The sequence below is a fragment of the Tamandua tetradactyla genome, chromosome 6, assembly GCF_023851605.1.
Source record: "Tamandua tetradactyla isolate mTamTet1 chromosome 6, mTamTet1.pri, whole genome shotgun sequence".
In the NCBI taxonomy this organism is placed as follows: Eukaryota; Metazoa; Chordata; class Mammalia; order Pilosa; family Myrmecophagidae; genus Tamandua; species Tamandua tetradactyla.
This window is the reverse complement of record NC_135332.1, coordinates 76574839-76719017: the sequence shown is the minus strand read 5'-3', so window position 1 is coordinate 76719017 and position 144179 is coordinate 76574839. Positions and strand designations below refer to the sequence as shown.

At 43.3% G+C, this 144179-nt stretch overlaps 1 long non-coding RNA gene and 2 pseudogenes across 2 annotated transcripts; 2 read left to right on the top strand and 1 right to left on the bottom strand.

Annotated features, from left to right (window-relative positions):
* Positions 1-1638: 1638 nt before the first annotated feature.
* Positions 1639-2590, bottom strand: LOC143686145 (olfactory receptor 5AP2-like; annotated as a pseudogene).
* Positions 2591-59202: 56612 nt separating this feature from the next.
* LOC143688431 (uncharacterized) lies at positions 59203-76284 on the top strand. The gene is made up of 5 exons (XR_013177995.1): positions 59203-61957; positions 65702-65810; positions 70769-71019; positions 71710-71757; positions 72434-76284. It is a non-coding gene; the product is annotated as an uncharacterized LOC143688431 (long non-coding RNA).
* A 955-nt stretch (positions 76285-77239) lies between these two features.
* On the top strand, positions 77240-135799 carry LOC143686717 (low-density lipoprotein receptor-related protein 5-like; annotated as a pseudogene). The gene is made up of 12 exons (XR_013177270.1): positions 77240-77555; positions 98197-98587; positions 103801-103999; positions 111197-111413; positions 114283-114569; positions 116723-116950; positions 118316-118500; positions 122200-122518; positions 122643-122848; positions 126503-126750; positions 127021-127208; positions 127812-135799. The product of XR_013177270.1 is annotated as a low-density lipoprotein receptor-related protein 5-like (transcript).
* The last annotated feature ends 8380 nt before the right edge of the window (positions 135800-144179 follow it).

The window sequence follows — 144179 nt, the reverse complement described above, 5'->3', positions numbered from 1 at the left end:
CACAGAGGGAATGCTGGGGAATTTTCTCTAATTGTAATATGCAGCTTTGGTGAAGGACCAGGGCAAAGGAATAAGTTTAAATAAAGTTGGGCTACTTTCAGAAGAGTAAAATGGAGGGTAAGTGGAACAATGGATTTGAGGATGATTATGTGAGTGATTATATGATAGACTGTGAAAATCTCAGCTGAGCAGTGAATGAAATGTGGGTATGACAATAGTGATGATTAATAATAAAGTGCCATTTTTCTTAGATTTGTGATAAACGTTGTTAAAAGATAAGTATTATAGTAGATGAGTTAGAAGCAAAGGGGGAATGAATACAGATGTGAACCACAGGAGAGTTTCAGGTGTCTTTGAGAGAAACCTTGGTGAGTGTGGGAATTATGGGGAGATGAGGAGACTCCTTGTACAGTTTACAGGAAAGCAGGATGGGCAGGATGAAATAACTCCTCTTTTGGGGACTCACTTTTTTATTCAGGTGTAAAGGGGCTTGCAGAGTATTGCTGTTCTTGCTCACAAATGTTCTCCCTCATGGGTGTTGGAAAGGGGAAAAATAGTGAACAGCCATTATATTTAGTAGTTTATGAAGTATACTCAAATGATTACTTAGACCACCTCCACCATGCAATCTCACCCAAGAAGGCTTTTATTTCTCTGTTCCAAATTTGCAACCCCTCAGTCCACTACAATGAGCAATCAGTAAATCATTTGATTGACAATAGTTTATTGAAATCTATGTGCAACCTTGGGAGGGGGAAAGATTAAAAGTTAAAGTACAATAATTACTATTCTTGCAATATTACAATTAATTCATAAAGCCAGTAAGTTATTCCTCCAGTATTCTCTGCTTCTCATATTAATATAATGTCTGATAAAACTCTTTCTTGTGTGTTATTTGATGTTCTAGACATCCATATAAGTTTGATAATTGTTATCTGTATTAGATGATGTGGTATACTGCACAGGTTTTCTCTTCCAGATTGAAGTATTGAATTGTTATTTCCCCAGCGGCCAGGTATGTCAGCAACTGATAGTTCACAGGTGAGTTCCTCTTTGGAAACTGCCCCTGCTGAGAGGAATTGCCTTGTCCAATATCCTCCCCTCTAAGAGAATATCCCACATGCAAAGCTGGGTAAGAACAAATATCTGACACTTTAATCACAATTTGAGAATCTCTGAAGGGCTGTCTCAAGCTCCAGAGCTCCATGTGAGATTACCTGAATCTTCTGTGGCAACATCATCACAATTCCACTTCTGTCCAATGCTGCTTCTCTCACCCCTTTATAGGTACTGTTTCTCTGTGCACTCTCCAGTAAACTTCCTACATATAAACGTCTGTCTCAGAGTCTATTTGCCTGGAGCCCAACCAAAGACACTAAATTACATACAATGATACTGACATCAACATAACTAAATGTTGGAGTTGTAGCTTAAATACAGTTCTGCCAATTCCAAATGTTTTGATATCCAACCTGTATTCATTCATCAGATAGGCCCATATATATATATATTTCAAGATGCTAGGAGACTAAACAATACAAAAAATTTTCAATCTTTCACCTTGACACAAGTAAAAGATTCCATGAAAGGTCAAAATTATTAAGAAATTGTAATTTCTTATACATAACAGAATGGGATTTACAGTATGTGTTTCTGTAAGGGTTTCTTTAGGGCTTCTTTTGCATCTTTATTTCTCAAACTGTAGATGAGGGGATTTAGCAAAGGGATGACCACTGTATAAAAGACAGAGAAAACCTTATCCTGCTCCATTGAGTAGGCTAGAGGTAGGGCACAGATACATGAAGAGAATTGTCCCAAAGAATATGGTGACAGCCATAAGGTGGGAAGCACAGGTGGAGAAGGCTTATTGCCTGCCTTCTGGTGATGGCATCCTCAAGATGGCAATGAGGATGCATAAGTAGGATGTGAGGACGATCATAACACAGTTGACAACATTAAAACTGGAGAAAGCCATGATGACAATGCCATTGATGTAGGTGTCAGAGCAAGAAACTTTGAGCAGAGGTGGTGTGTCACAGTAGAAATGGTTGATCCTATTAGAGTTACAAAAGGACAATCTGAAAGTCATCCCTGTGTGAATGGATGCATTTCCAAAGCCTTCTAGGAATGAGGTAGCCACCAGCAAGAAGCAAGTTCTCTCTGACATGAGAACAGGGTAGAACAGGGGGCTCCAAATGGCTGCATGGTGGTCATATGCCATCATGGTCAGCAAGAAGCACTTAGTCCCCAGGAAGTAGCCAAAAAAGTAGAACTGGGCAGCACATCCATTGAAAGAAATCACCTTATTCTCAGCTACAAGGTTCACTAGCATCTTAGGAGTGACAGAAGAATAAGAGGCATCAACAAAGGAGAGCCTGCTGAGAAAGTAGTACATGGGGGTGTGGAGACAGTGGTCAATTTTAATCAACATGATCATTCCCAAATTACCCACCAGCGTTGTCATGTAGATTGGCAGAAACAATCCAAATAGGATAGTTTGTAGATCTGGGTTCTCTGAGAGTCCTAACAGGATAAATTCTGTCACTTCTGTTTGATTCTTGCTTTGAATCTCTTTCATATATCTGTTCATTTGAGCTGGGGTAAAGGAAAAGATAGAAGCTGACATTTGGTTATGGAAGTGCCATAAACAAAATTTTACAATGTATACCCATACATATTCTAACAGAAGAGCATAAAGTGAAAAGTAATGAACTTGATGTCAACTCACAAACCCTATATCTGAGTACTAACTAATTTTCTTAGCAAGTGTCTGAGTATTAATCACAAACTGACATTCCCTCTGGCATTAACCATTTATTGAATAATAACAAGGGCTTAAGATAGAATTCTCACCATTAGGTATAAAAAATAAATCAAGTGTAATGTTAGCATTACACTTTTAGATGTAAGTTCTGGTGAAAGATGATGGAATGAACTTAGGCCACTGAATATTCCTTTGTAGTACTAATATAATTCACTTAAAAATTAAAAGTTAGAAAAATTAATGAACAGTGTCAAGGGAAAGAGCTGAATCTCTTAGGGAGGTTTAAAAAATTGCAAAAATTGATGGTCAAGGAAATATGAAACTGTGCAGCTATTATGATTCCAAGCCATCCCACTTTCCCAGAATCATTATCTGTAGGGAAAAAAAAACAATGTCAGTAAAACCCTGAGAATTTTCAATAATTTGATATTTAGAGAACCTGGTGGTAAGAGTGAGTAGACCTCCCCAACCCAGAAAAGGGTAATGGAATTTACCTAGATAGTGAAAACTCCTGACACCAAGTTTCCTAATATCACTAAAGAAACCAGAAGCACAACAGCAGCATTGGAAATTTTCCAGGCATCATACTAAATTGGGGAATAGTTTAATTCCAGGTAATCCAAATGGAGATAAAATTCATCTCTGATAAGGAGTAATGAACCCTGATACAGGATGAAAAAGAAATCTTAGAATAGATGAAGAGTTTAAATCTTCAAGTGAAAGTATGGACAGCAGTTCCTGTGGAATTCTTTTCCATTTCCACTCCAGTCTCTCATTCCTTCCATGGCCTTAAACTGTGGAGCAGTAGTTAAAACTAGTAGATAAACCCTCAAATTATAACTCAAAAGTTTAAAAAAGTGCTAAAAAAATCTACTATTACTCACAGCAGGGAGTCATTTGATACTGTCTGAAATTGAAATATGGGACTAAAGTAGATTGATACCTTTGCTAATATTGGAGATAAAGGATCTACTGGACACAGCTGGGGAGAAGGGTGGGCAGTGACTAGTTCCATTCTCCACAGAAATGTCTACACATGCTCTGTGCCACCTAGTTTCCAAAGGGATATGGGCTTGATAGACTCATCTATAGCAAAAGCTAGAGAGTACAATAAAACTTTCAAAGTGCCATATCATCCATTGTCTTATGTGAGCACCACCACAAATCAGTGAAGAATATAAGCAGGTATAATCTTAAGTCAAATGATGTATGTAGATTTCTCAGTTAGTCAGTGGTAAATCCTGGGTTAATGCATAAGTCTCCTCCTCCTCCTTCTCCTTCTCCTTCTTCTCCTTCTCCTTCTCCTCCTTCTTCTTCTTAATTTTGCTTTAAAAGTCCCCAAATTTACAAACACCGTACACTCACTGTGCTGGTTTGAATCTGGTATGTACCCTAGAAAGGCTGTGTTCTTTTAATCCATTCTTGTGGCAGCAGAATTTTTAATTTGTTTTTTTTTTCCATGGAGAGGTGATGTACCCAATTCCTGGTGGGTCTTAATTCTCTTACTTAATCCTCTATGAAGAGAATAAAGACAGAAAACACAAAGAGACAGGTACATAGAGCAGAGAGATGAAGTCAAGTGAAGAAGAGAAACACCCTGGAGACACTAAAAGAAGACTCACAAGAAAGCTCAGAGAGGTGTCCCTTGAGGAAAAAACAAGGATGCAAGGAACCTAAAAGCAATTGAACCTGGGAAGAAAGGACCATCAGACACCTTCCCATGTGACAGAGGAAACCCAGAAGCCATCAGCCTTTCTTCATAGAAGGTATACTCCTATTGATGAGTTAATTTGGACATTTCCATGGCCTTGGAACTGTAAATTTGTAACCTAATAAAATTCTATTGGAAAAAGCAATCCATTTCTGATACACTGCATTCCAAGAGCTTTAACAAACTAAAACACCCACTAAGTACCAACTCACCCTTTCCTCTTCCTCTCATCCCCTGATAACCTCAAATCTACTTTGTGTCTCCATGAATTTGCCTTTTTTTCATATAAGTGAAATATTGCAGTGTTTGTCTTTATGTGTCTTGCTTATTAGACTCAGTATTATGTTTCCAATGTCTATCCATGTTGTAGCATGCATCAAAATATCATTCCTTCTTATGGCTGTACACGTTGGTGTACATGTTTGAGTCTCTGTTTTCAAAGTCTTTAGTACAAGAAGTAGAATTTCTGGGACATATGGCAATTCTATATTTAAGTGTAAAAAGAACTGCCATGCTGCTTTCCACTTTGTACCATTTTATATTCCCGAATATTTGTCTCTTGGAGTTAAGTCATTTGCTGTTTTTCAATACCATAGTGCCTTCTTGTGGTGGTATGAAGCTCAATGTACCCCAGAAACACATGGTCTTTAACTTTAATCCATTCCTGTGAATGTGGATCTATTGTAAATTGGACCTTTTGATGAGGCTACTTCAGGTAAGGTATGTCGCACCTCAATCAGGATGTGTTTTAATCCTATTAATGGAGTCCTTTATAAGAAAATGAAATTAAGACAGACTGGTAGAAAGCCACAGGAAGTAAGAAGCTGAAGGTCAATGGAACTTGGAAGAGAAGAGGAGAGACCAAGAGATGCTACCATGTGCTTTGCCATGAGGCAGAGGATCTAAGAATCACAGGCAGCATTTTGCTTGCATTATTTTATTTAAATTTTCTGGAATCGGTAGTGTTATTATTCCCTTTTGACAGATGGCAAATGTGAGGTACAAAGAGTAAGCTTGCCATATGAAATACCTAGAATAAACAAAGTCATAGAGACAAAAAGTAGATTACAGACTATCAAGAGCAGGGGGGTGTGTGATATGGGGAGTCATTACCAATTGGGTACAGCATTTCTGTTTGAGGTGATGAAAAAGTAGACAACATTGGGAATTCAATATCATTGAGTTTTACAATAGAAAATGGTTAGTATCAGAAATGTTAAGTTGTATATCTGTTACTAAAATAAAAAGCTAAAAAAATAATTTGCCTAAAGTCATAAAGTTAAGCTGAGTTCATACTTCATATTCTCTTAATATTTGAGATCATTTTGAATGACACCCTTAATTCATAGATGAAAGAATTAATAAATAGAGAACTAAATCTCATAATGCTCAGAGCTCTATTAATACTCTAGAATATATTTAGTAAAAGAAAATACAGCCACATATCCTCTGAAGTGAAAAAGTGATTGCAGTTGTTGGAAAATGTCTTTTCTAGAACTCACATTGATTTATTTGTAATGTTAATGTAATACCATTTTTTAATGTCTGGTGCTGTCAATTGTACACTTTCATCACCCCTGTTTACAATATATCTTCTTCTACCTTAATTTTATAGTCAACTCTGTAACCCAGAGATTATCTGAGTTTTCATTTTCTGTGAGTTTCTGAAAGTAGTAGCAGACTTTTTTGAGATCTTTTTAAGTGTTTCAAAACAGTCTTAAAATTCATGTTATTTACTACTGCTTACATTTCTCTTAATGTTTCACAAATCTTCTAAGAATAAAAATGGACTGAGCATTTAATTAACATATTTTTTAGCTACATAGTGCTCTTGGGATTTTGTTTCAATTGTGGTTATGGGAATTAATAAGAGTGTGATTTTTTTGTGTGTCATTAAGTTATATGGACAACATCTTTTATATCTTCTACTTACCTCTTGTAACTGTTTTTCTCCTTTTTCCCTTTGCTTGTTCCTTTTCAATGCTTAAATTCATGAAAAAAAAGCAAAAATGGAAAAAACTCATTTTAGAGAACACACTAACTGTAATTCTTCCAAGTTAAGCAGTTGATGTAGTTAGAATATACCTTAGAGGAAGCTGTTCATTATATAGATAGGAACTAGATAGGAAAACTGAAGCCCTTCACAACTTCTTCTTCATATGAAAGTTATTCTGCATTTCTGCATTATTCCACAGAAACCCTGCATTCCTTTAGGAGAGATATCTTCTCTCTTTTACCTTTCTTTAAAGACAAGTAGCTCAATTTCTTAAATCAGAGTAAAATACATTTCAAACTATAGAATAGATTGCTGTGGTGCAGCTGTAATATTGCCCACAACAACTTCTAATTGTAGGGTTCCTACACTGGACTCTGGAGGAAATATCCTGATTTATTACAAATAAGCTATATAGCATGTTCTCTGGTCTCTGAGGAAGCAGCGCTCATGTCACCTCAGGAGGATGACTCATTTCTTCCTTCTGAACTAAGGACTTATTATTTTTTGTATTTTTCTCCTTCACCTTTGGAACACCTAGGCCCAGTGGAGAATGGATTTTCAGACCTGATTGCTACCATTAAACATCCTTTTACTGTCTCTCTGGGTAGTTAGTGATTTTTGCTCCTTGAGGGAATTGAAAGAATCAACACACAATAGCAGATTCCCTCAACCTGTGGTCCCACTGCCTATAAAGGATATGTGTACTATAAGAAAATGTGTGATCTGAATTAAGATGGAGAGATCAGCACTGTTTTCACTGGAACCTTGTCATAACCCACTGATTATGATTTGCTTATTCCACTGTGTCTTTCTGCGTCTCCACTTTCACATATCTAAGTGGCAATTCTAATGCCTACCTCAAGGGTGACTCAGGAGATAAAATAAAATGATGAATATGAATTATTGAGCTCAATGTCTGGAATATACACATGATTAATAAACAAGAACATAATCCACTATCATATTCTTTCTTACTCTCCAGAATAAGAAATGACTACCAACCAGTAGAGCCTAGATTCTGACTTAGTAGGGGCTCCATTGACCAAATGCGTCTTTCATGTAAGAGAAACAGAATCTGAAATTGAGATGTGCAAATATCTGAAGATCATTCCAATTAAGTATACCACTTTGAGGAAATACTCACTCTAATTTGCTTTTCTGTACCATGAATTAATGTATCTTGAGCTAGATGCAGGGAGACATGAAGATGTATTGCTTCATCTGCAGCAATTCAGAAAATTGAAGTATTATACATTATTTTTGCTGTCTCATCTTTTGTATTTTATTTGTTTCTTTTCAGTAAGGAAAATACAGTGGGTTCTTATCAACACAAAGTCTGAATCATAATTGGCACACAATGAAGATTTATTTAATAATCAATCACCCTTTTTCATCTAAGTGTGAATTAGTTGTTATATGGGAACAGACTTGATGAATTACATCAGACTGAGATTTGCATAAAGAGAGTGTGAATTGAGGTTGGAAAAATGGTGACAGGGCACTAAGATCATTGGGAGGGACACAGAAGAGAAGGAATCTATGTAATAGCAAAGTGAGAGTAAGACCACTGGACCACAAAGGTGTGATTGGAATGTGAACAGGATCAGTGGTAGGGTCTAGTGAGCCCCAGGTTATGATGCAAGATACCCCAGAGATCTCTTACAATGAGCAGAGAACCTATTTCTAATCCCATGTTGCATCATTCAAAGAAGCATCAGACATGTGAAGCTGTATCACCCTGCCACTAGTATTATGACCATAAGAACTAGAAATGCTATGTGATCTCCATGGAGAATTCTGATAATTCAGTGACATTCAGCCTAAGGAACTTGGTATAATGAGATGCACCACTGAAGGTTAAGTTGCAATGAACCCTTCTTGAGTACCATGATTCTCTAAAGCCAAATAAACAAGCCACAAGGATTTATTGAGCAACTAATTGAGGGAATACTAGCTTATAAAGATATGACCTCGGTTCTAGAGGAGCTTACAAATGGTCAGTGAAAAGATAGAGGCAGCATTTTAAATAATAGAGAAAACCAGTTCAGCCAATGTTCTACCTGGTCATAAATAGAGAAAACTAAGGATAAATAATTATAGCAGCCTATATTAATTGAGCATGCACTACTTGCCAAGTCTCCTCAGCATACATATTTTAAAAAATATTTATAAAGAACTTCCATCACAGATAAGTAAACTGGGTTTCTAAGAATTAATCAGCATGTCCAAATAGCTAATACAGATCAGAACTCAGCTTGCACAGTTTTTCCTGATTCCAGAATATGAATTGCTAACTATTTTGTGTTTCTGCACCCAAAAAGTGATTAAAAGAAGTCTTAAAAATGTTCTTTTGCATTAAATATGTGTAACACATAAACTGTAACAATGGTTAATGTTGATATACTAAAAGGAAAAGGATGGACAAATTTGCTAATTCAGCAGTTGTGTGTGGTATCCTTGGGTGTAATGGTTGCTAGGAAAAGTATTAAATCAGAAGTATTAGTAGTGGAAATGTGGGGTGGCCAAATGTCCACCTTAGTGATTTATATATCACCCCTTACTTGAGAAAACTAACTAATTAAGAAAAATTATTTAATATCAGAAAGCTACAGTTTAAAGAGATCTCAGTTGACTAGCGTTTTCCTATGATGACATTATGGAAATGTGTGGGTGTCACATGATGGTGGTATGCTATAAGATTTACTGGGGGCTGTAGCAAGGGCTTAAAAGCCATACAAATTGCAATGCAATCTCTAACCACAAAGAATTATCCATGTCCCACAGGACTGTCACATATTCTGCTAGTTATATATGGACTTGATAGGATTATCTAAGCCTTGACTCTACCTCCATTTTACATGTAAACATAATTTACATATTAACACAGTGCATTATTTCACAAATTTTACATATAACAAACTTGCCACACATACAGCTCTTAAGTAACTCAAGGGAAAATCAAGAACTATTCAGCATTTTTGAACTGATATCATGAACAAGAAAGATGCAAGATTGGTTGAGGGTCCTAGATAACACACAAATATTGATTGCATTTTTAACTGTCACATTTATGGAGAAATCATGTACCTATGCAAGCAGCCATGTCTAATCAATTAGTTACTAAATACATATTATGGTATTGTAATTACTTTCTTTGGCCAGTGTAAAATGTGAGTGCAATTGAACCAACCATGCATTAAAAATATAAGAAAAACTACACAGAAAAGGAAGAGCTTAGTAAATTATAAAAATATGAAATTAACTGTGTGGCTATAGGAAAGCTAATTAATTCTCTCTCATTCCCTTTATCTGTAAATCAGAGACTCATTTCATCTGAAATCAGAGACAATATAATTATGATTAGAGGATTCAATTGAATCACATAAGTGAAGGTGCCCCACTGAATCACAAGGGAATAAAAAGTCTCAAGAGATGCACTTTCATTACTCTGGCTAGTTTGTCTTGCATAGTTTGTCTTGTAAATCATCTAGTTTGCAAGGGCTTTCAAGCATTAGCAAAATATATTTCTCAGTGATCACAAAATCACATCCAGTAGGCAGCTTTAGGGTGGGCAAAGCAATCAATGCTGCTTCTGAGTGATTGCATCACCTCAACTGAAGTGTCTGAAAAGATTTCCCTTGTGTTTTCTTCTTTTGTCATTAAGATGAAAAGAAAAGAGTGTAATCTTTAGGGTATGGAGATAATCAAAGCTTTAAGTATCCTGTAGAGACTCAAATGTAGAAAGCATTTCATCATATTTCTTTTGGTGATTGAATGCAACTCTGAGACTTATATACCTTCCACACACAGGAGTAAGGGTGGAATAACAAGTAGGTCAGAGACAACTACAGAAGCATTTTGCCAACTTTGGATTCTTCTTAGGATATTTGTTCAGTATACCCAATCAAGAGAAGAAGAGATATTCAATGTTTCACTAATGGGCAGAGAACAGGTCAGGTCATGGCTTGATATTTGGGAGAAAAAGGGAAAGAGTTGTGACCTTGGGGAGGTGGCACATTATAGGACCCAGTACTTCTTTACTTCTTTGAGTATGACTTCTGCTTGGTGCCAGGTCCATGCCATTTTAGCATTTCAAAAGGATACCTTAGCAATGGGCTTGGCTTTTGGGAATCCTATAGCAAGTTTGGATTCAGAGAATGCGAGAATTTGAAGTTTCCACAGAGTCAGAGAATCTGTATTTTCCACTCCATCCATCTCAGAGTTAAGGAAGCTACATACAGTGCAGCAAATCACCAATACCACAAAGTGTTAGTGACAGAAACAGAGCTGGAACCTGAAGTTCCAGACTCTTACCCTAGTATTTTTTTCATAAAGCCATGAAAAAGCAGGAGATACTTAGAAATCTGAAATATATTGGACCTGTGTTTATTTCTACAGGAAGATACCTTTGCTGATCTTCTATCAAATATTTGAGTTCATTGGAATTAGCTTATTTATGTCTATCATTTTTTTCAATAGTCAGATAGATAGCTGAATTTTTACTACATTATACTAAACAGGAAATTGTGAACATTTTCTTTTGCCAATCCTGGGTTTTGAATTTTGTAGTTTCTTCTCTACTCATTTTATTATTTAATGGGAGTATTGTAGAAGTAATAGTGTATCTTTCCTACAGGTTATAGATGTCAATGTTACCTCTGTGGCAAAAGCATGACACCTCTTTTATCTAGGAGATATGAGAGCACATCATCTACTGCATAAAAACATCTATGCTAACATACAATTGCCAGGAGCACTAAGCACCTAGCACATGCAGTCACTGAATTCAGCATTATATATATATACTAATTAATATGTGTATATTATAACAAATTTTTACATAAAGTTGCTAAAATAAAATTATTAACCGTATTTAATAGGTAAGAAACTGAGACTCCAAAAAGGTAAGTAACATGCTAGAAATCACTGAAGATAAATCACACAGCCTTGATTTGTCTGCTCACAATAAAACAGCAGAAAGCAGGATGTTTTGTGATTGGTGAAGAACCTTATCATAAACTGCCTCATTTAACCAGCACCTGGAATCTAAGGAAGAAGAGAATAATGTTACAATCACATTTTCCAGTTGAATGAAATGAATTGGCCAGCACATACTCAGTTCAGCTGTAGAGCAGATTCCTGACTCCTGGAGTTGGATTTGTACCAGGCATCTCATGGTTTTCTCACTGCTGCAGTTTGATATCACACCTGCATTTTCAATATTGATTTTTGGGTCTGTTTCCTCATCTATTAAATGATCAGTTTGGGTGAGCTGTCCTAGGTTTAACGATAGGGTTGTTTCTCTCCCAGTACAATAGGAAAAAAAGTAGGCAATTGAGGAATTTCTTTCTGTAACTTTTTCCCCTGAAGTGTAATTTTCACATTGCTTTGTGAGGCAGTGGTGGGAAAAGAAACCATCAGAGCACTAAATGGGAAACTAACAGTCCTATACTCAGTGGTTGATTCTGCAACTTACTTATTGAGTGATATTGCAAGTTCTCCTTGTATGATGCATTTTTTCTTCAACAAACTTACCTATGAAATGATATCTGCATTTGCATGCAGTGAGAATGAGCTGAATTAGGAGGGACCAGTAGTTTGTTATTTTTATCATTTAACAGCTTTTTTGGAGGTATAATGAACATGCAATAAATTGCACATATTAAAGTACACAATTTGATAGGTTTTGTTATATGAAAAATCCATGAAATCATCACCTTAAAGTATTGATCTTATGCATCATCCCCCCAAATTTCCTCATACCTGTTTGTAATTTCTCTCTCCTATTCCCCTTCACACATCCATTCCCCAGGCAATGACTGATGTGCTTTCTCTCACTCCCTACTAACTTGCATTCTTAAAGTTTTATGAATGGAATTATATCATGTATATACCTTTATATATGGCTTTTTTAAACAAACAATGGCATAATTGTTTTGAGAGTCATCACATATCCAGAATGATGCATCTATCAAAAGTTAATTTTTAAATTGCTGAGTAGTATTCCCTTTGATGGCCATGATTTGTCACCTATGAATGAGAATTTGGTCAGTTTTCCATTTGGGCCTATTAAAAAACAGCTAAACATTTGGCTGTTGTCTATATTAAAATGAGCATTTGTATATAAGTCTTATATGGACATGTGCTTTCTTTTATTTTGGCTAAGAGTCTAAGAGTGGTGTGGTTGGGCCATAAGGTGGACAGCTGCATGTTTGATTTTATAAGAAACTGCCAAAGCATGTTCCAAAGCAATTTTACCATTTTATTTTACATTCCCACCAAATAGTGAGGGAAGTCCCAGTCCATCAACTTCTTTATCAATACTTGATATATCACTTTTTTAAAATCTATTCATTCTAATAAATATGTGGTAATAATTGTGATTTTAATGTGAATTACCTTAAAAACTAATGGTGTTGAGGATCACGTATTTATTTGTGACACATATATCCTCTTTGATTAAGTGTTTAAATCTTTGGCCCATTCTCATTGGGCTGTCAGTTTTCTTATTTTTCAGACTTTAATAATCAATCCTTTAACAGAAATATACTTTCTCTTGGGATCTAATTTGTCTTTTCATTCTTTGTCTCTATGCAACATGATATGCATATTCGTAACATTAAGAATGAATTAAACAGGAATAAACATAAAAACTTTTAACTGGTAAGCTCTTGGACCAATATATGTTGTTATTTATTTATTAGAATCCATTTTTTATGGCTGATTATATTCCATGTAAATTTAAAATCTGAGGATCCTACTTATAACCACTCTAGAACTTAAAGTGTCTTATTATGAATGGCCACATTTCTGTGAAAGACATATAAAATACTTCTCCACTTTCTTGTATGCGGCAGCAAACTATTTAAAGCAATTATAGTTTAACTTCTCCCTTCAACTTTAGATATGAAGTACTACTCATTTATAAGTTATTTTTCCCCCACTTCTCTCTAAGAAATCTTGCAGTGGGGCCAGGTAATCATAAAATGGAAGACAGACTTAAGAAATACATGCTCCTCTGTGACCACAGCAATGGACAACCCTTTCTCTACTCTCTCCTGAATGAGGGCTCCTTTAAACTTATCTGTTAGCTGATCTATACAAAGGCCCATTGGTTAGGTAACTGAATGTTCCCAAAGACACAACTGCATCTTCACACTAATTATGCATGATGTGTGACCACTGAGTGCTTGCAAAAATCAAGGAAACCTAGAGAACGGGTTCCATGTTCATGCATATGATAGTCAAAGCAGGAAAGGAAAGGCAAACACAAAAATAAAAATTTGACCACCATAAAATCATGTCTACATGGAACACAATAAAGTGTAGTGAACTCTGGGGTCTGACAGACCAACTATATGGTTTATTGGCTATTAACTTTGGTGGTTACTTAATATCTAGCCTTCATTTATTTTTCACATGTGAAATGGGAGTAATGATGACACTTACCTCATTCTCATGAGGATGAAATTCTGCAGTGCCTGTAAAACATGCAACAAAAGTCCAGCAAGTACTTAGTGTTCAATAAGTCCTTCTTTTTTCTGTTTTTTTTTTTTATTTTGCCTGGGTCTCTGGCATGGCAGGTGAGAACTCTGCCATTGAGCCACCATGGCCTGCCCAATTCCTGACTTTTTAAAAAAATATTATTATACTTTTGATATATTTCTCACCCTCTCCTGTAAGTATTTCATTTTCTGTCTATGGATGTGTAATGTGTTATACTTTGAAACTCATTTTGTGCTTCCTTTCTATACCTACCTGAAATGAGAGTTAACATTTATATATTATCTGAATTCATCATTGTTTTGTTTTAGAAAGAAGTAAAGAATGCCGTAAATAACCCTTCTTTACTAATTAATAAAATGGATAATTGCACAGACCTGGTCAAGCATCTGATGCCTGATAAATGACCTCACAGCACCAAGGAGATTATAAAATCCTAACTTTATATCCCCAATAATAACTTCATTTTTAATGGGCCAATGGAGAAGACATACGACCATCACCTTCACCAAAATCATTTGAATTGCCCTACTGATCACAGAATCTTTTCACTGGCAGGATTTTTAAGAACCACCCCAAACAAAGCCTTCACTTACTTAGAATTATAAACAATTATTACAATATCTCTGGTTGATTTTTTTATCTTTAGTTGACTATTTATAGTGATAGGGAACTTAACTACCATCATCAATAAATCAAATCAAGGCAACCATGAAACTGAAGAGATGGATAAAGGAAACCACTCAGTGGTGACTGAATTCATTTTTTTTTATTTTTATTAATTAACAGAAAAAAAGAAATTAACCCAACATTTAGAAATCATACCATTCTACATATGCAATCAGTAATTCTTAACATCATCACATAGATGCATGATCATCGTTTCTTAGTACATTTGCATCGGTTTAGAAGAACTAGCAACACAACCGAAAAAGATATAGAATGTTAATATAGAGAAAAAAATAAAAGTAATAATAGTAAGAACAAAACAAAACAAAACAAAACAAAAACCTATAGCTCAGATGCAGCTTCATTCAGTGTTTTAACATGATTACTTTACAATTAGGTATTATTGTGCTGTCCATTTTTGAGTTTTTGTATCTAATCCTGTTGCACAGTCTGTATCCCATCAGCTGCAATTACCCATTATCTTACCCTGTTTCTAACTCCTGCTGAACTCTGATACCAATGACATATTCCAAGTTTATTCTCGAATGTCAATTCACATCATTGGGACCATACAGTATTTGTCTTTTAGTTTTTGGCTAGACTCACTCAGCATAATGTTCTCTAGGTCCATCCATGTTATCACATGCTTCATAAGTTTATCCTGTCTTAAAGCTGCATAATATTCCATCGTATGTATATACCACAGTTTGTTTAGCCACTCGTCTGTTGATGGACATTTTGGGTGTTTCCATCTCTTTGCAATTGTAAATAACGCTGCTATAAACATTGGTGTGCAAATGTCCGTTTGAGTTTTTGCCCTTAATTCCTTTGAGTAGATTCCCAGCAATGGTATTGCTGGGTCATATGGCAATTCTATATTCAGCTTTTTGAGGAACCGCCAAACTGCCTTCCACAGTGGTTGCACCATTTGACATTCCCACCAACAGTGTATAAGTGTGCCTCTTTCACCGCATCCTCTCCAGCACTTGTCATTTTCTGTTTTGTTGATAATGGCCATTCTGGTGGGTGTGAGATGATATCTCATTGTGGTTTTGATTTGCATTTCTCTAATGGCCAGGGACATTGAGCATCTCTTCATGTGCCTTTTGGCCATTTGTATTGCCTCCTCTGAGAGGTGTCTATTCAAGTCTTTTTCCCATTTTGTAATTGGGTTGGCTGTCTTTTTGTTGTTGAGTTGAACAATCTCATTATAAATTCCGGATACTAGACCTTTATCTGATATGTCGTTTCCAAATATTGATTCCCATTGTGTAGGCTGTCTTTCTACTTTCTTGATGAAGTTCTTTGATGCACAAAAGTGTTGAATTTTGAGGACCTCCCATTTATTTATTTCCTTCTTCAGTGCTCTTGCTTTAGGTTTAAGGTCCATAAAACTGCCTCCAATTGTAAGATTCATAAGATAGCTCCCTACATTTTCCTCTAACTGTTTTATGGTCTTAGACCTAATGTTTAGATCTTTGATCCATTTTGAGTTAACTTTTGTGTAGGGTGTGAGATGTGGGTCTTCTTTCATTCTTTTGCATATGGATATCCAGTTCTCTAGGCACCATTTATTGAAGAGACTGTTCTGTCCCAGGTGAGTTGGCTTGACTGCCTTATCAAAGATCAAATGTCCATAGATGAGAGGGTCTATATCTGAGCATTCTATTCGATTCCATTGGTCGATATATCTATCTTTATGCCAATACCATGCTGTTTTGACCACTGTGGCTTCATAATAGGCCTTAAAGTCAGGCAGTGCAAGACCTCCAGCTTCGTTTTTTTTCCTCAAGATGTTTTTAGCAATTCGGGGCACCCTGCCCTTCCAGATAAATTTGCTTATTGGTTTTTCTATTTCTGAAAAATAAGACTGGTATTGCATTGAATCTGTAAATCAATTTAGGTAGGATTGACATCTTAACTATATTTAGTCTTCCAACCCATGAACACGGTATGCCTTTCCATCTATTTAGGTCTTCTGTGATTTCTTTTAACAGTTTTTTGTAGTTTTCTTTATATAGGTTTTTTGTCTCTTTAGTTAAATTTATTCCTAGCTATTTTATTCTTTTAGTTGCAATTGTAAATGGGATTCGTTTCTTGATTTCCCCCTCCGCTTGTTCATTACTAGTGTATAGAAATGCTGCAGGTTTTTGAATGTTGATCTTGTAACCTGCTACTTTGCTGTACTCATTTATTAGCTCTAGTAGTTTTGTTGTGGATTTTTCCGGGTTTTCGACATATAGTATCATATCGTCTGCAAACAGTGATAGTTTTACTTCTTCCTTTCCAATTTTGATGCCTTGTATTTCTTTTTCTTGTCTAATTGCTCTGGCTAGAACCTCCAACACAATGTTGAATAATAGTGGTGATAGTGGACATCCTTGTCTTGTTCCTGATCTTAGGGGGAAAGTTTTCAATTTTTCCCCATTGAGGATGATATTAGCTGTGGGTTTTTCATATATTCCCTCTATCATTTTAAGGAAGTTCCCTTGTATTCCTATCTTTTGAAGTGTTTTCAACAGGAAAGGATGTTGAATCTTGTCAAATGCCTTCTCTGCATCGATTGAGATGATCATGTGATTTTTCTGCTTTGATTTGTTGATATGGTGTATTACATTAATTGATTTTCTTATGTTGAACCATCCTTGCATACCTAGGATGAATCCTACTTGGTCATGATGTATAATTCTTTTAATGTGTTGTTGGATACGGTTTGCTAGAATTTTATTGAGGATTTTTGCATCTATATTCATTAGAGAGATTGGTCTGTAGTTTTCTTTTTTTGTAATATCTTTGCCTGGTTTTGGTATGAGGGTGATGTTGGCTTCATAGAATGAATTAGGTAGTTTTCCCTCCACTTCGATTTTTTTTGAAGAGTTTGAGGAGAGTTGGTACTAATTCTTTCTGGAACGTTTGGTAGAATTCACATGTGAAGCCATCTGGTCCTGGACTTTTCTTTTTAGGAAGCTTTTGAATGACTAATTCAATTTCTTTACTTGTGATTGGTTTGTTGAGATCATCTATTTCTTCTTGAGTCAAAGTTGGTTGTTCATGTCTTTCCAGGAACCCGTCCATTTCATCTAAATTGTTGTATTTATTAGCGTAAAGTTGTTCATAGTATCCTGTTATTACCTCCTTTATTTCTGTGAGGTCAGTAATGTCTCCTCTTCCATTTCTGATCTTATTTATTTGCATCCTCTCTCTTCTTCTTTTTGTCAATCTTGATAAGGACCCATCAATCTTATTGATTTTCTCATAGAACCAACTTCTGGTCTTATTGATTTTCTCTATTGTTTTCATGTTTTCAATTTGATTTATTTCTGCTCTGATCTTTGTTATTTCTTTCCTTTTGCTTGCTTTGGGATTAGTTTGCTGTTCTTTCTCCAGTTCTTCCAAGTGAACAGTTAATTCCTGCATTTTTGCCTTTTCTTCTTTTCTGATATAGGCATTTAGGGCAATAAATTTCCCTCTTAGCACTGCCTTTGCTGCGTCCCATAAATTTTGTTATGTTGTATTTTCATTTTCATTCGCCTCAAGGTATTTACTAATTTTCTTGCAATTTCTTCTTTGACCCACTCGTTGTTTAAGAGTGTGTTGTTGAGCCTCCACATTTTTGTGAATTTTCTGGCACTCCACCTATTATTGATTTCCAACTTCATTCCTTTATGATCCGAGAAAGTGTTGTGTATGATTTCAATCTTTTTAAATTTGTTAGGACTTGCTTTGTGACCCAGCATATGATGTATCTTTGAGAATGATCCATGAGCACTTGAGAAAAAGGTGTATCCTGCTGTTGTGGGATGTAATGTCCTATAAATGTCTGTTAAGTCTAGCTCATTTATAGTAATATTCAGATTCTCTATTTCTTTATTGATCCTCTGTCTAGATGTTCTGTCCATTGATGAGAGTGGGGAATTGAAGTCTTCAACTATTATGGTATTTGTGTCTATTTCCCTTTTCAGTGTTTGCAGTGTATTCCTCACGTACTTTGGGGCACTCTGGTTCGGTGCGTAAATATTTATGATTGTTATGTCTTCTTGTTTAATTGTTCCTTTTATTAGTATATAGTGTCCTTCTTTGTTTCTTTTAACTGTTTTACATTTGAAGTCTAACTTGTTGGATATTAGTATAGCCACTCCTGCTATTTTCTGGTTGTTATTTGCACGAAATATCTTTTCCCAACCTTTCATTTTCAACCTATGTTTATCTTTGGGTCTAAGATGTGTTTCCTGTAGACAGCATATAGAAGGATCCTGTTTTTTAATCCATTCTGCCAGTCTATGTCTTTTGATTGGGGAATTCAGTCCATTAACATTTAGTGTTATTACTCTTTGGATAATATTTTCCTCTACCATTTTGCCTTTTGTATTATATATATCATATCTGACTTTCCTTCTTTCTACACTTTTCTCCATACCTCTCTCTTCTGTCTTTTCGGTTCTGACTCTAGTGCTCCCTTTAGTATTTCTTGCAGAGCTGGTCTCTTGGTCACAAATTCTCTCAGTGACTTTTTGTCTGAGAATGTTTTAATTTCTCCCTCATTTTTGAAGGACAATTTTGCTGGATATAGGAGTCTTGGTTGGCAGTTTTTCTCTTTTAGTAATTTAAATATATCATCCCACTGTCTTCTAGCCTCCATGGTTTCTGCTGAGAAATCTACACATAGTCTTATTGGGTTTCCCTTCTATGTGATGGATTGTTTTTCTCTTGCTGCTTTCAAGATCTTCTCTTTCTCTTTGACCTCTGACATTCTAACTAGTAAGTGTCTTGGAGAACGCCTATTTGGGTCTAATCTCTTTGGGGTGCGCTGCACTTCTTGGATCTGTAATTTTAGGTCTTTCATAAGAGTTGGGAAATTTTCAGTGATAATTTCTTCCATTAGTTTTTCTCCTCCTTTTCCCTTCTCTTCTCCTTCTGGGACACCCACAACACGTATATTTGTGCGCTTCATATTGTCCTTGAGTTCCCTGATACCCTGTTCAAATTTTTCCATTCTTTTCCCAATAGTTTCTGTTTGTTTTTGGAATTCAGATGTTCCATCCTCCAAATCACTAATTCTATCTTCTGTCTCTTTGAATCTATCATTGTAGGTATCCATTGATTTTTCCATCTTTTCTACTTTGTCCTTCACTTCCATAAGTTCTGTGATTTGTTTTTTCAGTTTTTCTATTTCTTCTTTATGTTCAGCCCATGTCTTCTTCATGTCCTCCCTCAATTTATCGATTTCGTTTTTGAAGAGATTTTCCATTTCTGTTCATATATTCAGCATTAGTTGTCTCAGCTCCTGTATCTCATTTGAACTATTGGTTTGTTCCTTTGACTGGGCCATATTTTCAATTTTTTGAGCATGATCCGTTATCTTCTGCTGATGTCTGTGCATTTAGACAGATTTCCCTGGGTGTTGGATCCAAAAGTTTGGAAGATTTTTCTGTGAAATCTCTGGGTTCTGTTTTTCTTATCCTGTCCAGTAGGTGGCGCTCGTGGCACACGTTTGTCTGTGGGTCCCACCAGTAAAATGTGCTGTGGGTCCTTTAACTTTGGAATACTCTCACCGTCCGGGAGATTCGCTAGCCGAAGCGGCTTGGAAGAGTGCCAGCCGGCCCGGGGTCCAAACGCGGGGAGGGTCGCTGGCCACTGCAGCCCGGGAAAGCGCCCGTCCGAATTTCCTAGTTGGCCCAGGGAGCCAAGTGTGGCGGGCGGGCGCCAGCCGCAGTGGCCCGCCTGGGAGAGTGCATGTTCCTGGGGAGTCACGGGTTTGGAAGGGGCCCCCCCCATCACCGTTCTCCGCCTCCTGGGGATTTCCGATCCAATTCTCTCAGTTGGTCCGGGAGGCCGCGTGTGGTGTGGGTGCCAACCGCCGTGGTTTGAAGGGACCGCCTGTCCAATTCTCCCAGCCAGCCCGGGAAGGGGGAAGGGAGTGACTCCGGCCGCTTTCCGCCCCGCCCGGTGAAGCCTGCACCCCTCAGCGATCTCACCAGAGCAGGTTCTCTCAGCCAGCCAGGCATTCCAGGATGAGGTACGCTGTCTTTTTTATCTCTGTCGTGGCTTTGGGAGCTGTTCTGTGTCATTTCTACTCCCCTAGTAGCTGTCCTGGAGGAGAAACTAAGATCCGCGCATCTTACTTAGCCGCCATCTTCTCTCGAAGTCGAAAGTCTTGTGAATAATTTTAAACGACAGTTTTATTATATTGCATTGTTTGATACTCTACTTCCACCCTACAGGTACTTAAACATAAATGCATAAAAGTAATTATAAATCCATAATTTTGAACATGTACTGTACAAAGATACAAGTAGAAAGGAGTGCAGAAAATGGTAGTTTATGAGATAAGTTAAAAAGTTGGGGGATAAAGAGGTATACAGAAATATTATTGCATGCTAGTGAAGTTAAGTTGGTATCAAACAATATATTATTGTTGTATATTTAGGATGTTAGATTTTAACCTCATGGTAAGTTTTAGGTCAGGGGAACAGGGAAGGTCACCATGACTTGAGCTGTGTAAAATGTGCTGCCCCTTCTAGACATCACCTAACTCCCTTGCTTAAAAACCACCCACACCAGGACCCAACAGCAAGTTCACAACTCCCTACCTGGAGTTCTGTGAGCTCTGCCCGGGAGTGCAGGAATAAACTCACTCACTCTAAGGTTTTTTTAGCCTGCCTCCTTTCTCTTTCACCTCCTAAACCTTACATTTTGGTGAGCATACAGTAAGTACAAAGAAAATAGATGAGAAATATGTCCAAACAAAAAATAGAAGGCACTAAATGTGTAACATCACAGGAAATCTGATCAATATAAAATTAGCCATTAATAGAAGTGAAGGGAAAAATGGCATAAGATTATTTTGGTTCTGAAGCTGATAAAATCAATATATGAAAAATGGATTTCCTTTTACATTGGCGATTTATTAACTTACACATTTCCAATTTTAAGTCCATGAAAAGATCCCATTTAAGGCATCTCTGTAGACAAGTCACCCTGAGATTGGTCTCCTCTGTCAGGTAGCCAGGCAAGATAGTGAGATTTGCTGATCCTTCTCTCCTGGATTTAATTGCTTCAGTTTCTGATTTCTCCATTTGTGGCTTTTTCTCTAAATTTCTGTGGGTGTTTCTCTGAATTTTCTCTCTTAACTTCTGTATTTGTTTTATTCTTTTGTAGAGAACACTGATAAAGAGGATTAAGATCCATCTTGAATGAGGTGGATCACATTTCAACATGAAATAACCAAATCAAAATTTCTACTTATAATAGGTCTTCACCCACAGGAATGGGTTAAAAGAACATGGCCTTTTCTGGAATGTGTAACAGCTTCAAACTACTAAAAAGATTTACAGAGTTTAATAACAAAATGTCAGAAGAAATCCTGAAATATCAGTATTGATTTTTAATATAAATGAATTAAACTCTCTAGCCAAATGGCAAACATTGGGAGATTGGGTAGGAATGCATTACCCAATTATATGTTCTCTCAAAGAGACACACTTCAATTTCAAAGAACCAAGTAGGTTGAAATTGAAAGTTTGTTAAAACAAAATAAAACATACCATGCAAGTAGAAACCAAAACACAGCTTGGGTGGTGTTTTGGTTTAAAAAGCTGGCAAAATGCAATATATCACAACTAGGCTTTAAAATGAGGATTTATTGGTGAATTTAAAGTTTTAGGTATGAAAATGCCCCAATTAAGGCATTAAGATACCTGGACTCTGAAGAAAGGCCAGCATCTGGGATACCTCTGTCACATGGGAAGGCATGTGGCTGACATCTGCTGGCCCTTCACTCCTGGGCTCTACAGCTTTCCACTTCTGAATCCAGCGGGTTTCTCTCTGAGCATCTGTTGTTCTGCTCTGCATCTCTGGAGATATTTTCCCTCTGTAAGCTCTCCCCAAGTGTTTTCTTTTTTTTTACTCTTTTATCCCCATAAAGGACTGCAGTAAAAGATTAAGACCCACCTTGAATTGGGTTTGACACCTCAATTGAAATATTCTAGTCAAAATCCTACCCAAAATAGGGCTACACCCACAGGGATGGATTAAAAGAACATGGCCTTCTAAGTGTCAATGGCTGAGAGATTCCAAACAGAGTCGAGAGGTTATCCTGGAGGTTATTCTTACGCATTAAGTAGATATCACTTTGTTGTTAAAGATGTAGTGGAGAGGCTGGAGGGAACTGCCTGAAAATGTAGAGCTGTGTTCCAGTAGCCATGTTTCTTGATGATGATTGTATGATGATATAGCCTTCACAATGTGACTGTGTGATTGTGAAAGCCTTGTGTCTGATGCTCCTTTTAGCTACTTTATCAACAGAAGAGTAGAACATATGGAATAAAAATAAATAATAGGGGAAACAAATGTTAAAATAGGGCAGGCCATGGTGGCTCAGCAGGCAGGAGTGCTTGCCTGTGATGCCAGAGGACCTGGGTTCGATTCCCGGTACCTGCCCATGTTAAAAAAAAAAGTTAAAATAAATTTAGTTTGAAATACTAGTGGTAAATGAAAGTGAGGGGTAAGAGGTATGGTATGCATTTCTCTGTTATCATTTTATTTCTTTTTCTGTTGTCTTTTTATTTCTTTTTCTAAATCGATGCAAATGTTCTAAGAAATGATGAATATGCAACTATGCGATGATATTAAGAATTACTGATTGTATATGTAGAATGGAATGATATCTTAATGTTTTATTTGTTGTTAATTTTTTTTAATAAAAAAAGAACATGGCCTTCTCTTGGGTATACATAACAGCTTCAAACCAACTGATGGATATGTAAGTAAAATGCAGTATTATAGAATACCACAATGAAATACTATTCTGCCATAAAAAGGAATGAAGTCCTGATACATGTGACAAATTGGATGAACCTTGAAGACATTGAGTAAAATAAGCCAAAAACAAAAGAACAAATATTGTACAATCTTAGTGATTTTAAATATTTAACATAAGAAAACTCATATTCAGAATCTGTGCTGTAGTTTACCATGGTATTGATGGGTGTAGAGAATGGGAAATTAAGACTTAAAACATACAAAGTTCTTATTTGAAAGCTGGGAAATATTTTGGTAGTGGTTGATGATTATGGTACCTAAACATTGTAAATGTAATTAACAACAATGAAATGGATATCCGTATGTGATTAATGGGATATTCTAGGTTGTATATGTGCTAACAGTAAAAAAAAAAAAAAAAAAAAAAAGCTAGAAAGGGAGGTTTCATCACCTCTTTTGAAATTCTGAATAATTTTTGAATTATAACCAACTACAGTGTATACAAAAATATGTTGAATCATCACTCAGATCAACCAAAGTAAAATTTTGCCATTTTACTTCAGATTTTTAAATAAAAAAATATAATGCATTAATAACAGACAAGCACAGTGCATACAAATGATGAGAGATTAGCAAAATATATATTAATAAAAAAATAAATGGCTACTAAAGACATCACTAATTGCAAACAAAAAAGGAATTGTGACAAATATAAATTTTAGACAACTTTGATTTTTGAGCAAAAGTAAGTCATAATATAGTAATTTTATGGACATGATGTAGGAAAACTTGAATTTTCATATGAATTCAAAATGCACATGAAAAGAATGCACATTTTAATATTTGAATAAATTATTGAACAGTGATAAACTAGTGAGAAGTTAGCATTTTACTTCTAAAACAGAGGTTGAACTTTACCTTACCCTTTCAAAATTAATTGAATAAAATGGTAAAAAATAATTCTAGAAAGAAAACCTTAATGTACATTAAAGGAATGCATGTTATTTAAATGCAAAATAATATATCTAAAAAACATTGCTTAGGTTTAAATGAAAAATAATCAAATACTTGGAAAATGGAGAAAGCATACTTCCTTATATATACATTAAACAGAACAAAAAATAAAACTACAGCTGCAGGTGATGTTGAAGAATTTTTATAGGAATTTTTAGCATCCTACATGATTAAATTTATGGGCTGTCACAAAATTTGGATTCATTATCAAAACTTAGTGTTAATCTAGAAATCAGGAGAAAAGAAATGTTTTTTTTTAAAGTCATATCAAATTAAACAAAGAAACATGAATTATTGAAGCTTCTTAACACTTCACAGAATGGTAGGGTTTTCAAATCAAATTCTTGGCATGTAGATATTTAAAAGATATTGGTCCATGTAAAGAGTTAACCTCTTTGTTTCAGGGTGCTAAAGCAGCCAGGATTCAATATAGCAGAAATGGGTTGGCTTTTAACAGGGAGATTCCTGAGTTTACAAATTTACATGTCTAAGGCCTTAAAAATATCCAAATATGGAATCTAGAGAAAGATACCTTCTCTGAAGATAGGCTACTGGCATCCAATGTTCCTCTGTCACATGGGAAGGTACATGGATTGTGTCTGCTGGTGCTTCTCTCCTGGGATTTGTTCTTTTCAACTCCTGGTATTAGTGGCATTCTCCCTGAAAATCTGTGGGTCCTTGGCCTCTCCAGGGCATTTTTCTGTAAGCTCTCTCTCAATGTTTGTCTTTTATTTTCTCACAAAAGACACTGTTAGAAAAGGATTAAAGCCAACTTGAATGAACTGGGTCTCTGCTCAATTGAAATAATCTAACCAAAATGTCCCACACACAATAGGTCTGCCCCCATGAAAGGGATTGAAAGAACATGGCTTTTCTTGGGTACATGACAACTTCAAACCAGGACCTCATGACTTTATAAAACTTCATGTCTTGCTAGGTGAGGTTCTTTATTTCTTTATTTCTTTATTTCAGTCATGTACCAAGAAAATATACATATCCTAAATTTAAATTACAGAGAAATTACCAAAGTTTATAATGATGAGTGGAAACCAAAAGCTGCATGACTGTGTGATTATGAAGACCTTATGACAAACAATCCTTTTTCCAGTGTATGGAAAGTTGAGCAAGAAATAAAAGAAAAAATGAATAATTGAATAATAGGGGTGATTGGGTGTACAAAATATTTAGGATGTTCTTTGTTACTCATATTTATTTTTATTTTTTGTCATTTTGAGTAATGAAAATGTTCAAACATCAATTGTGATGATGAATGCACAACTGTATGATGATATTGTGAACCATTGATTGTACACTTTATATGATTATATAGTATGTGAAGATATATTTCAATAAAACGGTATTTAAAAAGAGAAAAGGAAAAAGACAAGAATTGTGTTTATTTATGTAATATATACATATTCATACATAAGATTGATTTAGAAGACCATGAAAAAACTATGAAAAATGTTAGGGGTATTTCTATTTTCTTTAGTAATTTGAAATATTTTCCAAATTTTCTTCATGCTCACATATCCATTTTTCTATAACTCAGTTTTCACAAGATTTTACTTTGCTTTAAGAACTAATATTGAAGTGCTGTTTTGCTTTTGTAGTTGTTTGATTAAAGGCAAGATTAAACAATAATATTTGTTAAACACCAGTGAACATTTTCATAACATGAGCATTCAAAATTTTGCAAGAATTTATTTATTCTGATGACACTAGCCAAAATAGATTAATATAGCATTAAATATTTTCTGTTCATCATCCAATATAATCTTTATTTTTCTTATTTTTGGATGCATGGTCTGGGAATCGAACCCAGGTCTCCCTCATGGAAGGAGAGCATTCTACCAATGGACCACCTGTACACCCCTAATATAATCTTTATACTAACTTTATTGATTTAGAACTATTATTTTTCTTGTGTAGTTGAAGAAAATATATTTAAATTTCTAGTGATTACTGAGTGCAGATCTGGAATCTAAAAAGCATTCAAAAGCAGTATCCTTTACAACTGTGCTATATTTCTTTTCTAAGAATAAATTGAATGCCTTCTGAAAGTGAACTCCTTAATAAAATTCCTGACAATGGGAACTTCATAAGGATATATATTATACCACTTGAAGATAGCACCACATATTTTTTGTTGCATATTAGTTGGCCTAAAACTACACATATTTAAATCACATTTGACAAATATTTTAAGTCTACAAATTACTGTGAAGATTTCTAAAAACATATTCTTGAATATGATCCAGATCATGTGTGATCAAGCAGAGGATGGTTCAAATGAAATTCAAACTAACTGAAGGATGCTACTGTAGGTAGCGAGTAGCCAAGTAAATATCCTGTAAGAAAGAAAGAACAGAAAACCTTGAATGTTCAGATTCATTGAAATTTCAGTTGCCTTGAGCCCTCTCTCTTCTCCATTTCTCTAAAGAGAGCATTTTTCACTTCTTTGTTTATAAGACTATAAATGAGTGCATTCAACTTGGGAGTCACCAAAGTATAAAACACAGAAGCCACTTGACCCCTTCCCAAGGAGTAGGACTATTTGGTTTTAAATAAGTGAAAATTGTATTGCAAAAAAGATGGTGAATCCCAGGAGGGGAGATACACAAATAAAAATGGCTTTCCACTTTCCTAAAGTGGAATTAATTTTCAGGATAGTAAACACATTGGACATATAAGACACAGATTGTGATAAGAGATACCATTACATTTAAACAAATGAGAATAAATATCATGATTTCAGTGTAGGACAGTGCTAAAATTGGGATTAAGTCACAAAACAGACCATAGATAATATGGGAGTTGCAGAAATGCAAACTGTTCTTATAAAGGATATTGGCTAGTGATTCAATAAAGCCAGTCAATCAGGATCCAGGGGTGAGGGTTTGGCAGAGTCTCATGGACATAACCTGGTAGTTTAGAGGATTATTAGTGGTCATAGGCCATTGAAGGCAGAGGGAAAAACTCAGTGATGAGAAGACCAAAAACAACATCTGGGTGAAGTAGCCTATGAATGATATATGTTTGTTGGAAGTCAGCAAATTCTCTGAAATTTCAGGTGTGATGACCATTCAGTAACAGAAGCCCAAGAATGACAGGTGACTGGGGAAAAATACATTGCAGTTGTGCATCTGGAGATCCAGGTGAATTGTCAGTATCGTCCCTGCATTCCCCAGCATGGTAAGCAAGAACATCGGGAGAAACAGCTTAAAAGAACCTGTCTGACCACTTCAGAGTCTGTCAACCCAATGAGGGTGAAGTCAGGCAAATTTGTGTTATTATTACTTCCTACAGTGTTTAAATGTTGCAAACTGTTGAGGCATCAAAGGTGATGGTTAGTATAAATGACTTCGGAATGGTGTTTATGTGAATTATCTGGCATCTAAAAAAATCAATTTAGTATTTCTAGAAATTCATAATGAAAGTAGTTTATAAAATATGACTGAAAGCAATCTGAGTATGACTGCCAAGTATAAAGTAGTTATCAATCAGCATTTAATATTATATAATAGAAGGTCATATATATTGTGGAATTAAAGAGAACTTGACACTGTTATTAATACTTCACTTTATTTTCATATTATTCAGGTGAAAATATTATGCCATAGGTAATACTGTTGTACAAAATGTTGAGAAAATTAAAAAGGCACAGAAAATTATCTTACCCAGTCATAGCTATTAAATGTTTCCAGCTCTGTGATTCTCCCAAGATTATTTGACTACAGAAATCATGCTCAAAAGACTCCATCCTTAAAATATATTTTGGAAAAACAGAAAAAAATTACTAGATATTCAATTAAAAATGACAGAGAGATTAATGCATCATTTGCAGTTGTTTTGAATCCAATATTATTTAATAGAAATGACAGATCAGAAATTAAAGCCTTAAGGTACTTTACTGGGGTTATTAATATGATAGAACACATGCTACTATTGATTTTCAGAAAATATGTATTTAAGAGATTATCTATAAACAAATTTCTTCAAAAATTATATTTTCAATATACATCCTTGCTTGGTGACTCTGAGTCCATCAATTTGATAATTCCATTTCTGTAAATCTTGGCATTACTTAGATAAGGACTACTAATATGTAAGTGCATAGGCATAATTTTCAAATAATATCAAAATTTACTGTTTGATAATCTAAAGCACTCTACTTTAAGAATAAGACCTACCATGACCCAAAGTCATTGACAAACTACTTCCAGTATTGCCTGTGTAGAAATATGTCAACCTCATGTTTTCTCACAAATAAAATATGTAAACTAAAGGGCCTGAAATTTTGGTGATATAATTTTTGTAATTCTTTGGGATAACTTATGTTAAATTTTTCTGCATGAATTTCTGTTTGTTCTGAGGTAAAATGTATCACCCTAATTTTTTTATTTAAGTCATCATCAAATAGAATGTTCAGCTGGAAATTATGTTTCACAGGTACATCAGAGGGCAAAACATAAAAGCTTGCTGTTTACCCTGATAATGCCACAGTACCTCTTATATTGAATGTCACTGATAATGCAACATGTGGTCATCTCTGGGACCAATTTCCAAGGTAGATTATGTGGCATGATTCCAAGAATAGAAATTCTAGGACTAATGCATCTGTGTTAGCTTTGTAACAAAGAGTTGCATTCCATATAGACACCAGATAATACTGAGCACCATATTTTGATTATGTAGTTTCTGATGGGCTCATTTCTGATTGGGTAAAAGATGGTATTTCTAGAGATATGTTTATTAATCTGTGGATGAAAGTCCAGATTGTTAAGCACCAGGAATGGAATAGCACATTTTTTAAAATGACATCTTTATATTTAAAAGTTTGATACTATCAGGGGGAAAAATTGTTCATTGAACAAAAATTAGAATATAGTAAAATTCAAATAGGAAAAGGAAATTATTTTATAAATATTGTTAATCTATGGATGTGTTTTCATTCAATTATTTTCCTTTGTGCATATAGTGTTTCCTTTTATGTATACTTATGTATTTACATAATTTTATCTCTGTATTTTCAGAAACAATCTAGTTTTATTATTAACTATTCGTAATACAGTTTGGCCAACATTATATTAGACATTTGGAAAGCCTGCAACTTCATGTAATTTGCATTAACCAGTGCAGCATAACTAACTTTTTTCTATGAATGTGCACCAGCTGTTGAAATCACCAAATCGACTCATGATGGACTTTCACCATTCAGTTTTGGCAGTTTCACCTAATCAGAGACATAGCAGATGTATTGTTTTAATCAACCACAACAATGTTTGAGCAACTTGTTTTATTTTATAGTCTGCTGTCTTGTATTGTGTTTAAAGAAACATGAGAGAGGAAAGCAAAAAGCAATGCTTGTTTGAGAAGCATTTTACAACTAATTTAATTGCAAAAATCTCTCTTGCTCTCCATATAACTAGATGAAATGTCTTAGGAACCTTACATTAATTAATAATAATAAAACAAATTTTTTTGTACTTTTGGTTATAAAAGACTATTTATACTCCAGAATTTTAGGAGGGAATTTTATGATATTGGTCCAGGTATTAAAAATATTATATATTGGAATTAAATTGTTATATGTTTAATGAATTTTGGAAGTACAATTCTTCTTTTCATCAAACTTCAGTGGTACCACAAAAAGTTCCTTGGAGATCAAAAACCCAGCCTAACTGTATTACAGAATAGATGTCCTTGGTGTTTAAGCCAAAGTAGAGCCTGTTGGAGATTTTTTGTCAATTTCACCTCAATTAGCTATATTTACTCCTTGTAAGATCACTGTGAGTTTTTCATCACAACATTGAAGTCAATTTTCTATAATTATTAATTGTGCTTTTGAATAATATAAGTAAAAGTTGAAGAAATGATAATTCTCAAAATTCATTTTCTGACTAATATGTTTTTGCTGCATCTTTATTTGCAGGATTCCAATGAGTCATCTCTGATAAGAAAATAATTAGGAGGGAGGATAAGGAATAAGAATCAGAAGAGAAACATAACTTCTTCGTCCTACATTTCAAAAAATTTAGAACTTTATCCTGACAAATATTCAATGTCATTAATATTTTTTAAAAAATTAGTAAATGGAGGACAAAATATACTAAGAAATGAGCCAATCCACCAATAGGAAATAACAATCATAAATATTTACATGCTAATCAAGATGTCAAAAAATGCATGAGGCAAAAAAATGCACTGGCACATGTGAAGGGAGAAACAGACATATATACCATGAAAACTGAAGACTTCAAGGCACAACTCAAATTAATAGGTAGAATATTTAGATAGAGGATCAATAAGGAAACAGAGAACTTGAATAATTTAATAAATGTACTAGCCTTAAGAGACATATACAGAACCCCACAACATCATGGTACAGATTCTTCTCAAGTATTCATTGATAATTATCCAGTGTAGACCACATGTTATATCACAAAAAGTCTTGATTAATTTTAAAATGTTATTTAAAAATTGATCATTGTGAAATAAAGCTGGAATTCAATAATGTAGAGGAATGGAATAGGTATTAATTTAAGAAAGTTAAATAATGCACTTTAAATATCAATGGTAAAGGAGAAATTGGAAGAGAAATTAGTAATTATCTTGAAACAAATGAAAATAAGCAGAACTTAAGGCAGTGTTGAGAGGAAACTTTATATTACTGAATACCTACATTAAAAAGAAAGAAAGAGCTAAAATCAAAGAATTATCTGCATACCTGGCAGAACTAGAGAAACAAAAGCAAATTGATCCCAAAGCTAGAAGAAAAAAGAAATAGCAATTATTAGTGCAGAAAAAAATGAATTGAGGTTAAAGAAAAAACAATAGGTGTATCAATAAAACCAGAAGCTGATTCTTTGTAAAGATAAATAAAATTGATAGACTACACTGTCATTGTCAACTACACTAACAATGAAAAAAACAGGGAAGATGCAAATAAAATCAGAAAGGAGAAGGGGTAGTTATCTAAGAGGATACTGTGAACAACTGTACACCAACAAAGTATAGAACTTAGATGAAATAGCAATTTTCTTGAAATACTGGGAACAACCCACAATGACTCCAGAAGAAATAGAAGACCTCAACAAACCAATCACAAGTAATGGTATTGAAACCAGGACTAGATGAAATCACAGCTGAATTTTACCAAACATCCTGGGAAAAACTAATGCAAATTCTGCTCCAGTCTTGTAAAAATTTGAAGAAGAGAGATCACTACCTAACTCATTCTGCAAAGCTAATATCACCCTAATATCAAAACTTGACAAATAACTCCAAAAGTAAACTGCAGAACAATGTATTTTGCAGAAATCCTCAACAAAATACTTGCAAATTGAATACAACCACATGTTAAAAGTATTATGCACCATTACTAAATAAGTTTTATTCCAAGTATAAAAGGGTAGTTCAACACAAGAAAATCAATTATTGTAATACACCACATTGATAGAAAAAGAGAAAAACCACAAAACTGCTTTGATTGATGCAGGAAGGTCATTTAACAAAACCCAACATACTTTCTTTATGAAAATAAAAAACTTCAAAAGATAAGAATAGTAGGAAACTTTCTCAACATGATAAAGAGCATACATAAAAAGCACAGCTAATATCTACCCAATGGTGGAAGGATGAAAGCTCTCACACTGAGATTGGGAAAAAGATAAGGAAGCCCATTGTCACCACTGTTAGTCATCACAGTGTTAGAAGTTCTAGCTAGAAAAATTAAGAAGGAAAAAGAAATAAAATAATTCAAATTGAAAATGAAGAAGTAAAACTTTCACTAATTGTAGATTATATAATCCTATAGCTAAAAACTCCTGAAAATTTTACAGCAAAGTTACCATCATGAATAAAAAAATTCAGTAAAGTGAAAGGATACAGGATTAGCATTAAAAAATCAGTAGTGTTTCCATATTCTAGTAATGAGTAATCGGAGGAATACATCAGGGAAAAAAATCTATGTATAATAGCAAATAAAATAACTAAATATATAGGAATAAATTTAACAAAGGATGTAAAGAACCTATATTCATAAAATTATAAAGCATTGCTATAAGGTAAAAAGAAGACCTAGATAAATGGAAGGACATTGTGTGCTCATAAACAGGAAGGCTAAATATTGTAAAGATGTCAATTCTACCAAAGTTAATTTACAGCTTCAACACCATCCTAATCAAAATACCAGCAGCCCAATTTGAAGAACTGGAAAAGTTCATTAACATATTTTTTGTGAAGGATAAGGGACCCCAAATAGTGAAAAACAACTTGAGAAACAACAACATTGGAGGACTCTCACTTCCTGTCTTTAAAGCATATTACAATGTAACATCAGTAGAAATGGCATAATGGGAAAAATTGAGAATTCAGAGATGGACCCTCACTTCTATGGTCACTTGATTTTTCACAAGGCTGCCAAGTCCACACAACTGAGTCAGATCAGCCTTTTCAAAAAATGGTGCTGGGAGAACTGGATATCCATATTCAAAATAATGAAAGATGACCTTTATCTCACAACCTATACAAAAATTAACTCAAAAATTAATCTAAGACCTATATATAAAGCCAGAATTATAAACCTCCCAAAAGAAATTGTAGGGAAGCACCTTCAAGAGCTTTTGGATAGAGGTGGCTTCTTAGAACTAAGATCCAAAGCATGAAGGATGAAAGAAAAATAAATAAAAGGGACTGCATTGAAGTGGAAGAACTTTATCATGAGTGTGAAATGGCAACTTACTCAATGTGAGGAAATACTTGAAAACCACATATCTGATAAGAGTTTACTATCCAGGAAATATAAAGAGATACTACAGCTCAAAGTTAAAAAATCAAGAAACCCAATTGAAATGTAAGCAAAAGCTTAAATAGTCATTTTTCCCCAACAAGATATACAAAAGGATTAAAAGCACATGAAAAGATGCTCAGCTTCACTATTAGGGAAATGTAAATCAAAATCCACAATGAGTTACCATTTCACATTTTATAGAATGGCTGCTATTAAAAATTAAAAAAAGGAAAACTACAAGTGTTGGAGAGAATGTGGAGAAATGGGAATCTTTATTTACTGTTTGTGGAAATGTGGAATAGTACAGCCACTGTGGAAGACAGTTTGGTGCTTTCTCACGAAGCTAACTATAAAATTGCAATTTGATCCAGCAATCCTGCTACTCTGTATATAGTCAGAAGAACTGCAAGCAGATTTGCAAACAGACATTTTCACACCGATAATCATGGCAACACTATTCACAATTGCTAAAAAGTGGGAACAATCCATGTCCATCAACCAATGAATAGAGAAAGAAAATGTGATATATTCATATCATGGAATATTATTCACCTGTAAGAAGAAATGAAGTCTCAATGCATGTGACAACATAGATAAATCTTGAGGGTATTATGGTGAGTGAAATCAGACATGCAAAAATATTGTATGACTTCACTTATATGAATTAAATATAATTATCAACCTCATTGAGTTCATATCTGGAATATACATCACCAAAAGATAGAATAATGACAGAGTTTGTGGAGCTGATGCATACTATGTGAAAAATGTGTAATAAGATTGATTATAAATGTTTGGAAATGAAAAAAGGCAATGGTAGCACATTATAGTAAGTGTAATTAACAGTGGTGGTATGTGCTTGTAAATGTGATTGAAAGGGAAAATTTAAGGCCATGCATGTCAATAGATGGAAAGTTGGAGGATGAAACATGGAAATGTATAACATAATGAACTATTTTGTGGATGCTACACATGGTCATAAGTAAACATAAAAGAATGCTCTTCCATGAATTAGAACAAATGTATGATACTGTTACAGGGTGTTAATAATAGGATTGTATATATGTTTAAAAAATGCACAAAGCAAACTATGGAGTGTACTGAATTCTAATATATGAATATCTTCCATAAATTGCAAGATAAAAATGTTAAGTGAAAGAAAAAAGAAACAAAGTGCTGTGTATTGTTTGACTTCATTTAGATAAATTTATAGAGAAGGAAAAAATTGCTATTTCTGACAGAAACAGATCAGTGATATGTAGGCTTAGAGAATAAAGAGGGATTGAGATGTGCTTGCTTAGGGCTTTTTGGAGTAATGAAAATGTTTAAAAATTATTAAGGTGATAAATGCGCAAGTCTGTGAATTTACTAAAAGCCATTAATTGCAAAATAAATTTAAAGATTTCTTGAATTTAGGTTGTCTACAAAATTATAGATACTGCTGACTATCATTGTCAACACAAGTCAACAGCATACATTTTTTAAATCAATGAAATGTACATAAATGAAAGCAAGACCAGCACATCTCATAAAACGACAGGAAAATGTAAAAAACTTAATATATAAGAATAGACACAATGTATGTACTGGAAGTGAGTTAGTCAAAAAACTATATTGCTAAAATATAAATGTTTATCAAAGACATCGCTCATTGAAAAGGAAGCAAAAGAAGTATCGTAAAAAACGTAGATAATGAATGAAATAGATTTCACATCAGAAAGAAGATCTAAGGAAATAATTTATATGGCATTATATATGATGCATTAAAATTGTTACATAAATTAAGAATGTAAAGGAATAAATTGCAGATATTAGTTGTTGGGATAAATTGATGAACAGTGATGAATTAATGAAAAGTTGTTAAACATTTTTCTCTCTAAAACAGAAATTGAACTTTATTATAATTGAATACTTGGACAATATGTAAAATTTTCTCATATAAGCTTGAATAGCAAAGAAAGTGTTAGATTTTAAACATGGTAACAGAAAAAAATATTTAAATATCCATGGAGCTACACAAACTGTGAACCCTAAGATAAGCCATGGACTTAAGTTGATAGCAAAACTATAAAATGTGCAATCATCTCTTTTAACAAAAGTTCCATAACAAGATGAGTTCATGGGGTGTTTATTGGAATACTGTATTTTATTCATGATTATTCTGTAAATGCAAAACCATTGCAATATAAATTTAATTAGAAAAAAACTCCAGATATCTAGGTCTCAATGTTGAAGCTCAACAAATTTTGCAAAGGAGGAGAAAAATAATAAAAGTTGTCATTTATAGAGCCCATGCTTCAGGGAAAGAATTTTGTACCCATTGTCCAATTATCCTTTACAGCATCTGTCAACACTAATGAATGCCAGACCTAATGTTCAATTCCAGTTCTCCTTTTATGTGCATGGATTCTTCACAATCATATACTACTTCTTATTATATCATGACTTTATTTTTCTATCACCCCTTTTCCAAATAATTTAAAAGAACATGACTTATGAAGTATGAGCATATTTTTTAAACCATGAAGATAAGAGAGACTATTTCCCAAAAAGACTTCCACTAGGAGACTGTGAAACACAGTAAACTGAAAAGATTAGCTAATAAAATCATCCTAATGAAATAATTGAATGCATTCAATTCAATTCAAGACCACTGTTGAATTGCCTAGAAAGTGTAGATTTGGCACTGAATGCATTCAATTATTCAGTGCCACTGGATATTTTAAGTAGTTTTGCTTTCATTGATAAGTTTCCATTATCATTTATGTATAAACACTGATCCCTTAAGCTCTTATTTTAATGTGCACTATCTTCCTTTTACCAGGCCTAACTTCAAGAATTAAAGTAGCTCTGCACTTTAATAATATTTCAAGGTGTTCAAAAAAGTTCAAAAGTGATTCGTTGAGCATGACACTGGAAAAGCTACCCTGATCCTTACCTAACTGTATCTGTACTGCCTTTTGAAAGTCAGAATACCCATCACATTTAAATATGAAGGAATAAAAGAATTGCAATTTAAACTCCATACCATGGTACATAAAGTGCAAAAGGAAACATTGAAACAAATAATATTTCAAAAAATTAAAAATAGCACATAAAAAGGCAATATAGCAACAAAATGAATAATATGTTATTTTAAATAATGTAAAAGAAAAAATTAAAAAGAGGGATAAACGATCAAGAAATTCCCCCAAAATCAGAATTTAGAGGGATGCACAGTAGAAAGACATGAAAGCTTGAGTCACAGATCTCAGAAATAATCCAAAATAAAACAGAAATCCAGAATAATTTAGAAAATTGTGACAGTGATTAGTCACTATAGAAAACACACTTAAGAGAAAAAGGGAAGGACAGATATGAAGAATAATCATTTTGAAATGGGAGATTTAATAATTTGAAAGAAGATTGTCATGGTTAGGGACAGGTGTCAACTTGGCCAAGTTGTGGTACCTGTTCATCTGATTGGGCAAGCGCTGGCCTGTCTGTTGCAATGAGGACATTTCATAGGATTAGGTCATGATCACGTCAGCTACATCCACAGCTGATTCCATTTGTAATCAGCCAAAGGGGAGTGTCTTCTGCAATTAGTGATGCTAAATGCAATCATGGGAAGCCTTTTAAGGAGGACTCAGAGGAGACAGGTCCCATTCCTGCTTTGGCTGGTGAGCCTCTCCTGTGGAGTTCATCCAGGCCATCCATTGGAGTCATCGGCATCGCAGCCTGCCCTGTGGATTTTGGACTCTGCATTCCTACGGTCACGTGAGACACTTTCATAAATTTTATATTTGCAAGTGTTCCCTGTTGATTCTGTTTCTCTAAAGAACCCTAACTAATACAAAGATGATAGAATTAAAATGATAAACTGTAATTTTCAAAATGTTAAAAGCTTGTTCATAAAAATATAAACTGAGTACATGATAAAATTTGCATATTGTTTTATTAAGTGAAGAATCAGGATGATAAGGAGACCAATTCAAAAAGCATTTAAATATCAGGGATTTATAGAATTTGTTTTAAAATTAAAACACAGTAAGTTTGTTTTCATTTTAAATTTTTATTAACAACAATACCTATATAAATAAGCCCATATGTTATGAGTGTAAATGAATTCTCATGAGCTGAAAATCATCCTATAGGCAGGATCAAGATTGGGAAGCCAAATATTGCCATCCCTCCAAAAGGCTCCATTATTCTGTGTTCTAGTTAGAACTGGAAGTATATTTTTCCAGGTAGGATCTATAGAAAATCTTTTATTCTGATATTCTGTACCCCTATGAACTTCTTGCAAAAATGACATGGTTTTTGAGAATTTTGTTTGAGAAGACACACTACCAGGCTGGAAAGAGGACAGAGACAGGACAAAATGAAGAAAAAAATGACATCCAATGTAGAACCACAGAATCAGACATCTCCACTGAGGAGAGGAAATCTTGGGACAGGGGAGAAAGGTTTCCTGCCAATTCTTTGGGCAGGCCAAGGTTTCTTACTGAAGATTTGAAGCGATGCTGCTGACTGTTAAGAAATTCAGTGTTCAGTGTCCACTTAAAAACAAAATAGGGTGTGTTTTATAACTCAATCTTCAAAATGACCTACATACAAGACTTGAAGGGGGGTGCCTAGGCCCTCTTGTTTTCTGAGGGCAAGACCACTGTTGAATTGCCTAGAAAGTGTAGATTTGGCACTCAAGCAGTTCCTGAGGCAAAGCATTGACCCACAGAGGAGTCTCAGAACTTGAATCTAATGTAGTCTGTCCTGTTAGATTTCAAACTTGCTTGGGAAACTTGATCTCTTTTTCCATCTGGTTACTCTTCTCCAGAATAAGAATGTCAAGCCTGTCCCTGACCCACTATTATATTTGGGAATCAGATAATTTGTTTGCTAGGTTTCACAGATCCACAGAATAGAGAAGAATTTTTCTGCAGGATGTACCATGCCACAAACTGTTTTTAATGAGACTTTAGACTTAGAGTTGTTACCAAAATGACTTAAGAATTTTGGGATATTGGGAAGTATGAATGATTTTTGCACATGGGAATACCTTGTCTATTTGTTCCCAAAGGAGGACTAAGCTAGATTGAATTATGTACCCAATTTATAAATGCTCTTATTCTTAATTTGTGTTCCAATAAGTGTAAGAACTTTTGTAAACAGGAACCCTTGAATATATTATTTTCATTCAAGGTGTGGCCCAAATGAATGACAGTGAATCTTAATCCACCTAGGAACTTGATGAAAAGGAAGCCAGAGTTTGGAAACAGCCAAGAGGAAGAAGCTGAAACATTAAGAGCAGACTTAAGGAGAAAGAGATCTCCCTGTCATAGGAAGGAGAGACACAATTGTAGGAACCACAACAAGAGAGCACATGAAAAGTACAGACTTTGAGAGAAACAAGCCTTACTGATATCTTCCATTTGGATCTTTAGCCTTGAAAACCTGATCCAATAAATTTCTTTTGTTTTAGCCAATCCATTGTATGGTATTTGTCATAGAAGTCTGGCAAAATCAGAGGGAATTTTACAGATCTGACATGATTTACATTTAGAGATTTCTTATAGAAACTGGTTCACAAGGTGGCTGTAACAATTTCTTAATTTGAATTCTGTAGGGCACCTGTGCATTGGAAAGCCCCATGAAGGAGAAGCTGAATTTTCTAGCAGAAATTCTTTTTGACCTCTAAAATCCTCAGTTCCAGTTCTTAAGATCTCCAACTAATTGGGTTGAATGAACTCCACATTGATGTGGGCAATCTCCTTTGTTGGTTGTAGATGCAAAGTGTTGTAGATTCAATCAACTGAGCATATATGCATATACATCTGTGAAATGTCTTCACAATGATAATCAGCCCAATGCTAACTTGACCAATCAACTAGACACCTTAAACTGTCCAAGTTGAAACATATTTTAACCATCACATTTTATTGCTTTACATCTTGACACTCATACACATTTACTTAACCTATTCTTACTCCCCAAATAACGACAATAACATAGTCAAAAATGTCTAACATGATAAAACTGTCCTACATACAGTGGAAAATGCCCTAATGATTTTCCCAGAAGATGATACAAGTTTGTAAGATATATATATGTGTGTGTTTCTGTGTATATATGTATGTATAAATATATGAGTGTGTATCATATGGGTGTGTGTATGTATGTATGTATATACACACACACACACACACATACATATATTAATAACAAAACAAGGGAAAATAGCCAAAAATTACAGACTATGGTTCTGTACCTGCTCACCTGTTCATAACTAATATTTATTAATCCAAAACCCATTCCATATTCCCTTTACTCTCAGCAAGCACCTGATGTCATCGTGGTCCTTTGCTTTGGGAAGTGATTCAAAGCTTAACCCCATCATGGTGCACTCCTTCTCAACTTTCAAACCATGCCCTTCTCCTTAAACCATATTTAATCTCTAAGTAAAAACCATAACATTCATATTTCTACCTAAGAGTACTCAACTTTCCTGCATATAACAAGAAATGGACTAACTCTCCCATGTGTAGTGTTCAAATCCTTGAGTAATATTTACTCTTTAACTTTTAACCTATAGCATAAATACTATGAAATGAAGCTAATACAATTATGTCATATGATAAGGGGGTAAAATAGTGAAGAGAACAATGATATTTGCTTTACACATATGTACAAATGCACTCATAACAAAACAATGAAGAAATAATCAAAACAATAACAGTTTGCATTTCTGTTGCTGATTACATGATCTTAGCTCATATTTATGTACATTTCACTTATCTTTTACTTTCAGGAAGCACATATGCTTGCCATGATTCTTTACCTAGTGAGATAATTCAGACCTTCTTTCCAATTGCTTCTTGGTCTTCCATAATTTTATCTTTAATCACAGGACATGGTAGTACTAAGAGACACACTAGGGGATTTCCTATATTCTAAACAAACTCTTATTTACTATGTTGTGTAGATGCACTGCAATCTTGTTTCCACTTGATATTCAAGATCAATCACTTCAGTTATTACAGTAATTACTTTCTCTGCTTCTTAATTCAGAGTCAAGAGAGCATGAAGTGACCAGGTAGCAGTCTAAAGTACCAGTTCAATGCGATCATTGTGTCTCATGGTCAAAGCACTCCTTTTTGTTTGGAACAAAGACCTTTATGCCATCAGAACTTATGGAAGCAAAAGTTTTTCTAGTGGGTAACTAAGCATAGTAGTGAGTGGTAGCACTCCATATCAGCCCTTTGATTCCTGGACCCATTATTTTTAGCTATAGAGATACACACCATAGAATGGATGCTTATGTAGAGCATAGACAGACTCCTAGAGAACATTGACCCAGACATGCAAGGCATTGCCAGCTAGTTGTTACCATAATTGAGTCTTCAAAAGGCCATTCTACTTTTCTATGAAACCAGCTATTTCATATTGATGGGATATAATACCAGTGAATACAATGAACATGAACTCATTGCCACAGCCCATTTCTGTAAAATGGTTCCTTGTTCAGAAACAATGCCGTGTGGAATACGATGTAGGTGGGTATAACATTCTGTACCCATGGATGATAGTTTTAGCAGAAGCATTGCATGCAGGGAAGTAAAGCCATATGCTGATAATATGTCTATTACAATTAGAAAATGTGTGCTGCCCATGCCATGATATAGAATCAACCTGATACCAAGTAGTAAAATGATCACCCTGGGGAACAGAGTCATATCAGGGACTGAATGTCAGTCACTGCTGCTGAAAGACTGTGCACTTAGCTGCATATAGCCAGGTTGGATTTAATGAGTAGAAATCCATGTTGCTAAGTCCATGCATATCTCAATCCCTACTACTATGGCAACTTTGTTGATGAGTCCCTTGGGCAAGGGTAGAAGTGTTTGCAAAAGAATCTGATTGAGGTCCACATAATTGGCGTCCTTTCTACTTGATTATTAACATTTTCTTAGGTTGAAATAACCCACTGGTGAGCATTCACAAGGGACATAAATATCTTCATGATTTGCCCATTCAGAAAAGTCTATCCACATACCTCCTCTCCTTTGTCACCAATTTTCTAATCACATTCCTTCCAAGTCCCTGACAACCCAGCCAAATCATACATGACAGAACATGAATCAATATACAAATGCACCTCCAGTCATTTCCCCTTCCATATAAAATGAACCAGGTGCACTGCTCAGAGTTCTGCCCACAGGGAGGATTTCTCTTCAACATCATCCTCCAGGGATGTCCCAGAAAGAGACTTGTTCACATTCAAGTGTAATTGTATATCATGCAGAACTATCTGGAAACCAGGCATGAGTTTTCTCTTCTTCAGTCAACTGTAAGCAACTACCATAGAGGCCATAGCCATGGTCTGGGAAAGAAAAGGTAGTGTGGTAAGAGTGGGGATTATGGGTATCTTGACTACCTACTCATGTAACTGATATGTGCCTTCAAGACCTCCTCAAGAATTATCTTGTGCATACCATTTGCATTTCATGATGGAGTGCTACTAAACACAGCAAACTATGGATTGATGGGTCAGACAACACCAAATTTATAAAGTGAAACTCAGTCTGATAGTAATTTGGTAGCCCATGGTTAAGCATTAAGTCTCTACTAAGGCCCTGTAACATGATGGAAGATGTTTCTCAAAAGCAGAATAGTTATCTCCAGAAGATGGCAAGGCTTTGCATCAAAATCCTGAAGGCCTGAAAGAGTCAGAGCAGCTTAAACAGCAGCAGAGCCTCTGATTGTTCTGGTCCTCATACAAAACTAGCAGCCTTTCAGGTCACTCAGTTAATGACCTGAAGCAAACAAAAATGAGGAATATGTTTCCTGTAAAATCTTACAGAGCCTACTAGGCATTGTACCTCTTTATAAGTTGTAGGAGGGACCAGCTGCAACAATATACGTTTCAACTTATAATGATATCTCAACATGACTACTCCACTTGACATGTAGATATTTCACTGAGCTGCAAGGGCCCTGAATTTTGTTAGATTTATCTCTCCCAATACCTGTCTGACAATCCAGTTCCTTACAGTATTTATAGAGTAATTGCTAGTTCTTACTTACTAGGACCAAACAACATGATAGCATCAATAAAATGGACCATTATGATGTTGCATGTGTGGGAGAGATGGCCAAGGTCCATGTGGACTAGATTATAACATTTGCCTGTGGAGTCGATATACCCCCAACTTAGGACAGTGAAGGTGTGTTGTCCTTGCCAGCAGAAAGCAAACTGTTTCTGCTGTTCCTTAACAATAATTGTGAAAAAAAAGCCAGATCTATAGCTGCATACCATTTACAAAGGGATCTGTTGATTTGTTCAAGCAATCATATCACATCTGGAACAGCAACCACAATTGGAGTCATCAACTGCTTAAGTTTCTGTTAAACCACTCTCATTCTCCAAGGCCCATCTATTTTCCACACAGATTAACTAGGAGGGTTGAATGTAGATGTGGTGGGAATCACCACCATTGCAAACTTTAAGTCCTTATTGGTGGCAATAGTCTCTTCAGTCTCTCTAGGAATAAGAAGTGTTGCTTTTGATTTACTATTTTGCTTCATAGAAGTAGTTCTAGTGGCTTCTTTTTAGCCTTTTCTAAATGGAGCAAATTAGAAATTCTGCTAGTTGTTGAGTACAACTTTTCCAATTATGATTTTCAGAATGGAGAAATAACTATAGTATAGATTGCTCTGGGCCCACTGAATGGTTAAGTAGGGTAAAATTCCACTGGTCACCTAACTTCAATAAGCCACCACTCTAACTTCTGGACAACAGTGACATTTTGGGTCTCTGTAATTAATGTCAGTCCAAAGCCAACAACTAATAATTCCTGATATATCTGATTACTTCTTTTCCCCAATGCACTGTTACTATTGTAAATAGCCATAGGTATCTTTGTGAAAGGCTGGGAAGAAAAGTAACAGTATAAATTTTTGGTTTTATAGCAGGGTCTTACCCCAAAGGGATCCAGCCTTCCTTTCATTCACAGGGCTCTGGGTTTGTAAAATGCCTCAAATCTGGGAGGTAATTAAGGTGCCATGATTCTCAATTTTTGTAATTCAAGTTAGAGTCTTGCTTACTTGACCTAACATACTTCTGCTTATGTAGATCGAGCAAGAATATGGCAGACTGGCCATTTTGTTTTTAAAAATAGATAGGTAGCTAGCTAGATGGGTAGGTAGGGAGATGATAGATAGATAGATAGATAGATAGATAGATAGATAGATAGATAGATAGATAGATAGATCTACTGAGTAGATTTTGTAGCCCATGATCTACTAATGAATGCCATAGGAATCTGCAAGTCAAACTGTTTTGATTACTGCTTTAAGCCTCATATCCACTATGGTAGCCATACCCACCTTGTCTTTGGCAATTACATGCTGCCACTTGGCTTCTGCCAACCAGGGATCTGATCATTTTCATTGTATTTGAAGACCAAGTTCAGTGACAGCAGTTTGCACACTTATATCTGACCTACAGAAAAAAGCAACAACAGTGCTCTTCAGGGAAGATAGTATTAGTTGTACAAATTTATTCCACATACTTATGGTGAAAGGTATGTCTTCTGACCATTCCTGGGGTGGGTGAGCAGGGTTTACATGATCAATCTGCTCTAATATCCCAATATCTCTAAGCCTTTGAATTTTCTCATCTACATTATATGAAGAAAGATCTGGCATTTCAGTTTAATAAAATGTGGCCTTTTTGGTCCATGCTTCAAACAGACGGAGTCCTTTCTAACTTCTGAAGCTACAACATTGAATCCAAAATCTCTGCTTAATGAAACTATGTAAATAAATTCAGCCAAACCCAATTTACTTTTCCCTCTACCATTACCCCACACCCTTCATATCCATTCCCGTGCATTTTCCCATGATTTCTTTCCATGTAGACTGGGAAAAAATCCCGCTGTTTTCTTGGGTGACCTCATGGGTCACTCTTTGTATCTCATATTTTATGGTCTGTTGAGACTTCTGTCTAGCTTCTATAAGAAGAGTAGTGAGGGATAGTGGATCATGAGAAGAATTAGAATCAGGGCATCCTGTTGCAGTTTCATCTTGTGAAACAGGATGAATCTTTTAATCAGAGAGTAGGGGCTGTTTCCTCAGGGCATGTGCTTACAGGTTTATCAGGCACAGCACGGTTAATCTTCTCAAGTGGAAGTTGGATGGAAGATACCTCAGGGCAGACTGGAGGTCAGGAGGCTGGTTTCTCAGGGTGTAATGCATGTTTGGTGACTGACTCTTCAGGGAAGACCATTACATGTTTATCTGGTTAAGACTCATTAGAATCTGATTGGATAAGAGAGACTGGATGTCCATGGAACTATATTCAGTTGTTTGCTCTTCTCAGAAATTCAGCATAAACCATCATTGGAGTTTGTAGCTTTCAGCTTGCAACCTGCCCTACAGAATTTTGACTTAATGGTACAGACAGTCATGTGAACCAATTCCAACAAAAATAAAATATTTACATTACATACGCACAAGTTTTATGTACATATGTGTGTGTATGTATTCTGTCAGTTCTTATTTCCTGATTCCTCACAGAACCCTGGCTAATACATAATCTTTACCCACTCCACACTTCACTAAAAGAGAAACAGTCTGATGGCAGAAGGATAGCACAAATCAAATACTATTTATGGAAAATATCATGATTTGATTATTTTAGCAATAGCTTTTAAAACTTTTTAATAATCACGGGGTAATATTTATTTCATAGTTATTTTAGAGACTGCATAAACAATGATATATTAGTGAAATGATCATTCCTTATTGACAGAAATATGACACACAAATCCACCAAAGGCATTTCAGGGATAATGACCATATGATTAGAGAAACATCTCATATTACTATTAAGTCAAAATATAAAGAGCAGTAGTCATCATAAAACAAAAGCTGCCATGCCCAAATCGGGCAAGTTATTGACATGTATTTCAAGATAAAGAACCAATTTTAATAAAAGACATTTTATGTTTTAGTTTGTAAACAATGTATGGACATTTGTAGATTACTATTTTGCCCTGTGCAGCACTATTCCTGGTGGATTAATGGAAAAAAACTCATTTCCAGTAAAGAGTACACTATCATATTCTATGAAAGGCTTCCCTGTGAGACAATTTGACATGTGAGATTAACGTACACCAATTTGTAGTCATCTGCAAAAATTTTAATTACACAATTTTCACACCACCTTTGTTTATAAATTGAATATGATCGTTGATGTGAATATAATTCCTAACATTTATGTACACATATATATATAAATTAAGGAAAACATCATGCATGACAATTGTGCATATTGTAGCAAATATAGGACAAGTACTCAGATTTAAGCTTTGCAATATAACATTTTGGTTTAAAAATTTCTACTGTGTTTATAAATTTTAAGATAATGTATTAAGAGAAAATGATATAAAATTGATTAGAAATTAAGTGTGATTTTACACATAATTTGGCAGATTAAAAAAAACTTGTTTAGTAAACAAATGGATGACACAATTTCACCCAAAATTTACACAGAGAATTTCATTCACTTGGGTCCAACTTTGACATTACTGCTAGTATCAAAGGCCTGGAATTTCAGAATTTCCTTCCAAGAAAAAGAGAGGAAGATCTAATTCTATGCATGGTAATTTCACAGAATATTCTAAATATACACTGAAATTTAAGGGTTGGCATCTGTGCCAGTTTGAAAGTATTATGTACCCGATAAAAGCCATGTTTTGATCCTGATCCAATTTTGTGGAAGCAATCTTTTCTTCTAATCCTGATTGAATACAGCAGGTCAGAATCTTTTGATTAGATTAAATCCATAAAGATGTGACTCCACCCATTCCAGGGGGTCTTGCTCAGTTTACTGGGATCCTTTAAAAGGAAACATTTCAGAGAGAGCAAGAAGTGGCAGAAACTTAAGAACTGACAGAGAGGGAGCCTACAGAAATGACAGAGTGAACAAAATTCACTGCAGAGCTGATACAGGTGCAAACACTTGGAGAACAAACACACGGATGTTTGGAGATTCTTGGAGTCTAATACAGATCTCCATGAGATGTTAAGTGAGCCAGAACCTGGAGAGGGCCAAGGGATGCCACAAAAAGAAAACCAGTGCTGGAGAAGCAAAATGAGTAACCCCCATAGGATCAGAGGCTGAAAGCAATGGAACCCATGAGCAGGGGACCAGCATGACTTCCAAGATGACAGAGGTGTTCAAGGTGCATCAGTCATTCTTGGATTAAGTTATCTTTCTCTGGATGACTTATTTTGGACATTTACATAAACTTAGAAATTTAAACTTGTAACTTATTAAACTCTGCTTTTGTAAAAGCCATTCCAGTTCTGGGATATGTCACTTTGGCAGCTAGAAAAATAACATGGTTTTAAGATTTGTTACTGAGAGAGGGGTGATGATGAGGTTTGCAAATACTAAAATGTTGGAACAGCTTTTTAAATGGATAAGGGGAAGATTCTTACAGAATGTTGAAGAGCTTGATAGAGAAGGCCTAGAGTGTTCTGAAGATACTGTAGGTAGAAATGTGAACTCTAAGGATAATTTTGATAAGGCTTTAGACAGAAATGATGAACATGTCAGTAAGAACTGGAGGGAAGGCATTTTTTGTAGATGATAAACAGAATTTGAGAGTGATGAGCTTGTATATTTAGCAAAAGAAATTCCAAACTAAATATGAAAAGTGCAGTCTGGCCACTCTTGAAGGTTATAACAAAATGCTACAGGAAAGAGACAAGTTGAGAACTGAACTCCTGAATTCAAAGAAAATAGAAATTGTTGTTCTGGAAAATTCAGGGCTTCCAGAAAGTGAGACCCAAGTGAATAGGGCCCCACATAAGGATTTATCCAAACATGGAAATATTTAGCCATTACAGAAGAAGTGAGGATTTGTAATTGAGTTATCCAGAAAGGATTTGTAGAAAGTTCTATTATCTGGTGGGCATGATCCTAGTATACTGCATTGAAAACAAACAGGAATGCTGTGGGATCTGTATAAGCAGAACCACTGCTAGCCTGAACAAAAAGCAACAGAAATGTGGAAAATTGGAGGAAAAGTAACTCCAGAGGCAGAACCATGGGAGCTAAGGACTGAAGACAAGAAACACTGAGCCAGGAGAGTGAACCCACAAAAGCACTTGGAGAGGGTGAGATTTCCCCAAAAGCAGAGGGTGGGTCATCCACCTTGCTGTACTGGAAGACTTGTGCCCCAGACCTTGTACAGGGTGAAGCACATTCCTTGGGAATTGGGAAGAGCTGGGATGCCACCCCATTGTTCTGGAAAGGTTGAGCATGTGCCTCGCAGATGGCAGAGATCCCTTGTGCTGCCTGGAATCTTGGAGAGTGTGGAGCTGAGAAAAAGGTGGTCTCCCCAATGTCCTCCAAGATTGCAACCACCCCAGTGTTTGGAGAGAGCAAAGCCATTGCATAGACCCTTGGAAAGGATAGGACTGCCACTTTTTAAAACCCCAAGAATAAGTGACTTTCAGACTTCAAAATCTAATGGTGTGCACCCTGTAGGTTTTCAGAACTATATGTGCCCAGTGACTCCTGTTAAATTTTGGATTTCTCATGATAGCAGTGGAAATATGTGTCCTATGACTGTCTATCTTTTGTATATTGGCAGCAGATAACTTGTTCTGAGATTTACAGGTCCAGAAGCAGAAGAAAAATGTTTGCCTTAGAACAGGTCATGCCTGCAACAGACTTTGATGAGATTTTTGTACTGGCCTAATTTTGAATTGTATTTGTATTGTTACTGAAATGGTTTAAGGATTTTGTGATATTGTGAGGGAGTTAATTTATTTTGTATATGGAAACAAACATCTTTTGGGGGGTCCAGATGGTGGAATGTGCCAGTTTGTAAGTATTATGCACCCTAGAAAAGCCATGTTTCAATCCTTATCCAGTCTTGTGGGAGTTGCTATTTTCACCTTGATTCAATACTGTAGGTGAAATCTTTGGATTAGGTTATCTCCATGGAGAGGTGATGTGTTCAATTGTAGGTGTAATGTTTGATTAGATGGAGAGGTGAGTCCACACATTGTTGGTGGGTCTTGATTAAGTTTACTGGAATCCTTTAAAAGAGAAAAATTTTGGAGAGAGAGAGCCAGAAATAACCCAAACTCAGTGCTGACAGAGACGACATATGTAGAAGCTTGGAGAATAGCTGCTTCAGATAACAGAGGCATAGATATTTGGAGGTGCTTGGAGCCAAGCAGACATTGCCATGAGATGTTAAGCAAATCAGAACCTGGACATAGGCAAGGGAAGCTAAGAGATGAAAGCCAGCTCCGGATCAGCAAAAGTGAGGAATCCCCATAGGAACAGAGATTAAAATCATGGAGTCCAGGAGCAAGGAAACTTCACAGCTTACAGAGTTATTTCAAATGCATCAGTCTTTCTTGAATTAAAGTATCTTTCCCTGGATGTCTTAGTTTGGACATTTCCATAGGCTTAGAACTGTAATCCTATAACTTATAAATTCCCCTTTTTAAATATCATTCCAGTTCTGGCATATCACATTCCAGCATCTTGCAATCTAACACACCATCCAATTTGGATACATGGAGAATTCCATGAAGAATATTATTGAAGTCATCATGTTTTTGTTGATGAACTTCACAAATAATGTTTGAGCTGTACAATGACAAAAATAAGAGAAAAAAGAGAAGTGAATAAAAAGTATGGGATAATTTGCTTCACTAGATTTGACATATCATTCATATCATTGGATGATACATGAGGAGATTGCAATTTTTCATCTTGTTGATAAAAAAGATGAAAATATTAAAATAAATAGAAACCAAAAAGATGGTGGAGGCGGGGGAATATGAGAAGGAGAGGTAGAAATAGGAGAAATTGAAGTAGAAATAGACATAGGCATAGAGAAGAAAAAGGTAGATAAGCAGACAGAGAAGGTGAAGGATACAATGAGGAGAAGGAATAGCAGGAAGAGGGGGAGAAAAGGAGATCATTTGGAAAGTAAAGTGGATGCAATCAGCTACAATTATAAATTCTGAGGTGAGTTTATAATTCTGAGGTGAACCACAGACAAATATCATCAGGCAGTGTGGATTTATTCAGAAAGGAGATATTGAAAGTCACTACAATGTATAAAATTGAAAAGGGGATATAGAACTTCCATTTCTAATTAAGATGTAAAACTTTGCAAAAAATATTGTTTAAACTCTATCATTTCTTGAAGGCCAAATAATCTAAAAACATATACTTTACATGAGCACACCAGAAAGTCAAGGTTGGAAACATCCAAGTGATTTGATTTCCAAGGAGGGTCAAAACCCTCAAAGAGGGGTTGTAACAATTGAAACATTTCAACATTGTCAGAGGATGGAGGAAACAGGTGGATAAAGTACAAGCAGCTATGAAGAAATCAGTTAAATTATAAAGAACTGTTAAAGCCAATTGGGACTACAGCCTCAGTTGGAGAAAGAAGGGAATCCTAGATTCAAGGAGTTTCTCTTCACATTCAATATCTACTCTGCAGTTATCTAGGAATTGTTCATCATGAAGACTGGGAGAAACCTGAAAGATCGTCAGACAAAATCATCATGCCACCCTCAAAATACTAGACAGATTTTTCTCTTACCAATTGACAGACTGGTAATACTTTGCCAACTACAGCTTTATTCTTACTTTGGTCTTCCTTAATGATTGATAAGAGTTATACAGAAATCCAATCATAGATTTGCTCCTGCTTTCTGAGATCACCTAATCTGCAACATTTTTGTTCCTTATAAATTATCCCTAATTATCCAAAATAAGTCTAAATCCTATCACAGTTTCTTTCTAAAACCCTCTAAGTTAGAAAAGGTGCATTTTCCCCATAGTGGTGTCCTTCCTCATGACATTGAGTATTAAAGCCAAACTTTGAACCACAAGTGTTCCTAATGGTCTTTAGCTAAAAAGCATTGATGGTTACTTGCTTAAAAGATCTAGTAGAGAGAATAAATAACAGTCATACGTGCATGAGAAATTTCATCAGAGACATGGATATTATCAGGCCGTGTTCAATGAATGGCTAGAAATACAATTTTAAGAAGCATTCAAGCACAATAAGCAATAATTCATTTAAAAGTTTCACAGCAGAATCAGGATGGCTAAGGAAATAATTAGTGAACTTAAAGTTAATTGAATAGGAATTATCCAAGCCAAAAGAAAATTAATGGGGAAATCTAAGAGTTGGGAAAAACTTATTCAAGGGCTGTGTGAAAAATCAAACAAGTGAATACATACATATATATATATATAATTAGAGTTCTATAAAAAGAGTAGAGAAGGCATAGAGCAGAAGAAACATTTAAGGAGATAACAGCCAAGAATTTTCCAAAAATAAGGAAAGAAAAAATCATAGGGCCACAAATACCAATGAACCCACAGAAAGGGTAACTACAAAAAGCAAACAATAGATCATGAAGCACATCTTGATTTATCTGTTTTATGCAGAAAAACATACAATTATAAATGTATTCAGTGAAAAGTACATACCAGATACAGAATAAAATAAAATAATTATTATAAGAGACTTGCATTAATAGTAATACAAGCCAAAAATAATAGAAATGCATATTTAATGGACTGAGGGGAAAAAAATCATTCCAGGTTTCAAAACCTACTGATAACAAAACTTCCAAAAAAGAAGAAAACAAGTACTTTTAGGAAAATTAACAAACACGCACACATGAACACACACAGATAAACAATTTTTGCCAGACATTTGTACTTTAAAAAGTATCTTAAGCATAATATGATGACAGAGAAGAATTATTTTACTCTCTTATAGTATATCATATTGATATTCACTGGATTTATTCTCAACAGGATGATATTTAATATATAATTACTTTCATATAACAAACATGTATATATCATAAAGAAGAAATACTTTGCTTAAGGTTTAGGGTCCATTCAATTCTTAATGATAAAAAACAATTGTTTTATAACTTCTTATATTTTTATTTAGATAAATAAAATTTGGATGTGTGTATCAATTTTGCCCATCATTCACATATAATGCAAACTTTGATGCAAATATTTCACTTCATCTCAGAGATGATCATTCTGCAATGATATCATGTTTGTGAAATTGAGTAGGACATGCCTGAAATTTTTGATCATTAATAGTTATTCTTTGATTTGGAAAGATTAAGTTAAATTTCCAAGTTCCCACTCTCAATGGTTATAAATCAGACATTTTAATACAGGGTCATAAGGGTCTTAATCTTCCACAATTGTTTTGTCTCAATCGTTCTAGTGAATTGCAGGTTAGAGGTGTAAGGTGGCTGAAATTTTTGGTGTGTGTTAGTCAAGATATATTGTGTAATGAATCCTCTTAGTAGACTACTTATTCATGTATTTTTCAAATTTTGCTTGCTGCATTTTATTTCTTTTCACTGTGCTTCATCCTTTCTACCTAATTCCTGTTTTGTCCCTAAAACTCTTCCATAAAAATTTCTGAATGTACTCTATGGATTATTATAAGAAAGAGAGAGACAGAAAGGGAAATTTGGGTATAGAGAGAGAGAATGCAGAATTATTTTTAGCAGAATGTAGTTTTGTTATGTCTAATAATGCATAATTATATTATTAAGTGACAGTCATATGCCATTTTACTAACATAACCACTCAAACTAAGTAGATATTTTTATAAGATTTCTTTTTGTGTTTTTCCATTAAAAAATAAGTTGCCTGAATGTATATGTAAATCAGAATTAGGCTTAATGAAATTTTTACTGTACTATTCTCTGCACTAAATGAACATATTTTTCTCTAGCCCCACAATTATGAAGCTATTTTATCTATTTATTAAGAAAACCCTTCACTTAGATCTGTAAGAGTCTTTCTTGGAAAATGAAGATGCAAAAATTTTTTTCTTTCTGGTATTTTAAAGATATTTTGCATATTCTCTTCTTGACATATGAACATCTCAATATGACAAAACCTTAGTGCATTCCATGATATATATAAAAAAAATTGTGGACCACTGAATGCAGTCTGGCCCAATGCTTTGAATGCTTTATTTCTTAAATCCTACAACAAACAGGGACCAATGCACTAGTAATGGTTCACACCCTTTGGTCTCTGAGAGACTGAAAGAAAAGCAAAAATCACTGTCCTGAAATTTTGCTCTTATTTATGGATATTGGTTTAATTTTTTTTCATTTCATTTACATGCAGCTTTTAATATTTTTTGCATGAGTTTTTATCTTCATACTTGTGCTGGTTTGAAAGGACATATGTCCTCTAGAAAAGCCATGTTTTAATCTAAATCCCATTTTGTGAAGGCAGAATAATCCCTATTCATTACTGTATGTTTGAAACTGTAATTAGATCATCTTCCTGGAGCTGTGATTTAATCAAGAGTGGTTGTTAAACTGGATTAGTTGGCAAGATGTCTCCATCTATTTGGGTGGTTCTTGATTAGTTACTGGAGTCCTATAAAAGAGGGAACATTCTGCAGAATGAAAGAAATTCAGAGACAGCAGAGAATGCTGCAGCACCATAAAGCAGAGAATCCACCAGCCAGCCACCTTTGGAGATGAAGAAGGAAAATGCCTCCCAGGGAGCTTCATGAAACAGGAAGCCAGGAGAAGAAGCTAGCAGATGACACCGTGTTCACCATGTGCCCTTCCACTTGAGAGAGAAACCCTGAACTTCATTGGCCTTCTTGAACCAAGGTATCTCTTCCTGTATGCCTTAGATTGGATATTTCTATAGACTTGTTTTAACTGGGACATTTTCTTGGCCTTAGAACTGTAGACTAGCAACTTATTAAATTTGCCTTTTTAAAATCCATTCTTTTTCTGGTATATTGTATTCTGGTAGTTAGCAAACTAGAACAATATTCCATTGAATAAGAAACAGTTTGATGGGATAGAAAGAATGTCAGAAATCAAATAATTCTTAAGGAAAACTATATGGTTTAATTATTTCAGCAATAGCTTTTAAAGACAATTCTATTAATGATCACTGGGAATATATATTTCATAGTTATTTACAGACTACATAAACAACTATAATATATTAATGAAATGGTTGTGCTTTCTTTTTGCAAAAAAAAAAAAAAAATTTCACAAGTATCCACACAAGGACTCTGCAGGATTATGAGCATATGAATATGGAAATAACTTATATTGTCATTAACATAAAATTTGAAGATAAATAAGATGCACAAAGTGCAAAGGTCAAAATGAGTAATTTATTCATATCTATTTCTGGAAGGAGAACAAAATAAAACCTCACTGCTTATATTTGCAAACATGGTGCATCTATTTCCAGGATATTTTCTGCAGCCCTGTTCACCCCCATTCCTGAAGTGTAATTAAATTTCAAGATAGTAGACAGAATGGACCCATAGGATACAGGATTGTGATAAAAGACACTTACAGTTTGCTAAAGCTTTTGGAATGCAATATAGTGGAAATGGATTGGCTTTTACAAAGGGGATTTATTAAGATGCAAGCTTACAGTTCTAAGGCCATAAAAAGTCAAGAAGAGGATACCTTCACTCAAGAAAAGCTGAACACATCTGAGATTTCTCCATCAGCTGGGATGGCATATGGCTGGCATTTCCTGGTCCTTTACTCTTGGATTGTGTTCCTTTCAGCTTCTGATTCCAATGGCTTTCTACATCAGGTCTTCAAACATCTTCAAATGTGTGAATCTAGTTATCTGCTCTCTGTATTGGCTCTGAGCTCTTACTCTCTCTGTGAGTTCTTTTAAGGACTCCAATAAACTAATTAGGAACCACCTGAATGCTAGGGTCACATATGCATATATGCCATATTGAATCTTTTATGCACCCCAGAAATGCTGTGTCCTTTAATCCTCATTCAATATTGCTGAGTGGTAACTTCTTTATTATTTCCATGGAGATGTGACCCACCCAATTCTGGGTGTTAACTTTTGATTACACAATTTCCATGGAGAAGTGTTTCCACCCATTCAAGTTGGGGGTGTTTATTGGAGCCCTTTAAGAAGGAACAATTTTGGAAAAATCTTTAGAGCTACCACAATAAGTAGAGCAACCAGAAATGACAGAGCCAACAAAATGGACAGAGCCCTTGGGAAGCTGTTGAAGAGAGAGCTAGCAGATCTCACCACAGCCTTTACAGCTGACACAGAAACCCTGAACACTATCAGCCTTCTTGAATGAAGGCATCTTCCTGGATGCCTTAGTTTGGATACTCTTTTAGCCTTCCTTTCATTTGGACATTTTAATAGCCTTAGAAATGTAAATGTGCAGCTTAATGAATCCCCCTTTCTAAAAACCAATCCATTTTTGGCATACCGCATTCCAGCCACTTATGAACAAAAACAGATTTTGGTACCAGAAAAGTGGGTGCTAATGTGGTTTGCAAATATCAAATAGGTTGGAATGGCATTTTAAAAGGATAAGGGAAGGATTCTGAATGAGTTATGAGAAGTTTGATAGAGAAGGCCTAGAATTATTTGAAGAAACTGTTGGTAGAAATGTGGACTCTAAAGATGTCACTGATAAGGCTTTAGACAAAAATGAGGAATTTACCACTGTAAACTGAAGAAAAGGTGACCCTTGTTTTAAAGTAGCATAGAATCTTCCAAAATTTTGGATGGACATTAGAATTTAAAGGTGACAACCCAGGATACTTAGCTGAGACTCCCAAATTAAATGAAAATGCAGTATGGGTTCTACTTGCAGATTATAGTGAAACGTGACAGGAAAGAGATCAGCTGAGAACTGAATTCTTGGGTATAAAGAAACCAGATATTGATGGTCTGGAGAATTCTGGGCTTCTAGAAAGGGAGACACCAGAGAATAGTGCCCCATGTCAGGACATAACCAAACAATGAAGAAATCAGCCATTGCAGAACAGGTGAGAATTTGAGATGGAGTTATCCAGGAAAGATTTGTGAAAATTCCTTTCATCTGATGATCATGATCCCAGTCTATTCCATAGGAAACCAACAGGAGTGTTGTGGGATCTGTATAAGCAGAACCTCTGCCATTCTAGACTAAGAGGGACAGAAAAGGAATACATTGGAGGAAAAATAACTTCAGAGAAAGAACTATGGACACTAAGACCTGAAGTCAAGAAGGGGTTGACTGTGTGCCCCAGAGATGGCAGTGAGCCCAGGTTTGACCCCAATGCTTGGAAAAGGTGGAGACAAGAGAAAGGCGGTCTTCCCAATGTCTACCAAGGTTGCATTTGGAGAAAGCCAGGCCACTGCACAGGCCCTTGGAAATGGTGTGGCTCCCACTTTTTGAAGCTTAGACAATAAATGACTCCCAGACTTTGACATATAATGGAGCTTACTCTGCAGGTTTCTGAAACAGTATGTGTCCAGTGAACCCTGTGCTCCTTCCGATTTCTCCCTATGGAAATGGGATATGTATCCTATGGCTGTCCCTCCTTTGTATGTTGGCAGCACATAACTTGTTCTGAGTTTTACATGTCCAGAGCCATGGGAGAATTTTGCTGTAGGACAGATCATGCCTGTAGCTGATTTTGATGAGATCTTGTACTGTTTCTGACTGTATTGTATTTGTATTGTTACTGAAATTGTGTAAGACTTTCTCATATTGTTATTGAGTGAATGTCTTTGCATTTGGAAAGAAAATTGGGGTCCAAAGTGTGAAATGCACCAGCTTGAATCTCTTGTGTACCCCAGAAAAGCCAGGTCCTTTAATACTCATTCAATATTTCTGGGTGGTAGCTTTTTAATTATATCCACAGAGATATGATCCACCCAGTTGTGGGTGATAACATTTGATTAGATGGTTTCCATGAAGAAACATCTCCACTCATAAGGTGGGATGGCTTATTGGAGCCCTTTAAAGGAAACCATTTTGTAAAACACTTTAGAACCACAAGAGTCACCAGAACCAAAAAAGTCAACAAAATGGACAGAGCCCTGAGGAAGCCATTGAAAAGAAAGCCAACAGATTTCACCAGCTCCTTTCTGGCTAAGAGAGAAACTCTGAATGTCATTGTCCTATTGAACCAAGGTATCTTTCCCTGGATACCTTAGACTGGACTTTCTTGTAGTTCTGCTTTAATTTGGACATTTTCATGGCCTTAGAATGGTAAACTTGGAACTTAATAAATTTCCCTTTTTAAAAGCCATTGTATTACTGGTACATCACATTTCAGCAGCTTACAAAACAAAACACCATGTAAATAACCTACACAATTCCATGAAAACAACCTAATCAAGACATCAAATCCCACAACTGTTCTTCCCCCACAAAATTGGATTAGGGTTAAAAGATCATGGCACTTATGAGGAACAGAATTGTTTCAAACCAGCACAAACACATGCAATTATACTACTGAGAATGAATATCATGATATCAAATGTCATGAGTGTCTGTGCAGGGCAGGTCTAAAATTGTGATTTGTCACAGAAAAAGTGAGAGGTTATAATGGATCTGCAGAAATGCAATCTGTTCAAGCACCCGTGTTGCATATCCAAGAAATGAAATGGCCTTATTCTCTGCTCATTTTATGGGCAAAAACTGAAGAATAGCAGACATCCAAGTATGACAGCAAAATCAGGAAATAATACATCAGTTTGTGGAGCCAGGAATTTCCAATGGCTAATACAACCAGTCCCAAATGTCCTAATAGAGTGAAAAGATAAATTGTTAGATATAAAAATAAGAGGAAGACTTCAGACTGTGAACCCCATCAACACAACCATAGTGACCTCAGTCACATTCTTCACCTGAATCCTGTATATATGCAAAGCAGATGCCTATCTTGATATTTCACTTTATATGTATATATCCCCAAGGCAAGAACTTGTGGAAATAGAGTCCACACAATTCAATCCTCATCTTTGTTTCTTGAAAAGGAATAATAATATCCAAGGCATTGATACAGTTAGCAATGACAAAAAAGTCGTGCCCAAGCAGCTGAACTTCCTTGTGTAATTCCTGGTTGTACCCTGTTCTATAAGTGTAGTTGCTCTTTGAGATTATCAGAAATAGTCTTTCTTTGAGAAAGAAAGATTAGCATGAGAAACAAGAGGCACTCACTTATGCCTGTCAGCATCAGACTGGTATTTCAGTTCGCAAAATAGACAAATTGATATCAAGTTAATCTACATGCAAATTCTACTATCCTCCTTTGTCTCCTGGTAAAGTAGAAGCAAAATGGTGAAAATAATTGTCTGCAATGATTCTCTATTAGTCAAGTCAATGCGGAAAATAGTATACTTTCAAATTAACAACTTTTCATTCTTATTACTGCTCAATTACCTTCCCTCAAGAAATAATTACTTAACTTCCATTCCTCATACTGAACCTTTTTTTAATCACTTAACCTGATAATCATTTAATATCTTTTGACATGAAAGTCTGATTTCTATCTAGATCTACCACTGCATTGACACTGTAATTTGCATAAAGGTAGGAATTTGTCAATTTATCTCTGCACACAATTTTATCTTCAGGATATAACATGGTGCCTGCAACCTACAACTTACTCAGAAAATATATGTATATTAATGAGTGGTGAGTGAAGTAATGAGTTGATAGTTGGCACTTCTATGCAGCTTATTAGTTAGTTACTGGACAATATGCACAATGTTTTGATATACTAACTGCTTATATCCTCGTAACAATTCTAAACCGAAGCGCCGTGGATCGCGGGAGGCTCCCGGGAAGGGCAAAGGTTTGCGGGAAGGCCGGAAGATCGCGGGAACCCGGAAGTACTCTGGAAGGCCAGGGGATTGTGGGTAAATGGAATTGCTCTGGAAGGCCGGGGGATCGTGAGTAGGCTGGGTGGTCTTGGGAAGGCAGGAGGTGAGTGGGAAGGACAGAGATGCATGGTAGGGATGGAGGTGAGCGGGAAGGCCCGAGGTGCGCGGGAAAGCTGGGGATCGCGGGAAGGCGGAAGTGCCCCAGAAGGCAGGGGGGATCGTGGGCGGGCTGGAAGATCGTAGGAAGGGCGGAGGTGAGCAGGAAGGATGGAGGTGCTCGGGAAGAACGGAGGTGAGCGGGAAAGCCGGGGATTGCGGGAATGCCGGAGGTGAGCAGGAAAGCCGGGTATCACAAGAATGCGGAAGTTCTCTGGAAGGCGCGGGTATTGTGGGTAGGCTGCATGATCGTAGGAAGGCCAGAGGTGCGCGGGAAGGCCAGAGGATCACAGGGAGACTGGAGGATCTCGGGAAGACAGAAGTGCTCTGGGAGGCAGGGGATCGTGGGTAGGCCGGGTGATCGTGGGAAGGCTGGAGGTGCGCGGGAAGGACGGAGGTGCACGGGAGAGCTGCGGATCGTGGGAAGGAGGAAGTGTTCCGGAAGGCCGGGGGTTGTGGGTACGCTGGATGGTTGTTGGAAGGCCAGAGGTGAGTGTGGAGGCAGAAGTGCGCGGGAAGGATGGAGGTGTGCGGGAAGGCAGGAGGTGCACAGGAAAGACCGAGGTGCACAGGAAAGCCGCGGATGGCGGAAAGGCGGACGTGCTCCAGAAGGCCTGGGGATCGTGGATAGGCTGGATGATCATTGGAAGGCCGGAGATGAGCGGAAAGGAGGACTGTCGCTGCGTAGCCTGACGATGGCGGTTGCAGCTCAGCATTGCCGCTAGGCTGGAGGATTGCAAGAAGGTTGGCAGTGCCTGGGAAACTGTAAGGTCACCGCTGCAGTCACCAATTGGGCTGAATTTTTATTTGAATAAATATACTTGAGTATTTCTTCCATCTTCCACTCCGTTCTCCGCACCTCATAAAGATAATCAGCTGAATATTTTTTAGCTTATCCTAGTAATTCATTTGATATGTATAAGAAGATACAGGTGTTTCCTTGGTTAGTCCTTTTTTTCTTAGGCAGAAGGTAGCATGCTAAACAAACATTCGTGGGTTTTTTTTTTTTTTTTTTTTTTTTTTGCAGTGGTCTGGCTTCGGGAATCAAACCGGGTCTCTGGCATGGCGGGCATTGTCCACAACAAACATGTGCTTTTGCAGTTTACTTTTTTTTTTTTTTTTTTTTTTGCATGGACAGACACCAGGAATCGAGCTGGATCTCTGGCGTGGCAGGCAAGAATTCTGCCACTGAGCCACCATCACACCACCTTCTAGTTTATTCAGTGACTCTCCTATGTTGGGGATTCAGGTAGTTCCCAGCCTTTGACAATTATAAATAACACTACAAGGCATGACCAGTGCCCAGGTATTTTGGTTTTACTGGAAGCATAACTTTAGAATAAATTCTTACAAATGTTGTTTCTAAGTCAAAACACAAATACATGTATAGATTTGTTTGTAATTATCACTTCTGTCCCCTTAGAGTTGTATCATTTTGCATTCCTGCTGTTACTGTTTTAGTATGTCTTTTTTCCCAACAACTTTGCCAAAAGAATATATTGTCAATGTTTTGAATGTTGCCAATCAATGAATTCTCTGAGTAGGTTCATATTTATTTTTCTGCCATGAGTGATGTTGAGCAGTTTACAGAAGTGTTAGGGCATTTTAGCAGCTTGTTTTTTTTAATTTATTCAACATTTTTGCCAATTGAAATAATATTTTTTTATATTTCCCCTCAGGTTTTATAACTTTTATATATATATATTAAGAATATACAAAGTGCTATATATTGTGACTTGCCAGTTTACTACATTTTGACTTATAGCAAGTTTTGTCATGTGATGTAAAAATAAGTATTTTTATATGGTCCCGGTACTTTAAATGGGAACCTACCCATATTTCCTTTTCTTGTTTGTTGTTGTTTTGTTGTTGCTTGTTTACACTTAGGTCTGGTCCATTTGGAGTTTTTTCTGGTGTTTGATGTGAAGAATGGATATAATTTTATCTCTTCAGCTAATAATTATATACATATTTTAACATCATACATTAGAACAGCTCCTTTTGGGCCAGTGTTTAGAAATAACACACTAATCCAATATTAGATATTTATGTGTAAAGGGGTTCGTTTCAGGACTCAACTCTTCTATTAATCTCTCTGTTCTTGTGCTTGGGATGTTTTCCTTCATTATTATGTCTACGAGGGCTAGATCTCTCAGAACGCTTACTTTTCTTTGTTCTCCTAGCTATTTATTGTCTTCTTTTTTATTGGTTCATATACACTTTATTTCCATAAAAAAAAGCTCAGTGAAATTTTTGTGCTTTTTTTGCATTAAATTATACAGTGACTCAGAAATAATTGAAATAGTGATGATGTTGAGATGTTGTACAACAATGAGAGAGGATTATCTCATTAAGAAATCTACTTTGCACTTTAGGAGTGTTTATTATATTTTCCTGCATATAGGTGTCGACACTTTGAGTTATTTTATTCCTAAATATTGTATCTTTGTGTGCTATTATACATGAGTTTCCTCACTCATTGCCTCTTCTAACTGGTTATTGCTTGTAGATATAAGTGTTATTGATTTTTATTGTTTATTTTTTCTATTGCTCTCTTCCTGAAATATTTTAGAGTTTGGGTTAGCGTATCATTGATTTTCTTGATATGTTATAGTGTCCTCTGCAAATAGTTTTATTTCTTCTTTCCCAATTTTTGTGTCCCAAATTGTTTCCTCTAATCTTGTTGCCTTGGCTAGGATCTTGGGGACATTGGTATATAATAGTGCAAATGGTGGGCACTTTGCCTTGTTCCTGACCATGGAAGCAATGCTACTAAGTTTTCTCCATTAGGTAAAGTTTGAGCTTAAACTAAGTTTTCTCCATTAGGTAAAGTTTGAGCTTTCATACTGATGTATAAATATTTTGCCATGTTAAGGAAATATACACCTATTTGTATTTTCTCAATATTTTTATAAGGAATATATATTGAGTCTGTCCAAGGTTTTTCCAGAATCTATGGAGATAATAGTAAAGATGTCTCATCCTCTTGCTTTGCCTCCCTTCCCTTCCCCCATCAGCCAGGTTCTGAGCATCCAGGGTGGGAAGGGAGCAGAGGGAAGGGAACAGAAAATATCTTAGCTGAGACACTGCCTTCTCAAGCTGGCTTCATTTCCTTTCACTGTTTACTTTTGTGATAATTATAAGAAATTCAAGGGCATGTTTACTACAAGCAGCTTTCCACTTTTGAGTTCTGAATTTAGAAACCTCAACTTGCATGAGATGTTGCCACTGTGCAGGTGCAGGAAACATGGTGGGGGAAAGAGAAGCATGTAACATGCTGTGCTGGCACCCAGTGAACATCTGTGCTAATAGGAGCTGAGTTGTCAGCCTAGAGGGTCCTCTCTGATGACACTCTCAGAAATGACTGTGTGTTCCATGCATGTGAAGGAGGCCATGTGGCTGGGGGGAGTGACAGGAATCAGGATGTAAGAGCCAGGTTACATGACAACTTGTAGATCGTGGTGAGTGGTTTGGGATTTTTGCTAAGCAAACTGGGAAGACATTAGAGGGTTTTAAGCAGAAGAGAGATATAATCTGATTTATGCTATAAATCGGTCACTCTGGCTGCTCTGTGGAGAATGGATTGTGAGATGTAAATATCTGTTGGCACATTGAGCCAGTAGAAGAATATGATTATGAAGTACTGACAGAATCTTCCAATTGTTTTTTGAACCACCAGCTAAGTGGAGTTGATCAAGCTCATCTTTATTGATGCCTTGATCACTTGAGAGAGATGCTATGCCAGATGAAATATGAATTAAAGCAGTTCAGAGTGACAAGTTTGGCAGTGGTTCTGGAACAAGATAAAGTGCAGAACTTGAAGGTCAAGAATGAGGGACCAGGATCTGCAGGAAAGATTGCAAAAGGTAAGGAATTTTTTTGTTCTTCCTCTGAAGTTTCAGCTGATAATGTTCAAAGCTATTGTCCTTTATCAGCAAACCATTTGGATTGCAGTAGCCCTCCCTTTGATATTTCTGGCCCAGTAGCAAATGTGGGTTATAGTATAACTCTTCAGTTATAACAAGTCACCATTTATTCCATAAACCAAAGAAACTTGACAACCCTAAACATGAAAAGAAGCAAGAATTGTGTAAGTTAACAGAAGAACTGGCATGGTCTGACCTGATTTAATGGTATACTAAGAAATTCATTTTATGAATCATGTAAAAGTCAGTCATCAGTCAGATTCTCATCCACTCACAGCATGGAAAGCCACCTTTCAAAGAGTCTAGGTGCTGATTTGTTAAAACTTCGTCCATCTGAATGTGTTTCCAGTGATGATTCTGAGTTCGAAGAGATATCAGATTTAAAATCCTTAATGATAAAGAACTCACCTAGTAACTCTTTATGTATTCAAAATAAGCCACTACCTGATTTCTAAAATATTCCAGTAGAAAACCATTCAGGAAGTTTAATCAATCCTCCACATTTAACTAGCTCATTGGAAAATATGACTCTTGATCATTTAAATACTGGTAAAAAGACAGAGTTTGGAGATTTTTTTTTGAACAAAGGGCCAAAAAAATTACATTTAAAAAATGACATTTTGCAATTGTCTCTGTGAAAGTCCAGCCCTAGCTGAACAGTTCAGGAAATAAAAGAAAACAATCCTGGTCAGTGCTTTACTTTATCTCATCCCTGTAACCAGCCATCTCCAGTTGCACAGTGTCAGTCTTCAACTGGAATATCAGAATTAACAGGATCTCTGTCATCTTTGGCATTTTGTAAAGCTTGTCCCACCTGAGACTTTCTGACTTGATAGCAGAAATGATTAATTAGATAAATCTCAGATTAAGAAAGATTCCTTTAACCCAGTTTATATGAAATGTGGTTTCCTGGAATAGATTCAAGTATTGATCTTAGTGTTCTTATAAAAAACCCAGAATCTGTTCCAAAACCTATAGTAGATCCATCAGTTGCACCAATACCAAGAACTAATGTTCTAAGTTCAAAGCTAGGAAAGCATTCCAATTTCACTAAAGACAATAAGAAAAACAATAGAGTCTCCCTGATTAGGAAGCTACCTGTTTTCTCTCTCTTGGACCAAGGCCTTTGCTGCTAGACCTTTAGCTTTTGCTTCAACACTATGTCTTCATAACCCACCAAAAAGCTGCAGGGACACACCTTTGAACTTTATAAGATTTTTTTATAGTAGAAAAGTTCAAGACATAAAGGGCAAAGAAATGGTCCCTCTTATAACAATAATACCATTTACCTTCAAATCAGCATCACCTAATGACACATAAAAGTTAATAAGGGTGGTGCAAAGGAGGCTCTGGCAGAATTCTTACCTGCCATACTGGAGACCCGGGTTCAATTCCCAGAGCCTGCCCATGCAAAAAAAAAAAAAAAAAAAAAAGCTAATGAAAAGAATGCTTTTGTTAGAGAGTAGTGATAAAAAGAAAACATCCATTATAGAACTTTTAATTTTAAATGTAGGTCACAATCTTTATTATGATCAGTTTTACTATGGGATTTGAGATGACATTTTTATGTTAAAATTGTCTTAAGTGAGTTGATAACATTAGTTAATACATATTTTTGCTCTGAAATTTTAAAAGTGTACTTATTTTAGTGCAATAGCTGGCTTTATTAAATTGATAGCCTGTACTGGGTGTTTGTTTAGAAAGTGGAGACTTGATATGCAATCAAACCTCAGATTTTTTTTGCTTGAAATACTCAACTTTATACATTTTTATGATGAGAAATTTTCTTTTATAAAGATTTTGCAGTTTTGTTTTCAAAGGAAAATGACACTACTTCAGGTTATGATTCAGTGATGTGTCTACTAATGATATGTGTCATAGGATGGCTAAGACATAATCATATTTTAAAGTATTATATCATTCCCAGCTTCATTATTTTTCTGTAGATGAATATTAACAATTTTGTATTAGAAATTCTTAAAATTCCTAACTTTTAAGAATACTGTAGGGAGTTATTGAAATACCTTTTTCATGATTAAGTTTTTTTCAATAATTTTACTGATGAAACAACATGCACACATATGAACATTCTTAACATACAAATATTTCACACATGGTGTACAGTCAGTGACTCACAATATCATCACGTAGTTGTGTATTCATCACCATGATCATTATTTTGAACATTTACATCATTCCAGAAAATGAGATAAAAAAGAAAAATACTGATACACACTTACCCCTCCCTCATCAACCACTAGTATTTCCATCTGCCCAATTTATTTCAGTTTTTGTTCCCCTATTATTTGTTTACTTTGTCCATATTTTTTACTCATCTATCCATACCCTAGATAAAGGAGCATCGGACCCAAAGTTTTCACAATCACACAGTCACATTGGAAAAGTTATATCATTATACAGTCCTCTTCAAGAAATAAGACTTGAACATACCTCTACAGTTTCAGGTACTTCCCTCTAGCCACTCCAATACACCATAAACTAAAAAGGGCTAACTATATAATGCATAAGAATAACCTCCAGGATAATGTCTCAACCCTGTTTGAAATCTCTTACCCATTAACAGTTGATTTTTTTCTCATTTCTCTCTTCCCCTTTTTGGTCAAGAAGTTTTCCTTAATCCCTTGGTGCCAGGTCCCATCTCATCCCAGGATTTCTGTCCCATGTGGCCACAGAGATTTATACCCTTGGGAGTCATGTCCCATGTAGAAGGGGAGGGCAGTGAGTTCACTTGTCATGTCAACTTAGAGAGGTCACATCTGAGCAACAAAAGAGATTCTCTGGGGATGACTCTTGGGCCTAATTTTAAGTAGGCTTAGCCTATCCTTTGCAGGAATTAGTTTTATAGGGTAAACCCCAAGATTGAGGGATCAACCTATTGATTTGGTTGTCCCCACTCCTTGTGAAAATATCAGAAATTCTCCAAATGGGGAAGTTGGATATTTCCCCCATTGTCCTCATTCCCACAAGGGGACTTTGCAAATAGATCTTCATTTACTGTCCACATCACTCTGGGATTTATCATGGCATCACACTAACCTGGACAAACCAACAAAATCTTATGCCCTATTCAAGAATCCATGTACTTATGGTATTAACTAAACTGATTATACAAGTAAATTAAGAAGCACACTACCCAAAATATAAATTTTGCACCAAATAAACATCTCTCCCTTTAGTCTCACACAGAAGTTGACATTTTAGAATATGGATGATACCATCTTTTACCCAGTCTTCTGATGAATGTTAGTCCTATACAGTTCAGCTTCATTCACATCTCTACATAATGTCTGATCACTTTTTCAACTTTTTAAAATGGTTCCCGTAAAGGGTACTGCTGACCTTCAGAGTTTCAGAGCTCTAACTCTGAGTCTCAGGTGTCACATAAATGCCCAAAGTTTCTGGGAAAGACCACATTAAATACAAACTGTAAATTATCTGAGACTTCAGAATGAACAGTTACACCTCCTGAATATATATGATTGCCATAAGAGCTTATAATCTAGGACCCTTTGCCATATACCCCACCCTGATATCCCATGCTCTCAACTTTAGTTAAACAAATGTCTATATTATAGTTAGTTCATATGATTCAAGCATGACAATATTTGTCTTTTTGTTCTTAACATTTCTTTCAATAAAAATTATTAATGTTCATTCCTCTAGTCTTAGAGATTGAATCCAGGCAGGACATATGCCCTAGAGACTGTGTCCAGGAGGATGTGTGAACTAGAACTGTGTCCAGGAAGAAGTGTGTCCTAGAATCTGTGTCCAGGTAAGTATCCAGAACACTGTCCCTAGTGTTCTGGACAGCATATTTCCTAGAGATTGTATCCAGGAGTAGTTGTGTCCTAGAGTGTGTGTCCATAAAAAAGTGTGTCCCTAGAGAGTGTGTCCATGCAGGTAGGTGTCCTACAAACTATTACCTGTAGGGCATGTGTCTGAGGCTCTGTCCAGGACATGTGTTCTGGAAGCTGTGTCCTTAATTTTTTCAGGCAGTTCATGTGTCCTAGAATCTGTGCCCAGGCAGTACATGTGTCCTAGAGACTGTGCAGGAGGGCATCTGTCCTAGAGTCTGTGTCCAGGTGGACATGCATCCTAGAAGCTGTGACAGGAGGGTGTGTGTCCTAGTGACAATGTCCAGTCAGATCATGTCTTAGCGACTGTATCCAGGCAGAAAGGATGTCGTGGAGAGTGTGTCCAGGTAGTACCTGTGTCCTGTGGATTGTGTTCAGGCAGGATGTGTGTCCTAAATACTGTGTCCAGTAGGGTGAGTGTCCTAGAGTCTGTGTACGTGATGACATGTGTCCTAGAGAGTATCTCCAGGCAGAATATCTGTCCTAGAGTCTAAGTCCAGGAGGGCATGTGTCTTATGGTCCATGTTCAGGGAAGACATGTGTCCAAGAGCTTTATCCAGGCAGTATGTGTATCCTAGAATCTGTGTCCAGGAAGACATGTGTCCTTTACAGTGGGTCCAGATGGATGTGTGTCCTCAAAACTGTGTTCAGGAGGGTGGGTGTCCTAGAGACTATCTCAGGAGGATATATTTCTTATAGCTGTGTTCAGGAATGGTGTGTATCCTTGACAATGTGTTCTGAAGGGTTTATTTCTTAGGAGACTGTGTCTAAGAAGATATGTGTCCTAGAGAATGTGTCCAGGAGGAAGCGTGTCCATGAGTTTGTATCCAGGTAGATGTTTGTCCTAGAACATGTGTCCAGGATGGCATGTGTCCTAAAAAATGTCCAGGGAAGACCCGTATCCTAGAGACTGTATCAGGAAGTATGTGTGTCTTAGAGACTGAGTCCTGAAGGAAGTGTGTCCATGAGATTGCCCATGCAGGACACGTGTCCTAGAGTCTGTGACCATGCAGGATATGTGTCCTAGAGCTGTGTATAGGTAGGATGTGTATTCTAGAAACTGTGTCCAGGAGAAGGTGTGTCCTAGAGAGTGGGTCCAGGTGGATGTGTGTTCTAGAGACTGTGTCCAGGGAGGACCTGAGTCTTAGAGTCAATGTCCAGGCAGGACATTTGTCCTAGAGATTATGTCCAGGAGGCTGTGTGTCCTAGAGACTGTGTCTAGGAGGACATGTGTCCTACAGTCTGTGTCCAGGAGAATGCGTTTACTAGACACTGATTTATGGCAGGACAAGTACCTAGAGACTGTGCCCAGGCAGGAAGTGTGCCCTAGAGAATGTGTCCAGGAGGCCATGTGTCCTAGAGATTGTCTCCTGGAAGAAGTGTGTCCTACTGACTGTGTCCATGCAGCATGTGTGTCCTACAGACAGTGTCCAGGAGGGTGTGTCTCCTAAAATGTTTGTCCATACAGGATAAGGATATGTGTCCTAGAGCTGTGTCCAGTTAAGACATGTATCCTAGAGACAGTGTTCTGGACAGCATATTTCCTAGAGACTGTGTCTGGGAGTAGGCATGTCCTAGAGAGTGGGTCCATGAGGCTGTGTGTTCTAGAGATTGTGTCCAGGGAGGATTTGTGAACTAGAGTCAGTGTCCAGGCAGGGTGTTTGTCCTGGAGAATGCCTCCAGGAAGATGTGTAAAATAGAGCATTTCCCAGAGGATGTGTGTCTTAGAAATTGTGTCCATGCAGGATTTGTATCCTAGAATCTATGTCCTGGAGGACATGTGTCTTAGACACTATCCAGGCAGAATATGTGTTCTAGATACTGAGTACAGCACAACCTTTGTCCTTAAGTTTTTCCAGATAGTTCATGTGTCCTAGAGTCTATTCTCAGGCAGAGTGTGTCATAGAGACTGTGTCCAGGAGAATCTGTCTCCTAGAGTCTGACCTTGCAGGATATTTGTCCTAGAGCTGTGTCCAGGTAAGGCCTATATCCTAGGGACAGTGTTCTGTATAGCATGTTTCTGAGAGACTGTGTCCAGGAGTAAATGTGTCCTAGAGAGGGGGTCTGTGAGGGTGTGTGTCCTTTGAGACTGTCTCCAGGAGGATGTGTGAACTAGAGTCTGTTTCCAGGAGGACATGTGTCCTAGAGACAGTGTCCATGCAGGACATGTGTCCTAGAACCTCTGTCCTAGAGGGCATATGTCTTAGACACTGTACAGGCCGGATATGTGTCCTACACACTGTGTAAAGGCACTATATGTGTCCTAAAGTTTTCCAAGTGGTATGTGTGTCCTACAGTCTCTGTCCAGGCAGGACGTGTGTCCTACAGACTGTATCCACACAGAATGTGTGTCCTAGATTCTGTGTCCTGGCGGTGTGTGTTGTCGACACTGTCCAGGCAGGATTTGTGTTCTAGACACTGTGTGCAGACATGACCTATGCCCTGAAGTTTTTCCAGGCACTATGTGTGTGCTCAAGTCTGTGCCCAGGCAAGACATGGGTCATAGAGACTGTGTCCAGGAGTCCGTGTGTCCTAGACAGTGTCTAGGAGGAAGTTTGTCCTAGAGTCTGTGGCCAAGCAAGAAGTGTGCCCTAGATACTGTAAATGGGAAGTGTGTCCCAGAGACTGTCCAGGCAGGATGTGTGTCCTAGAGCTGTGTCATGTAAGACATGTATCCTAGAGGCAGGGTTCAGGATGGCATATTTCCTAGGGACTCTGTCCAGGAGTAGGTGTGTCTTGATTGTGGGTCATGTGGGTGTATGTTCTAGAGAGTATGTCCAGATAGGATGTGTGTTCTAGATCTATGTCCAAGAGGTTGTGTGTCCTAGAGGCTTTGTCCAGAGGCAATGTATTCTAGAGACTGTGTCCACAAGGAATTGTGTCCAGGCAGGACGTGTGTCCAGAGGCTGTGTCCAGGAGGGCGTGTCCCCTAGAGTGTATGTCCATGCAGACTATATGTCCTAGAGCTGTGTCCATGTAAGACGTGTGTCCTAGAGTCAGTGTTCTTGATGGCATCTTTCCTAAAGACTGTCTAGGAGAAGGTATGTCCCAGAGAGTTGGTCCACTTGTATGTGTGCCCTAGAAATTGTATCCAGGCAGGACTTGTGTCCTAGAGTCAGAACCCAGGCAGGATGTGTGTCCTAGAGACTCTCCAAGACAATATGTGTCCTAAAGTCTGTTTTGCAGGAGGAGGTGTGTCCTAGAGACTGTGTCCAGGCATGACCTGCGTCCTGAGGTTTTTCCAGGCAATATGTATGTCCTAGAGTCTTAGCCCAGGCAGGACCTATGTTATAGAGACTGTGTCCAGGAGGCTGTATGTCCTGTAGACTGTGTCTGGGAGTACATGTATCCTAGAGACTGAGTCATAGTAGGACACGTATCTAGAGACTGTGTCTGGGCAGGATGTGTATTCTAGTGATTGTGACCTGGAGGGCATGTATCCTAGAGATTGTGTCCAGAAGAACATGTATCCCAGAGTGTGTGTCCAGGTAGATGTGCATCTTAGAAACTGTGCCAGGAGGGCCTGTGTCCTAATGACTGTGCCTGAGCAGGACATGTGTCCTAAACCCTGTGCTAAGTGGGACCCACTTCCTAGAGACTGTGTCCAGGCAAACATATATCCTAGAGGCTGAGTCCAGGCAGGATATGCGTTCTAGAGACATTTTCCTGGAGGATATGTGCCCTGAGACTGTGCCCAGGAGGACATGTGTCTATGAGACTGTGTCCAGGTAGGATGTGTATAGTAGAGTGTGTGTCCAGGCAGGACGTGTGTCCCAGAGACTGTTTCTAGGAAGACTTGTGCCCCAGAGACTGTGTCCAGGAGGATGTGTGTCCTGAGACAGTGTCCAGCCAGCAAGTGTGTCCTAGAGAATGTGTCTAGGAGGAAATGTGTCTTAGGATCTGTGCCCAGGAGTACAGGTGTTCTAGAGACTCTTCCAGGCAGGACATGCATCCTAGAGACTGTTTCCAGGGGGCGTGTGTCCTAGAGTCTTGATTCAGGGAAGATATGTGTCCTTTAGCTGTGCCCAGGCAGGACATGTATCCTAGAGACTGTGTCCTGGGGGGGTACATTTTCTAGAGACTGTGTGTTCAGAAGCACGTATGTCCTCAAGTGTGGGTCCAGGAGGAAATGTGTCGTAAAGTCTGCGTCTAGGTGGATGCGTGTCCTTGAGTCTGTGTTTAGAAGGATGTGTGTCCTTGAGACTGTGTCCAGGTGGGTGTGCATCCTAGAAACTGTGTCAAGAGGGTGTGTGTTGTAGCAACCGTGTCTAGGCAGGACATGTATCTTAGAGTCTGTGTCCAGGCAGGACGTTTTTCCTAGAGTCTGCGTCCAGGAGAACATCTGTCTTAGAGACTGTGTCCAGAAGGACCCGTGTCCTGTAGAGTGGGTCTAGAGGATGTTCATCCTAGAATCTGTGTCCATGTGGACATTTGTCCTAGAAACAGTGTCCAGGAGGGCATGTGTCCTAGGGTCTGTGTCCAGGCAGGACTAGTATCCTGGAGACTCTTTCCAGGAAATGTATGTCCTAGAGACTGTCCAGGAAGGACATGTATCCTAGGGACTATATCCAGGCAGGATGTGTGTCCTAGAGTTTGTATCCAGGCCAGAAGTTTGTCCTAGAGACTGTGCCCATGCAGGATATGTGTCCTAGAGCTATGTCCAGGCAGCATCTTTGTCCTAAAGACAGTGTCCTGGAAGGCATATTTCCTAGAAACTGTGTCCAGGAGTAGGTGTGTCCTTGTGTCCTAGAACGTGCATCCACAAGGATGTATGTCCTAGAGACTGTGTCCAGGAGGGCCTGTGTCCTAGAGATTATGTTTAGACTGGATGTGTGTCCTAGAGACTGTGTGACCTCATGTGTGTCATTCATTCCAGACCTCCATGGCCTGCGCAGGTTGTAGTTCTCAGCTGTCTACCCCAGGTGGGAGGCTATATAATGAGAGCTGTGGATGAGCAGAATGGACATCAAGAGAAATCTGAGGTAATCATTGGTATGGCCGAAGGCTTCAGGAGAAGCAGGAAAAGGAAGTGTTGGCTCCTGTGGAAGCCTCAGAAGAATTGAAGGCCGGGGGTTGGCAGTGGAGAGAATATTCTGGAAAGAAGCAAACCTAAGGACAATGCAGCTGGTGAGGGACTGCCACTTTGGAGGTGGCAGAAATGGGGTCATGGGCACACCAGCAAGTAGCAGGCATCACAGGAGGCTGAGGGTGTGTGTCCCCTCCCATGGAGGGGAGGGAGCAGGGCCCCAGGAACCACCCTCTCCCTTGCCTGCTGAGCTCAGCACCCCTGAACTCATCAGACACTACACCCCAAATCTGCAGGGGGACAATGGCCACCAGAAGAGTAGGCCACAGGGATGGGCCCAGGTGTTGTCCTCTCACTCCCCTCCCTATCCCCATGCATAGTTCTGTGAGTCATTGGTTTTGGTAGTGAGGGGAGCAGCCAGTCCCCACCCAGACCCAGTCCTCCCACCAGTCACAATCTCCTCCCCCATCCCACCTAAGACCCTTTCTCTGCTCCAGGCCAGGCCAAGTCCTGCACTTCCTCACCCTTTTAGCAAGATTCTTCCACCCCAACTCTCACCCAACCCCCCACCTACCAGTCCACCCCCCAACTGAGTCCAGGAAAACAAACCTCTTTCTGGTTCTTCAGGCTGCCCCTTTCAGCAGTCCCAAGGTCTGGTGGGAAGTAGCCCCAGCAAGAACCAGAAACTGGGCTTCCACAGGCAGAGCATGCCAACTCTGGTATGCATGTTTCTCTCCTGTTGTGCTCCAGGCACCTTGGTGAGTGAGTGACCCTCTATCTTTTCCCTGCAGCACCTGTGGAGCGGGATGCCATGGCAAGAGGATGCAGACAAAAGGCAAGTAAGTTCAGCTACCCTACTCTTCCATTTTCACATTCTCCTTCCTGCAGAGTGACCTTGGCTACAGCCTGATGACCCTCCATGGCCCCTGTTCCCCTTCTGTAAAAAATGAGGGGTAGTATAGCTTAGGAGTGCTGTAAAAGCAGAGAAAATCATGGGCTCCCCTCAGATCAGCACAGGGCTCCTTCTGGGTAAGAATAGCCAGTGTGAGGAAGATTTATACCTATAGCTCCTGTATTTATTCAGTTGTCTCATGAGTTGACTGGGACACCAGCTTGAAATGAAAATGCCTGGCCCTACCTGGCTCTCTGGCTGTCTTGCTGTGTTGGAAGTTGGGGGTCAGAATGGAGGTGGGGGCACAGGTGAAAAATTCAGCTAAGGTCTTGTTCCTGGAAGGACAGAGAGATGCCCTCTCCTTAGCAAGACTTTTCCACTCCTGCTGCCCCTCCCCCATCCTCCTCCACCTTCTAATCCCCTCCCCCACAGTCCCTGTAAAAAAAAAAACCCTTCTGCTTTTCCTGGGCAACCCCTTCAAGATCCACAAGATCTTGTGAGACAGTGCTCCAGAAAGAAGCCAAAACCAGGTTTTCACAGACAGACAAGGCTAGCAGTGCTGAGGATGCTTGTCTCCTGATGAGCTCAGGCAACTTGGTGAGTTGCCCCTCCTTTCCCTGCAGCACCTGTGGAACTAGACACACTACTGAGAGGATGTGGATGAAACACCCAGTAAGTTCAAACCCCTGTTCCCTAAAGTTCCTGCAGAGTGAATTAGAGCTGTGCCATGGTGAGAATCCAGGGCATCTGTTTCCCTTATGTGAAATAGGGAGAGAATATTTCAGGGTTCCTGTGAAGGCAGATGAAGCATGCATTACCCCCAGGTCAACCTGGGGCTCCTGCCTGGTAAAAGTAGCCACAGTGAGGATTTGTAAGGCATTTGTATTTATTATTCAAATTCATCAGCTGGCTGGGTAACCAGCTTGAAATGAAATGAGTCTGACCTTCCCTAGTGGTCTGTCTGGCTATGTTGGAAGCTTGTGGGGCCAGAATGGAGGAGAGTGTGGGTGTGCAGTTTCTCCAGAGGCCTTGTCTCTGGAGGGACAGAAACCTGCATCCTGATAAGGAGAGAACAAAGGGACCTAAATGTAGGTGAAGGACAGTGGCCAGTCACATTTTTTTATTTTTTTATTTTATTTATTTATTAATTAAAAAATTAATAACAGATGAACTAAAACAGTAACATCATTCCATTCTTCATATATAATCAGTAATTCACAATATCAATACTTAGTTGCATATTCATCATTTCTTAGAACATTTGCATCCATTCAGAAAAAGAAATAAAAAGACAATGGAAAAAGAAGTAAAATGAAAACAGAAAAAAAAGATTATACATACCATACCCCTTACCCCTCACTTTCATTGATCACTAGCATTTCAAAGTAAATTTATTTTAACATTTGTTCCCCCTATTATTTATTTTTATTCCATATGTTCTACTCATCTGTTGACAAGGTAGATAAAAGAAGCATCAGACACAAGGTTTTTACAATCACACAGTCACATTGTGAAAGCTATATCATTATACAATCATCTTCAAGAAACATGGCTACTGGAACACAGCTCTACATTTTCAGGCACTTCCCTCCAGCCTCTCCATTATATCATGACTAACAAGGTGATATCTACTTAATGCATAAGAATAATCTATTGATAACCTCTCGACTCTGTTTGGAATATGTCAGCCATTGACACTTTGTCTCATTTCACTTTTCCCCATTTTGGTCCAGAAAGTTTTCTCAATCCCTTGATGCTGAGTCTCAGCTCATTCTAGGATTTCTGTCCCACATTGCCAGGAAGGTCCACACTCCTGGGAGTCATGTCCCACACAGACAGGGGGAGGGTGGTAAGTTTGCTTGTTGTGTTGGCTGGAGAGAGAAACCACATCTGAGCAACAGAAGAGGTTCTCTTGGGGGTAACTCTTAGGCCTAATTTTAAGTAGGCTTGACCTATCCTTTATGGGTCCCCAAGTGGACTTTGCAAATACTTTTTTTTTCCCCATTCAAGATTCCATGTAATTATGGCATTCAAATAAACTGACCATGCTAGTTTAATTAGATGATGTACTTCCCAAAATATAAATTTTGTACCAAATAAACATGTGTTCTTTCATTCTCACATGGAAGTTGAAGTTTGAAGATACCGGCCATATCATCCTTTACCCTGTATTCTGATTTACCTTAGTCCTGTCCAGATCAGCTTCATTTGTGTCTCCAGTCAAAGTCTCATCACTTTTTCAGCTTTTTAAACAGCTGCTGTATGGGATACTGCTGACTTTTATAGCTTCAGTGCTCTAACTCTGAGTCTCAGGTTGGCATTCCTTCTTAAAACGTCCACTGTCCCTTATCAGAAACCCTCAGGGCATGCTAGGTTCTGAAGTTCAGAATTTTTCAGAACTGTGGACAGTTTGGTGACACATTTATTGTCACACTCCTTGCAGGGCCTGGGATAGGAGCTGCAGTCGAGCCCCTAAGTATTTTTCTGACAAAATGCAGAACATTCTAAGTGGGATAGAAAAGACTGAATGGTCTCATGCCCACACAGATCAGGTTTTGTGATCAATTGAGTGACAAAACCCTTTTCAGTTTTTGGAGCTGTTTGTATTTCAGAATTACAAGGAAGGGATCATGGGCCTAAAGCCCAGGAGCCTGATAGCGTTATGAACCATTAGCTTCAGCATGGCCCCCTCCCCCCTGCCCTTGCCCCCGCAGCACACAAGCATCGTGTGGGTGGGAGCTGGGTCAGCCCTTTAGCACTGGGTTCCCCAGTCTTGTAGGGGACTCCATAGATGGGTTGAATAAATGAAGGAATAGAAAGGATTTTTCCCTCTTTGAGTAATTGCTTTCAGGGCTTTTGGTTCATTGTAGCTTACTGTTCATTTGGGAGGCAGAGGCTCCCCCGACCTTGTTGCCCTTTGGATATAGAAATGTGCCCTCCATGGACAGGGCATTCATTTATTCATGGATGAAGCACTGCCTGCTGGCTCAGGGCTGGGTCTTGGGGATCCTCTTGGGAGGGCAGACCCTGTCCCTGAACTGCAGGACGGAGGACATGACACAGCCATCCTGTCCCAGTGTCGAGGTGGTGATGCTGCTGAGGCAGAACCAAAGTGCAGACATGGTCCTCTCTGTCCAGGCCTCATGTATTATTCAGCTAGTGCTGCATAACAAAATATCCCCCTAACCTAGCCTAGATCAGAAAACAAGTTTTTTTGGGAGTGGGTGGGGTGCAGCTTCTGGTGTTTCTGGCCCAGGGGCTGTCCTGGGTTTGGTGTCCAGCTGTCGGCTGGGGCTGTTGTCTGGAGACCTACCTTGGACTGGAGGATGCCTTTCCATGGTTGTCCCCAGGAGGCCCCTGTTCCTTGCCACCTGACTCCTGCTGTGGCTGAGCCTGGCATCACTGGCTATCTGTATATTCTGACCCATTGTCCCTGTTAGCTCAGGCTGGCTGGGTCAGAGAACTGGTTTGAGATTTGAAAAGCCTGACTGGCCCAGGAGATCTGGCCTTTGTGGGGAGCTGAGTGGTCCTGGTGATAATGAAGGATGGACAAGAGGCTGGAAAGGCTGCAGGCCCAGGCTGTGTTGGCAGGGAATGGTGACAGGACAGGGAGGGGCTTGGCAGCAACTGTGGTGGTGGTTGTAACTCAGTGGCAGTGTTGGTTATAACTCAGTAGCGGTGATGGCAGTGAAGATGATGTGGTAGTTAGATTCAGTTGTCAACTTGGCCAGGTGAAGGCACCTAGTTCTGTTGCTGTGGACATGAGCCAATGGTACGTGAACCTCATCTGTAGCTGATTACATTTTCAGTTGGCTAGGAGGCGTGCCTGCTGCAATGAATGATGTTTGATTTAATTGGCTGGTGCGTAAATGAGAAAGTGCAAGGGAGCACAGCCCGAGTAGCTCAGTCCAGGCCTTTGGAGATGCAGAGAGAAATCACCCTGGCGAAAGCTTTTGGAACCCAGAGACCTGGAGAGAAGGCCAGCAGAGACCATCCTGTGCCTTCCCACGTAAGAAAGAACCTCATTGGAAAGTTAGCTGCCTTTCCTCTGAAGAACTAACAAAATGAATCTCCTTTTATTAAGAGCCAATCCAGTTCTGGTGTGCTGCATTCTAGCAGCTAGCAAACTGGAACAGATTGTGACAAGGCCAGCCCTCCCCTAGGACATTTATTAGCTCATTTGATCATCACACCAGCCCTGGTTTCCTTTTATGAGCCTATGTGTTGAGGGAACACAGAGAGGTTATGAACTTGCCCAGGGCCACACAGCTGGTCAGACCTAGAGCTGGCTTTGGAATCACTGGCCGCTCAGGCCCGACAGGGGTCACATGCCTTGTGAACATGCCCAGGTCAGGAAGCAGGTGAGCTCTGGAGCCAGGCAGACCTGTCCTCTCCCCCATTTGCCATGCCCTTGGTGGGTTGCCCTAGTGGCCTGAGCTTCAGGACTGTTTCTAGGATCTGGTGAGGACTTGGTGCTGGGAACCCTGGAAGAACTCACAAAAGTGAGTGCCAGGAAGCTCCTGGGCCCAGTGGGAGGTGGTAGGGGTCATGGCTGGGGCTGGCTGCCAGCCATATGTGGGGAGGAGGGTGTCCTGCTGGCTGTGGGGCGAGGGTGGGTGGCAGGCCGGGAGCTGGCATGAAGCTGCCTATGGTACTGCCAGTCAAGGTGGGCCTGGAGATGGGCAGCCAGAGAACGAGCCATCTGCCAGCCCCTCTGAGCCAAAAGTGTCAATGTCAGCAGAACCAAATACAATAAAAAAACGGCAAATGAAGGAGGCACTGTGTGGCTTGAGAGAGCGTGTGCCAGATTCCCATTTATTTAGTGCACAGGAGCTGTACCAGGGGGTGGGGGCACAGACATGAGCACCCACCCACAGCCCCCGCTCTGGGGGGCTCACAGGGGATGGAGATTAAGCAAATAGCAACACACACCACCGGTGTAAAATTATGATCCCATTACCAGTCACCAGTGCCTCCTTAAAGAATGCATTCTCACTGCTGGGCCTTGTAATAAAAGAAAAGCTTTTTCTCATGTTTAATTTACTCGGCAAATAGTGTGTTCCGGACAGCATAAAGGTAAGCAGGTCCATTCAGTCCAGCTCGTGCTAAGTTGTGAAAAGCTCAGGCCAGGGCAGGCGTACCCACTGTCACCTCCATGTCCTCCCTGCAGCTCTGCCTGCCCCTCCCTCCTCCGAAGACCTTGGCCGCAAGCCCCAGCTCCCGGGACAGGCTGCCCAGGGAGGAGATGGGTGTGCATTCCTGCTGCAATCGGAATGAGGGCAGCTGTGTTTGCAGGGGACAGCCTCATTTTCCATGCACTGGGAGAGGTCTTGGGTTCTAAATGGGGGCCCGGGGCTCCCAGAATCCTCTCCCAAGTCTTGCTTTCCTCTTTTGCAGCTGCTTTTATCCCATTTAGTGCAGACTGATCCATGGGGCGGCTGGATGCTTTCAGAACTCCCCACATGGGCGGCCTCCAAGATGCCCTGCCTCGGGGGCCAGGGGCACTGGCAGCTGCTGACGGTCCCTCGATATCATCACCCCCCTGCAGGCAGAAGGTGGTGGAGGGTAGCCTGACCCACCCATTCACCCTGATGCTGTCCAGGGACACTCTCTACTGGACAGACTGGCAGACCTGCTCCATCCACACCTGCAACAAATGGAGCAGGGAGAAGAGGAGGGAGGTGCTGAGCACGTTCTGCTTGCCCAGGGACATCCAAGTGCTCAGCCAGGAATGGCAGCCCTACGGTGAGTGCCCTTCCACTGCCGCCCAGACCCCTGGGTGGGCTGCACTCACCTCCCACCTGTGCTCCTGCAGCAGGTGCTTTCTGAGCCCCCTAATGCAGGAGAACCCAGCCCCAGACTCTGGGCCTGGCTCTAGGGGTGGGGGGACACCCTGCACAGTGGTGGAGCCAAGGGGGTGCTTACATGAGTGGAGGGGTGCACAGGGCCTGGGGGTGGGCAGGTGGCTGCTGCACCCCTGGGCCCCTCCGAGATGGTGAGGGGATATTGGCAAAGGTTGTCCAGTTAGAGGCCTCATGGAGGTTATGTGCTCACTGATGAGAAAGATGCTGTAAGTTATGGTTCTCAGGCTGGGCACCCTCTAAGGTGGTGGCGGGGTACCTGATGGTAAAAGGCTTGGAACTCAGCCTTTCAGAGCTCCTACCACAGTGGGCTGGGTACCAGAACCCTGGGCACACCCACTTCCACAGTGACAAGGAACGGGAGTTCCTGGCAAAGCTGTTATAGAAGGTTTGAACTCTGAATTTAAGTGAGGGTTTGGGGGTGACAGCTTTGCTTAGCACAGGGCAGAGGGGTAGGCAGGTTCCCTGTCATTGTTTCCTGGAGAGGGCAGTGTGGTTATTCCCCCGCTGCATTTGGGCAGCCCACAAGCCTGAGTGAGTTTAGGGGTGGGGGCTTTGGGAGGAGAGGGGCACCACCTAGTGGACACCCAGGGCCCTTCCCCTTTCAGAGGTAGTAACACATTGTCTGGCCCTGGGTGGAGCGTCTGTGCCATACAGTCATGTACTCATTGTGGAAGGGTGTGGGGAAATGAACAGCACACTTGGTACCCCAAGAGGCTCTGCCCAGTGCCTGGGTGGGTTCATTGGTCCCTGTCCTGAACCCACAGGGTTCAGTTGTGTCACAGAGACAAGACTGGCCTATGCTCTAGGCACTTACCTGTCCTCACTGCACAGGGCATTCCTGAGACCCTGCTGGTGCTCGTAGGATGGCTTCCTAGAAGAGGTGTCCTTCAAGGAGCCTTGAAGAAAAAGTGGGTTATCTAGTTCTTGGAGGGGGAGTCCCGGTGCAGGGCAAGTGCCCATTCCAGAAAAAGTGGGAACCCAGGTCAGCCCTATCTGAGCTGTGGCCAGGAAGTTCCCAGTGGGTTTTGAAGAAATTGTAGATCAGCTGGTGAGGCTGAAGGCCCAGCATGGAGGGTAGTCAGCCGTGATGCAGGATGGGTGGGGGGGCTTGTGGTGCCAAGTGAGGAGGGCTTTGGTCAAGGGTACACACTGGGGGCTTTCATGTCTTGGGACCAGGAGGTGGGATGCTGGCTCATTTGGAATCAAGTGGTGAGTGGTAGCTGGTGGTGGTGGTGGCAGGCCCTGTTCTGGAATGTTCTCTCATGCCACCCTGGCTTCCACAATCCACACACAGTGTAAGGAAGACAACGGCAGTTGCTCCCACCTGTGCCTGCTGTCCTCGCAGGCACCTTTCTATGCTTGTGCCTGCCCCACTGGCATGCAGCTCTAGGACAATGGCAAGACATGTAAGGCAGGTGAGATAAGATGCAGGTGGGGGGCCCGCCAGCTTAGATACCCCTTAGGGAGTTGGTGGGTCCATTTGAAAGCACCTGCTTGGTCGGTGAAGGCTTTGAGAATCATAGGCCCAGTGGTCCTTGGGCAGCATACAGGTCAGGATTCATGTTCAAATCTGGGCTCTGCTGCCTGCTAGGCAAATGTTCCTGACATGCTCCCCAGCCCCAGGGAGCCCGATGATGTCCAGTACATGGACCTGCCACCACAGTGCTGTGTATAGATGCTCACCACCATCAGCTGTGGCACAAAAGCTATTTTTATTCCTAAAAGAGATAAAAAGCATTGGAGGATGTGATGAGAAAAAAGCAACTCCACCGCCCTTCACCCCTGGTGGACGTGTCTTTCTTTCCTGCCTCTGGCCACGAGCCATGTGCATTGGCTTCGTTGTCTCCTTTTCTGCTTTCTCATAAACACTTTCCATATTGATACAGAACTGCAGGTCTGCTTTGATCATTGTTGCCCATTCCAGCCATGCATAGATGCATGAAGTTACGGTGGGTTCTCCCACCCCCCCCCCACCTGCCACACACTCTTTGTACAGGAGGGGCGAGGTCTTCGGATATTTTCCAGCTTTTTATTCTCTCTCCTTTACTTTCCAGCACTTGCTTCTTTATCAACTCTTACTATTATTGTTTAATGAGCATCCCCTCTCCTCCGAAGCATGTTGGGGGATCTTTATTTCTGTATCAGGTTTGGGGCAACCTCTGTGGGGAAGTACCCACATCCAGGAGGTAGCCTGTCCTGGGGGATGCACAAAGTCCCCCAAAGGGTACTGGCCACTGGGCCGATTCATCCTGGCCAGTGGGTGCAGCGAGGTAGCTGTTGCCCTGCAACACATCCTCCACTGTTATATGGAGTGTGATGGGGCCAGGCCAGCAGTGGTAGGGTTGGGGACAGGGAGGAGGGGGCAGGAGAGGGACAATGGGGGCCTCCAACACAGGAGCCCCTGGCCAGAGTGCTCCCCAGGGCTGGGACGGATTCCCCTGGTGGGCTCAGAAGTGAGCCATCCCCTAGAAGCATTTTCCTGGGGTTCCTGCCCAGGGAGAGGTGTTTCCTCCCTCTCCTACTAGGTGCTTGGCACGTAGCACCTGGGGCCACATGGCCGGGTGCTGAGCGAGTGGCTGTGGTGGGGGCAGGCCAGGGTGGGGGTCTCCCCTCTGCTCCCTGGCAGGGCTCTGCTGTGGGCAAGGATTTTCCAGGACTGTATCTGCACTTTCTCTTTCCCAGAATGAAACACCTTTTATTTTGAAATAATTTCCAACATAAGGAAAGTTACAGAAACGATACACAGAGCTCCAGTGTACCCCCCGCTCATATACTCAGATTTACCAACTCTTAGCTTCTTGCCCCATATATTATATCATTCTATCATTTTATCTGTCTGTCTGACCACCTGTTTTCTGAAGATTGGAGAGTGATTACAGAGCATCTTCACTGGAGACCTGGCTGTTCTACCAGGGGCCAGTTAGGTGTGTGCCACCTCCTGCAGGGTCTTGGGGGAGGTCTCCCCAAGGCAGGATGGCCCCGTACAGTTGGAACATCACCAAGAGGACATGTGCAATTTGAAAGGGGGTGGGGGAATGTGGACAGCCCTCTCCTCACAGCTCTTATATAGGGGGCTCTAGCTGCTCAGAGCAGGGCTTGCCTTAGAGACCACTGGACCGTGGTGCTTTCATTCATTCACTCACCCATTCATTCATTCAACAGTCATTTATTGAGCACCTCCTGTATGCCAGTAAGCATTTCCTAGGTACTGGGGATCCTGCTGTGAGCAGCACAGACAAAACTTCTGCTCTCTGGAGCTCGTGGGATAGGGAGTGTGGGGTAGGTCAGACAATACAAGTCAGCAGATTATTCAGTGTCTTAGAAAGGGCAAGTGTCTTGGGAGACCAGCTCTTCAGTCATTTCTAGGTGCCTTTTGCCATTTGCCATCCACTGACCTTGAAGGTGATCTTGAGAAAGGTGTTGGGCTAGGGTCAAGGAGCTCCAGGTGAGTCACCCTGGAATGCTTTGCTGATCCTGGGACTGTGAATTAAGTAGGGAAAGGGCATGTTTTAGGCTCTCATGATACTGTGGCCTCATGGGGTTGGGTCAGTCTCTCATTTTACTGAGGGGAAAACAGGGGCTAAGGGACTAACCTGAGGTCACCTTAGAGGTGGGAGAGGAGGTTCTAAAAGGTGGGGTCTGCTGGTCTGGCTGGTGCCTGGGGCCCCTGCCCCCACCTGCCCAGGGCTCCCCTCCCTCCTGGAGCAGGGACAGCTCAGCTCAGCTCAGCAAGCATCTTGCTTAGCTTGGACTTCACCTTCTACCTTCTTGGATTTGGTTTCCCACCTTCCTGCCCACCCTGTTTGGAAGAAGGACCTGAATTCCAGCATGTTCCACAGGGTGTGTGCCCCAGTCCTGGCAGGGAAGAGATGAGGGTCCCGGGTAGGGGGAGGGAGGTACAGAGGCTGGTGCAGGTCCCCACAGCTCACAATGTTGGGAAGCTGCCACCACAAACAGGCCTCAGGGCAGAGGGGAGGAAGCAGTGCCAGGATTTGGGAGCAGATATTTCTTTAGAAAGAGAACTTCAGGGTGCTGCATCAGTGGTGCAATGGCAGACCTGGATTTGATTCCTGGAGCCTACCCTTGCCAAAAAAGCAAAAGAAAACTTCACTCTTGCAAATTTGAAGATGATGGAGCATGTCAGTTTCGCAGTATCACTCATAGTGCCCACGAGCCTCTTGTGTGCTGGGAGCCAAGAACAAAGTCGTTCAGGACACCCAATGTTCCCCTGTCCCTCACAATCTAGCTGGGGTCAAGTGTTAGACAGGAAACCAGCAAATGATTTGGAGATAAAAATAAGATGGATAGAAACAGGACCGAGATGGAGAAAAATGTGGCAGAGGTGGGGGAGGTGTTCTGTCAGCCTGAGACGGAAGGTCAGAGGATTCTCAAAGGTGCCACCATGTAAGCTGAGTCCCACAGGACTAAAAGGAAGGAGAAAAAGAAAATGATATTAAATGCCCTTCCAGTGAGAAGAAACAGCATGCAAGGCGGCCCAGAGGCAGGTGCAAGCTTGGCCTCAGAGCTGCTTCACAGGCATGAAAATTGTGCAGTCATGCAGACTCCACACTCAGGAGGGCCCCCTTGGCCTCATGCTCTGCATTTTTACTTTGCATTGGGACTTCAGATAAAGTAGCCAGTCTTGCTTGGTGTATTGAGAGACTAAGGGAAAACCTGGAGATGCTCGCTCAGTATTTCTGTGCCTGCCCCTCTCTGCTGTTGTGTGTACCTATCTGTGTAGATAAACTTACAAATTGTACCGTAGTTGCTGTTTTGGTTTGTTAAAGCTGCTGGAATGCAATATACCAGAAATGGAATGGCTTTTATAAAGGGGATTTATTAAATTTCACGTTTACAGTCCTAAGGCCATAAAAGTATCCAAATGAAGGCATCCAGAGAAAGAAACCTTGACTCAAGAGAGGCCGATGTCTGTCACATAGGAAGGCATGTGGCTGGCATCTGCTGGTCCTTGTTCCCTGTTCCATTGTTTCCAAGTTCTGATGTCAGTGGTTTCCTCTCTAAGCATCTGTGGGCCTTCACTTATCTCCTCTGTGACACAACTCTGGGTTCTGGGTTGCTTAGCATCTCCTGGGAAGGCACATACATGGTGATGTCTGCAGGGCTCTGTGTCTCCAAATATCTGTGTCTTGGCCTCTACTCTCTCTGTTGGCTCTGAAGCAGCTATTCTTGAAGCATCTACATCTGAGGTTTCTGCTTTTAAGGGACTCTAGTAAATTAATCAAGGCTCTCCTTGAAAGGGTGGAGTCACATCTCCAGCTAATCAAAAATCCATACCCACAATTGAGTGTGTCATGTATCCATGGAGATAATCTAATCAAAATGTTGTGTCTGCTGTGGGTGGGTCGGTCTCTAGGGAAACAATCTAATCAAAGGCTTTCACCCTACAGTATGAAATCTTTTAGAAGAAACATAGCTGCACACGCAAGATTGAATCAGGATTTGAACATGGGTTTTCTGGGGTATTTAATAGTTTCAAACCAGCAGAGGCACATTTATTTTTCTGTGGTCATTATGCTTCAAAAACATAAGTTTTAGTGTCTGCAGTTCGTCACTTGGATCTTTTTGCCACCCCCTCCCTTGTGGGATGTTTCTATTCTTTTTTTGTGGTTGAGCTACTTCTGAGCGGTGCTGCCACAGAGGGGTGAGCACAGGTTTGGGGGTGGGCCTGGGTCTGGCATGTGTTGCCACCATCCGTTGGTGAAGCTGGTGGTTCTGCCTGCTCTGGAAAGGGAGGGTACAGGCTGGGTGCAGGTGTGGCCTCCATCCTTGCACAGTGGCCTCACCCAGTGGACATATGGGGAAGGAGTGGGAGATACCCATGGCTCCCTGAGTTGTGAATGGTGCAGTAGGGCCTGTGTGGTCCCCTCTCCATAGAGGACCTAGTGCAGGGGCCCTATGAGGCCTCCTCATGTGTCAGTTCTAGAATCGGGGTATGGCCAAAAGTGGGGAGTAGGCAGGAGCAGCCTCCTGGAGTCATAGCTGGAGCAGCCTGGGGTTCCAGAAGGAGCTTGCCCAGGCATCCCCAAGGTCCTGGGGCTGGGCTGCTCTGCACCTCCTTTCCACGTTGGTGAGCTGGGGGCACAGGGCCATCCCGCCCTGGGAGCTACAGAAATGGAAAGTGCCATGTGCATGCTTGGCTACATGGGAGGTGCACACGGCCCATAGGCAGGGCAAATGGACTGGCCCCCGCTGTGCTGAGGATCCCCCCACACCCTGGGAGGAGCAGGGCTGCCATAGGGACAGTGCATCGAGGGCATGGGTTCTTCCAACCCCAGGATCAGGGACCATGGCTGACCTGGAGCTCGGACCCCTTTCTGGGTCCCCCACACCCCTGTGGCTGGAGCCACTGAGCCCAGGGACAGACCCACCTGGTCAAGCCCTTTAGGACACTGTGTCCTTTCTGCAGATGTTAATGGTGCATCTCCAGCCCTGGGACTTAGCAGCTGTGGGTTCCAGAACACTCGCAGAGCTTGCTGGGCATGGGGTCAGAGACTGAGTGGGAAGACCCCCAAGGAGGTGTCCCAAGATCTGAGCAGGCATCTTTGGGCCCCAAACCCAGTGCACCTGAGGGCTGGTGGATGGCAGGTCCTGCTGCTCCTGTGGGGAACTGTTCCAGCTGGAGCTTCTGGGAAGGAGGTGCCAACCCCATGGCTCCCAGCCTCACCAGCCAAGGAGGGTGGTGTCCGGGTGTCCTGGTGATCCAGACGCATGGTGCCACCCTCCTATGGCCTCCTAAGAACTCTTGTCAGTGTTCCAGATTGTTCGCATTGGAGAAGCCAAGTGGCACATGAAAACCATTTTGTCACCACACAGGAGGCTGGCTCTGGCAGGTGTGTGAGCAGAGCCTGGCATGGGTGCTTTGGCGCTGAGCTTTCGTCTTTCTGCCTTCCCTCCAGATGCCCCGCTGGGGTGTGATGTCAAGAGCCAGAAAAAGCTCATCGAAGATGCTAAAGGGATGGGACAAGGAGGCCCTGCTTTGCATGAGAATGTGACTGCTTGGGTCACAGACATTTTTTACAGAAGTGTTTCCCTGCTTGGCCATTGGCGCAGCCTGGACACTTGTCCGCAGGCTTCACTGACCATGCCATTATCTCGTGGGTGCTGCGGGCTGCTGGCAGCTTCTCTCTTCCCCTGCCTGCAACTTGGGTGAGGGTAAAGTGTTCCATGGGCAGGTGGCTTGGGAAAGGATAGATGAGCATTATCTAAAAGTTTTAGTTTGACTTCAGAAGAAACCCAGAAACTTCTGAGAAGCAAGTCAAAGGTTTGCCACCAGGATAGATTTCTGGAAAATTTCTGGAGTTGGTTCTAAAGGTCCAGCAAAGGGATATTGGGTGGAGTGCGAAAGAGATTTTGTGCTTGAGGAAGTTTTGTTGTTCGGGGGATGTTCTAGTTTACTAGTTGCCAGAATGCAATATACCGGAAATGGAATGGCTTTTAAAGAGGGGAATTTAATAAGTTATATGTTTGCATGTTCTAAGGCTGTGGAAATGTCCTAGTTAAAGCAAGTCTATAGAAATGTCCAATCTAAGGCATCCAGGCAAAGATATCTTGGTTCAAGAAGGCCGATGTCATTCAGGGTTTCTCCCTCAGCTGGAAAGGCACATGGCAACATCTGCTAGCTTTCTCTCCAGGCTTCATGTTTCATGAAGCTCCCCTGGGGGCATTTTCCTTCTTCATCTCCAAAGGTCCCAGGCTGCATGGGCTCTAAAGCTTTTTCAAAAATCATTCCCAGGTGGGCCATGGTGGCTCAGTGGCAGAGTTCTCACCTGCCATGCCAGAGACCCAGATTCATTTCCCAGTGCCTGCCCATGTTAAAAAAAAATCATGCCCTCTTAAAGGGCTCCAGTAAACAACCTCACTTTGAATGGGTGAAGACACATCACTATGGAAACCATCTAATCAAAAATTACCACCCACAATTGGGTGGGTCACATCTCTATGGAAACAATTTAAAAATTCCCACCCAGAAGTATTGAATGAGCTTTTCTGGGGTCCATGACAGATTCAAACTGGCATGGTGGGGGCAGACGCAGTCCCACATAACACGTGTGGGAGGCAGTGGTGGGGCAGTGAACAGGACCCAGGTGGAGTTTCAGATTTCACCAAAAGAGAAGACCACCCCCAAAAAACAAAGAATATATAAGAAATGGGCTCCCCACCCTCCAATTTTTGTCCCTCTCCTTTCCTGGTTAAGGGTGGCTTTTTACTGAAATGAAACCACCCGTGTGTCCCCACTGCCAACCTGCCTTGCTTTCCAGGCTGCAGTGGTCCATTTGCATGTGTGGTTTTTTACCCTGGCAATGTAAATTATCTGGAGAACATGGCTTCCTGGCTGTGGGGTTATGGTTTAAGAAAACCAGAGGTGGTGGCTGATAACAGAAGAGCCAGGTGACAAATGAAGCATGAACTCCTGTGGGACGCTGCCAGTGCAGCTGACCTGTGGGGTCCTGGTAGACAGGGACTTTGCATGGGCACCTATCCAGGGAACTGTCAGAGGTTGCCTGGAAGGGCTGGCAGCACCCTGGGGAGGCTGTCCAGGGCTGGGTGTCAGGAGGGAGGTCCCAGGAGATACAGGGGTCATTTGTCCTCTTGTGGACCTTGAAGGAATGGGTGAGGTCCCATGTACCTGGAGAGGAACGAATGGTGGCCTCACCTTCAGGGCTTGGGAGGTGGCCTCCACTAGGGGAAGGGCCCATGGGGCAGAAGGACATGCAGGAAATGGGTGGCACTGGAGGTGGTGCCTTGTGGGGACTGGAGGTGATGTAGGAAGCAATATCTAGCTCCAGAGGATCCATACTCCTTGTGGCAGTGAGTAGTTGCGCAGCCAGGCAAACCCAAAATTTGGATCACCTTTTTGTAAGGCCAGGGCTATTTCCTCAATCCTTTCTTGAGGCCTTGAAGCCCACCCTTGCTGTGTGACCTTTGGGGCTACCTTGCCCTTTGTATGCTTCAGGATCCTCTTCTGTAAATGGGGGAGCTAGTAGGACTCACTTTGAACTTGAAATGTGAGCCAGGCAGGCAATCTGATTTTATGCCTGGAGCACTGTTTCCCAAAGCTTACGAACTCCAAAGCAGATGCCAAGGTTGGGGTAGCATCGGTGGGGTGTTGGGTGGGGTGACGGGCCCCTCACGTGGCCAGGCCAGTGAGGGGGCCAAGGAGGGGGGCAAGGGTGAGAAGGCATGGGCAGGCAATACTCTTCCCATGGGATGCAGCTGGCAATGGGCACCATTGGGCCTGGGGTGGGAACAGCAGCCGTGCCATGTCAGAGTCCCTCAGCTTTCCCAGACATGCCCTGAACCACCAGGGGGTCTGTGTGCAGCCAAGCTAGGGAAATCCTGAATTTGAAGCCAGAGCTCAGGCTTGGCTACCAGTTATTGGGCCCCCACCCTCAGTGCCAAATGCTTTATGCTCCAGGAGCTGTCTGTGAAGAAGCTTAGGGGACGTGAATCCTCTTGTGCCCTGATTCTGAGCAAGTGAAAGCCAGCTCTGTGCAGGACTCAGATGCCTTCCCTGAGAAGGGTGGGGCAGCATTCCCAGGGGTACAGGGGTCCCCTCGAGAAGGGATGCATCATGGTCCCTGGTCATTCATAAAATGGGGAGAACGAGTGACTCCCCCTTTTGCATGCCTGGGGATGGTAGTGGTGAGGTCTCTGTGGGGTAAACCTGCAGCCAACATGAGTCTCCCCTCCCTGCCCGGGACCCCCTCCCCTTATCCCGTTTTGAGCTCATGAGCATTTCCTCCCTCGTCCTGGGCCCTGCCATCCAGGGCCTCTCCCTGCCTGCAATGACCCCCGCGAGGACACTGTGAACTGGGTGGCAGCCAGTGGCTCTCCCGCCCCAGCACCCGGGCTGGGATTTGGGGAGACCCTGGATTTGCTGTGCCCTGGTCTTTGCCCTTGTGGCACTGCCCCTGCCCCCCCCCCATCCCATGTGACTTGGAGTGATCAGAGGTGCACCCTGGACCCCATGTGCCGGCTTCAGAGACTAGATGGCTCCCGCCCCTTCCCTAGCCTCCTCTCCTTTGCCTGCCCTTTGTTTCTGTCCTGTGCCAGCTGCCCAGAGGACGCCTCCCTGCCCCTCCCTGTGCCAACTCCCTTCAGGTCTTGATACAGAGCCCCAGCGTGGCATGGAGCACCCCTCCAGCTCCTTTATGGCCCCCCTGAGAGCTGTGCAGGTGAGTCACCCTCGGCTTTGCCTCCAGTGAAGGGGAGGGTCCTGGCTTCCTCCTCTCCCTGCTTGCTAAGGGACCCAGGCAGTGCCCAAAGACGTGCTGCCATCGAGATGGTGCCCCAGTGAGAGCTGAGGTTCCTTGGTCAGGGTGCGGTTGGGGGTGGCTGCGGTGGCTGCGTCTAGGGGCCCCCCCCAGTGCCCTGGACACTGTGCGCCTGTGACTCGGCTCTTCTGGTCGGGGCAGGACCATGGGAGGAAAGGCTCAAGGGGACATCACTGGGACACACGGAACATTGGAAGATAAACTCTCAGTGTGTATCAGTATTAAATTTCTCCACCTTGATAACTGTACATGAGGCCGTTACACAAGTGAATATCCTGTTAGCAGAAAATAAGCATGGCAGCCTGAAGTGTTCAAGGAGCATGATGTTACAGGCTACACACATTAAGTGTGCAGAAAGTGGATTGATAAAGATAGGTGGGCAGGTGGATGGATGGATTGATAAATTGACAGATGTGCAGAATGTGACAGCAAATGGTGGCTCTGGGTATGGGGGGGTAGAGTACTGGAGTTCTCTGTATGAGGTTTGTATTATTTTTGTGACTATCCTGGACATTTGAATGTATTTCAAAATACGAAGTTGAATAAATATATATTACAAAAGTAAGAAAGGACCATGTGTGTGAGAGTGTCTTCTAAACTGTAGAGTGCTGTATACACGAGTGAGATTGAACTATGTGAACCACAGCCATTCAACCCTTTTTGACCTAAAAAGGGTGATTTTGAAGGGTGCAGGCTGATACATCATTTCCAGAACCACCAGCTGCAGGGCAGGGCACTGATGGCAGCTGTGCTAATACTTATTGGGGAGTCCCTGGTAGGTGCAGGGGGAACCTCATGGGACCTGTGGAGGGAGGGGCCAGGACAAGCCCAGCTCTGGGGGTGAGCACATGGGGGCCTGTGGGTTCAAATCTTAGTCTGGGACCCTGGGCAGCCTGGCCTGGCTCCCCCCACCCCCCCAGGGGCTCCCCCAGAGCATCAGCAGGTGACATGGAGGGAAAATGACTGCAATGAGCTTTGGGCCTTGGCATAGAGCTTCTGTTGTGGCAGCGGTGCTCCTGGGTTTTGAGCACCCACCCCATACCTGGGCCCAGGTGTGCTCTGCATTGGCCTTTTAAAGAATTGAGGTGGGGAACCAGCCCTCTGCCTCAGCTGAGTCTCTGGCTGTTTTGCAGCTACCCCCTCCCAAACACCTCCTGCTGCACTCCTGTATTACCCCCTTTAATCTGACCAACAAACCACATTTGCTCTTATGTTTTTGTCTCTGAAGTCCCCTTGGCCTGACAAAGGATGCGTCTGAGACCTCAGGGTGCATCTCTGCTCCTGGTCTAGAGGAAACGTAGTCCAGGGTGGGGGTGCCTAGGGGCACAAGAGTGTTGAGTGCTGCAGGGGTATGTGCCCCTCCAGAACCTTCCAGACCCCACCAGGGGCACATACACATCGAGTATTATGTGTGAGGAAGGAGTCACAGGGCATGGGGGGTGCGTTACTGTTCAGGATCACTCTGTGGGGAAATGGGGCTGGGGCAGGGGCTCACTTGCCCCTGGCAGCTCTGCCTCTTCTGGGAGCAGCTGCTCTGCCATTGTTCTGAGGGTCTGAGAGGGATGGTGAGGCAGGCGGGGAGGTCATGGGGGTATGGATGGGGAAGGGGAATTGTGTGGGATGCAGACAGGGGTGGGCCGTGGGGGGTGCAGGTAGGGGAAGGGGAGTCATGGGGGGTACAAATAGGGGGGAGGACTGTAGGGGGTTCAGATGGGAGGGGAGGTCGTGGGGGGCAGCATGAGGCAGATGGGAGGGCCACAGTGGGGAGCTTGACACCTGGGGATGGGAAGGGTGAGGCCAGTGGCTGGGACTGAGCTGCCTGCTCTCTGGCCACCCCAGGCCTCTGGATGGAGCAGTGACATCCCGCTGTGGGGCTGAGCAGTCAGAAACCCAGATTGCAGGTTGGGGCCCACAGCCAGCAGCTCCCAATGGCCTTGGCATCCATGCTGACCAGGTGACTGGAGCAGGGCCAGGCAGGTGGACAAGCTGCTGGGGTCTTGGCTTCTGAGCAGAGCCAGTGCTGCTCCTGGCCACTTCCTCTGCCTGGTGACCCCTTGGTCACTCGGCATGGTTTCCTGGGCCAGGATGACAGACTGGTATTTGGGGTCATCCAACCACTCACCCCAGGGGGCTGGCAGTGAAACGGAATCAATCCCTAAAAGCAAAATAACCCAGTTACCTTCCTGCTGTGCAGCCACGGCAGTCAGGCTGTGCACAGCCCCGAGACCTGCAGAGTGGACGGTGGCTGCATGGTGACCAGCTCTGCTTGGGGTGGCCACAGGAGACCCCAGAACCTGTAACGGAGCTTGGGGTGGACATGGAGAGAGAGAGCAAGGTGGGTGAAAGCACTGGACACTCAGACCTAGGCTGTGGCGGGAGCCCTGGGCTGGATCTGAGGTTACCTTCCTGGGATGGTCCAGTGGATGAGGGTCGTGGCATCCTTTCTGTCCATTGGAAAGAACAGGTTCTTCCACAGGGGATTGTCACAAGCCTGTCCTGCATCTTTAACGTCTCTCCAGAGAGGTGGTGACCCATGTCACCTAGGACACATATGTTACTCAGATGCTTCTGTACTGTGGCACCTTTAGGTGATTTCCAGGTTCTTTGCTTTGGTTTTGGCTTTTTGCTGCCGTGAAGACTCTCCACGGATACCAGTATGTCTGCATTTCTGGTTTCTTCCTTGGAAAATATTTTCAGAAGAGATATGACTAGCTCAGAGAGTCCCTGTCCCAGCGACTAGCAGCCCACCACCGCCACCCTGGGGCCAGGGACAGGCTGGGTGTCAGAGCCCCATGGAGACTTGGCAGGCTACACAGGCCTGGAACCCCATTCCTGGCCAGCCAATTCCATATGCCTACGTGAGTGTTATTGAGAAGTTACCCATTTCCCATGTGTATTGGTGGTCTGTATTTTTTTCTTCTTTGAATTCGTGCTCATGGCCTGTGCCCATTCATGGCTGGCATTGTGGTGGTTTTCTTATTGACTTATGGTTTGTTTGTTTTTCTTAACTTTCTGCTTTGAAATAATTTTAAACTTACAGGACAGTTGCATAAATGATACTAAACCCATTCAGAGAACTCCAGTATACCACACACCCATATACCCTGGTCCCCCAACCTTCTTTTTATAACAGAAGTTGTAGGTTTACAGAAAAATCAGGCAGAAAATAGAGAGCCCCCATATCCCCCACCCCCCATTTTTAGCCCTTCATGTATATGGGCTACGTTTTCACAGTTGATGGAAGAGTGCGGGCAAAGTTGTATCATTGCCTGTAACCCATGGTTTACATCAGGGTTCACTGTTTGTGTTATTCTATGGGCTTTTTAAGATGTTTTAATAATATTTTAAAATCACTTATTTTTTTCATTTTTCAAGTTTTATTCGCATATCATACAATCCAACCTGAGTATACAGACATGCCTCGCCACCATAAACTTTCTGAAGACATTTCCTTTTCTTCCACAATGAATCCATACCCCTCCCCCATGCTCCCTGCCTTTTTTTCTTTTTTAGCTTTTTTTTATTGTAGAACATATATAAAATGCAAAGAAAGAAAAAAGCAATGATTTTTGAAGCTCTCTTCAACATGTAGTTACAGGACAAATCCCAGAGTTTGTCATGGGCTACCATGCCATTGTGGCAGATTTTTCCTTCTAGCTGTTTCAGAACATTGGAGGCTAGAAGGAACAAATGTTTTTTTTTTATTATCACAATTGACTTTTTTTTTGAGAAATAACAAGTATACAAAATAAGCAATAAATTTCAAAGCACAACACAGCAATTAGTTGTAGAACAGATTTCAGAGTTTGGTCTGGGTTACAATTCCACCATTTTAGATTTTTACATCTAGCTGCTCTAAGATACTGGAGATGAAAAGAGAGATCAATTTAATGATTCAGCAATCCTATTCATTTGTTAAACCCTTCCTTCTCTGTATACCTCCACCATCACTTTGATCTTTCTCTTCCCCTGGCCTGTTGACATGTAGTTTTGGCATAATGCCTTTGTTCTGTTTGGGGGAAGCACATTGCAATGTTAGTGATGATTATAGACCCTAGCTTGCACTGATTCTGCTTTTTCCCGTTAAGTTATTATTATTAAAAAATATATTTTTAAATTTTTTTTATTAATCAAAAAAAAGAAAAGAAATTAACACAACATTTAGAAATCATTCCATTCTACAAATGCACTCAGTAATTCTTAGTGTCATCACATAGATGTATGATCTTCATTTCTTAGTACATTGGCATCGATTTAGGAAAAGAACTAGCAAAACAGCAGAAAAAGATATAGAATGTTAATATAGAGAAGAGAATTAAAATAATAATACTAATAAAATATATATATAAAAAGGAAAAAGAAAAAAAACAAAAACAAAAGATACAAACACACAAACAAACAAACAAAAAACCATATTTCAGGTGCAGCTTCATTCAGTGTTCCAACCTAGTTACATTACACTTAGGTATTATTGTGCTGTCCATTTTTGAGTTTTTGTATCTAGTCCTTTTGCACAGTCTGTATCCCTTCAGCTCCAATTACCCATTATCTTACCCTGTTTCTAACTCCTGCTGGTCTCTGTTACCAATGATATATTCCAAGCTGATTCTCGAATGTCGGTTCACATCAGTGGGACCTTACAGTATTTGTCCTTTAGTTTTGGGCTAGACTCACTCAGCATAATGTTCTCTAGGTCCATCCATGTTACTACATGCTTCATAAGTTTAGTCTGTCTTAAAGCTGCATAATATTCCATCGTAGGTATACGCCACAGTTTGTTTAGCCACTCGTCTGTTGATGAACATTTTGGCTGTTTCCATCTCTTTGCAATTGTAGGTAATGCTCCTATAAACACTGGAGTGCAAATGTCCGTCTGTGTCTTTGCCCTTAAGTCCTTTGAGTAGATACCTAGCAGTGGTATTGCTGGGTTGTAATCCATTCTGCCATTCTATGTCTTTTGATTGGGAAATTCAGTCCATTAACTTTTAGTATTATTACTGTTTGGATAATATTTTCCTCTACCATTTTGGCTTTTGTATTATATATATCATATCTGATTTTCCTTCTTTCTACACTTTACTCCATACCTCTCTCTTCTGTCTTTTCGTATCTGACTTTAGTGCTCCCTTTAGTATTTCTTGCAGAGCTGGTCTCTTGGTCACAAATTCTCTCAGTGACTTTTTGTCTATAAATGTTTTAATTTCTCCTTCATTTTTGAAGGACAATTTTGCTGAATATAGGAGTCTTGGTTGGCAGTTTTTCTCTTTTAGTAATTTAAATATATCATCCCACTGTCTTCTAGCTTCCATGGTTTCTGCTGAGAAATCTACACATAGTCTTATTGGGTTTCCCTTGTATGTGACAGATTGTTTTTCTCTTGCTGCTTTCAAGATCCTCTCTTTCTCTTTGACCTCTGACATTCTAACTAGTAAGTGTCTTGGAGAACGCCTATTTGGGTCTATTCTCTTTGGGGTGCGCTGCACTTCTTGGATCTGCAAATTTAGGTCTTTCATAAGAGTTGGGAAATTTTCAGTGATAATTTCCTCCATTAGTTTTTCTCCTCCTTTTCCCTTCTCTTCTCCTTCTGGGACGGGACACCCACAACACGTATATTTGTGCGCTTCATATTGTCATTCAGTTCCCTGATCCCCTGCTCAAGTTTTTCCCTTCTTTTCCCTATAGTTTCTGTTTCTTTTTGGAATTCAGATGTTCCATCCTCCAGTTCACTAATTGTAGCTTCTGTCTCTTTAGATCTACCATTGTAGGTATCCATTGTTTTTTCCATTTTTTCTTCTTTGTCCTTCACTCCCATAAGTTCTGTGATTTGTTTTTTCAGATTTTCTATTCCTTCTTTTTGTTCAGCCCATGTCTTCTTCATGTCCTCCCTCAATTTATTGATTTGGTTTTTGAAGGGTTCTTCCATTTCTGTTCGTATATTCAGCATTAGTTGTCTCAGCTCCTGTATCTCATTTGAACTATTGGTTTGTTCCTTTGACTGGGCCATATCTTCAATTTTCCGAGCGTCATCCATTATTTTCTGCTGGTGTCTGGGCATTTGATCAGATTTCCCTGGGTGTGGGACCCAGCTGTTTGAAAGGTTTCTCTGTGAAATCTCTGGGCTCTGTTTTTCTTTTCCTGCCCAGTAGGTGGCGCTCGTGGCGCTCGTCTGTCTGCACGGCAGCCAGCCCGGGAAACCACGCGTGGAGGCGGGGGTCGCTGGCCGCAGCGGCTTGGGAGAGTGCCGGTCCTAATTACCCAGCTGGCCCGAAACGCCAAGCGTGACGGGAGGGCCCCGCTATCCAACGTTCCCAGTCAGACCGGGGAGCCACGTGCGTGGAGGGGACCCCAGTCGCCAGCCGCCCCGGCCGGGAAAACGCACGCCCCTCGGGTATCTCACCGCAGCAGATTCTCCCTGCCCGTTCAGCTGTTCCAGAATGGGGTACACTGTCTTTTTGGTCTCTGTCGTGACTCTGGGAGCTGTTTCGTATTGTTTCTGTTTCTTTAGTTGCTTTTCTGGAGGAGGAACTAAGACCCACACGTCTTACTAAGCCACCATCTTCTCCGGAAGTCCTTAAAAAATATTTTTAATTCAGAATCTTCACACACATTCATTCCATCCATGGTGTGCAGTCAGTGGCTCACGATATCATCACGTTGTTGTATATTCATCACCATGATCATTTTAGAACATCTGCGTCACTCCAGAAAGAGAAAGAAAAAGAAAAACCTCATACATACCACACCTCTTACCACTGGAATTTCCATCTACGTTATTTATTTTACCCTTTGACCCCCCCGTTATTTATATACATTAAATTACTTTTTAACATCTTACCAGTTACACGTGCCTCTTGTATGTGGGTTAGAACCTGACCCCTGGGCTCTGCGGCTTGCTTCCTGCCTGTGCCCAGCCTGCAAGCTGCACACAGGCTCTACATTTATAAATGATTGATAAGACACTCAGGAGAAGAACGATGTTCTGTGATGTGGTGGGCTCCTAGCTTCCATGCTCCATGCCCACCACGTCCCCTCTGCACATGGAAGCCAGGTGCCCCCCTCCTGCCTCTATGTGACCTTTTGTCACCCCTGGTTCCCTGCCCTGCCCCTGGGCCCTACCTCTTCTGTGGATCCAGGCCTGGCATGGGGACAGTACCCAGGGGCTGTAGTGACCTGGTCTCCGTGGTGTGGGGCTGTCCCTCGACTCTGCTTCTCTCCTTTCGAGCTGATGCCCTCTGCCAGGAAGGCCACAGCCCGGACTGGCCATGCCCTGCACTTCGCCTTCGGGCCTGTCACTGCCTTCTTTCCTGGCACTGAGCTGTGTGCATGAAGGGCAAAAGGGGAGGATTCTGAGCCCACCCTGGAAGCCCTGGGGATGGAGCCCGTCAAGGGGGACCTTTTACCTTCTTTGGCAATGCTGTTGAGCAGGCTGCTTCAACAAACAGAAAAGCATTTGGCCAAGCAGTTTCTAAGCAGTTTCATTGCTGGTGTTTGAACAAACTCTAACCAGGCTTGGGGGCTAGTGCTGGGGAGCGGGTGACCTCCTTTATTCAATGTCAGGCTCAATCCCCATATTTGGCTCTCCCACCAGGCCCCTAGCCCAGGGCCACGGCCGCTGCTCAGACCCTGTTGCAAATATAAACTAGGAGGCTGACTGGGCACAGCCCACTCAGACCTTTCTGGCAGATGCCTCTCCTGGTCTCTGCAATTTTCTCTGCAAAGCTCAGATGGACCCCCAAAGGCAGTGTCACTCAAGGGGTATCAGAGGACCCCCCAGCTTTGGAGTCACCGGACACTACAGTTTCATCCCAGTAGCTAAGTTCTGCCTGAGGCTTTAAAATCACCCCGGGATCCCAGGGCTGGGACCCATGTGCCCAGTTCCTGATGACTCAGGGCCTGTTTGGGGCACTATGCTGGAAACTTCCATCTGGTGAAGCCACATGGAGCCAGCCCCCCACTTTGTTCAGGCAAGCCCCTTATGTGCCCCAACCCGCCAAACCTAGCTTTCCTTTGTTGCTCCCGTGACAGCTTGTGGATGTGTGTCACTGAGTGTTCTGCTCATCCCAGGTCTCTGCCCCATGACCCCTGGGCACTGTGCCCACTTCTACACTCTGTGGCATGGCCTAGCATTGGTGCTCACAGAGCTACTGAGGGAAGCTGAACCAGGTGGTGTGTGGAGCTCATGCTGCTGTATGCCAGCTCCAAGGATCAGCAGGATCAGCGTGTTTGTTCCTCTATCACTTTGCTGTGTGCCTTTGGGCCAGGCACTTAATGTCTCTGCATGTTAGTTTCTTCATCAATAAAGAGGGCATGATTGTACCTTGTGAGATTGGGGTGAGGACTGTGTTTGTTTAGTTGATTGTGTTAGGAGGATTATGGGAATAGGGCCAGGCCAAACAGACTCAAAATGTCCTTTTGTGCATCAGTTTCCCTCAGGGACCAGAGTTCTCTGTAGAATTGCAGCAGTGCTGCTTGAAGCCAGATGGGTTTAAGGAAATATTTTTATTAAGAATATCCGCACACATAGAGTCCAATGATATTATACAATCAATGCCTCACAGTATCATCACATACTTGTATATTCTTCACCATGATCATTTTTAGAACATTTGCATCATTCCAGACAAAAATAAAAAGAAGAAAAGAGAACTCATACATCCCATGCCCTTTACCCCTCCTTCTCATTGACCCATGGTTTTTTAATCTACCCAGTTTTTACCCTTTATCTCTCCCTATTATTTATTGATTTTTATCCTTTTTTTAAACTCATCTGTCCATGCCTTGGATAGAAGGAGCATCCAGATGGGATTTGACACACCCCCGTGATACTCCCCTCACCTTGCCTGGGAACCCCACAGCCTCTTTTGACAGTTTTGTGCCCACACACCCCCCCCACTGGCCATTTCAGGGGGATACTGCCTGCAGGCCCCTCCCTGTGCAGCTGGACTGAGCTGACGGCTCCCTGACATCTGGTTTATGGTTCCTTTGATGTTAGAAGGAGACGGGGATTCAGTCACCATCAGGTCCAGCAGACTGTTCCTACAGATGAGGAAATTGAGGCTCTGGGAGTGCCCCAGGTCACAGAATGGGACCTCTGCCCTGAATCCTCACTGCTTTCTGAGGACGTGGCACTGCCTCTCCACACTTGTGCTCAGCCCCTGGCCACAGGTGCAGAGCTTCCCACCACCAGGCACGGCCTGGGCTAGGGCAGACATTGGGTTGCTGTGGGATGGGCTTTGGGGGGTGGTTCTGAAATGTGAATGTCTGGGTGTAGACAGTGCATTGCCTGTTCCTCATGGGATGGTCCTGTGGGTCCCCATTTGGAGCTAAGTCACTTGAGGTCATCCAATCTGCTCCCTTGGCCTGTTGTCACAGCCTAGCTCTGTGGAGGCCATGGTGGGCTGTGGTGGGGAGCCATCTAAGGAGTCAGGGTGCTTGTGTCTAGTCCTGGCTTGGGCTGGATGAGGTGTGTGGCCTGGGCAGGCCTGTGTCAAATGGCATTGACCTTGGGCCAGACCTCGGCCTGCTGTGATGGCTCTGTGCCACTGAGAACCCACCAGGACTCTGCTCTGTCTCCTGCTCCATGAATGTGGAGACAACAGCAAGGTTAATTGATGGGTGTTCCTGGCCTTGCACTGGGAGCCAAGGGGGCAGGGGGAAGACTAGATGCCTGTCCTGCATGCACAGGCCTTGCCAGGAAGGCTCCGTGGGAGAAGCAATCAGGGTGATGCAGTAATCGGGCTTGGTGTGGCACTGTGGGGGCAGGCAGAGGGGTGGGGGCACATGGGCTGAGCATGTGTGAGGCAGGGCCCAGTGGGTGGTCTGAGGTGTTGCATCTGGCAAGTGGGGCGTGGAGCCCAGGGTCCAGGTAGATCTTGGGTTGCAGCTGGTTTTTGGCTGGGCAAGGGGCTGCAGATGAGAAGGGGACTGCAGGTGAGAAGGTGGAGACAGGTGAGAAGGGGCTGCAGATGAGAAGGGGGCTGGTTCTGAGGCAGTTCATGTGCAAGGGCTGAAGGCCTGGCTGTGTGACTTCCAGATGGTTGCCTAACCTCTCTGGGTGCAGGTATTCTCATCTGTAAAGTGGGGATGCACGTGGTGCCAGCCTCCTGGGGCTCCAGGGGTGCCTGGGGGAAGTGTGGTGGGGGAGTGTGACCTGACTCTGCCAGTCACGGTCACCACGCCCACCCGGTGACAGCCACGCCCTCTGACCCCATCATGCATGTCCCACAGGGGCCGAGTTGGTGCTGCTGCTGGCCCAGTGCACAGACATGTAGAAGATCTCACTGGACACGCTGGACTTCACCGACATCGTGCTGCCCATGGGCGACGTCCAGCACACCATTGCCATCAACTATGACCCACTGGAGGACCACCTGTACTAGACAAATGATGAGGCACAGGGCATCTGCTGGGCCCGCTTGGACGGGTCAGGGGCACAGATGCTGGTCAACACGGAGGTCACTGACCCCGACGGCCTTGCAGTGGACTGGGTGGCCCGCAACCTCTACTGGACTGACACGAGCACCAACTGCATCGAGATCATGTACCTCAACGACACCTCCCTCAAGATCCTGGTGTCCAAGGACCTGGGTGAGCCCCGTGCCATTTTGGTGCACCCATGGTGGGGTAAGGTAGGAGGCTGGTGGGCAGGCGGTGAGCCATGGGCTGGAGGCTTGGGGCGGTAGCAGGTAGGGCTTAGCAGGTGACTGGTGGGTTGGGCCTGCAGCAGGTGGAGGCGGATCCATGGGTGGGGGTCTGATGGATAGGTGTTCTTGCAAGTGGGGAGCTGGGGGTGGCCAAAATGGGGGGGCTGCAAGTGAAGTTAAACAGATGTGAAAGAACTTTGCACAGACCAGGGCTTCTCAAATGTTTTGGAGCATCAGACTCCCCTGCAGGAGGGCTTGTTAAAATGCAGGTGGCCAGGTCCCCCCTCCTGACCAGAGTTCTGATTCAGGAGGCCTGTCTGGCATAAGGCCCAAGAACTTGCATTTCTGACAAGCTCTTGGGCGGAGCTGCTGCTGCTAGTCTCGGGCCAACATTGAGCAGCACTGTGTGTCTGTGGTGTACACAGGTAGGAACCTAGAGACCTGGGATCAGTCATTTCTGTCCCCTAGGCCTCAGTGTCCTCATCTGTGAAATGGAGCAGTTCCCTGGGGTGATTCTGGGAAAGTATTAGTGAGGGTAGCAGTGGTCGCTGGGCACTTTACATGGGCCTGCCCTGAGCATTTTTCTCGCAGGTAATCTCGTCATCCTCATATCACCCCCCACTGCAAGGTGGGTGCTCTCATGCAGCCAGGGAAAGTGAGGCCCAGAGAGGTCAGGCGACTTGCCCAGGGTCTCCCAGCCAGAAGGTGGCAGAGCTGGGATTAGACCTGGCCTCCTGGTTCCAACTTTCCATTTTGAGATTCTGGGAGATTCAAGTTTGTCGGTTGGTTTAGGAGCTTTTCTGAGACCCCTTGCAGCTCAGAAAGGGGTGACTGGGGGGCAACCCAGGGGCTCGTGACTGAGAGCACTGAGCTGGCAGAAGCTAGCAGAAAGATCTGACCCTAGAGTGGGGGAGATGTTAGAGCACTGGGGGATATGACCAGGGGTGGGCTGCATGGTGGGGAGACCACTGTGTGCAGGTGGGATGTAGCCAGTCTCCTGGAGACATCCTGCAGGCAGCTGGAAGGGCAGCCCTGGGAGGGTGGACCACTGGTCCCCCATGGGAAATAGTAACTGAGGCAGCAACAGTGATGGCTGCCATTCACAGTGCACCTGTGGGTGCCAGGAGCTTTCCTGGTTTCTCTTCTGGGGCTGGGGCTGAGGCTCGTGGGTGTGGGTGTGAGAGTGAGAGTTGGGGCAGGATTTGCCCCGGGCATCTGTGCTCATGGCCTGGCCCCAGGGTCTCAGATGGGCTTTCGCCGTGAAGTCAGACAGTGGAAGCAGGGGCACAGGGAGCTGCCGCTAGGGTGGGGGGTCCGAGGTGGAAGGCTGGGGTTGGGGGTGGGGGCTCTACCCCAGCTGCCCCCAGGCAGCAGAGTCACCCCCAAGGAGGGTGAGAAGTGGGGTTGTCCGGGGCTTTGGGGTTTGGTAGGCAGAGGAGCTGGAAGGGCATGGGGCCTGGGGGCCTGGAGACCTGGGACCTTTTCCCGAGGAGCTCGCTCCACCCCTGGATCAGATCTGGGCCTCACAGCCTCAGTGTCCTCATCTGTGAAATGGGGTGGGAGGGCAGATTCCAATGCCCCTCCCAGCTTGGCATTTCATAACTCTGAAGATCCCAAGGGAAATGGGTTTGGCCATCAGGCGGAGTGGGGCAGGTGGGTAATATCGCCTGGTCCAGGGCCAGAGCTCCTGGAGATGGAAGGGAGGAGGGACACACAGCAGAACTGGCCTCTGTGACTCGATTTCCCTTCTACTGAAAGGACTTCCAGGTTTGGCTGCTGGGACCACAGAGGCCACGTGCCTTGTCATGTCCACACGGGAGCCCTCTGCAGACATGAGGCTACCTCTAGCCCCAGAAGGTGCCTCCTGGCAGCTTAGACTCTGTTGCAAACATAAACTAGGAGGCTGAAATGCTTGGACCTTCTGGCAAATGCCTCTTCTGGTCTCTGCAGTTTTCTCTGCAGAGCTCAAGTGGACCCCCAAAGGCAGTGTCACTCAAGGGGTATCAGAGGACCCCCCAGCTTTGGAGTAACCGGACACTACAGGTTCATCCCAGCAGCTAAATTCTGCCTGAGGCTTTGAAATCACCCTGGGATCCTAGGGCTGGGACCCATGTGCGCAGTTCCTGATGGCCCAGGGTCTGTTTGGGGCACTTTGCTGGAAACTTCCATGTGGTGAAGCCATATGAAGCCAACCTCCCCACCCTGCTCAGGCAAGCCCCTTATGTGCCCCAACCCGCCAAACCTAGCTTTCCTTTGTCGTTCCCATGACAACTTGCGGTTGTGTGTCACTGAGGGTTCTGCTCATCCCAGGTCTCTACCCCATGACCCCCGGGCACTGTGCCCACTTCTACACTTTATGGCCTGGCCTAGCATTGGCATTCACAGAGCTACTGATGGAAGCTGAACCAGGTGGTGCATGGAGCTTACGCTGCTATGTGTGCCAGCTCCAAGGATCAGCAGGAATAGTGTGTTCATGGTACTTTGTTCCTCTATGTCTTTGCTGTGTACCTTTGGACTGGGCAGTTATTGTCTCTGTGTATTAGTTTCTTCATCAATAATGGGGAGCATGATTGTACCTTGTGGGATTGGGGTGAGGACTGTGTTTGCTTAGTTGATTGTGTTAGGAGGATTATGGGAATGGGGCCAGGTCAAACAGACTCGAAATGTCCTTTTGTGCATCAGTTTCCCTCAGGGACCAGAGTTTTCTGTAGAATTGCAGCAGTGCTGCTTGAAGCCAGATGGTTTTAAAGAAATATCTTTATTGAGAAATATCCACACACATGGAGTCCAACGATATTATACAATCAATGCCTCACAGTATCATCACATACTTGTGTATTCTTCACCATTATCTTTTTAGAACATTTGCATCATTCCAGAAAAAGAAATAAAAAGAAAAATGATAACCCATACATCCCATGCTCCTTACCCCTCCTTCTCACTAACCCATGGTATTTTAATGTACCCAGTTTTTACTTTTTCTCTCTCCCTATTATTCATTGATTTTTATCCTTTTTTTAAACTCATCTGTCCATGCGTTGGATAGAAGGAACATCCAGATGGGATTTGACACCCCCCCGTGATTCTGCCCCTCACTTTGCCTGGGAACCCCACAGCCTCTTTTGATAGTTTTGTGCACCCCCCACCGTCCACCGGCCATCTCAGGGGGCTACTGCCTGCAGGCCCCTCCCCATGGAGCTGGACTGAGCTCGCGGCCCCCTGACATCTGGTTTATGGTTCCATTGATGTTAGAAGGAGACAGGGATGCAGTCACCATCAGGTCCAGCAGACTCTTCCTACAGATGAGGAAACTGAGGCTCTGGGGGTGCCCCAGGTCACGGAGTGGGACTTCTGCCCTGAATCCTACCTGCTTTCTGAGGGCGTGGCACTGCCTCTCCACACTTGTGCTCTGCCCCTACTCTGGGTGTGGCCTTGGCAGGGAGGGAAGGGGGCACGTGCCAGAATCCCCATGAGCTGTGGTCAGTAAGGGTGGTGCCCAGCAGAGGGCAAGCAGTGTGGGAGGGGTGTGTATATGTGTGTGCATGTGTGTGTGTGCATGTGTGAGTGGGAGCATCGGCCCAGCCACTGGGTGTGGGAGGCAGGCTTCCTAGAGGAGGAAGCATGGGGCCAGGGGCTTTAATGACAGGTCGTTTGTCAACAGGACATTTTGGGTGTGGAACCCAGAGGAAGAAAATCTTTTAAAATTCTGCATCTCCCTTCCCCACCACCTCAGCACTTTGCACACACGTCTCTAAGTAAACCTGAGCTTGAGTTTCAGGGGCTTCCATATAGTCGGGCACTCGGGGCATGTCCAAGTGCTGGCGGGCACCTTGCCTTCCCCACCTGCCTGCCTCAGTTTCCCCAGCCCTGGGCTTGTGAATTTGTTGCTGGCACGTGTCCGCCCTCTAGTGGCGGAATTGGATTACAGCCTCTCAAGCCTGGACTGGAGTAGGAGATCCTGATGGGCTTCCCACCCTTACTTTGAAGGCAGGGCCCACGACCACAGAACCATTCTTCAGTCCCCTGGTTCCCGAGGCAAGAAACAGGCACTGGGGTGTAGGCTCGGCCTGACCTAGGGGAGACTGGGCCGTGGACTGCAGAGGCCAGAACTGGGGGTGTATAAGGGAAGTCCCCGGCTACTTCCTGCTCCCAGATGCTGTGTGATGTCAGGTTGGTCCCTGCTTTCTCTGGGCTTCTCTATTCTAACCAGGCGTGTGACCCACAGCACCAGAAGTGGTCTTGGCTCCTCTGACCTTCTCGATTCTGTGGGTCCTAGAGAAGAGTAAGAGCCTGCACCTGGCTTGGGAGGGAAAGCCACATCCTGTCCCCAGGCAGTCTCAGGAAGCCCCATGCCAGGGTCAGGGAACCAGTCCTCTGGGGTCCCTTACTCTGCCCAAAAGAGAAGTCACAAAATGTAAACACCCCAGGCCCAGGGCTCGGGAGCATGTAGGGAGCTGTAGGGGTTGAGGAGAGAATTCCATAGCCCCTGTCTACCCCAGGACTCCAGGGGTCTGAGAAGCCCCTGGGGCTTCATTGTGGGTGGAGTGAATGGGCAGGGGGCTCCTGGAATTCATGAACCCCACGACTGAAGCTCTAGGGAGAGCATTCCCCCCACCCTGGGCTTTCTTGTGCCCTGAATATACTCTACAGGGCAGAACCTGAGTTTTGATTCTCTGCTGCCCATGGGCTGCCAGGCACTCTAGAGAATTAACCCACACAGGTGTCTGGGGCAGGGGCTTTAACTGTGGAGCAGCACGTTCCTGGCAAATGTGCACCTTTGGCCCTTAGAGCAAGGGCTCTTACTTCAGAGCACAATTGTCAGGCAGCCTGCTGTGCCCCTGCTGTGGCCAGTGTCCTGGGGCTGCCCTCTACCTCTGCTTCCCTCTAAGTTGCTCTGATCAACTACCCTGCCATCCACCTGCATTTCAGGGCCACAGGTGCAGAGCTTCCCACCACCAGGCACGGCCCGGGCTAGGGCAGACATTGGCCCTGGAAGGTGCCTCCTGGCAGCTTACCTGTGGGAGGGGTCCCTAGACAGCTTCCTTGTCCTCTGACCTGGAATCCAAGGGCCTAGAAGGCCAAGTTTGCAGGTGGGCTTGGAGCCCCTCCCAGGTGAGGTGAGGTGGGACAGGCCTGGTATTCGGCTCAAGGGGTGCAGCAGAGTGCAAGGTGCATGGAGCCCTGCCAGTGATGGCTACTTCCCCTTCCCTCCCCACCTCATGTACTGGACAGACTGGGGAGAAAACCCCAAAATTGAGTGTGCCAAGCTGGACAGGCAGGAGCAGCATGTCCTGGTGAACTCTTCCCTCCAGTGACCCAATGGCTTGGCCCTGGATATGCAGGAGGGAAAGCTTTACTGGGGAGATGCCAAGACGGACAATATCGAGGTGAGTCCCCCCAAACCCCCACACTGGCTGTGGATGGAGACAGCAGTTTCCATCTGCAAGGCCCAAGATCTACACATAGGCCAGATCTGCCCTTCCGCGTGGCCTTTTGGACATCAGGGGAGCCCCAGGTGCTACCTGTGCTCTCCCACCACCTGCCTTTGGCCAAATGGAATCCCTGAAAAAGTATTTCACTATTATATACTCTGGCACGTGAGAAGGCACAAAGAAGGCCTGTCACGAGTTTCTAGCATTGTCCAACGTTGTTGGGGAAAGCTGGGCAAGGGAGCAGGGGACTCTCTGTACTCACCATCTTTGCAATTTGTTAGGAGTCTTGAACTAAAAGCACAAAGTTATAATAGAAATAAGCTGTGTGCCCACAGCCTGAGATATAAAACAATCAGTGTGGCCAAGACAGGTCATGAGTTTGCTGATTTATCCCCAAGCATCAAAGACCATTTTTTTTCACCCTGTGGCCGTGTTCCTGAGCAGAGCCACACCTGGTGCTGCACATTTTTACTTTCATGGCTCAAATGGCATCCCATGGATGTGTTCTTTGGTGCTTTGCCCCCTGCTTGCCCTGGAGCCCTGACCAGGCATTGATTTGGAGGGGCCCTGTCCAGCAGTGGTCCGTGCGACCTCTCCACCCCCATCCTGGGGGCCTGAAGTTGTGCCGGCATGCTGGGCCTCTCCTCTACACAGGTGCCCCTCCCTCCCAGGTGACATGTGGATGACCCTCTGCTCCTTGTGGACATTAGCATTGGGGGGTGGGGTGTCCCTTGCTCCAGACCCACACCTGAACCAGGCACCTGGGTGGAGGTGGGGTGAAAAGATGAACATGTGCCCATAGCATTTCTGCATTTCAGGTTCACATGTGCTTCTGAGCGGGGTGGGGGTGGGGGGGCAGCCTCAGGCCATGGAGGGGTACATTGGGCTGGGGGCAGCTGGGTGGGCCTTGGCTCAGGCACTTCACCCACAGAACCCAAGGAGCTGCAGGTTGTAGCTGTTTCCTGTGTTTGTTTTGGAAAAGGGTCTTGTTGCCAAAGGGACTTTGCAGATATCTCGTGAGTCTCTGAGTCGAGGCAGATTCGTGGGGTCCAGGGGAAGGGTACCTGGGGGCAGGGGAGGGACAAGTTAACTGGATTCTGGTGATGGGCATGTGTCCACCTGGTGCTGGGCCGGACATGTCACAGGAATTGCTTTGCTTTACACACAACAGTGTATTTTTTTTAACTGCGGTTGATGCACATAGAATTGACCTTTTTTTTCAACCATTTTAAAGTGTATTGTTCAGGGGTGTTTAGTGCTGAGTATTGTACACCCATCATTACTATGTAGTTCTTGAACATTCTCACCCCCCACAGGCCCATCGTCACTAAGCAACCACCCCTCATTCTCCTCTGCCCCAGCTGCTGACAACCATCACCTCCTCTAATCTACTGTACGTCCCTATGAATTTCCCTTCTTTGGACAACTCACACGAATGGAATCATACAGCACGTGCCCTTTTGTGCCTGACTTCTTTCTTGTAGCGTAAAATTTTCAGGGTTGTTATGTTTCATAGCATGATCAGAACCTCTTTTTAAGGCCAAATAATAACCATTTCCTGGATGTGCCACATTTTGTTTATCCATTCTTCTGTCGGTGGACACTTGGGTTGTTTCCACCTTCAGGCAATTGTGAATAATGCCACAATGAACATGGGTGGGCAAGTTTCTGTTTGAAAGCTTTTTCATTTCTACTGGGTACAAAACTTAGGTGCAGAATTGCTGGCTCGTAGGGTAACTCCGTCTAACTTTATGAGCAACCTCCAAGCTGTTTTTTCACAGCGGCCGCACCATTTTACATTCCCAGCAGCAGCGTGGTGGTGTGGTGGTTCATACTTTTCACACTTGTTATTGCCTGCCTTTCTGGTTTTAGCTGTCCTATTAGGTGTGGCATGGCGCCTCACCATATTGATTTGCATTTCCCTCATGACTAATGAGAATGAGCACCTTTTTGTTTGCTTATCTCACAGTGGTATTTGTCCACATTTGTGAAGCAGACACTAATGTTCAGGGGAATAACCTACCCAGGTCTACGCAGTGAATAGGTGGTCTCCAGGCAGTCAGATTCTGGAGCCCACCACACCCTACCCCTTCTCTGAACCTTTGGGCAAGGCTGATGTGTCTGCATTTTGTGCCTCAGAACACTCATGCACCTGTCCGAGGTCACGTGGCTGGAGAGAAACGAGGTTGGTTTCTGACACAGGGCCCCAGGCCCACCTGGCTCAGCACAACATGGCAGGTACCTGGTGCTGATTCCAGAGTGCACTGAGAGGTTGCTGGCCAGAGCCTGATCTGGTCTGAGGGGTGGGAAGGAGGCAGCAAAGGAAAAAGTCAGAGGGTTTGGGGAGAGGAAGACCGAGGGATGCCAGGGTCCCCGGGCAGCTGTGCACTTTGCCCGGTCCAGGTTCCGAGGGCACCAGGCAGTGACTGAGGGTGAAGATGGGCCACTGAGACACTGCTGTTACAGGAAGTGGGGGCAGCAGTTGCCCCAGAAAGGGGAGTGCATGACAGATGGGGGTCATACAGGGTCATGCTGGCCTCGGTGCCATGCCTGGCATGCGACAGGCACCATAACACTCCAGCAGCTGCTGCTGATGGAAAGGATGCAGCTCCTGGCTCCATCTGCGTGGCCCAAAGCACCAGCCTCCAGGGACAGAGCATGGGGGCTGGGTTCTGTGTCAGGGGCTGCAGTCAGGGGACCTGGGCATGTGGCTCCTGACCTCAGTTTATTCACCCATCACATGGGTTGACAGGAAGTGATAGAGAAGTTCGAAGTCACCATACCCATCACCTAAGGCTCCCTTTGCTCTCATGTTCCCTGCTGAGTAGGGAGGCTGCCCAGAAGCATGACCCTTAGGGGAGTCTCGAGGGCCAGTGCTGCAGGAGTTCTGCCTGCTGTTCCGTGGGCATGGCCAGAATGGCAGCTTGCTTCCATCCTCCTGCTCTCCCCTCTGGTTTCCCATACCTGTCCTGTGTGGTCCCTGCTGCACCTTTGTAATTACTTATCTTTTGCTGCAGAACAAATTATGCCAAACTTAGTGGCTTAATCGATGAATGCCATCTCAGGTAGTTCTAGAGGGTTGGGAAGCTGGGATAACCTAGCCCACTGCTGTGCCTGGCCAGGGGTCTTGGCGAGGCTGCTGTCAGGATGTGCACTGGGGTCGCAGTTGGCCCAGGGCTGGCAGGCTCACTGGTGAGACAACCCACGTGGCCGTGACTGGAGGTGCCATGTCCTGCCATCCAGGCCTCTCTGCAGCATTAGATCCATACAGCATGGCTGCTGGTGTCCGCAAGGGGTTCAGGAGAGAACCCTGGAGGTTATACTTACACATTCTACAGAGATCCTTTTTTAGTTTATGGTGTATTGGAGTGCCTGAAGGGAAGTACCTGAAACTATAGAGCTGTGTTCCAGTAGCCTCGATGCTTGAAGATGATTGTATAATGATATAGCTTTTACAACGTGACTGTGTGATTGTGAAAACCTTGGGTCTGATGCTCCTTTTATCCAGGGTATGGACAGATGAGTAAAAAATATGGATAAAAAGTAAACAAATAATAGGGAGGACTAAGGGCAAAATAAATTGGGTAGATGGAAACACTAGTGGTCAATGAGTGAGAGGGGTAAGGGATATGGGACCTATGAGTCTATATTTCTTTTTCTGGAGTGATGCATAATGTTCTAAAAATGATCATGGTGATGAATACACAACTCTGTGATGATATTGTGAGCCACTGATTGTACATTGTGAATGGACTGTATGTGTGTGAAGATTACTCAACCAAAATAATAAAAAAAGTGCAAGTGAGCCAGGTGGAAGTTGCAGCTTCTTTATAAACCACACATGTATGCACTGTTTGTGTGTGTGCACTGGGCCTCACCAGCCACATGGAGTTGTCAGGAGTCCAGGCTGCTTGGTGTCTCGCCTGCAGTTTACACACCCCTTTACGGCCTTTTGTTCAGGAGGGAAGTGCTCCAGGTTCACATAGCCACTTCCGGGTGGCTATGTCCCACCCTGGGCCAGAGGCTGACCCTTGGGACATAGAGAGAAGCCAAAGGCCAAGAGAGAGCAAGGCTGCCACTTGGGGTTCCTTTGCCACCTGACTTGACCATTTCATCTTAAGATATAACTCCTTGGGCCTAATGTCCTTTCCTGAAAAATGAGTTTGTGGGGCCTTCTAGAACAGGGGTTGAAAACTGCAGCCTCCGGGCCACATTCAGCCTGCCACATGCTTTTGTAGCACTGGTGAGCTGAAAGTGGTTCTTACCTTCTTAAATGGCTGAAAAAAAATCAGAAGAATATATTTCATGACATCTGAAGAATTATGACTTTCTAATTTCAGTGTTCATAAATAAAATTTTATTGGAACACCAGCCGAGCTCATTTGCTTATGCCTTCTCTGTAATTGTATTGTGCTACAGAGACTGAATGACTGCAAAAGGGTATTTCCTACCCTGCCCTTTATGGGGAGAGTTTGTTGAGCTCCGGTCTACAAGAGTCATCTCCAATCCTGTCCTGGTCCCCAAGTTTGATCCTGTTTTTTCTTCCCCCCATTTTCTCTTGCTACTCAGTACCCTCCTGGTGCTGGAACAGGCCCAGGCTCTATGTGTTGCCTGTTTACCCATCATTCCTGTTCAGGGATCTTTGGAGCAGCCTTGCTCCAGAAAAGGTGGCAGTCTGCTAAGTTGGGTGCTGCAGAACCCAGAATTTTGACACATGGGTGCTCCCTGCAGTCAGACAGACAGACCCACTTGCCAGGCTCTGGGACTCGGAGATGTGGCTACAGTCAAGTTATTTCTCACAGATGTGCAGCATCTGGTCAGGGTGTGCTGCACGTGGTCACGGAAGGACCCCTTTGGGTTCAGGCGTTTTCTCGAGGGTGGGAGCTGTGGAGAGGGGCTTGTGGCAGCCCCAGTGCTTGGCCAGGTTGGAGAGCCCACTAATTGCTAAATGGGAGGCCCTGAATGAGGGCTTTCAGGGTGCCTTGGAGGTTTTGGGTGAATCCTCTGCCAATCTGAGGGTGTGCTGCCAGCTGGAATCCCCAAGGCCATGACCTGCACTGCCCTGGGGCTGAGCAGGAGCAGGGAAGTGACTGCCAGCCCTCGGCCATGTGTCCTTCATGTCACTCACTTTCCCTACTCATGACTGGTCATTTCATTCTTCAAGAAAATGCAGAAATAGAGAAAGAAGAGAGAAACCTGCCAAAACACCATTACTGACACTTTGGTGTCCTGACTGGGGTCTCTTTTCTTGGGGTGGGTGTTTTTTCTGCATTAATAACACACTGCATCTGGGGTCCCTTCCCCCACTGCATTCCAAGTTGAGGAGTTGGCAGGGGTCCGAGGCTGCCTCGAAGGGACTGTGGGTTCTGGTGGAAACTCCTCACCTTCTCCAGTCCTTGGGTCCTCAGCTGGAGCCTAGATCCTTCTCTGGGTGGGTTTTGTGCTCGCCTGTTGAGGCCCCACCTCTGAGGCCCCACATGGGACTCACCTCTCTGTAGGAGCTTGGGGAGGCAGGGTGCAGAGGGAGCTGGCATCCCAGACTATCCTGGTGAGAGGGGCTTTGGGGAGTTAATACCATCATCTGGTGTGTGCCGAGAACACAGAAACTGGAATCATTTGGTCACCACCATTTGTGTGTGACAGGATCCTCTAATGCAGGCTTCTCACATGGACTGCTCATTAGAACACATGTGGGGAGTTTAAGAACCACCCCCTCCCCATCCTGTCCCTGGGCCCTTGGCCTTCACAGAGTCTGATTTTATTGCTGCAGGGTAGAGTCCAAGCATCTTCTTTGTTTTGTTAAGTTCCCTGGGTGACTTTATCCCAGGCTCGCCCCACCTCCTGAGTTACAGGTGGAGACACTCAGGTCTGTGAAGGTGCAGGGGTCACCCATGGGGGAGAGCTGGCTGCCACCCCTTCCTGTTCACTTGGCAGTTTTTTTCTCAACAACCGAGAACCAACATCATCTCTGCTAACCATCCATGCCTTTGGCCTAGTTCGTATTTTTGCCACTTCCTCTCTCACAATTCACAGTGAAGATTTGTAGGCTTTCTGATGAAGGAAATGTAATCTGGCTGCAGGAGGCCTGCTGAGCCTTGCCTTAAATTGTCTCTTTCCTCCTGCTCTCAGAGCTGTGGGATTGGATGTTCTGTTTCTGTTGTTTTTATTAAGACTTCCTTTTAACACAACTTATAATGGACTATCTCATCAGAATCCCATCTTGCCCTATTTGTCTGTCTTGGTCTGTTAAGATATATTTAAGACACTCTGTTAAGACATATTTACATTTGACAATATTTTCCTATGTCTGTGGTTTTTGTGGGTGTTGCTTTTAATCAGCATTGACTCTTTGAGGAAAAGATTTAGCTCCTGTGGATTGAAGTAAACAGCCAATAAATAATGTGTCTGGTGGAGGAAAGCGTCTTAGACCTATGGGCTCAGATGGAGAACAGGAAGAGCTCTTACAGTTCATCTTGTTCTTGTATGTGTAAGAAATTAATCTGCAGAGAAGAGGAGAAAGCTTCCCCTGGGTCCAGTGATGAATTTGTAACCTAGACTTTCTTCCATGTTGAGGATGTAATATGGATACTGCCAATGCTGCACCCAGGGCAGGCATTGCCAGTCAATCCCAGAACTCCTTCCTGCACCTGGGGCAGGCATTGCCAGTCAATCCCAGAACTCCTTCCTGCACCTGGGGCAGGCATTGCCAGTCAATCCCAGAACTCCTTCCTGCACCCAGGGCAGGCATTGTCAGTCAGTCCCAGAACTCCTTCCTGTGACCCCCAGCTGAGACTCCCTTCTTGATATTCCAGGTAGCCACTCACTACCAGATGCTCAATTACAGAAAGGGAGGGGATGCCTTGTTGCTTTACCTGTTACAAACTAAGCTGCCCATCCATCACACTCGGCATCTAGACCCAGATAGGGGTGGCTGGAGAAAGGACCCTCGACTAGTTGCCATTGCTACTCTGTCAGCCGAGATGACAGGCATCATAACAAAAATGTCAGTAGCCTGGCAAAATACAGGTGAAAGTGAGGCCCTGGGAACTGAAACCTTCCTGCTGCAGGCTGCTCAGGCCCCAGGCCACTTCCAGGGAGGCTCTCTTTGGAGTGACCCCAGCTGGACCAGAGCCATGTCTCCCCATCTCACAGGTGATCAACGTCAATGGGACAAAGAGGCAGACCCTCCTGGAGGACAAGCTCCCACACATGTTCGGGTTCACCCTGCTGGGCTACTTCCTCTACTTGACTGACTGTCAGAGGAGAAGCATCGAGCAGGTGCACAAGATCAAGGCAAGCCGAGACGTCATCATAGACTAGCTGCCTGACCTGATGGGACTCAAAGTGGTGAACGTGGTCAAAGTCATGGGTGAGTCTTGGGCAGCTGCTGGGGAAGGAAGAAGTGACGGGCTTATGGGTGGCCCAGGTGGGGCCCGACCTGGGGCTCAAGAGGCCAGCCTGGGGGTGTTCTGTATCAGGGACTGGGAGGAGAAGGGATAGCTAGGAGAGGAAATAGTAACAATGTCTAGTTAAAGACAGCAGTGGGCCAGGGTGATCTGTTGGCCAGGGGTATTGATGGGGTTGTGCCTATTGACTGGGGCTATTGCTTAAAATTGAAATAAGAGCAATGTAATTTATATAAGGCTAACATTGGTGGTTGCCTACTGTGTCCCACACCTCCGGCCTAGTGCCGTGCTCTAACTTCCTCAGAGCAGGCCTTTATGCTAAGTGCAGTGGTTACCCCATTTAATAAGCCCTTGGAGACAGGCCTGGACACACAGCTGATGGCTGAGCTCAGGCCCCCACGCAGGTCTGTCCTGACCTCTGTCCCAGCCTCACCACTGGGCTCTCCTGTGATTGCTATCCACAATGGCTAGACTTGGACCCCCAGACCCACGCCTTTCATCTGAAAGACAGGATGTGCCCAAAAACTCTTGTGGGAGTTACTTGTTTAACAGAATCGCATGTCTCTTTATGAAAAGGATACAAAATTCAGATCATTTGGCTACACTGGGGAGATCTGGGTCCTGTGGGGTGGGGAGATGGAACTGAACTCCAGGAAGGCAGGGACTGTATTCCACAAGAATCTGCAGCTCCCACATCATGGGAACTCAGTAATTCTTTGTTGAAGGAATGAATGAATGAAAGATGAATTAATGCAGAAGACCCAAGGTGCTCACAGTCTAGTGGGCAAGACACCCCTTCCTTGGCTCTGATATGCATTTGATGGCCCCAATCCCCCATTAGAGGAATGTTTGCCTTTACAATATAAGGAAGTAACTTGAACTTTAACTTGGGGAACAGTAGAGGGTGGGTTTCTCCAGGCAGAGGATTGCTCAGCAAAGGAGACAGCTTGAGTGTACTCCTAAAGGTGGGGCAGGATGGGGTGACCTGGGGGAGCACCTTGTGTTTCAGGGTCACTGGTGACAGGCTTTAAAAAATTTTTTTGCATAAAACAAGAGAAATTTCTTCTGACAGGTCTAGATGGTAGAAGTGTGAAATCAAAGTGTCAGCAGGTCATGCTCCATCTAGAACCCATAGAGGAAAATCTTTTCTTGCCTCTTCAAGCTTCTGCTGTTTGCTGGCAATCCTTAACATTCTGTGGCTTATAGATGTGTTACTCTGATCCCTGCCTCCTCCATCTTCACATGATCTTCTTCCCGATGTTCTGTGTCCACATTTTCTTTTCTTGTAAGAACAGCAGTCACATGGGATCAGCACTCATCCTGGTCCAGTTTGGCCTCTTCTTGATTTAATCGCATCCTCAAAGACCCATTGCCCTGAGGTCAGTGGCAGTCACTTATCCCCGTTTTTTAGTTGAGAAAATTGAAGAACACAAAGGTCAGGTAACTTGATCAATGGCAAACAGAAAGTGACAGAACTAAGATTGAAACCCAGGCAGAATGGCTGTAATGTCTTTTTCTTAGAACATTTGCATCCACTCAGAAAAAATAAAAATAAAAATAAAACAGAAAAAAATTCATCCATACCATACCCCTTACCCCTCCCTTTCATTGATCACTAGCATTTGAATCTAAATTTATTTTAACGTTTGTTCCCCCAAATATTTTTTTATTCCATACGTTTTACTCATGTTTTGATAAGGTAGATAAAAGGAGCATCAGACGCAAGGTTTTCACAATCACACAGTCACAATGTGAAAGCTATATTATTATATATTCATCTTCAAGAAACATGGCTACTGGAACACAGCGCTACATTTTCAGGCACTTCCCTCCAGCCTCTCTGTTACACCTTAACTGAAAAGGTGATATCTATGTGATGGGCAGAGGCTTTTAGTCTCAAAGCAAAGATGATGGAATAATCTTTCACCACCCATTTTTCAAAACAAATTTGCTATCCATTCTGCTAAGTGGGGTCCAACTATGATTGATTCTTTTTAAAAAAAGAATAAATAAAAGCCCCAAAGATAAAAGGATGTATCCTTGGGGGTTGTGATTTCACATTGAGAAATTGAGTTCATTCCTTGCTCCCTTTTTTCTCTTGGATCCCAGGATTTGCAGAGGGAGATGGGAAAAAGGATTCTTTTTATAGCTTAAATACATAAGACTAAATTAAAGACAGTTTTAACAGTGCTGCAGGAGATGAGCAAGATTAACAGGCTGGCCAAAAATAAATGGACATGCTAAGTACCGCTTGCTTTAGTGAAAGGGGCACCTCTGATTGTCTCGGGAAGATGTGTGTTTCCAGTGTGGACAAATTGAGGGGAGCAACTGGACAGGAATCTCCAGAGCCAATCCAGTTAGCAGGGAGGGATTGAGGCCCTGGAAGGAGGCAACTTGTCCTGTAAATGCCTTGAGGCATTGTTGCATCCCTTGGTGACTGGAACTGGAGACCAGGAGGCTGGACCTCTAGGAAACATCTTCCTGCTGAGCTGCTTCCTCTCTGTGTGGCCCTGAACAACCTCTCTGTGTTGTAGTTCCCTCTGCTGAAAAGGGGGATGAACCTAGGCCCTGCCTCCGAGGTCCTGTGGGGGTGGAGTACGTAAAAACTTCTGACAGGTGGACTTGTGCCCAGTACCTGGCATGGTCTGGTCAGAGCCAGCCATGGGCCTAACAGGGCGAGGGCCTCGGTTCTCCAACCCATCATGGGGCTTTTAGCACCCACCCTCCACATCTGACACCCAGCCACAGTATGACCAGGCCTGACAGCAGGCTGCAGGTGACCCTGTCTTAGCTGCCCGCTGCTCTTTAGTGCTGGTGTATCCCCCCCCCCAGGGACCAACCCATGTGTGGAGAGGAATGGTGGCTGCAGTCACCTGTGTTCTTCCTGCTGCACGTGACCAAGTGCGACTGCCCCATCAGCCTGAAGCTGCTGGGCAACGTGAAGACCTGCGTCATCCCCGAGGCCTTCCTGGTGTTCAGTAGCAGAGCCACCATCCACTGCATCTCCCTGAGACCAGCGGCAACGATGTGGCCACCCCACGGACCGGCATCAAGGAGGCCTCTGTGCTCGACTTCAACACCGCCAACAACCACATCTACTGGACAGATGTCAGCCTGAAGGTAGGGCCCCTGAGGGCCAGATGAACGTTCCTCATGGCCGTGGCTGCAGATCATGACTGCTCCAGAGCTACGTTTTTAAAAGAACTGTCATATTTATCGTAGGTCTGTTCAGGCTCATGAAGTATTGGTGAGCCATTTTAATAAAGTGATAGGGATCCAACAGATGCACAGATGGGCTCTTCGAGAGTCTCTGCGTGTTTGTTACAAATTGTCATCATCTTTGGGCTCCTCCCTCCTGCATCTGCCCTAGTAGCCATCTGCTTGGCAGACTCTCTCTTCAGTCATGGTGCAGAGAGAAATATCTGGAAAAAGGCAGGCAGAGGCTTTTTCATCTTCTAAAGCAGTGTTTGGCGAGCTAGTCTGGGGCCAACTTTTCTGACTTTTATATCTAAAATTTTATATTGGAATAGCTACGCCCATTCATTTATGTATCATCTACAGCTGCTTTTGTGCTGCTGAACTGAGTCATGACAGCGGCTATTGTATAATTCGCCAATCCTAAGATATTTACCATCTGCTCCTTTACAGAGAAAGTCTGCTGACCCTGTTCTAAAGTATTGGACAACTGAAACAGCTTACTCATATGCCTTTTATTCTACCATTCATGTTATGTATCTTTTAAGGATTTTTTTCTGAATTTCAGTCACAGGGGTTCATGGTAGAAAAAGGGAAATACATGGAAAGTCAGAAAGAAGGAATGCAAATCACCCTTACGCCCTCCAAACAGGGTCAACTTCTGCCACCATTTCAGTGGATTTTTCCTCCATGTCTTTTTTGTGATTTCCCATTGCCATAATCAGATGTTACATAGAATCCCATGTCCTGGTTTTTTCACTTATTGTTATAATGGGTATTCTCTTAAGGTATTGCAAACTTGTAAATTATTTTTATTATTATTTTTAATTTAAAAAAATAACAAACACAAATATTCTTAACTTATGATCATTCCCTTCTACATATATAATCAGTAATTCACAATATCATCATGTAGTTGCATATTCATCATCATGATCATTTCTTAGAACATTTGCATCAATTCAGAAAAAGAAATAAAAAGACAACAGAAAAAAATTCATACATACCATCCCCTTTACCCCTCCATTTCATCAATCACTAGCATTTCAATCTAAATTTATTTTAGCATTTGTTCCCCCTATTATTTATTTTTATCCCATATGTTTTACTCATCTGTTGATAAGGTAGATAAAAGGAGCATCAGACACAAGGCTTTCACAATCACACAGTCATGTTGTGAAGGCTATATCATTATACAATCATCTTCAAGAAACATGGCTACTGGAACACAGCTCTACATTTTCAGGCAGTTCCTTCCATCCTCTCCATTACATCTTGACTAACAAGGTGATATCTATTTAATGTGTAAGAATAACCTCCAGGATAACCTCTCGACTCTGGAATCTCTCAGCCATTGATACTTTATTTTGTCTCATTTCGTTCTTCCCCCTTTTGGTCAAGAAGGTTTTCTCAATCCCTTGATGCTGTGTCTCAGCTCATTCTAGGATTTCTGTCCTATGTTGCCAGGCAGGTTTACACTCCTAGGAGTCATGTCCCACATAGACAGGGGGAGGGCAGTGAGTTTGCTTGTTGTGTTGGCTGAAGAGAGAGGCCACATCTGAGTAACAAATGAAGTTCTCTTGAGCATGACTCGTAGGCCTAATTTTAAGTAGGCTTGACCTATCCTTTGTGGGGTTAAGACAAACTTGTAATTTTTAAATGTGTGATATATTGTACCACACGGAGATTCCATTTTATTTCACTGTTCCCTTATTATAAAGTCAGGTTGTGTACAGTTTTACCCAGCTGCAGACAGTCCCACTGTATTAAATATCCCTGTGCATAAAAGTTGTTTTGATATGTTCAGTAGTTCCTTAATTTTTGTATTTTCATCAGCCCTGTGCAATAAAATATCAGAAGGAAGATTACTGAATGAAAGGGAACAACGGATTTTAAAGCCAAATTGTTTTTCTAAAAGCCTTGTATTTTGCTGCATTTCATGGGTCCACTGAAAGCTCTCTGGTGCTGATGACCTGGTCCCCGGAGTGCCCAGAGGTTACTCCGGGGACTGAGCATGTCCAGCCAGACCCTGGCAAGGCTCTGGTTCCTAAAGTGGCCCTTCCCTCTCCCCGCTCCCGACCATCAGCTGGGCCTTCACGAATGGAATCTCGGTGGAGCACGTGATCGAATTTGGCCTCCACTACCCAGAAGGCATGGCTGTCGACTGGATGGGCAAGAACGTCTCCTGGGCCGACACTGGCACCAAAAGGATCAAGGTGGCCCGGCTGGACGGACAGTTCTGACATGTCCTCATGTGGAGGGACCTGGACAACCCCAGGTTGTTAGCCCTGCTTCCCCCCATGGGGTAAGTGGATTTCTATCCTGCATGAGTGTTATCCCTGGTTCCCACATCTCTGGGTCTCACATCTCCCTCGGCCCCCACCTCCCTGGCCCCCTGACCCCCCACCCCCTTGGGCCCCCCCACCTCCCTGCCTCACCCACCTCCCTTTCCCCCAACATCCCTGGGCCCCCATCTCTCTGGCCCCCCAACCCCTGGCCCCCCAGCTCCCTATGCCCCCACCTCCCTGCCCTCCCCACCTCCCTATCCCTCCACCCCTCTGGCCCCCCACCTCCCTGCCTTCCCCACCTCCCTGTCTTTCCCACCTCCCCAGCCCCCCACCTCCCTACTCTCTGTGCCTGACCTGACCAGATTCTGCCAGTCTGACCACAGCAATGCAACCCAGGGGGTGGGCTACCTGCCCTGTGTGGGGGTGTCCAGCTCTGGGGTGGGGTCCTCCTGACCACCACTAGTCTTAGTAGGCCCCCCCTTGGTAGTCATCTGGTCTGTCTCCCAGAGGAAGTAATGCACACGAGGCACCGAGCTGGGGGCTCATGGGTGTCACCTCATCCGCAGTCCAGGAAGCTGCAAGGGGTAGGCATTTTTGTCCCTGATTTTATAGACGTGGAAACTGAGGCTCTGAGAAACCAAGTGACTTATCCAGGGCCACATGGCCAGTCAGGGCAGTGTGGGGCAAGAAGCCCTGACTCGGGCCTCACCCACCCCCCTTTCCTTGCACCGACTTGGTCTCAGGGCCGGCTTTGGAGTCTTCGAACTTTGGGCTACTTCTCACAGGCCGCTAGCTATGGCTTACAGACCTCTCACCAGGTGTGAGGGCCTGCCTGCATCCTGGGACTGGTAGCACTTGGTTGGTGTCTCTCTCTGGACCCATTTCCTTTTCTGTCCCTTGGGCATAGTGCCCACCCTGTAAAGCACCTGTGATGTGTGTGGGGTGCCCCAGACCCCACAAACCCCAGGCCCTGTGAGGGCAGCGAGGATGATCCTGTCCTACCAGGATGGTTCTGGGGGTCCTCTGGGGGCAGTGAGTGGGTACGTTAGGCTTGCACATTTCTGGAAGGAAGTTGTGAGTTTCCTTCCCTACATCTGCTGAGGAAAAGGGAAGGAGAAGTCCTGGGGGGAGGCAGCTGTGTTCCAGTCCCGGGTCCCACAGTTAGAATCCCCCAGGGGAGACACCTCATATGTTCTGGGATGGGGGTGGGGATGGGGGGGTGCTCAGCAGTGTCTCATCCGTCCCCCTGCCCAGAGGGGTGTTGGCAGGGACCAGGAGGCCTGCCTGAGACCAAGACGCCTGGCCCTGGCACTACTGCCCCCTGGCCTTGGCAAGTTTGGACTCACCAGCATGTGCCCTGCCCTTCCCCGGTTCTGCTCCAGCTACATCTACTGGACCGAGTGAAGCAGCAATCCGAGGATCGTGTGGACCTTCATGGATGGGACCAGTTGCATGACGCTGGTGGACAAGGTGGGCCAGGCCAATGACCTCACCATCGACTGTGCCAACCAGTGCATCTACTGGACCTACCTGGACACCAACATGATCAAGTCATCCAACATGCTGGGTGAGGAACCAGGTGGGGCCTACAGGCTGGAGGGGCCTGTGGGGTCGCAGAGTAGTCTGGAAAGAATATGCTTCTTCTCATGTCATGCTGTGGCCATCTGGAGAAGGTGTGACATTGTGCCCATTTTACAGGCGAGGAAGCTGAGGCATAGGTGGACTGAATGACAAGTGCTCAGTGTGCCCCTCAGGAGATGTGGGGGCCCCCTGCTCTCCTGGGGGTCACCCCTTTTTGCTGCCATTTCCTGTGCACTAGGTCCCCACCAGGCCCTGCACGGGGGTGCTCCCATTAGATCCTCCCACGGCCATGTGGCATAAGTAGTGGTATGTGTTATGGGGAGACCAAGGCCCATGGAGGTCATGTGACTTACCCAAGGTCACAGAGCTGCTGAGTCGTGGTGCACTGCTCAGATGGCAAGGCCTGCACTCAGCCACCAGCCTGCCCGTAGCCCCTGCTCTGTGCTGGGTCACTCAGACCACATCCTGCAGTTAGGTGGAATCACTTCTGTTATAAATGAGGAAAGTGAGGCTCAGGGAAGTTAAAAAGCAATCCTTGTCCCATGTACCCCCAGCAGTGGGGGCTAGATTTGAACCCAGAACATGCTGATTCTAGAGTATATGCTAGCATGTGGGCTATGTTATTTGTCCTCGGTGATGCCTTGGGCAAGTGGTCAAGTGACTCCAGCTGGGAGAGTGCAAGGTCAGACGGGGCTGCAGTGACCATGGGCTTAGGGCCTGGGCTCCTGGGCAGGGTGGAGGAAGAGAGGGTGTGACTGGTTGAGGTGCACCGTGAGGGCCTGACAGGCAGCCCATTGCTTTGTTCCTGCTTCTGGACTGGAGGTTCTTCATGGGTCCTGGGCTGGTGGATTGTTACCAGGGTCTGATAGAGCCTCCAAGAGCCACCCGTTTGCCATGGAGCCCTTCAGTAAGCAGGAGAGAAGTTGCTTCTTTTCAAATCATGCTGTGGCCATCTGGGGAAGGTGTGGCAGGATTATGCCCATTTGACAGATGAGAAAACTGAGGTGTAGCTGGGCTGAATGGCTTGTCTCAAGTGCTCAGTGGGGAGAGCTGGAGTTAGAACCCCAGAGTCCTGATTTCCACTTGGGGTGAGCTGCCCCACCATAGGCCCTGTCTGAGTGCCAGACTGTCCTGATTTCAAGGCCCATGGCAGAGTTTGTATGTGTCTTCAAGACAACCATCCCACTCCCTGGTGATCTGTGTGTCATCAACTTTTCTCAGAGCCAATACCCAATGAGAAACAGACCGTAGTGTAGCTCTGGTCACCTGAAATGATTGAGTTCCCTGTTTACCCCAGAATGAGGATGGCCTCAGATGAGAACCCTGAAAAGTTGTCTGGCCCCTCCAAATTCAGGTGGCCTTGTATGTTTGGGCCTGGCCATCTCTTGGCTGTGGCATTCTTTCCATTTCATTCCACAGCAGTTGACTGACCCCTTGAATGTGCTGGCTGGGCTCATTGCCATGGGGACGGTGGGTGAGTTACGGTGCCTGACATGGTTAGAGCTGCACTGGAACATGATTTCAGAGCCTGGTCATGAGCCTGGCCCCACTGCTACTGGTCGTGTGACTTCAGCCAAGTTACTTAAGCTTTCTGTGCCTCAGTTTCTTCCTAATAACAGGACCTCCTTCATAGGGTGGTTGTGAGAACTAAATGAGACCATGCACATAAAGATTCCTCAACAGTGCCTGGCATGCAGGAAGTACCTCTGAGTGTGTAGCTGTAGTGACAGTTGTCGTTGGAAAACCACCCAGGTCCTGACTTATGTTAGATGGAGGCAGTCGGGAAGCAGCTCCATTTGTCAACTTTTTTGTTCCCATAGTAAAGTAATCCACTTAGAACATTTCTAAAAATACAGAAAAATAGGAAGAAAAGTAATAATTTATCCATAATTTCACCACTCAGTGATAACCAGTGTTCATACTTTGCCATATTTCTTTCTGGTCTCCAAGTACTATAGAAATAATTTTTTAAATCAGTATCTTTCATTTTTAAACTTTCTGATGTTTAACAAAATCTTTAAAATGTTCTACTTTTTCAATTTAGAAAATGATTTTAAATCATACCACCCATAAATTTTTACTCTGCTTTCTTTTATTACCACATATGTTAATATGTCATTAATATGTTTTCATGGGACCATTTTTGTGATGAAATGGAACAAAGGTGGAGAACAGTTCAATGCACACATAGTGTTTGATAACCAAAGACCCTGGAACCATGCCCGGGTCAAGGGGCAGATCCTGTCAGGGCCCTGAGCCCCTCCACGTTCCCTCTCCCATTCCCACTCTCCCATTGGCAACATTTTTAATGGCACACTGGCCTGCTTGGCTCGGACCCGGGCCCTGCTCTCCAAAGCATCCCTGACATGCAGCCTTGTGCACAGAAGATGCACAAACGTGTACTCAGCTCCTGCAGCTGCCCCACAGTTGACCTCATCAGTGGCTGGCATGTACAGCGTTGCCAGCATTCCACAGTGACAGCACTGGGTGGGATATTCAACTTCATCATATTTGGGGTTAGTTCCTTGGGATTGCATCCTGGCAGTACAACATGTCAGAGTCAGCCCATGTGCACTTCCTATCATTGCTGTAACATATTGCCACGAACTTAATGACTTAAAGCTACACCAACTCTTCCTCTTGTCATTCTGTAGGCCAGAGACCTGAAATGGGACTCATGGGATTCAAATCAAGAGGCAGCAGGCTGTGTTAATTCTGAGGCTCCAGGGGGAAGCCTGTTCCTTTGCCTTTTCCAGCTTCTAGAAGCCACCTGCAGTCCTTGGCTCCCGCCTGGCATCTTGCTTTATCTTAAAAGCCAGCTGTTGCCTCTCCCACTCTTTCTTTGACTCTGACCCTCCTCTTCTGAGGACCCTTGTGGTTACATCCACCTGGATAATCCAAAATTAATCTCCCCATCCCAAAATCCAAACTTAATCATTAATCATTTCTGCAAAGCCCCTTTGGCTGTGTCAGGTGACTTACTCACAGGTTCCAGGATTATGCCATACACATCTCTGGGGGGATGAATTCTGCCCACCGTGTGGCCTTTACTGAACACTTCCTTTGTGCCAGGATTCTGAGTCCTTTCCCTACATGCTTGCACTGACTATTTTTTACAAGCCTGTGAGGACACACTTACAAATACCGATTTTGAAATGTGTATCGTATGCATGATTTTTCTGTAAACCAACAACTTCTCGAGACCAAAAAAAAAAAGGGAGGAGACCAGCTTTAAAAAAAAAGGTTCACCCATTTGGCAGCCACGATGTTGACACGGCAATTTTTTTAACAGCTGTATTTAAGAATTTGTGTCGAGGAACAACATATAAAGGTCATAAGTGGACAAATGCAAGAAGTTTTGCTTGCACAGACTTATATATGCATGATAATGAAGGCATAAACCTAATCTGTGCAGCTGTGACCAACATGGAGGGGGGCAAGTCTTCCAGCAACTGCCCCCTTGCAGGAGGCTCCATCATGCCCCCTTCCCATCCAGACCTCAGCCTCCTTGGGGTTAGCTGCTCTGCTTCTGTAGCAACCCCCAGTTTTTCAAAGGCTTTGGGCACCCAGTGGTTTTGCCTCAGGGTGCCAGGCTGGGAGTTTGGACCCATGTGCCCATCAGGGTGTCCCCAGCTCTGGGGACTGGCTCCCCGACACTGACCCCATGCCCCATGTCCCCACCCAGGTCAGGAGCGGGTTGTGATTGCTGATGACCTCCTGTACCCCTTTGGCCTGATGCAGTACAGTGACTACATCTACGGATGGACTGGAACCTGCACAGCATTGAGCAGGCCGACAAGGCCAGTGGCTGCAGCTGCATCCTCATCAGGCCCACCTGGACTTCGTGATGGACATCCTGGTGTTCTACTCCTGCCAGGACGGCCTCAACGACTGCATGCACAACAACGGGCAGTGCGGGCAGCTGTGCCTCACCATCCCTGGTTGCTACTGCTGTAGCTGTGCCTCACACTACATCCTGGACCCCAGTGGCCACAACTGCAGCTGTAAGTGCCTGCTTCCAAGTCTGGGAGCTGAGGTCAGGAGGCACTTCCCTGCTGGGGATTTCTAGGTTTACATGGATGGTTGGGCAGGGCTCCTGCTCAGCCCCTTGTCTTTGCCTCTCTCTAGCACCCACCACTTTCTTGCTGTTCAGTCAGAAATGTGCCATCAGCTGCATGATCCCCGATGACCAGCACAGCCCAGACCTCTTCCTGTAACTGCACAGGCTGAGAAATGTCAAGTCTACCAGCTATGACCCTCTGGACAAGTTCATCTACTGGGTGAACAGGCGCCAGAACATCAAGTGTGCCAAGGACGATGGGAACCAGGCAAGTGTACCTGACAGTGGGTGTGGCTGAGTTCTCCCTATGCTGCTCACCTGGGCAGCTTCCTTGCATGCATCCTGTGGCACCCAGCCTTGGGTAAATAATGGTGTGGGCTCCCTGAGATCTTATCATGAGGTGTGAGGCCAAGCAGTGCAAACCTCCCAGACTGTGATTGCATGGGAACTGGAACTGGAGTTCACATTGGCTTTAGCCTGGAGCTGAGAAAGGGGTGGGAACAACCTTAATTTTTTTTTTTTTTGGTCCCTGTGCAGTGTTTTTGTGGTTTGTGGGAAATAATTGGTATTGATTGCTCTGGATTTATTCTTCACTTCATAGGAATCGGGCAGTCAATTTTGCTATAAATGCAGTATGTGTGTTCGTAAAAATCACAACATCATGTAAAAATCATGAAAACAATAGGGCTTATGGAGGAAATGGGCTTAGGAGCATTGCACTCAACTTGTCAGTGAGACGTAACACAAAAGGTGGAATATAAGTAATGGAGGAGCACAGTTTTACACTCGCACAGTGATTATGTAACCAAATACTGCAACAACATACATATCAGTATAAACCCTGCCATAGATATGCTTCAGCTGGAAAAGTTCTGACATTTGCTTGTGGATGTAGGTATTGGGAAGGCTGCAGCTTGTTAATTATTGACAAGCACTGGAAGGAGGGTGATCTAAAATTGGATGGAAAGCATAGCCCCCTGTGAGCTCAAGGTGTGTGGCTCAGCTGAGGGAGCTAGAAGGTGCTGGAGTGTGCATTTGTTTCCTTCTGCAGATGGGTGCAGCTGAGAGTGGTTTCTGCACTCACCTGTCATTGGGTGAAATTGCACATAAGCAAACACAGAGCTTGGATCACGCTCGGGTTGTTCTCTGATCTCTCAATTTGTTGGAACAAATTTCATAATGAGCATTATAGTGGTACGACTGTATTTTTCAATGTTATGTTTGTGTGACTTTCCAGAAACAATGTTGAAGGCAGCCTTGGGGCTGCATATTCAGACCATCTGTGACCTGGCAAGGTGGAAAATGGCAGTGCCATTAGCATGGAGCTTTCAGGCAGGCGTGACCACGTGGCCATCTCCCAAAGATGTGTTACAAAGCTGCAGAAGCAGAGGGTCTCCTCATTGAAAAAGATGAGTGCAGGGTTATAGTGGGATTTGGTGTCTTATATCACAGAGATATAGAGACATGCTTGTTTCATTGGTTGAGACTTTCAGATGACTTTCTATGTCCATTGAGTTGATTCTGCTGCTGAGCTCACTGAGCTGGGTACGGGCAGGACAGGCCTTTCAGCAGGATATGTCACCAGGAATATTCATAGTTATTATGTCATAACGTGAGGTCTCTGCCCTTGTTTGATGATAGAAGTCAACTGAGCTGAAATCCACAGCTGTTCCTCCACTCTGGCTTCTCTCTCCAGGGCACCCCCATAATCCTCTCCCAGTGAGCAAGTTGGGGTGGAAATGGTGGGGATGGACTTCTTTCATCTCTCCCTGCAGAGCTGACAGGCACTTCAGTCCTTTGGACAGCAGGAAGTGTTAATTGACAGATTGTGGCTTCCCTGCTGAGAAAGCTAGTGGGCAAATTGCTTTAAAAGAGACCTTCTTTTATGGTGTCCAGCCTGAGTGGGCAGACAGACTTTGAAGCAAAAGCCCTTCAGGAATAGCATCTGGGTTTCTACTTGGTTCAGAGAACAGCTCCTCCCTGAGTCTGGCCGAAAGCTCTGTGTGCACCCCCACCTTTAGGTGGTTCCTGCTTTATCCTGTTTCAGAGGCATTGCCTGCACCCCCCCCCCAAACTCTGACCTTCCAGCTGGAGGCTGACATTGTTTATTCTTCTCCATTTGGCCAAGATTTTGACCTGGTGAGTGGAGGGTACTGATTGTGGTGTGCAGTGGGATTCTGGTGAGAAATTTCACATTAGCCTAAGTATTGTAAAAAGTGCTTGGGTTTTATGCAGCAGGCCAGCTGTTTCCACTTGGCCTTCTCATTTCTGTGTGCCTGGGGCAGGGAGTTGTTCATGGGCTTCATGAACAACTGGGCTTGTGGAAACACCTGGGCTTCATGCTGCCCAGGTTGCTAAGATAGTTTTCATGACTGCACCCCCATAACTGGCCTCAGGCCCTATTCTTTGACCGGGGCTGGCTGGAGTCTACGTTTACTCCCTGGCCTCCCACCCTGTGTCCGGCTGGGATCCCCAGTCAGGAGTGCCATGCTTTTGGGGGAGGAGTGGTGCCAGGGTGAGCAGACTCACGGCTGCTGGGGCTGAGGCTCCCACCACCTTGGGGTGTGAACATCGCAGTCTGCAGAAGGGTGGAAAAGCATTTGCACAATCCTTTACCTTGGTGCTGGGTTTTCACATGCCTGAGTGCACTTCCAGCTGCTCAGAGGGGCCAGGTCACAGGCTGATTGGGGAGTGGATGGGGTCCTTTCCAGTGGGACCAAAGGGGCTGGGCCTAGGGGAGGGGTCTTCCTTTGGGGAGCAAGCCCCCTCCTAGAGACTTTTTTTTTCAACTGCTGTAAAGAGGTAGATGAAAGTCCAAAATGACCTGTGATGAGAGCATCATCTTAAGCTGATTCCCACAGAGTCTTGATGGGAAGAGGGAGCAGAGACATTAGCCCCATTACCTTAGAGCCAGGAGCTTTTCACCAAAACTGTAGGTGGCAGCAGCCCTGGAGCTCCAAGGCCACTTTGCATGAGGTCAGGTCTCTGAGACCCTGAGTGGGGTGCCTTGAGGTGGCACAAATGAGCAGACCCACCAAGACATCGGGCTTCTGCTCTGTGGAAGGGTGCTGCAATCTGTTCATGACAGCAGGCCACTTTGCTTCCCTGAAAGGTCCCCTGACTCTTTGGCCCTGGCTCCTTTGCAGATGACAGCATCTGCACCCCAGAGCACTGGGGGCCACAGCCCTGGGGATTGGGGAGCCCTTTCCCCGAAGCTTCTGAGCACTCTGGCTGGGACCCCCAGCCTGGTGTAGCCAGAGGGTGGGCTTTGAAATCTAGGACCCCACCTTGAGATGCAGTGGGGATCTTGGGGTTGGGCAGAGCTCTCAGGAGACCCCAAAGAAGGCGGAGAGGGGGAGAGTGGGTGCTGAGAGCCACTTTGTCAGACACAGGTGTTCCCAAGAGGAGTTGGGAGTCATCTCCCACACCCCTCACCATCCCAACCTCTCCACCAGCATGGCGCCTGACCCCACAGGGAAGGGGCCTGGAAGAGGTGGCACTCTTGTCTCTATGCCTGGGGTCCTGTCATTCCAAATTAAAAGTTCACACATGCACACACACACACACACACACATATACAACAAACCACATAAGATTGGTGGCTCTTCATCCGAAAGTGTGAGTCTGAGAAAGCCAGAAGGGAGAAGATGGTTCGAGAAGGGGCTGGTGGCCACGGGCTGACCTTTCATTGTCTGTCAGTTATTCTGTGGGCATACATGATGAGGCGTGGAGATGGGAGAACCTCTGGGCTGGGCAGATGCATGGGCACATGGGAACCTGACCTCAGGCTCAGTATCCAGAACTGTCACAAGCTGCAGGCCGCCCTGTTCCCGCCCGGAACCCAGGCAGGCACTTAACAGCTGACCCGATGGGAATGATTCCAACCCCCCCCTCACTGCCCCCGTGGCAGTTTGGCTCCTGCTTCCAGGTCCTCAGCAGGCCCAAATCCTCAGGCTCTCAGATGGGGCCAACTTTGTCTCTTTCCTCTTTTACAGTCTTTCATCTTGACCGGTAGCCCTACGACCTCAGCATCGATGTCTACAGCTGTACACTCTTCTGGACGTGCGAGGTCACCAACACCATCAGCGTCTACCGGCTGAGCAGCCAGGCCATGGGAGTGGTGCTGAGTGGGGACCACGGCAGGCTAAGGGCCATTGTTGTCAACTCCAAGCGGGGGTAGGGGATGGGGCATGGGGGCAGAAGCCGGGAGGGACTCTAGAACTGCCATCCCAATCAGGAGCCTCCGGGGTCCCACAGCCACCGTGGGGAAGCAGGGAGGCAAGGCACCACCTTAGCAGAGAGAAAGGGCAGAAGGGAAGCAGGGCTTTGTCAAGCGGTATAGGCAACATTCAGCTGGGAAGACCATGTCTGAAAGATGTTGGTTGTGACTTCTGGGCCTTGCACACATCCCATCCGACCAGCCCTGTGCAAAACCCCCTTCCGCAGGTACCTGTACTTCACCAACATGCAGGACTGAGTGGCCAAGATCGAGTGTGCTGCGCTGGACAGCACTGAGCATGAAGTTTTCAGCACGGGTCTGATCTGCCTGGTGGCCCTCATGGTGGACAACGCACTGGGCAGGCTCTTCTGGGTGGACACTGACCTGAAGCTCATCAAGAGCTGTGACCTGTCAGGTACCCATTCTGGCTCTTCCCTGGGGTCCCCTAATGCCCCCCAGGTCTGGCCTTTCCAGAAACACCCCAGGCCTTCCTTTTTATTGGCAATGGCAGTGGCTGCTGGGTCCATAAAGGACCTGCTGCATGCCATCTGCTTGTCCTACATCCCTTTGACCTGGCGAGTTCCCAGACTGTGGGTCCCTGTGAGTCCCACATGGTGGAAGCAGAAGACTAGGCCCAGAGAGGGTGCGTGAGCTGCCCATGACCCCACAGCATGGGCGTTAGAGCTGGGTCCCAAGCCTGGGAAGTGCTTCCAGTGCCCACATGTGCAGCCACCTTAGATGGGAGCCCTGGGTGCCAAGAGAAGGTTCCCAGATTCCCCCAGCTTTTCCCATGGGGTAGGTGGGGAGATGCCCTGCGTGCAGGACCCATGACCAGGCTGCGACCCCAATGCTTGCCTCAGACTTCCTGATTTCAGGGACCCAGCCCCCAGCGCCCAGCCCCAGTCAGCCTGCAGGATCTCCTGGGCCCCTGCCCAGCCCCAGCCTCCCTGGTGCCCTGTCTCCTCTCCCCTAAGCCCTGGCAGTGAGCCACTCAGCTCAGCCCTCGGCCTGCCTGCAGGAGCCAACTGCCTGACCCTGGAGGATGACCGTGCTTGGTAGCCACCTCTGCTGGATTGACCGGCAGCAACAGCAGATGGTGAAGCACGTGGAGAAGACCAGCAGCTCCCAGTGGACACACATCCAGGGCAGGATCGCCCACCTCACTGGTCTCCATGCTGTGGAGGGGCTTAGCCCAGAGGAGTTCTGTACATGGGGGCTGGGAAGGCTGGGGGTGGGGAGGGGTCATCTGCTCAGAGCTCGGCGACCCCCACCGAGGCCCTGTCCCAGCCCCCCTGAAGAATGACAAGTGGGTTGGGGCAGTGGGTAGTGCCATCCTCACCCCCACCCCTGACCTCTGCTGGGAGGGTGAGCTCATTCCCATTGCCAGGGTCTCAGCACTGAAGTTGGGTGAGATGTTCAGGCATTCCAAGAGACCTCTGGGGAGCACAGATTTTGTGGCTGGAAACAATACACATTTATGTTCCTATAGCTCTATACAGCAGGATTTTAGACACAAGTGTGGCTCAGCTGGTTCTCTACTTAGGGTCTCCCATCCTAAATCAGGGTGTCATCTGGGCTGCATTCTTAGCTGGAGGCTCTGGGCAAGAGTCTGTCTCCAGGCTTGCTTAGGTTGTTGGCTGTAAGACTGAGGAACCCATTTCTTCCTGACCCCCAGCTGAAGTCACTTAGCTCCTTGCCCCATTGCTCCTCTCTTGTGTCACAGCCCTCTCATACTTCTAGTCTCACTGACCTCCTCTGCTTCCAGCCAGAAGCTGCTCTGCTCTTAAAGGGCTCCCCTGATTAGATCAGGCCCGCCCCTAGAGTGGACTCCCGTTTGATTGACTCAGAGCCGGCTGGTCAGTGACTTTACTTGCATTAGCATGATTCCATTTGCATGTGTGGTGACAGTCACGCCATGTGTGCATAATACCTATCTATCACCGAGGGCAGCTGCCCGCCCACTTTGTCCACTTCCCCCACTCCCCTCACCCTGTATTCTCCTTGTTTCTTTGTCTGAGTTTCTCCTGATTCTTGGCTTGTTCTGGCTCAGCTGCTGCCCTCGGTGATAGATGATAGGTAGGTATTATCTATCTATCACAGTGCTTGGGAAGCTTGGGTGGCATTGTAGGATTCTGCCCAACACAGCCTTGCTAGGACCATGCAGGAAAAGACATAGGAGAACAGATCTCAAGTGGGGGCCTCTTGTTTCCCTCTCATCCTTTCTCCCCATATATAGATGTATGTGCATGTATAAGTTGATCTGTGTCTGTGTATAAAGCATCCACCTGTTTCTATGTCTTCTCACTTTTCCTCTCTCCTCATCTGGTAAATACACATTGGCTGCCTGCTGAGTGCTTGGAGCTGATAGAGCAGGGAGCAGGGCAGTCTCTTCCTACCCACCTTGCCAGGGAAGGTGGCTGGCCCTGTCCTCACTGTCTCCCTGTCTCCCCCCACACCATCCCTGGTCTCAGCCTCCTCATCTCATCCCCTCCACCCACCTGCAGGGGTCCTCCCCTGGCCTCGCTGTTTCCCCTCTTGTCCCCTCTGCTCCAGACCCCATGCCAGTGGCTGGGTGGCTTGTCAAAATGTGCACCTATTCTCAGGGTGCAGCTGCTGCCCCTCTGCCCTGCCTTGCTTAGAACTCACAGGTTTTCTCAGAATCCAGGTGAGGTCCCGGCACACCTTCTGGGCTCTGAGGGGCTGCCCGCCCACTTTGCCACTTCCCTCACTCCCCTCACCCTGTATTCTCCTTGTTTCTTTGTCGGAGTTTCTCCTGATTCTTGGCTTGTTCTTGGCTCAGCTGCTGCCCTCGGTGATAGATGAGCATTTTTTATAGAAACATTTTATTATGGTAACACACTGCACAAAATTTCCCATTCTCACCATGTGCGTGTGTACAGTTCAGTGGTGGTACAAACACAATGTCGTGCTGCCACCCCCATCGCCCATCACCATTACTTTATAAGTGAGATCATACAAACCTGCCCTTTTGTGTCCGGCTTTTTTCCCTCAGCACGTCTTCGGGGTGCCCCGTGGCATAGCCTGTATCAGAACTACATTCCTCGTTATGGCTGAACGATGTTCTGTCTTATGGATTGGCCACATTTTTTCCCATTCCTCTGGTGGTGGCCCCTGGTTCAATTCCGCCTTTTGGCTGTTGTGAATAATGCGTGGACTCGGTTTTACCCTTGTCCCTCCCACCTTTGGCCAGCTGCCCACCTTGAGTTTCCTGCACCCAGGCTCTGTGCTCAGGATATTATTATATTATATCACAATGATCCTCCTTCACAACTGAGGAAAGAAAGGTTAAGAAAGGGTGTGTTAGTCAGGGTCCTCTAGAGAAACAGAGCCAACAGGAGAGATCTGTAAATATGAGAGGTATAAAGGTGACTCATGCAGTCATGGGAATGGAAGAGTCCACAGTCTGTCGGGCAGGCTGTGAATCTGGTGCATCTGATGAAGGATCTGGACAAACTCCACAGGAGAGGCCTGCTGGCTGAAGAAGCAGTGAAAGTCTCTCTTCTTCCTTAACCTTCGACTGATTGGATTGTCTTGTTCTGGGTGACACAGCTTAGTTGGTAGCAGATGTAATCAGCCACAGGTGCTGTCAACTGATGATTTAATACACCAGCCTTACAGTTTACCCACCAGCCACGAAATATCCTTGTAGCAACAGCCAAGCCAATGCTTGCCTGGCCAGACAACTGGGCATCATCGCTTGGCCACGTTGACCCCAGAATGGAACCATCACAAAGGGTATTACTTAGTTTTGTGCTAAGAAAGATGGTGGAACTTAGATTGCAGTCAGAGCCCATGTCTTACCCACTTGGCTTTTCTATAGAATCATATGTGAGTTCTGAACAAATGATCTGAGTGAGGTCTTTTTGGCTCTTGGCTCTGAGTCAGGGTTGAACTCTCACATAGTAAGTTGACTGCATCTGTGTTTCCTGCTGGGAGGTCTGTTTTCTGTCCTTGTGGGTTCTTGGCTGGGTCCTGGATAAATGAAAATGCTGGGAAAATAGCTTCCGGATAATCAAGCACCCCATGATATGGGTGAGAATGGCCACATTTTCCCAGTCCCTGATCCTGTCCTCAGCAAAGTTAGTTTCCTGGTATCCTGCTACTTCAGTGTTGTTGGTAATGACCAAAACCTTGAACGCTGAGTCCACAGAGGCCCAGGTCTGCTGCCTGCTGGTGTCGGCAGAATCCCAGAGGCCCTGACTAGCAACTCCTCAGACCTGAGGGGGCAGAACACCAGGAAGATGTTTCCTGAGCAGGGATCAGGTTGGAAACTGGAAGATGGCCCCATGGGTGCCAATGTGAGATATTGAAGGTGACACTCAGTCTCCCTGTTTTTAGTGCAGGCAGGAGATGCTTTGAGTTTTGTCCTGTTTAGTTGGGATGTGGCTCACCCAGCCTGCTTTCCCATAAAGTCCCACAGAAAACTCCAAACCAGGGGGCACTCTATAGCCCACGGGCCAAACGCAAACTGTTCCCTGTTTTTGTAAGTAAAGTCTTACTGGGACACAGCCATGGCAATGTGTTACTGTATAGTCTGCAGCTGCTTTTGTGTTGCAGCTGGCAGAATGAGTAGATGCAAGAGGTGGTCTGGCCCACAAACCCCAAAATATTGATTTTCTTCCTTTTCACAGAGGGATTTTGCTTACCCCCTGCTCTAAACCCTGACTTTTGCCATTTAAAAAAATATCATTTCCTTAAGGGTGAGGAAGAACAACTGTGTGACATTTCTTTGGAAGTAGAGATGGGTGCAGTAGCATGGTTTATGTCATTTTTTGTCACCTGAGGGGTGTGAGCCTGCCTTCCCAACTGCTAGCCTCACCTTCCCAGGATTCAGGTCTTGATGTTGTATTTGGTTAATTGAGTTGAAAAATCTCAGTTCCCCAGGGACTTGATGCTGTTGCTATTCTAACTTTCACATGTGTTAGTGTCTTGGGGCTATTGGAACAAAGAACCACAGACTGGATGGCTTAAACCACAGAAATTTATTGTTTCAGAATTCTAGAGGCCAGAAATCCAAAATGAGGGTGTTGACCAGGCTGCATTCCCCCTGTTGGCTGTAGGGATACCCATCCTGGCCTCCTCTAGCCTCTGGTGGCTCCTGCAGTTCCTTGACTTCAGCTCACATCATTCTGTTTTCTGCCCCTGTCTTTGCATGAACTTTTCTCACTGTATTTGTCCTGTGTGTCCATTTTGATAATATTTGTCATTGGATTTAGGACCTGTCCTACCTCCAGAATGATCTCATGTCAAAACCCTTAACTTAATCATATCTGTGAAGGCTCTGCTTTCAGATAAGGTCACCTTCCAGGTTCTGTTGGATGGGATATAGACCCATCTTTTGGGGGACACCAACCCACTCCACCATGAGAGAAAAGCTGACCAGTAGAGGGTGATGGTTTTGGGCAGTGATGCTGGTGCAGATGGTGGCTCCATTTTCTCACCTGTAACATGGAGACGCTATCAGAAACATACTCTGTAGGCTGCAGGAGAATCTCCTACAGGGGCCTGGCATGCAGGGAGTGCCAGTTCTCATGAGTTCTTGGCTGGCCCTCACCCCCTCCACCCTCCAGGCTACAGTCCTGAGGTGACCGGCAGGGTTGAACCACCTCCCCCCACCCCATTTTGTCTCTGCAACAGCCCACCCATGTGCCTAGGACAATGGTGGCTTCTTCCACATCTGCATCGCCAAGGGCAATGGAACACCATGCTGCTTGTGCCCCATCCACCTCATACTTCTGCATAACCTCCTGACCTGTGGCAGTAGGTGTGACCCTGGCTCTTTCTGTTTGGATGATGCATGCGTTTTCACTGCCTAGCATCCTTTTAAGATTACAGTCTCCATGACATTGGCTATTCAGAGGAGATAATTTCTTTTCTTTCTCCTCTAATATATGCATCCAATGCTATGAATTTCCCTCTAAGCACTACTTTGGCTGCATCTGACACACTTTCTTTTTTTTATTATAGAGGTTGTGGGTTTACAGGATAATCACACATGAAATGCAGATTTCCATACCATCCTATTAGTAACACTCTGCCTTGGAGTGGTACATTTGTTACCATTGATGAAAGCATATTTTTATAATTGCAGTATCAACTGTAGTCCATGATTTAACTTAGTGTTCACTATTTGTGTAGTGCAGTTCCAAGAACTTAAAAATTTTTTTATTCCATTACCCTATACACAATTTAACATTTCCCCTTTTAACCACATTCAGGTAATTAACAAAAGTTAATTATGTTCACAATGTTGTGCTACCATCATAACCACTCATTGCCAAAATATTTTCATCATTTGAAATAGAAGATCTGTGTATTTTTAGCCTTAACTTCCTATTCCCTGGTAACCTATATTCTAGAATCTGACCCTATGAGTTTGCTTATTCTAATTGTTTCATATCAGTGAGATCATAAGTGTTCGTTCTTTTGTGTCTGGCTTATTTTGCTTAATATGATGTCTTCAGGGTTCATCCATGTTGTAACATGCCTCAGAACTTCACTCCTTTTTAAGGCTGAATAATATTCCATTTTATTTACATGCCACATTTTATTTATCCATTCCTTGGTTGATGGACACTTGAGTTGCTTCTATCTTTTTTACTGTTTTGAATAACGTTGCTATGAAGTTGTACAAATATCTGTTTATGCCCCTTCTTTCACTTCTTTTGGATCTATACCTAATAGAAGGATTGCCGGGTCATTTGGTAATTCTGTATTTAACTTTCTGAGGAGTCACTAAAATGTCTTCTACAGTGGCTATACCATTTTACATTGCCAGCAGGAATGAATGAGGGTTCCTATTTCTCCACATCCTCTTCAACATTTATTATTCTTGTCTTAAATGGTAGCCATGCTAATCAGTGTGAAATGGGGTCTAATTTTGGTTTTAATTTACATTTCCCTGATGGATAATGATGTTAAGCATTTTTTCATGTGCTATTTGTCATTTACATATCTTCTTTGGAAAAATGTCTCCTCAAATGTTTTGCCCTTTTTTTTTTGCCTGGGCAGGCACAAGGAAGTGAACCCGGGTCTCTGGCATGACAGTTGAGAACTCTGCCTGCTGAGCCACCATGGCCCACCCTTTGCCTGTTTTTTGATTAGGTGGTTTATCTTTTTTTATTGTTAGATTGAAGGATTTATTTATATGTTCTGGATAGTAAGCCTTCATCAGATATGTCATATCCAAATATTTCCTCTCACTGTCTAAGTTGTCACTTTGCTTACATGTTAAAGTCCTTTGATGCACAAACATTTTTAATTTTGATGAAGTCCCATTTATCTATTTTTTCTTTTGGAGCTTGTGCTTTAGGTTTAATGTTTAAGAAACCATTGCCTGATCCGAGATCCTGAAGCTTCTGCCCTATGTTTTCTTCTAAGGGTTTGATAGTTCTGGCTCTTACATTTAGGTTTTTGATCCATTTTGAGTTGATTTTTGTATAAGGTGTTAGATAGGGGTCCTCTTTCCTTTACAAATGGAGAACTAGCTCCCTCAGCACCATATATTGAAGAGACTAATTGAGTGGTCTTTGCCCCTTGTCAAAAAATCAGTTGGCCATAAATGTGAGGGTTGATTTCTGAGCTCTCAGTTCAGTTCCATTGATCTATATGTCTATCCTTGTGCTAGTACCATGCTGCTTTGATTATTGTTTTGATTTGTTAAAGCTGCCAAATGCAATATACCAGAAATAGGTTGGCTTTTACAATGGGGATTTATGAGCTTACAGATTTACAGTTCAAAGACCATGAAAATGTCCAAATGAAGGCATTAACAGGATGATATGTTCTCTGAAGAAAGGCTGCTGGCATCTGAGACACCTTTTTCACTTGTGAAGGAACGTGACTGTCATCTGCTGCTCTTTCTTCACTGGTTTTCATTGCTTTCAGCTTCTGGCTTCAGTGACTCCCTCTCTCAGCTTCTGTGGGTGTGTCTTTGTCTTTCAGCTTCTCTGAGCTTTCTAGGTTTCATCTCTGTGTCCTTTATCCTCTTATAAAGATCGGCAGCCAGAGGATCAAGACTCTTCTGAATGAGGCAGGTTACGTATCAGTTGACATAACCTAACCTAAAGGTCCCACCTACAATAGGTCTGTACCCATAGCAATGGGCTAAAAGAACATGGCTCTTCTAGGGTACATGAAAACTTGAAACCACCACAGTTACTGTGGCTTTGTAGTAAAATTTAAGATCAGGAAATGTGAGTTCTCTAACTTCATTCTTCTTTTTCAAGATGACTTTGGCTATTTGGGACCCCTTCTCCTTCCATATAAATTTGATGATGTGTGTTTCCATTTCTACAAAGAAGATTGTTGGAATTTTCATTGGAATTGCATTGAATCTATAAATTGCTCTGGGTAGGATTGACATCTTAACAATGTTTAGTCTTCCAGTCCATGAATATGGGATGCCTTTCCATTTACTTAGGTTTTCTTTGATTCTTTTTGAACACTGTTTTGTAGTTTCTGTGTACAAGTCCTTGGTAAGATCTATTCCTAAAGACTTGATTCTTTTAGTTGCTATTGTAAATGGATTTTTTTTCTTGATTCCTTCTTTCAGTTGTTCATTGCTTGTGTATGGAAACACTGCTGATTTTTGATTATTGAGCTTGTATCCTGCTACTTTGCTGAATTCATTTATTAGCTCTAGAAGCTTTGTTATGGATTTTTCAGGATTTTTTAAAATGCAGGATCATGGCATCTGCAGAATTGAAAATTTTACTTCTTCCTTTCCAGTTTGGGTGCCTTTTATTTCTTTTTCTTACCTACTTGCTCTGGCTAAAATTTCTTAAGAGTGTTGAATAGAGTAGTGACACTGGGCATCCTTGTCTTGTGTCAGATATTAGAGGGAGAGTTTTCAGACTTTCAGCATGTAGTAGGATGGTAGTTGTGGGTTTTTCATATATGCCCTTTATCATGCTGAGGAAGTTCCCTGCTATTCCCAGTGTTCTAAGTGTTTTTCTTTTTCCAAGAAGTGGTGCTAGATTTTGTCAAATGAGGTATCATGGTTTTTTCCTTCCTACATTCGGTTAATGTGATGTATTACATTTGTTGATTTTCTAATGTTAGACCACGTTGCATACTTGGGATAAGTCCCACTAGATCATGGTTTATAATTCTTTTAATGTGTTGTTGGATTTGGTTTGCTTGTAATTTGTTGAAGATTTTTGCATCTATATTGGTCTGTAATTTTCTTTGCTTGTGGTCTCTGTCTGGCTTTGGTATGAGGAAGTAGTTGGCCTTGTAAACTGAATTAGGGAGTGTTCCCTCCTCTTTGGTTTTTTGGAAGAGTTTTAATGGGATTGGAGTTAAATCTTCTTGGAGTATTTGGCAAAATTTCCCTGTAAAGCCAACTAGCCCTGGGCTATTCTTTGTTGGGGGGATTTTTTTTTTTGCAAGAGCAGACACCTGGAATCCAACCCAGGTCTCTGGTATGGCAAGCAAAAACTCTGCCGCTGTGCCACCATTGCCTGTACTGTTGGGGGGATTTTGATTGCTGATTCCACCTCTTTGCTAGTAATTAGTTTTTTGAACTCTTCTATTTTGTCTTGAGTTGGTCTAGGTAGTTTGAGTGTTTCTAGGAATTTACCCATTTCATTTAGTGTACAGTTGTTCATAGAATCCTCTTATAGTCCTTTTTATTTCAACAGGATTGTTTGCAATGTCCCTCTTTTCATTCTGATTTTTGTTATTTGTATCCTCTCTTTTTTTACTTTGTCACTTTTGCTGAAGATTTGTCAATTTTATTGATATTTTCAAAGAACCAACTTAAGGTTTTGTTGATAGTCCCTCTTTTTTTTGTTGTTGTTGTTGTTCTTTATTTTATTTATCTCCACTCTAATCTTTGTCATTCCCTTCCTTCTGCTTGCTTTGAGTTTAGATTGTTCTTCTTTTTCTAGTTCTTCTAGTTTGGACATTTGGTCTCTGATTTCAAGTCTTTCTTCTTTTTCAATGTAAGTATTTAGAGCTATGTTTGCCCCTCAGCACCTGCCTTTGCTGCATCCTGTATGCTGTATTTTTCATTTGCATTTATGTAAAGATAGTTCCTAATTTCTCTTTTGATTTCCTCTTTGGCAAGAGTATGTTGTTTAATTTCCCCATATTTGTGAATTTTCCATTTCCCCCACTACTGATTTCTACCTTCATTCCACTGTAGTCAGAAAAGAAACCTTAAATGATGATTTCAATAATTTTTTAAATTTATTGAGGCTTATTTTGTGACCTAAGTTATGGCCTCTCCCAGAGAATGAATCATGTTCTCTCTAGAAGAATATGTAATCTGTGGTTGTTGGGTGAACTCTTCTATGTACGTCTGCTAGGTCTGGTTTGTTGAAAATATCATTCAAGTCCTGTACTTCCTTATTGATCATTTTTTACAAGTCTTTGTCTGGTATGTCCACATTCAGGTCTACTTTGTCGGTGTTTTTTTGGATTTTTATCGTCTTCCTCTGGATGTTTCACTTCCTGTTTGTTTATCTTGTACTCTTTTGTTTCAGACTGTACACTTCAATATTTTAAAATGCTAACTCTGGGATTTATTCCCTGAGCAGTCTGTCTCCTGAGATTTTAACACCTGGTGATAAGACAAGTTTCTTGAACTTTGGTCCTCCTATCAGGAAGGTCTGCTCAAGACAAATGCAAAGTACAGGGTCCTCCTTGCCTTTCCTGGCCCTGTGCCTTGTCCTGGGGTTGCCCTTGCCAGTTGTTTTGGAGTTCCCCTGTTTCAGAAGTTTCAACGCCTGCCCCTCTACTGCCCAGAAGACAGACCTCCTTCTCCCAGGCGTTTAAAGCAGGCAGCCTCTGCCCCAGGTTGCCCACCCCTCTATTTTTCTTTTCTCTTTGTTGTCTTGAGTTCCCTTCACCTGGAGGCCACATCCTAGGAGTGGGGCAGCTGGAGAGGCCTTTCCACAGTCAGTCTTTCCCAGCTGAACCAGGGCTGGAGACCCACAATGGGGGTGCAGGCCAGCTCCAAGCTGCCCAGGAAAGGGGGGGTTGGGAAAGGTGCTGGGAGCTTCTCCCATGGTTCTCCAAAGTGAGCTTGCTTGACCTGTCCAGCAAATGCAGCCTTTCAATCCCCTACTGCAGGCCTGAAGAAGGGCAGTGCTTTTAAGTTTCTTGCATGCTGCCTTCATCTGGGGTGCATTAGAATAGCGGCTGCTCTCAGAGCAGGGCCCTCCATGACCTAAGTTGCAATCAGTGATTGGCCATGCCACCCTTGGTCTTGGGGATAAGAACTCTTAGGTCCCTTTTTGTCACCAGGAAGCACCCATGCAGCCTGCCTCGAGAGTGGGAGACAGACACCGGCAACTGCCAAAGAGTGCAGAGAGAGCAATTTCCTGGTCTTTCCTGTAGTTTAGCAGCCTCTTCCCCCGCTCCTCCCTCACTGCTTGTACAGTGCCCGCCTGGCCTCCAGAGTTTCAAAACGGTTGTTTCAAACCTTCCTACCTATTTAATCCTCATTCTGGTGGAAGGACTGTGTGTCCTGGAGCTCCCTTCTCTGCCATCTTCCCATATTTGCTTTTGTTCTGCAAAGTTTGATGAGCTGTACTTTTGCTTTCACTTAGTTCAAAATAGTTTTTAATTTCTCTGGAGACTTCTTCAACACAGGTGTTTCTGAGAAGTATCTTGTTTAATCGCCAAACAGTTTGGGATTTTCCAGCTGTCTTTCTTTTATTGATTTCTAGGTTAATTCCATGGTGGTCTGAGAGCAGATTTTGGCCAATGTCTGTTAAGTGTGCTGAGGGGTATGCTATGGCCTGGAACATTCCATGTGAGCTTGAGAGTGTGGAACCTGCAGCTGCTGGGTAGAGTCTCTAACTGTTGAATAGATCCCTGGAGGCCTGCATGCCCTTTCTGAGGTCCTGGCTGTTGGGTCGTTGGGTGGTAGACCAGGTATGTGGAAGGCTCCAGTCTGAAACAGGATTTGTTGGTTTCTTCTCATATCATTTGCCAGCCTTCCCACACTTGATCTCTTCCTCCCCTGAGGCAGCTTTGGGGGTTGGTCAGGGACATGGAATTGAGGGTCAGAGAGACATGGGTTCAAATCCCAAAACTGCAACTTACAGACTGAGTGACCTGGCTGGTCAATTGACCTCTCTGACCTTCTGCTTCCTCATCTCTGAAATAGGGGTATTGATAGGCCCTGCTTCATTGGTCCTTGCTGTGATTAAATCACAGAGCATGGTGCCTAGGCATATCAGCTGCTGCCAGCCCCGAGGGGTGGTGATGGTAAGAGTGGCCATGTCCATCATTGCCCAGTTATCCCTCTGCTCATCTAATTTAACCCTCCTTTGTGAGCTCTTGCTGGGGATGTCCAGTCATCCTCATCCCTTGTCTTTTTACCCCTGTCCCCATGATGTTGCACTATGTCCCCCAAGCACTGCAATGGTGGATGGTAGTCTCTGTGTTCCAGCCCCTCGTCTTCTCCCTGGGGTATCTAGATGTTCGCCAGGAGCTCAGGGAGCCCACAGGGCTGCCCTTCTGGGGCTTTCCCCCACCCCACCTCACACTGCTTAGCCCGGACAGCTTGACCAAGAACTGAGGGGACATTTCATGACCCCCTACTGGTGGGAACTACTCCAGCCTTCCTGAGCTTCTTGTAGATTATCTCCAGGTCTCAAACACGGGGCTTTCAGGGATGTGCAGCACCCCACCCCTTTCTCACCCCACCCCCCACCCCAGACATTCCATGGCCCCAGGAATGAGTGTGCTGCTGTGGAGGGGACTGAGTGGGGCACACCCTGCCCCCATGGCCCCACCCCCAAGCTTCCTTCTTAGGGGGAGAACACAGGATAATGTGCCCCTCTGATCACCTCCCCTTGGACCCCTGTCCTCCAGGCTTGAGGACACACATCTCCTTCCTGACACCCCTGAGATGTGCATTTGCTTCTTTCTTCTATGGGGAAAGCCCAGGAGAAGGATGGGGGGCTGTCAAGGCTCTTGGGAGATAAAGGGGGACCCTTGTGAATGGACAGGAACCCGGAAGCCAGAATGAGACCTGCATTGCAGCTGCACCCCCACTCAGCCCCTCTCCAAGCTGCCCAGCCTGTATCCCATTATCTCGGCCATGCCCCACAAGGAGCCCGTGACAAGGGGTTGATGCTTCCAGCTTAGCAATGAAGCCAGCACCCCCCCCAGGTGGCTGGTGTCTGAGCCTGGGTCTATCTGACACTTCTTCACCCCCATGCTGCACACCCACCTCTCTTGGTTGGGGGATCTCATGGCATGGCCCCAGCAGGAGGCCCAGGACCCTCCTCTTTCTGCTGGGGGTCAATAAAAACAAGAGCTGTGGGTTCTGGGGCCCTCAGTTCCAGGGTGGGGCAGGGGCACACCATTCTCCACCATCTTACCGTGGCCAGCTCCGTGCATGAAGCCACCAGGGTCCCAACTTCCCCTGGCCTTGGTATCCCATGGCTGTGCCTGGCAGGGGCAGAGCGGTTTCTTATTTCAGGAACCAGATTATGGAGGAGGCAAGTGGGAGTGGGTTGTCAAGGGCTTGGAGCATGGAAGTGCATCGTGCACCGGGGCAGCTTGTCATGGATGCTGTCTCCTCTGTCAGTTCTCAGGCTTGTTGGGGTTGTGATAGCAGAGTTGGAATGTTTTCCTGATTCTCCAACAGTCCCATCCTTGAGGCCAGGCTGGGTCAGTTTTTGGTCATTTTCTACACTGGTTTCTACTCTGAGAAAGGGGAGGAAGATAGTGTTGGGAACCCTGGGAAAAAGGGGGACAGCCCCTAAAGACATGGGGACCCCTGGATTTTCTCCCTGTGCTCTCCATGCCCAAGCCTTCTCTGTTCTCCCAGCCCTGATCAACACCCTTCATGGGTCTTTGGGTCACACATGACCTGCACCGAGGACGCTGAGCCCCTGTGTGGCTGAGGACTTGCTGTGGTCACCTGGCAGGAGGTGGCCCCAGGTCCCTTGTCGTTTCCTCCCAGATTGTGACCCTCATGTCGGGGTGCCTTCCCCTCCCTCATCCCCCCACACTGTGCTCTCCCCATGGGTGTTCCCTCAGTGCCCTCCCACCGTCCTTAGCCCTGGAGAGTTCTCTGAAAGCTGGTGGTGTCTTTAGCAGCAAGCAACCTGGACACTGTTACTAGTTTCCCCACCAGCCCCTCAGGCCTATGAGCACCCATCCACCTCTGCTGCTCTGCTCCAGATACCTCACAGGCACTGGGGCTGCCCACCTGCGTTTAGACCTCCCCACTCTTTTTCCCCCTTTCATTCATTAACCATTTATTGTGGACATACTAAATGCTGGTGTCTATTCTAGGTATGCAGACAATTTTCTAACTATCTAGCTTCTGTGATTTCACTAGTTATACTATATTGTAGCTGTTCACTTATTTATGCCTCCTGCCTCCTCTTCTAATAAAGTTCTTGAGGGTAGGGATGATATCTTTTATCCCACTATATCCCCAAATCTAGACCAGAGCAGGCATGTGGAGGTGCTCATTAAACTGTTGATGAATGAGTAAGTAAATAAGCAAATGAATTGGGCCACTTAAGTTGTTTCCATATCTTTACCATTACAAAAAGTGCTCATGTATCAGTGAAGATTGGGTCCAACTACAAGTGACAGAAAACTCCCAAAGTAGTGGGTTCTTTCTCTTTAGCAAAAGAGAAATAAACTTATTACTTATTGGTAATAAGTAATAATAGACTTATTACTTATGAACTTATTACTTATGACTTATTTTACTGAAAAGAGAAATAAACTTATTATTTATTAGTAAAAAGTAATAATAAATATATAATAATAATATATTATTATAATAGTAATAATAAATATATTATCAATAGTAATATATTTATTATTGGTTATTATTGCCAAAGAGAAATAAACTTGTTTCTCTTTGGCAAAAGTCCAGGAAGTTAGTTCATTACATGGACTCCATTTCCAAATCCACCTCATTATTCAGAATGGCTGCTAAAGCTCCAGCCACATTGCTGTCAACAGGACGGATGGGAAGGGAGAAGATGCACCCTTCCTGGAAATTCCACATACCACTTCAGAATTTAGTCATATGACCATATCGAACTGCAAAGGATACTGTCAAATGCAGTCTTAATTATATAGCTGATATTCAGGGTTATAATAATGAAGTAGATGGGGAAACACACTGGAGGACCATTTGATGGGGTGGCTCAACCCCTGGATTGATCCCAGCCTCTCTAGCTAATCTTTCCTCAATGTCACACTTGGTTTCTCCAAATTGGGACCTGGATATCTCGGACTCCCCACTCTTTTTTTTTTTAAATATTTTTATTGATACATCTTCACACTCATATATTCCATACATGGTATACAAAATCAGTGGCTCACAGCATCATCACGTAGTTGTATATTCATCATCATGATCATTAGTTAGAACATCTGCATCACTCCAGAAAAAGAAACAAAAAGAAAAAAGAAAAAACTCTTGTATTTCATACCCCTTACCCCTCCCTCTCATTGACCACTAGTATTTCCATCTACCTAATTTATCTCACCCTTTGTCCCCCCCATTATTTATTTTTTTATCCATATCTTTTTACTCATCTGTCCATACCCTGGATAAAAGGAGCATCAGACAAGGTTTTCACAATCACACAGTCATACTGTAAACATTATATCTTTATACAATTGTCTTCAAGAATCAAGGCTCCTGGAACACAGCTCACCAGTTTACACATTAAATAGACATCACCTTTTTAGTTAAGGTGTGGAGAGGCTGGAGGGAACTGCCTGAAAATGTAGAGCTGTGGTCCAGTAGCCATGACAGTGATTTTCATGTGGGGATTTGTGGTTTTCTGTTTCACAGATTTTTATTCCTACCTCTCCCTTATGGTGTGAGCAAATGGAAAAGAGTAAAGGCGTCTTAATTAAGGTAGAAAAGTTTTTCTCTAAATTTTCCAAGATACATATTTACTTTTTTTGGTATGCTGTATGTTAGGGGTCACATTTCATTCTTTTTCCATGTGAGTATCCCACTGTTGTAGCATTGTATGTTGAAATGTTTTTTTTTGAGCGGGGGTGGGAAATTCTTAGCCAGGAATCAAACCAGGGTCTCCTTCATGGTAGGTGAGAATTCTACCACTGAATGGCATTGTACACCCAAAGATGCTTTTTGACACCAAGAGGCAGGCACATAGTTTTAGCTGCATGCCAAAGAAAGCTACAGCTATCTTCTTTATAATGTGGTTTGTTGTGGCTCTCTAATTATAGTGTGGTTGTTGTGGCTGATTATCTTTATCGCTCTCCACTGCTGTCTTCTCTCCTGTTTCTTGTCCTCCTTCTTTTTGTCCAGAATTTGACATCAGGTCCAAGGTGTGAGACTAGTTTTGTCACCTTCAGATTGAAGTAGTTCTGTTTTAGGGGCTCTTAGGGTAGGATAAAAGATGTTAATTCCTTATTTTGCCATGTAAAATTTCCTTCCCTGAACAAGCCCACCAAAAAGCCTCATTTTCCAAAGAATCTTTTCAGTGTCAAAGAAAGAGTATCTGTGTGCATAAATTTTGTGTGTACATGTACAAAATGCTTACATAGAAATATCTATTTGCAAATATATATGTATTGTATATGTATGTGTGTATATATATATATGCTTATTCATCCATATATATCTAATAGGTGTGCACATGTGTATGTGTAACTGCTTATACCTCTATGTCTGTGTCTTTGCTCCCCAAAGATCCATATTTTTCACTCAGCTAAAACACTGGGATAATAGTGTTAAATATAAGAATGTTGAATTCTCTTTGAAACCTTGGTTCCACCAAGTTGTTTTGACTTTTTCTCTAGAAAGAAATTGGTATAATTTTATTTCTTTTCTGTATGTATGTTGTATTTCACAGTTGAAAACACCTTAAAAACTAAAAAGAAGATGTTGATGTTATCCAGAGAAGGTAGAGTTTTACCAAAAAGGCAGAGTTTTACCAATAATATGTAATCAGTCTTTTCTAGTACAGCAGGGTTTTTTTAAATTAGGTTTGGGGAACTAGTTGCATGGTTATTGTACCTTTTTATTGAAAATATCTCACACCACAGTTCATTTTTCTAGAATGCTACTTAATTTTGAGACTGATAATGTAGAATTTGGATGCTGTCTAGTAAATACACTTGAAAATGGGACAGAATGACTGAAAAGTTGAGCTATCTCAGGGAGCATTTTCAAGTAAATCACTTATCTTTACATTCTTAGAGCTTCAGGCATAGAGGTGAGGAGAGCACCCTGCCTACTGAGAGTCTGTATGCTGGGAGGAGGCAACAGTTCAGGTCAAACAATGAGGATGCTGTGGAGATGCCATGGTTGTGCTTCCCTAGTGTTTCAGGTCAGGAAGTGTGGGGAACTGCTCCTAGCTGTCTGTGGAAATGCTGGTTCTCACCCTTG